At 38.0% G+C, this 144,179-nt stretch overlaps 3 protein-coding genes across 5 annotated transcripts; 1 reads left to right on the forward strand and 2 right to left on the reverse strand.

Annotated features, from left to right (window-relative positions):
- Positions 1-2,465: 2,465 nt before the first annotated feature.
- On the reverse strand, positions 2,466-4,368 carry GLRX2 (glutaredoxin 2). 2 transcript variants are annotated; one of them, XM_068691389.1, is made up of 4 exons: positions 4,281-4,368; positions 3,907-3,976; positions 3,265-3,441; positions 2,466-2,644 (listed from the first exon to the last, which is right to left on the reverse strand). In XM_068691389.1, exons 1-4 carry the CDS (start codon positions 4,313-4,315, stop codon positions 2,525-2,527), a joined length of 402 nt encoding a protein of 133 aa, XP_068547490.1. In that variant the 5' UTR covers positions 4,316-4,368; the 3' UTR covers positions 2,466-2,524. The 2 variants fall into 2 exon arrangements, with proteins under 2 accessions (XP_068547490.1, XP_068547491.1); XM_068691390.1 differs by lacking the exon at positions 4,281-4,368 and adding an exon at positions 4,105-4,236.
- Positions 4,369-5,949: 1,581 nt separating this feature from the next.
- Positions 5,950-104,162, forward strand: CDC73 (cell division cycle 73). The gene is made up of 17 exons (XM_068690178.1): positions 5,950-6,210; positions 10,144-10,249; positions 10,673-10,742; positions 11,688-11,750; positions 11,839-11,891; positions 13,579-13,667; positions 15,910-16,126; positions 26,407-26,505; positions 27,781-27,859; positions 35,286-35,350; positions 84,935-84,992; positions 87,888-87,923; positions 88,237-88,324; positions 96,029-96,190; positions 98,072-98,172; positions 101,258-101,399; positions 102,646-104,162. The coding sequence occupies exons 1-17, from the start codon at positions 6,080-6,082 to the stop codon at positions 102,680-102,682; spliced, it is 1,596 nt and encodes a 531-aa protein (XP_068546279.1). The 5' UTR covers positions 5,950-6,079; the 3' UTR covers positions 102,683-104,162.
- B3GALT2 (beta-1,3-galactosyltransferase 2) lies at positions 58,122-66,456 on the reverse strand. 2 transcript variants are annotated; one of them, XM_068690632.1, is made up of 3 exons: positions 65,856-66,456; positions 65,173-65,338; positions 58,122-60,998 (listed from the first exon to the last, which is right to left on the reverse strand). In XM_068690632.1, the coding sequence occupies exon 3, from the start codon at positions 60,867-60,869 to the stop codon at positions 59,601-59,603; it is 1,269 nt and encodes a 422-aa protein (XP_068546733.1). In that variant the 5' UTR covers positions 60,870-60,998; positions 65,173-65,338; positions 65,856-66,456; the 3' UTR covers positions 58,122-59,600. The 2 variants fall into 2 exon arrangements, with proteins under 2 accessions (XP_068546733.1, XP_068546732.1); XM_068690631.1 differs by lacking the exon at positions 65,173-65,338.
- Positions 104,163-144,179: the final 40,017 nt, after the last annotated feature.

The raw sequence follows: 144,179 nt of genomic DNA on the forward strand, positions 1-144,179 counted from the left end.
TTTAAAACAAACAGCTTTTCTTCTGAAGACACTACTAAGCAAAAAGTATGGAGCTTTTTATTTTGAATGCCTCTCCCTGCCCTTTTTTGTTCCTGGAGTAGAACCACACTTGAACTGCCATGTAATGTTTAAATAACTTAAACATAACATGGCTTTGTGCCATCCAATAATGAAGGCACTGTCTTGCTGCTACTTTCTATGAAACGATACAAAATGAATGAGGAAACATTTGGATGGGGAGCCTTAATATAGCTGAAAAGAAATAACAAACTGGCACTCATGAGGCTCTGCAGGCGTACAGTAGGCTTTCTCAGCTATTGGAATGGAATATTGCCTTAAGTGACATTGCCCTGGGATTTCTGAAACGTAGAACTCAAAGGGGTATTTTAAACTACTGTTTTGGGACTTTTTCTATCAGGGAACAAAATGAAAAGTAAGGTCTTTGAAAAATTCCTTTGCGTACTGTTATTTTTACATGATGGATTTACAAGCTTTCAGGTGCAAAATTGTTAATCTAAGAAAACAAAACTGGCCTAAGAATTATACACAGGGAAAAAGAACACTTGGATACCAGCACATGTGCAAACTAAATTGCTTTATTAAGTATAAATTTAGGGAGAGATGCACATTTGATGGTGTTTTAACTTAATGAGCGTGTCCTTGTAAAAAAAAAAAAAAACAAACTTAAGGCAACAATCAAACTAGCAAAAGGTAGTGAATTGCAATAATAATGTAACAAGGTCAGTGTGTTTAGTTAGCTAATTACACGTTAAAGATGCACAGTGCAGAGGACTCTATACTGAACTTTTACAAATTGTTACTTAAATTTGTTTCAAAGCTGTACTGCAACAAGGAAGTCATCAAATTCACTAAGGACGGCCTTACAGTCACAATTATCTGAGCTGAAGGTGGATGTGGCACTTTGTTTCCTTGTGGAAAGGAAGTTGTTTACGTGCACGCAGTGCCTGCAACAAGGGAAATAACAGATATCTTATTCACAAGAAGCGAATAAAAATGGACTTAATGTTTTTATTCTAAACTGTGCATCTTTAGTAGTGTAATAGTCCCTTTTATTGAGGAAAGGGATATAATTTTCTACTCGCGTATGATGAACTTTCCTGAAATAACCAAGTCTTGGCATTGGCTGCTCTGGCTTTGGATGTACATTGTACTGAAACTATTGAATTTGGGTTTTTTAGACATTTAACTGCAAGTTAATATTGCTAGTAAACTGCATTCTGACTGTAGAACTTAAGTACTAAATAAACTCTATGCATATTAGACCCATTTTACTTGGTCTTGAGTTTCATAACAGCACTGGATTGATGATGTAGAGTTTAGTGTCACTGGCTACACCAGGATATTCCAGAATGACAGCGTCCGGACTGACATAGTGGAGAGTAAAGGCGAAAGTGCTTACCTATCACTCTACAACTGCAAGGATCTCTCTTCACTTTTTCCATAGCACCTGAACTTATAATTAAGTACTTACAAGATCAGATGATGAAATACACGTATGAGGGAGGTAAACAAAGGTGGATATCCCCTCCTATTGGTGACTGTCAAGGGAGAACCTCCTACTACCCTAACCTTCCACAAACATACATGACCAAAGAATTTAACCAAAGGACAGGGGCTAGGGGTGGGAGACTGGTGTAGTTCAAGCCTCTCCAGAAGATCCTAAGATACTCTCATACAATGGCAGCCTAGTAGGTTTTAAAACAGTGACTGACCCTTTGCAAGACCCCAAAGTTGCAGGTTACCTGCAATCCTCTGCTCCAACTGAGAGCAACTGTAGGAGAGAACAGTGAAGCTGACCTACTTCCTCTACTGCCAGACTCCTTTATTTAAAAGAACAACTGATATCGCAAAGCATGCTCACTCATGCCATCCTTGCATAATACATTCCCATGATTTACATTTAAGTTCGCTTGTAAATAAAATTACAATTAATGTTGCACAAGAAAGAGGTGGTTTCAGCACTATTTAGGAATACACAGAATGACAGCCAAAAAAAACTAAACTAGTACAAGTAGTGTAAAAGTAACAAATGAACAGTAAGAAACTTGACATGCAGCAACATCACTACAAATGTGATGCTTTGTACTTTCTTTGATTGCAATTTGACATTTAAAATTTAACAAAGCCATTACATTGACCGTGTATTGTAACTGTGGTAGAATGAGACTAGAAAGACACCTTACTTGCAGGAAAACAAAACAAAAAACAGGATACTTCAAAAACCTTAACTCTACCACCAATGCAACACCAATAAAATGACATCATTTGAATACACTTGGAGTTTCAAGAGGTTCATAACGATTGTGGTAAAGCTGAGGCAAGGAAACCAAGTAATTTGTCAGTTCCATAGAGTCTGTGTCAGAGAATGATCTGAGATTCAGAAATTCTTGGCTTGAAGCTGTTACCCCCCAGCTGATGCAGTGTGTCTTTGTAATCTTTTTAACTTGTCTGAATTTGTACCTGTTTTATATCAAGGCAGAACTATGCTAGGCTAGATGGTGGTTCAGGATTTTCCTTTCAGCTGACATTGATGAATCAATGGCAGTAGCTTGCCTTCCTCGTGAAGTCTTTGAGTATCTGTAGCACCTCCGACAAAAGTCCCATTAACAAACACTCTTGGGACCTATCAAGAACAAGAATATTGCATCAGTCACTTCAAAAAAAAGACAAAAACCTAGAGCAAAGCCCTGTGGACTCAAGTATTGTTATGTCAGCTTACACACCCACACCTACACTAAGAGTGGAATGTGTATGTATACATACACACACACACCATTTAGTCTCTTAATATGCATATTAATGTTTCAGTATTATGGTACAACTCCTGCTTCCATAATATTTACGGAAATTGAAAACTTTGTTCACTTGCTACTCAGAAGTGGATTTGAATTCACTATAGGGAAAATTCATGCAATTGAGTCAAGTGAGGCTATATAAAATTAAGGAATGGCAAACATGCTAAGTGTTAAACACAATGCAATAAATACAGCTGTAGAAATGAAAACTGACTTTGATACTTCAGTCATCTTAGTGGCAGTATGGAAAAAAGATCACCTCTGAGGGACAGCCAGAAGGTCTCAAGAAAAAACACAGAACCCTTCTGCAGTGTCTTGTTTTTCATTTAGAAGCTTGCATCACAAGTTTACCCATCTCAGAAGGCTGCAGACCTTGATACGTCCATAACCCATGAAAAACATAGTTTAAATTCTTACTTTTCTTATTACATGCAAGAAGTATACTCACTGTTCTGCCACCAGTCATCTGTTCAAGAACATCTTGTATCTGGTTTCCGTTTTCATTCAGGTCCAGTTCTACAGCTGTGTAATTTACATTCATGTGCTCAAAAAGCTTTTTTGCCTTTTCGCAGTAGAAGCACGTTGTTTTAGAGAAAATCACCACGCAGTTCTCTGAAATAATATCCTGTATATTTACAAGAACACCCAAGTAAGTGAGCCTTGTTTGTAAATCAGTGTATTTTAACAGTATCCAACAGCCATGAAATCAAACGGGGAAATTATAAATCTGCTATTACTGTAACAAATGTTTAGTAGCAGTAATTTGACTAACTTTAATCCCCAATACTGATGACAGTACTGAATTAGACTAGAAGGCTGAAGACTGAAGAAAGACGTACAAAGAATACAGCCTAGAAAGACCAGGTGGCAGCACTACGGACGAACAATGCTGCCCATATTACTTGTTATTAATTACAATTAATTGTTAAAAAGCGGGTTGGATAGGCAGAACTTCTCACATAATTTTTTTGTGTAATTCAGACAAGCTTTGAAGCAGCCACGATTTTTAGGAAAACTGAAGACACGAGCAGTTGAAGACACAAATAATGCTGTAAGACACAAATAACATGAGGCACACACAATTCGTTACCTGTATTTGGTTCGCAGCGTCATTGCTGGACAGCCCAACAGAGACGGGCTGGCTGTTCCCCATCCTAAAACTAAACAGAAACACGAGTCAGACAGGCGTGCTTACACAGAAACGGCACCTTTTAGAGCTCACAAATTATTATTATTATTTTTAAAGCATCGCAGCGCTGTCAATATCCCTCACAATTCCCCGTCACACTTGGGTTCACATCAGCTGCAACACCGGGAGCTGTACGAGCTCGCACAGCGCGCAGGACGATCAAAATAAACTCTAACTTTACAGACAGCGCGGAAAGCAGCTGCTTTCTCCAGACAAACGCTTTTTATTTCCCTTTTTCCCGACCCCTTCCCTGTCCCCGTCCCGTCCCCACCCACCCCCGCCGCAGCCCGGCCGCCCCCCGCAGCAACATGGCGGCCGGCCGGAAGGGGCGGGGCCCCGCAGTCCTCGCGGCGGTCCGGCACGGCTTGAGGCCCCCCCCCTCCACCCCCTCCCCGCCTCCCGGCCGAGCGCGGGGCTGCCCGCGGCGCTGCCTGCTTCGAGGGCGGCGCCCCGGGGGCCGCCTCTGAGCCCCTGGGGAGGTGCCGGGTGGGGCTGGGGGTGCCGCGGGTGCCCCCTGCCCGTCTGCTGGGGTGGGACAGTGTAAAAGTGCAGCCCTCAGTCCTGTGACAAACAGCACAAGGAAATCAGATCATGTGTAAAAGCGACCCGTGTGGGCTGCCGGTGCTCCCTTATAGGTGGCAGGTTGACCCCGTTCAGACCCGGTGTGTTTATCTTGCTCCTGTGCTACAAGACACAAATAATCCTTATTTGTGTGTGTGATCTTGGTGAATTTACGGTATAGAAAGCGTGGGTGTAGCCTGCTGCACCACGGCTGCGTTAAAGTGGTCAACAAACGCAGCTGGAAGCTGTGCCCTGGCAGTGTGCTGTCGCGGTACCAAGCCCTAACAGGTTTTCCCCTTTCACATAAAGGTTTTCTAGATTCATCACCTGGGCTAAAGCTGATGAGCACTCAGGTATCTAATACCATGTGGTATAAATACCGATTGGTAGTCTTACTATGTTCCCCAAAGTGAAGTGTGAGGACAGTTCTCCATTCTTCCATCTAAAACTTTCAACTAAGACATACTGAAGTAAAAAGGTAAAACAACCACGACTTCGTGAAAAGTAATGACTTTGTATGTTGCTAAAGAAGTATTTGTAGTCTAGTTAAAAGCTGCTTAGGCGATGCCAAGTAGTTTCTGTACGAGAAACAGAAACAAGACTGGAACAAATGGAAGAATTTCAATTTCCATTTCAATTTTTCATAGGTTGCAGCTGCAGTAAATCTAATCTGAGAAGTTATGTTATGTTTATTCAGAATGCAATTCTGTTTATTCATGATGATTTTGCTTCCTCAGTACATGAATGCTATATCCCAGCGTTGGTGTTGCCTGGCGGGGAGCAGTGCGGTGGGCTCTGCTGTGCTGCTCATTTCCAGTGCTGTGGCCGAGCAGAAGATACTAAATTGGACAGAGGAGAAAGCAAAGGTGTGTTTTTAGGGGAAAACATGGATTTGGACTAATTCTGTGATTCTGTGTGAAAAAGCCTGACGAGGCGTGCTCACAAGGGAGGCTTTGAGCCACAGAGCCCCACGAAGCCCTCCCCTCTGCGCTGCACGGACCCGGCCATGCAGGTGATGAGGAGCTGGTGCGTGAGGAAAGTGTTTTTGGCAGAGACACCAAATATTTTCGGGATCGCTTTATTCCCCTGGGGTGCCAACCGCCTGCTCGCGTCAGAACCGAGTGCTGGTTCAGAACCCAACGCCAGAACTAAATCCTGACGGGAATTCAACGGCAGAACTAAATCCTGACAGGAATTAAAGCCTGACGAGTGCTTTTAGCGCCTGGTAACACCGGGGGCACACCACAGGGCTTCCCTCTCCCCTCCCACCCCGCTCTGACCGGCGGGCGGCAGACCCCAGGCGGGGCCCCCTCAGCCCGCTGCGGCCGCCCAGGGGCGGGGCGAGGCGAGGCGGGGCGAGGCGGGGCGGGGCGGCGGCGCTGCTCAGGCGTTCTCCGCGGGCAGCCCAGGGCCTGGCGGCTGGCGGCGGGGTCCTCTCGCGGCTGGCGGCGGCGACGAGGACGGCGGCGGCGGGGCCGGCAGCGGCTGTGGTGGCGGCGGCGGCGGGCAGAAGATGGCGGACGTGCTGAGCGTGCTGCGGCAGTACAACACGCAGAAGAAGGAGATCGTGGTGAAGGGCGACGAGGTGATCTTCGGCGAGTTCTCCTGGCCCAAGAACGTCAAGACCAACTATGTCATCTGGGGGTGAGCCGCCGGCGACGCGGGGTTTACGGGGGGTGGCGGCCGGGCTGAGCCCCACCGGGCCTCGTTTGCCCCTTGGGGGGGGTCCCTGGGGCCGCCGGGCTGGCCTCGGGTCGCCCCCGGGGGCTGTGGGTGGGCAGGGGGGTGAGGGAGCCCCGCGGAGCCTGTCCCGGGTTTTGGGGAGAAATCCTCCAAAATCGGTGCGTGCCGGGGCACCGGGCGGCTCGGCACCCCCCCCAGCTCGGGCAGCGGGTGGGGAGTGGGCGGCGAGCCCCGGGGAACGGGGGTTGGTTCGGCCCTGCCCTAACAGGCAGCTGGAAATCGCCTTTCTCTTCCTGGAGTCGCTACAGTCGGTTAAGTGCTACTTTGTGTTTTTTTAGAAAAGTTCTAGAACGTCGGTTTCTGTACCTGTTGGACTCGGTGGCTTGCTGTGCGAGGGGCTGCTCTGCTCACCTTTCTCCGGAAAGTGGCAGCTGCAGGCTCGTGATGCCCACCCTGAAAGGGCTTCAGTGAATCCTTTCAACCCAAGGGAAACTAACGCTGGTTGTTAAATGGCAGGTAGCGAGTGCTGCAGGTAGTGATCAAAGGGAGTGCCCCGTGCTCGGAAGCTTGCAAGACCAGGAGAGCCACAGATTTCTCAAACAAAGCCCTTGTAGTTCATGCTACCCAGGAACTGATTTTTGATTTTTCATAGTTACGATAAGGACATTAACAGTGCTGCAGTGTCCTCTAGTTTGAGGAAGAAAGGAAAGAAATCTGCCTGCTTATGTTAATTCATAGGCAGATTTTTTAAAACTGCTGTAACTTCACATTCAGTTTAAAGCTAGAAACGTGGTATTTCATTGTCTATTTAAAGCTTTCAGAAACTTGCTTGGCATTTAGTTGCACTTCCTGGCTGAGAGGGGATACTGGTAGGTAGACCGGAGAGGAAGAAAATATTTGCATAAGGAGATAAGTTTTAGAGCTTTTGATAAGTCTTGATTCTGTTTTGCTGAGTAGCTACATAGACGCTTAAGGTGTTTCCCTTGCTACAAGTTGCTTTTCCCAGGCCGTAATAAGTAATGGTTAACTGGACAGACACATTTCACCCCCATTCTGTAGGGAGCAGAGAAACCGATAGGCTAGCCTGACTCTTCTACTGCTTAGGAAAACTTGATTTAGATGTGGAAATTATTAACAAAAGACAAGAAGGTGGCAGCTGGAGAGAAAAACTTTATTGGGTACGTTAACACAGCTTTATCTTTATGGCCAAAGAGGGATCGTGGGGGAGCAGAGGATGTGCTGAGCAGTAGCAGTAACCACATCGTAGCTGTGCAGTTCCTCATCTCTCGTGATAATGTTACAGACTTGTTATTTTTCAGTAAACTAGTAAATCCTGATTCAGACCCAAAAAGGGGGCTCCTGAGCTTCTGGTAGAATGAGGCCGCTGTTGATTCACAGCATCTCTTGTGAACCACCGTGGCACATTCTGTCTGAAATCCATAAACTGAAGAACCAGTTCCACGAGCCATACCTTTGAGATCACAGTTTGGGAGCTGTTAATTCTTGTAATTGCCGGGATGTATGAGGAACATCTTCAACAACTTCTAAGCTTCAAAATCTCTTACTAGGGTCACTCAAAGGGGTCCAAACTACACGTACAGTGAGCAGTTGTTAAGAGCTTAATCTTTCACGAAGCCAATATGATTTCTGTCTTAGGTGTCCACAGCCTGGTTGCTGTAATTGCATCTCTGTCTGCTATCGGTCTGGGGAGAGTAACCCAAGTCGGAATAGCAGCGGTGGCATTCGGTCCCTTCTAGAATTAGTCCCAGCAGACATTTAACACTGTGGCTCCTTGAGCAGCAAAGCTGGCAGAAGTCAGCAGCGCTGCCTTCTCTCCGTGCTGGCGTGAGTGGCTGCCAAACAGTGAATTGGTCTGAGGAAAGGAGCCAGGGTAAGGGTAACCTGGAAACAAAACCCAGAAGGTCGTTCTGATGCAGGTTGGTTCCCAGATACAGTCCACAGAGCACAACTCTGAGTACTTCTGGAGGCAGGATGGACTAAGATGAGGTGTTCTGTTTGTTTTGACGTAAGGGTTGGTCCGTGGCCCCAGAAGAGTGATTATAGAATCAGTTTCAAAACCCAAGGAAGGAATCAATCTACCAGCACCTCATTTGCCTTGTTTACCCGTCAGAGGGACTTGTTTGGACAGTTGAGAAGTTTTTAAACAGAGAGCAGCTGGTCGTGGGTATTGTGCTTTGTGTGAGACTCCGCATGTCCAGTCTTGTATTTTTGAGGATTAGTGCTTGCTTTTGTGAATGAGACCCAGGCACTTAGAACCTCTATAATAATCCATGCTTTCAAACACAAAAAAAGGAAGTAGAGCAGTTAAAAAATGAATAAACTCGTGTCGCCCTTGGAGTGTGAATGGATAAACTGGAAATAAATTTCGGGTGCTAAAACCAAGCAGGTGAGGCTTTCTATTTTGCGTTATGTGAACATTTTCTTCAGCTTTTAAGCTGGAGTTTAACAAGTATTAAAAGTTGCATCACTTCTTTTTTTTTAAGTGCTGAACTTTTCAGACTTTTCAAGGCCTGGATCATAAGATTGTTTTTCTGAAATAACTGACGTAATTAGTAATATGGGAAAAGAAGATTAATTTCTTTTGCTGCTTCACACAATTAACAAACATTGTAAGTAAGCTTCATTCAGCTTAGCTTGCTTTTACCTCTTTATTTTGAGCAGGTCCTCTGGCAGGCCTGAAAGGATCACGAACTGCTGTTGAAATGCCAGTTGAGGCTTAGATTTTCTCCTTGCAGTACAATTGCTCTCCCATCTGACCCTCTCCCGTTAACATGCAGTATCTTGCATTGTCCTTGTGATAAAGCATCCTCTTGCAATGATAATGAGCATGGGGATTTCTTGCGTGTGTGGCTTAGGTGAAGTACCAGCTGTGCTCTGCTGAGCTTTGTCCATGCCTGGGGCTTTGTAATACCGTATTTCCAAATTAATAGATAACCGTTCAGTGTTTGTTTTCTAAATTACACCATTCATTGCTAAATAGTGTAAAGAAACTTGAGTAGATGAGCAGCTGGACTTTCTAATATAATCATTGGATGTGACGCACTTCAAAGAAATAATGACTTACCCTGAGAAGAGAGAATCTACGGTGTTGATTGTAAAATGAAGTGACAACTGCGGCACGTGACACAGGCTTCACTTCAGAGCCAAGTCTATGTGGAGGAAGCTTTTGTTTCTACCAGTACTCTGAACAAGTTCAGATGCTACCTGATCAAAGATAGCAGGGAAACAATAAAATAGCCAAACAATTCCTTGCAGTGGAGTCCAGTTTTGTTACAGTTATTCAGCCAACTTTGTTTCTTAGCAGTCAAAAGATACAAAGTCTCTTTCCTTCCCTCCTCCTTGCAACAAAACATAACCCTTCCTTCCACCATGTAAATACACAGACCAAGTTCTTGGAAGGAACGAAGGGTGATAGAAAAATCCTTTATTCTACCAATTCCTGAAGATTTTTGAATCATTTTTCTCCCTGTGAGATAAGGTGTGCTTGTTTTTCTCAGGCATCACTATGAAGGTAATGTTTTAAGCCTTCCTGTTAGTGATGAGTTCGGAAGGGGTTATTGGGTGCTTTTGATCAACATAATTTTTGTTTTGTGTAGAAAAGAAATTCCAAGAAAGCAGCAGTGGCATTATATCCACAGTATAGAGACAACAGGCTTACACTTCTGGTACATTTAATAGCTGATTGTGTAGCTCTTCCAGGTTAAAGAAAGTTATGCTTGAGGAGTGGTTTTTATTTCTTCTGCCTTACCCCAGAGAGGTTGGCACTTCTGTGGTGAGTGTTTCAATGCTGGTGGTGAGCTGTGAGTAAAACCACTGCGCTTGGAGGGAAAACTCTTTGTTAAACATTAAAAACTGTGTTTCACGATTTTACAGGACCGGGAAGGAGGGTCAGCCCAGGGAATACTACACTTTGGATTCTATCTTGTTCCTGCTCAATAATGTGCACCTTTCGCATCCTGTTTATGTCCGTCGTGCTGCAGTAAGTAGACAATACAGAACTTCATTTTGTCTGATTTGAGCTGAGTAATGTTTGCACAGTTATTGCCAGAGAATGATGGTAGCATTCTAGTGTCTGAATTTGTCTGGGGAAAGGGAAAAAGGTATGCAATGCAGTGTGTGTGTGTTTAAAAAATACTGTACTACTTATTTGCAAGTCTGAAGTGAAGGAGGAAAAAAGTCTGTCCTCCCTTTGTTTTATAGCAGACGACGTGTTTCATTTTGTGCACTTAAACATCCTCCAGAAAGTAGTTGCGTTTTTAAGCTTGATAGTTGTGCTTGCTTGTGACATGGGACATGTTTTCCTTCCTTTGTGCGGATGAGTGGTCGATGAAAGTAGAAAAATCTTAATCAAGAGTCTTTCTGAGGGAATAACAGTTTAATGCCAAGTCTGCTGTCTTTTCAGACTGAAAACATTCCTGTGGTAAGAAGACCTGATAGGAAAGACTTACTTGCATACCTAAATGGGGAGACATGTGAGTGATGTTTTCTGTTAAAGACACAGTACTCTCTTGCTTTGCATTTATGGGATAAATGAGGGGGCAACACATAAGTGTCAATCTGTAGCTTAACTGACTACGTTCAGACTTCTCAAACTAATTCTTCTTTCAATTATTTTATTCTGAACTTAACTATTTTTAAGATGCTTAGGAGCTGCATTCCTACACACGTTTAGAAGTGAGCTACTTGATTATTAACATCCTTGGTTAATGGTTATCTGTTAGAATGCTCCATGTTTGTTTCTTCCTTCTCTCTAGATTGTGGGAAACTTTGATTTTGATGCAATGAGTGTGTGGGATAAAATCTGCAGTATACTAAAATGTATCAAATCACTGCTTTTTCAGTCTGGCAGATTTTCCTGGTATTCTACTGTGCTAAAATTTCTGTTACCAACAGTCAGAGAAAAGAGGTTTCTCTGTGACCAGAGAAAGATAAATATGGCCTACTTTATCTTGCTCTGTCTTGCATGTGGTCTCTCTACATTGGAATATGAGATGATTTCTGTAATATGAGCAGTAAGCCTTTTTTAGAGGGACCCTCAGGTTGTCTTTCTTCCAAAAAGCAGATAAACAAGTAGATCTTGATTCCAGGTTATAAAGTAATTTTTGTGACTGTTTTCTCCTGTGTAGTATATACAGATCATAGAATTGCTGACTAATGTAGGAAGGGATCACAGAGTCATCTGGTTCAGTCCCCATTTTGAAGAGTCAAACGGCCCCGAGCAATCTGATTTAACTTGATATCAAGTCAAGTTCTGAATATCTCTGGTGCCAGTGTATGACAACCTTTGATAAAGACGTTATTTTCTTAATATCTAATTAGAATTTACACTGTTGCATTTTAGCTGTTGTTCTTCATCCTTTTATACTGAAATACTTATCAAACCTTTTATAATTACATGAAATATTGTTTGATTACAGCAACCTCATCAAGTATAGACAGAAGTGCTCCACTTGAAATTGGCCTTCAACGATCCACTCAAGGTATAGTTTAACTAAAAAGTAGCCTCAAAGTTTGTTTTATGAGAGTATTCTGCAATGCTCCATTTTTAATGTCCTCTTTTTCTTGTAGTTAAAAGAGCAGCAGATGAAATACTAGCAGAAGCAAAGAAACCAAGAATAGAGGTAATGACAGTAACTGTCATTGATACAAATTTGGGGTGTGTGTGTGTAAATAATATTTTTTTTCTCCTGTTTTGTACCAGTTCAGTTGTCCTCTGGGTGCACACGCTACTTCTGCTAGTGTGTACTTGAATCAGGAGGAGATAGAACTAAGGAATTCTAGCTTCTCGTTTAAACTTGGAATTTGAGTTGCTGGCTGTACATTAGAGTGTGAAAGGGTAAAGCTTGACCACGGATCTATAAATATCTGTTGCATTATGATCTGTCTGCTAGGAGCTATGTGATTAGAATCAAAGTGCTATGTAACGAGTAATTACTGTTATGTGCCATTTGTGAGCTGACATAACTTAAAACAAATGAGTACATATCAATAAGACAGGCATTTATCTGCTATTTTAGTCTCTTTATAGCAGTATACAAAACTGTTGTCCTGTGATTTAGTATTTTCTGAGGCTATGTGTTGGATAATTAAACAGTGTATTTTCAGAATTATCTCTCGCATAAAATTGACATGTCTAGTTCTAACACATATTGTATTATGTAATTCTGCCTGGTTTTAAAACAGAGTTTGTTTTTTTTTTTTTCTCAATTACTTTTTAACTGTGTTCATCCATTTTTTTCTTCTAAGTTGTTATAAATCTGTCTGTACATGTTTTCAGAGCTCTGAGGCTTTTGATTTCTTCTTAGAAGAAGATTATTGTAAATATATACATTCCATTATTCCAGAATTGCATTTTAACAGTGCTTGTGCTTATCTTTATCAGCATAAGATTAGTGAGAACTTTGGGCATTCTTAATAGCTCACAAGCACGATTGCTCTGACATGACGTATCGGTGATCTGTAGAGTTACATTCTACGTTTCCCTATGTGGTTGTGATGCCATTATGTTGTAGATGTACAGTTTGAAAACATCATGATTTGGAGAATCAAGAATTCTGCATACGAACCTGATCAGTTTATGGCCATCTTTTTGTTTGTTTCTTTGCTGCTCAGTCTGTGAAGTCTGTTTTAAGCTATTCAGGAACTGTTTCAGTGTAGAGATTCCAGGTCTCTCCTGATACACAGAAATGACTTTTTTTGCCATGCTTCAGCCTTTTAGCAGTAGGACAGGCTTGACGATGATTTAGATTTTGTGGGGAAATAAGACTGATAAGACATAAGTGGTATCAGCTTTAAGAAGCTGAAAAAATGGCATAAAGTTGCTTTCTCACCTTACATGTCTGTCTCCGTTCTCGCTTGAGTAACTGGAAGTTACTTTACTAGTCTTTACTCTTGACTTCTCTATATATTAAGAATGCCATTTATGAGAGTTCTGCATCAAAATGTCACAGTTCTGGGCAGTTTTCCGTAAAAACATCATTGAGCTTGTCAAAAATGTATGTATACATATTGTCCTACTTATTGTTTGTCACCTTCAAATTCTCATACTGCTTTTCTATTATTTTGCATTCTTGTCTCAGCAAGGCACTTTATAAGGGAATGGTAGCTTCCTTTTCATTTTTCTAATTGTGATTCTTAAAAAAAAATTCCAGTAGCTGTACAATTAATACAAGTGCACAGTTCAAAAATGCTTGGAAATAAAGATAGTCCTTGCTAATCTTAAAGTGAATTCTGTATAGCTTTAATTCTAGCTGTATTTCTTTCATTAAAGAGAATACACAAAAATTTAAGCACTGCTGTTACTCCTAGGATGAAGAGTGTGTGCGCCTTGACAAGGAGCGGTTGGCAGCTCGGTTGGAAGGACATAAAGAAGGTATCGTGCAAACAGAGCAGATCAGGTAAGAATACTTCAATTTCATATGGATAATGCTTAATTAAAAGACTAATAACAATTAGGCATGTGGTCTTAAATCTGTCCACTAGCTCTCATTGGAAGTATTTTGCCTCACCTCTATCCCCCCTTCCCTTAGGTGCTATCATCAATTATGCTTGAGGGGATAGAACCTCGTGCCTGGTCAGAATCCTGTTCTTGAGTAGAAGTTCAGGTGGCGTGGCATGAGATATCTTGATTTTTTTTTTTTTATTCACAAGTGTAAGAACAGTTGCCTCACGTTGCCCTCCAACCCCCACCACTTACGCTTTCTTCTGCCATGGTGTTTATCTAAGCAGTCAAAGACAATGAGCAGAATTGCAAAGGAAAGCTGATGATCTCTATTTCAAAGAAAGAAAATCTTGTACTGAGGAGTGTCTTGTGCACAAAAGGAGGAGAATAATTTAAGAATACATTTAAGGTTAGCAGTACCTCAGTTTGACTCCCTGCAGAGGTGAGCTTGTTTCCGCCAAGGAGGCAGTAGACTACCAGAGGATAACGTCCTGTCATTGCCGTAAGTAGTAATCAGTATTCAAGTGTTCGAAAACTTGACCGTCCCCTTTCTTTTTCTTTGAATCGATCCAGAATTTTGCAGAGAATGACACCTGTTTTTGTATCTTACACCGTATCTTCCCTAAGCCAGGCAGAGAGGAAATGAAATTATTGCAAGACCTTGTTGATGCTAAGGATCTTGTGCTTAGTAGGTACTTAGTAGGATACCAAACTGTAGAAACTCATTTTCAAATACCTGAGTTCTGAAACCGTAATGTAAAGGTAGTTGCTTTATTTCTTGTGTGTGTCAGCTCTCAGAATGCAAAATGGGAATCATGCTTCCTGCTAGGAAGGTGTATGAGTATGCAGTTAACACTTTCATCTGCATTGGATTTTGCAAATAAATAGTTTCACTTGATAGAGCAACTGCATTCTTGAGAAATGTATTTCCTGAGCATAAGCAATGTTGTGAATGCTTGTTTGTTCTTTACCAGGATTAAATTTATCAGTTAGCCTTTCAACAATTAATATAGCCAAGTAAGGTATAATTGCACCTAAGCACATAAAAATATCTTCTTTCCCTCTGTCTTGTTTAGGTGTACATAAAAGGAAACTGTTTAAAAAAAAAAAAGAACAACAACAAAAAAAAAACACACCATTTGATTGTCATACCTGACTAAAAGTCAGGAAGTTTAAGAAACAAAGTGTAACTGTGCACATTGTTTTGTGTAAACTGATGATTTGGATGTTAGTTGCAGTGTGTTACAAGCAAAGGTTTTGGAGTATGAGACAGTATTGTAGTAAAGATGACCAATGTTATTTGTAATTACCTAGTAAAAATCTGTAAATACAGAATACAATTGAATGCAAAAGATTGTCCCTTTAAAAGTGCAAGTAATGTTCAGAAGCAGTGAATTTTGTGTTTGTCACTCTTGTTGCTCATTTAAGAGCAACAAATAATTTCCTTTTTCAGTAGCTTAGGTGTAAAAGCAGATTGCTTCACAGCGTAATTTTTCAATGTGTTCTCAAAAAAATCATGTAAAATAGAATTGGTTATGTGCAGTTGGGATTGTGCAATTCAGTCCTTTTTATTCTTCAGTTTACCTGGAAAACAATAGTGCTCAGTGTTTGGCAACTAAATCCTGCTGTGTTTACAATTAAAAGCAAACAGATAAAAATGTTGCACTCTTGGACTGAGCTGAGCTACTTCAAATACAGTTTAACGTGGACAAAGTTACTACCATCTGTTGTTTGTTTGGCCTACATGCTATGAAAAGGTAACACTGATCTTCCAAGTTCCCAAGTCCGCCTAACAGAGCCTCAACCAGAATTTAGTTTAATGCTTTGGAAGCCTGGGATTGGCTGACACAAAATTGTAATTCACTATAAATTACTAGGAGTTGAAAGTCAGATGATACTGCGAATGGAAGTGTTAGTCCTGATGCTTTACATGTGCAGTCTTTATTTCTGCTTGTTATAGTTGGGATTTTTTTTTGACCTTTTTTGTGCTAATACCTGTATAGACTCTTTTGTCAGAAAAATGCTGTTTTGGGCATTAGAATCAATGCTAAGCTCATATAATCTTTATGTATATGTAAGGTGACTTTTTTATGGCATAGATGTAAATTTAAGCAGGAGGAAACTACTCATTCAGAAATCCTCTCAGAAGAATTGTTTGTGCTGTTATTCAGTCTCTTCTGCTATTTTTGCTCATTTAGGTCCTTGTCTGAAGCCATGTCAGTGGAAAAAATTGCTGCTATCAAAGCAAAAATCATGGCAAAGAAAAGATCCACTATCAAAACTGATCTGGATGATGACATAACTGCTCTTAAACAGAGAAGTTTTGTTGATGCTGAAGTGGATGTAACCAGAGATATTGTCAGCAGGGAGAGAGTATGGAGGACAAGAACTACAATCTTACAAAGCACAGGCAAGGTAATGCTGCAGATACCAAGCTATTTCTATGATCCAAATGGCAAACTGCATTTTCTCTTTATTGTATCTCTAGCTTGTTCACTGTAGACTTGAGATGACTGAGAGAGGATTATGCTTAGTGTTCTAGGTAAAGGTATGCTGGAGAGCTCCTGGCACAGTGACAGAGTTCGTTCTTCCCTCATTACCGTAAGCTTAAAATAGATCTCAAAATACTTCCTTCAGCCATTTAAAAGATACCAAGTAGTCACTTAATTCCTCTTAAACAAAGCTGGTTTGAGCCTTACAATTGGGAAGGCTGTAGGAAGTACCTGTAGGTGTAAAACAGACAGAAGTGGGGTGTAACTGATACGAGTAGCAACATACCTACATGGAAAGAAAGTCCAAAGGCTGCTAAGCTGTGGAAAACAGTGGAAAAGTAATGAGAGAAGATAATAAAATGAACAAAACCAGAAAGAGTTGATGTGACGAGGCTTTTCTGTGTCTTTTTGTTCCTTCATGCTCCTTTAATTGATGTCTTTATCTGTACTTGGTTATGTGCCATCCAGAGCATGGTTGCAAGCACAGCTGATAGCCTGATTGTCCAAAGAGAGCAAGCTTTCTTTATAGCAGACAATTGAGGCTAAATTTCTCAAGGAAGCAGTAAGTCAGTTCCTAACAGATTGCCCAGGTCTGTTTTCCTGAGGTGGTTGCCAGATTGTATCCTTTGCCTTCTCTACTTCTCTAAGTACTGTCAAAGGAAAACAATGTCTCGACATTAAGCAAAGGAGTTCCCAGTTTTAGCTTGTCTTATTTTTAACAGTATTTTACGCGATGGTCATTTTTGCAACATAGTCTCATGACCTCAGTGGAATAAACACTTTGGAATTATGGGGTAATTAATAGGAATATGGCACATACCTGTGTGTTATGTGCAGAGTGAATGTTGCTGCTTTAAGTTTGAGATTTTTAGCAATCTCACCACTGAACAGGTATAAATAAATGTTAGAGATAAATTAAAAAAAAAAAAAACAAAAACAAAAACACAACAAACAAAAACAATCCAAAACAAACATAAAACCACTTTAATCATCCAAAATATATGTATTGAAGGAATCTGGGTTACTTTTCCTCCTGTAGTGAATCAGTCATGGCATTCATATCTTTACATGCCTTACAGGGGAGTCTTGCAAAGATGACAGGTAAAGAGTTGGATTTTTTTATCCTAGTATCCCTGTAATAACAGTAAGATGAGGTAGTGATCTTAGACAAAACCTAGCACAGGGAGAAGGACAAAAAAAGATTGTTTGTTCAGGGACTCTGGTAAGTAGTTCCTTTGACTAGTCTGAGGGATAATTAGCGAGTCCTTTTTTCTGTTTGCACTGAATTTTGGGAGTGTTCTCCCAATACATACAGAACAGAATACAAACAGAAATCATCAGAGGTTTATATTTTTGAGCTAGAAACTGTTAGAGTAAATGGGTGGGGAAACATCACTCTGTTACGCAGGGCTAAGGTTATATCCCAGAACCTCACAAAGCATTTTGATTTCTGAAAGAGCCTTTGCAAAGATAGTCTCAAGTTGTTAGGAAACTCAGGTATGTTCTTTCAGGCAAATCATTCCTTATCTACTTTCCGGTTCATACAAAGAATTTTGATCCAGGAAGCACGGTACCCCCTGCAACTGCTCTTTTGTTTTTTTCTGAGTGATACTTGGCTTGCTAATGTGCCTATTAATTCTTTTCATTGTATTTTTTCAATATCTGCTTGATACAGGTTTATCTGTAGTCTCATGAATCCTCTTAAATATATTTAAAAATGAAGCTGCCTTCAACAGTAGTTTACCATGTAGAATCTTTTTCATATTTGAATTTCTTTAGAACTCCAGGGGTAATGGTACCAAATTATGAGAACCCTAAAATGTCAGTTTCCTTGTTTCTTTATAAAAATTGATTCAGTCTGAGACAGATCCTCAAGCTGTCTCCATCACAGAGGAAAAGCTCCTGCATGTAAACTTTCCCAATGTTCTCTGTAGTAAACATTGATGTAGAGAAGGCTTAAGATTTAAAAGGAAAACACGAGGAATATCAGGCTACAAAACAAAATATACCATCCTTAACGTGTTTTGGGCATTTTTTTCTGTTCTTGATGTCTCTGGAAAAGTATGGATTCCTTCAGCAAGATGCTCCTCAGTGTTCTATGTACAGCTCTAAAAGTTTTCGTGATGCTTGTGTTCTGCCCTTTTAGATATTATCTTTTACTTTATCTTTAACTATCTTTTAATAGTGACTTCATAGTTACGTCACTCCCTTAGCTGAAATTAGCAGTGAATTTTTTATGGCAAAAGGTGTAAGGTTTTCTTTTGCTTCACAAGAATGTTGGATTTGAGTACATTGATGCCCCTGTTACAGTGTTCTTCAGAAGCTACATTTCAAAGTAGGTTCTACGCACTAAATGAAGAGGTGTTTTTCCTTTTGTGACTTCTTTGGCCAGATGCTCCAAGAAGTAATTGCTTATGATAGCTAAAGAATTAATCTCAGCATGGCTTCCCTTCCTGACCCTCATCCTACCTACAAAATAACTGTCATCTCATAATTACTTTCTTTGGGATTATTGGAGTTCTGTTACTGTCCAGTGTATATTGGCAGGAGAGCACTAGTGCTTTCGTGGTTTCGTACAAGTTGCCATTCATTGACTGTCATTCAGTGGTTGTCATTTGTGCTTTGGCTCCAAGCTTGCTATAACGCGCAGCCTGTATCCGTATGATCCCTTCCGTTACCCATGTGTTGTACTCAGCTATTGCATTGATCCTTGGCTATCTTCATACTGAATTTGTAAGGTTGCTGTTGGTTTTTAAAAGCAGACGTTTCACTTATTTGTTTTTAAGATTTCCAGAATTTACATTTGTCTGCTTGCATTATCTTTAAATTTTGCTTAGAGCTTCTTGTTGAAGTTTTTTTTTTTTTTTTTTTTTACTTAGTTTTCTATCTGATTATTATGCACTCCTACCCTTTTTGGGAAATCTAGTGTTTGATTTAATCCCAGGTGGATGAGTCATCCTGTGCTGTCTCTTGCACATCTGTTGGCCTTCCCAGTCTGTGCTGTAGTCTCTTAGAGTTCATGCATAACGTGACATTTTCATGTAATTGCTTTTCAGAGCCAAAGCGCATTTGTTTAGTGTAGGGTTTTTCTTGCCATTACAGTAGTTTAATTTTAGAACTATTTGGGTGGATATATTGTTCAGAGGCAATTTAATTTCAGGTTTGAGTAAAGGTATGCAATGTTGCTGTCTTGGTAAGCTGACAGTCTAACCAACTGAAAACTCAACTTCTGAGTTCCCTTAACATCTCTTTAACAGCCACGATTGTTGGGGGCTTTGAGAATCCTTTGAGAATCTCATCTCTTTTGTCTGTCTTCACTCCTCACATAGTCCAGTTCTAATTGCTGACCTTCACAAACAAGCACAAAAATCAGGGTAAAGGGATTGCTGCCTTAACACCAGAGATGTGCTGGGGGAAAGAAGCAGTACAGGCAAAGGAAGACGAGTTCTAGAAATTAAGTCAAAATTACTTCATCTCTGGATTGATATTTGGACCAGGTGTCAGTGCTGTAAGTGTCTTGCTGTTTCTTTTGCTGGCCTTTTTTTGTATAAAGCATACATAATAATTCAGGATGTTTACTTACACCATGTTAGAGGGGTATGAATTGAGTTTTTGAAAGCATAGTCATACTATTGACTATGAAACCTGTTTCTGGAGGGCAGGTTGAGCTTGTCAGATTTTATCTACATTAAATCAGTTTGAGCTGAAACTGCAAATCTTAAGGGAAAATACTAGCAAAATACCGCTTTTGTAACTTATTTATTGAGAGACCCTTTGTTTATTGAACTGGACATCATTTCTGGCAGCTAAGATTTGAACCCATACATAGAATATTTAACACCGTAACTATTTGGAATTACAAGTTTTGAATTACTGCTTTATATCTGTTTCATAAAATAAACCATTGAACATCTAGAAAAATCTTTGTGTTTAAACAGAAATTGATTCCTTCCTTTCATGTTCTTTCTCTGTCTTTCCTTCCTGAATAATTCTTTGATTTCTGTAATCTCTAGTAGCAGGCCTCAGCAATCTTTTTTTGCTTCAAAAAAAAAAAAAAAAAAAAAAACACCTCATTCTATTTCTACTGTAAATGGAAATGTGTTCATAGCACTTGAATTCTTCCTGTAGGAATGCGAAAGTAGTCTAAGCAGGATTTTCAGCAATCACAAATATATTGGAAAGGAGTAATTATCTTAGTGATTGATGTACTTGAGTTTTTTTAGGCTCTCAGTATGTTCAGAAATATTCTATAAATAACCAACATAGTAATCGAGCAGGCTGGGCTGAACCTGTGCTCCTTGTGTGTAGAGAAATCTTAAAACTGGAATCTTGACAATACACTAGCAGTGGCCTTGTGAATTTATAATTCTCTGAAGTGAATGGATGTTCTTACGGGAATAATGTGCTCTGAGCATTTCTGTTTTTTTTTTTTTTTTTTTTTTTTTTTCCCCAAATCTTTGATCCATTTCTTCTTAGGGATGTTACAGATTACTGCTAAAACTTTAAATTTGGGGTAGCAGTCTTGAGTTGTATTTTCTTGGAAGTATGAATGTATCAGAATTACCTTTCAAACTAACCCTATGCACAAAAGGAACAATATAATCGGTCCAATTGAACATACGGAAGGCAACTTGGTATAGGATCTGGATTATTTGAAACTGTCCCTCTAGTTTAGTTTCATAATCATTGGTTCATAAAACTGTGGGGTTTGTTAATATAAGATTTTCTTTACATGCATGTTAATTACTATGTCCGGGTTGCAATGTTGAAGCAAAGGACTCACTTTTTACTCCCTGTTACTTCCCTTATGCAGACTGGCCAATTTGATCTTCTTACAGTCCGGGTAGATAGTCCTCTCCCTGATTTATCTTTCTCATACAGAAAATATTAAAGTAAATGTTCTGAATTTTGACTTTTTAAACATATTAAAAATATTTTTTTTTTCCTAATGAAGTAGGAAGTAAGACCAAATAAAACATTTGTATTCTGTCTTAATCCTAGCATTTTTATATACCTCCTCATTTTTAAATTAAAGATTTTCAATAATAGGGTTGACCCCTTTGACAGTAAGTAGCATATTTGAAGTAAATGCTGTTGAGATTATTTTTTAGTTACTGTTTTAGTAATTTTTTGTACTTTTTGATCATATATAGCAATGAAGTTCCCTGCCAAGGGGATTACAAACTACACTTACTGCAATTTCAGTAAAAGCTTTTACTGAACCTTCTTTTAATTGACGAACACTTACATTAAAGTAACTTTATAGCAAGACTAATATGGTACTTTAAGTTATTTTTGACAGCTAAAAGCTCTGAGTAAAATTTTGGAAATCGTAATTCTTTGTAAAAGCAATTTTGGATTTGAGCTCTAGGTGGCAGAATTGTTCTATGTTCCCAAAATTCACAATAGTGGTGAATTTAATTGTGAAGTTGAAAAGATAAAGGTGTCCCAGGTTAATAGCAATTAGTGCTTTCAAATGGAACGAGTGTGTGGTTTTAGAAGGCCTGTGCACAAGTGACATGGTATAGATTTCAATTCCCAAACTCTACTTCAATGTGTGTTAGCGTACTCAGTAAAACTGGGAAGACAGTTGTATTGCTGCTAGACACTCAATGTGATTTGAGTACAGCTCTTGAAGGAAGAATGGACCAGACCGTGAAAGTTGTTTTCATAGTGAGCAATATTGAATCTCGCTTTGGGACTAGGTACCTCAAATTTGTCAGAAAACCTCTGGGGTAACAGAGCTATGTTACGTGAAGGAAATTTAGGTTAGCTGTAAAGTAACATCACACTTGTGCACTTCTTCAATGACTTAAAAATAAAATAATAAACAAAAAACGCCCATCTGCATTTCTATATGGTGCATGTATATGTAAGAAGTAACTTCAGGTTATGTACAAAGTATTTTTTTTAAAGCAGATTTTATGCTGTGTTCTATTTTCAGGACATTAGTGCTGCTCTTTCATACTTCTGAGTTAGTGTTTATTCTATTTTAAATTAGATGCTTTATATGTCTTTCACATAAAATACTCTTACTATAAAAATCTAGTGGGGGAAAAAATAGAACAAGTGAGGAATTAAACTTGTCACTGGAAACAGTCCACAAATAGGGCTAATAACTATGTTTTATTTCAGTGCAGTAGACTGTAGTAGTACTTAAACTTTTTGACTGGTGGAGTATTATTTGTTTCCCAGAGCAGATTTTGTGATAAGGGGTGTCTGACTTTTTTAATTTTCCATGGCAGTTAGTGACAAATCAAGTTTTAATAATGCTTTTTTATATATGCCCTCGTTGGACAGTTTAAAAAAATTTGTCATATACTCTGCTCCAGTTTGTTAGCTATATCAATTGTGATAATTTCTTACATTGGTGCTGTCCTGAAAGCATAACGAAAATGATCTATTTATACTTAGGTGATTCTTTTACAACTTGTTTGTTCTGTTTATACCTCCTGTATGAAACATACTGTTGTATGAGTTACTGCATGATGGACATTGCAGGCCAAAAGTGTACGGAAAATAGTTTGAGAAGTGCCATAAGCCCTCTGCAAGCATGCCTGTCAGTGCAGTTGAGCATCTTGTCCTTTTTATTCAACGGAAGCAAAGGAATGAAAACAGGAGAGGGACGTGTACACCTGGTTCAGAAAGGAGGCATTATTTCATGACAATTCCATCATCTGTGGTCGTATTTCCATCTGTGGTCTTTACGAGGAGTTTCTGCCTTAGGAGAATAAAGATGTTGGGTCAGAAACGATGGAAACTTTTTATGGTCTGAATGAGCACAGTGCAGAAAATACCAGTACTTTGTGTAGCTGTTCTACCTGTATTTGCATGCATGCAGCTGTCTCTGAATATCAATCTTGTATGTATTCAACCTTTGATTCTGAGGGCAGTGTAGCGTACACCACAAAATACAATGCTCTAAGACTATCTTCAATTCAGAATAACAAGGAGGAGAGAATCAGCTTCAGTGGTTGTGAACAGTTTGTGTGGAAGATGCTTAGAGTTTAAGACATAGGAGTGTGCCTTAAATGACACTGGATTTAGGTGTGTGATTTAAATTTACATGGGTAAAACTTTCTTTTAATTTTACAGGTAATCGGTTTATGTGCCACACAAACTGTTTAACTTCTCCTGTACTTTTATAAGAACACCTGAATACTGTTGGCACAATCATGCCGCACAGCACATAAGAATTACTAAAAATCTGTGATGAGAATATGCATCGTGCCTTGGTTTGTCATTGGCTGCAAAGGACTTAGCAGCATGTCTGAGCATATCAAGCAAACGTGTAAAGAAGCGTGGAAGGGGCTTGATTCTTCCTTCTGTCTGCTGTAAATTTGGATGATGTTTATAGTATTCTACAGCTCTTGATCATCCTGGGATGCAGGTCCAACAGGAAATCCTTATCTCAAATAAGAATTTGAGTTTATAGGGTTGTTTCTAGGATTTTCTTTCTTTGCTTTGAAATGCCAGTATGCAAAATCTGATACAAACTGATTACAGCTGATTTATGGGGCTGTTTTGAAGCCATGTTCTCTAAGTGTTTCTAGTTCTGCATGTCAGATTTCCGCAAGAGATACTTTTTTATGAGATGAAATCTGTTCTTTCTTGATGATTGGTATTAGAAATTATTATTTTTAAAATACTTTCTAAAAATCATTAGTATTATTTTTTTACTTTTTTAAAGTAATATTTTTTGCTAATCTGATAAATAGCAGTTAAAGCTGTTCTTGTGACTAGAATTCTTTGTCAATGAGCTTTAGGGTTAAAGATAGTTACAGAAATTAAATACAGGTTACAGGATAAATGTTGCAGGCTTTTATTTTTTTTAAAGAACAAACTGTATTATATTTATATGAAAGCAGTTTTATTACAGGAGGAGTTCTGCTAGTGATGTAACTTGGTGCTCTTCCCCATCAGAGCAGGCTGATCGTATTTGTTCTGGTATTTCTCCTAAAACAGCCTGGTGTTAAATTAACACCAGTGATAGTAACTTGACTTGCTGTGTGTTAGTCACTGTGTTGGCAAGGGATAGAGCATCTGCTGCTGTAAATCTTGAGAATTTATATACGATTGAAGGTTTTCCTGAAGAACATGTGTGACTCTTGCTGTGATATGATGATCAACAGTGTTTATCTGACCATAGCTGCTGTCCTTGATTGTCTGTTGGTTCCCAATGCCTTCTCGTCCAATCTATACCTAGTGCGTGCATGAGTCCTCTTTGTAGAGGCATGAGGGAGGATGGGAGGAGAAATCTATTACTATAGAGATTTATTTAAGAAAATATCAGAAACCAGGTTTGATAGCTGCTGAAACATTCTTCCTCTCTTTTTCTTCCTAAGTGTGGTAGAATACTATTAGGTGTAGACATGGCTGGAATTAATAAAGAGCTTTCATGGGAGTAGCAGCACTCTAGGCAGATAAAAACAAGAATTGATGAACTTGTCCTTTTATACTGAAGACTTCCTTAAGCATTGTTTTAAAAGAATGTTCAAATTTCCATAAGAGCTAGTACAGAGAGAGACGGATTTTTTTTTGTTTTGTTTCCTGGTCTGTCCCCCAGATTGGAAGTTTTTGGTAATAAAACTGTTGCATTTGGTATTAAGTTTAAGTAAGTCTAGGGTAGAAGCTAAGGGCTGTTTATTTTCTGGATCTCTAAAGGGATAAACAATGAAAACTTAGTGGTCTTTCCTCTCTGCAGGGCTTTGCAAATCAGTTGGAACTTGCAATGGACTCTGTGCTCGATCATTTTCTGTCACAACAATGTAATCCCACATCCCCAAACAAGCCAATAAACAGCAAGATGATGATTGTAGTTTGAGCATTTGTTAAAGCACTGATGGTTTTTTCCCCTTTCGAACTGATATTACTTGTGTCCTTGGGGGACCTGCATTTTCATGCTGTCAGAGAAAACATCAGCAAGAACACTTTGTAATTCTATGCTTATTAACGAGTTCTTTTCAGCAGACTGGAGAATATCGTGTGTGTGTTTTTTTTTTTTTTTAACCTGAAGGAAATTAAAATTTGGTCCAGGACATGGAATTTTAGTTTATTAAAAACTGAGATACTAAAATGCCTTTGAAAAAAAATCATTATTTGAAATTTAATTCCACTTTTACAAGTACGTTAACTGTAGGTTTTATGAATGAGATAAGATTGTGAAAGTTGGCTGTAGCTTCCCTATGACTGCAAGACTTGGCTTCTACATGGACAATCACTCTAAGTTCCTTCTCTTGTTATTTAATTAGTTCATCCTTCTGAGTTTCAGAAGACTCAGGAGCTTGTCTTTCCAAGAGGCAATATGTGATGAAACGCAGCAAGGACAAGAATTGTGATTATTATGCTGCCCAGTCCAGAGTCTGGGGGAAGTCTCTGAATTTCAAGTTTAAAAAAATATAGTTGCACTTTCTTTCCAAAGAACAGATTTTGAGTATCCACATATAATTGATATGCACATGGCTCGCAGCTCTTTGAAGTGTTTTTCCATTTTTTGACAGAAAGAGTGTTGCGTGAGTTCTTTCAGTCTTTGTGAAAAGAACTTCTTTGTGTGTGCAAGGAATGGCTTTGCCTTCATAAGTGGTTTCTGGGGGTATTCCAGTTCCAGCCCTTCTGGCTTGGAGCAAGTTGACAACGTGCTGACTGGCTGAGGTCAAGTGAGTGAGCCTAGAGAAGCTTTGAATTAGAGCTCTCCCTAAATTATTTCTACAAAGTTCACCCCAGACGTGATTGCTTTATAATTTTTGCATTTGGTTCGTAATGCCAGTGGTCTTCATTAACAACATTTCAGTGTTAGCTTACAATGCTGTGGAAGACTCAGCATATGAATTCTTGATACTATTCCAAGCTATTAACAAGTCACTTTCATTAATTGATAAAAGGTTTCTTTTACTGATGATCCATTACTAAAATAGCCAGTAATGAAAGACGTGTCCATATCTCGAACTTAAAATGCGTATTAACTGGTCATGTAATAAGCGTCTGCCTTTCAAAAGGTTAATTAGCACTTTTTGTTTGGAGTAAAACAATCCTATTAATACTAGCTGGAGGAGTGTGCTTAAAAACATTAATTGATATAACTCATGCCCCAATGACTTGTTTTTCTGTAAAGCACAGGTTAATGGAATGGTTTCTTCCATGTGTATTAGTATCACTTGAAACAGTTTGTCATCGAGGTTCACAGGTATTCAATATGTTTTTCAGAACTTTGCCAAAAATATTTTTGCAATTCTTCAATCAGTAAAAGCCAGAGAAGAAGGCCGAGCACCTGAGCAAAGACCTGCACCAAACACAGCACCAACGGTAAGAGCAGCACCTTGAGCATGAAGGTTTTCACTCTGAAAATGCGAGTACACTGTCTTGTAGTTATTAAACATGAAGTTTGTATTAGTTTAGTTTCAGTGAATGAGTAAGTTTCAAGCATAACTTCACAGATATTCTTTGCCTTAAATTACATTTACTGGTATTTAAAGAGTTGAATATTTTAGTTTAATTTGTTCAATATGTTCTTGTTACTTACCGATGAAAGTGTTAGTGCCAGCTTCGGTATGTATCAAACACCAGAGACATTCTGCATCTATTTGGAAGAAACGCATTACTTGAGACTGCTGCCATTTCAAACAATTTTTTTTGCTGGTGGGTTTTTTGACAGATAGGGTAGCAAATGTTTAAGAATCTGGAACATGACTCACTGGCGGGAACAGCTTGAACCAGCTTTCTTTTGCCTGTAATAAATCAGGAAGACAGACTTATAGCTTTATTGTTTAAGCTGTCTGGGTATTAGACTGGATTTGTTCTGTGTGTTTACTATCGGTCTCTATTAAACATAATATATTCTTGAACTCGGTGACAGTCTACTATAAAAACTGTTTAATTTTACTTGGGTTTATTCTTGCTACCACTGCATTTAACAAAGAACTAAATTTAAGTAGCAAGGTGAGGTTCAACTTTCAAATATTTGCTTTGTTGAATTTTATAAATTGTCCATAGGACTCTTCAAACATACCATGCAGAATGGTATCAGCCACAGAAAAAATGAATTGGTATATAGTGGTGTGTTATAGGTGCCTTAAAAACACACACACACAAATAAAAAACATGAAACCAAACCTCTCCTTCCCCTTTTATTTACAGAATGCTTTTTTCACCGAATCTGGTTTTATTCTGGCAGATTAACAGATTTCTAGCTTAATCAAGCTGGCAAGAAACATTGTGTGTCTGGTGGAAGCCTTAACCATGAGTTGTCAGTTGACAATTTTTTTTCTGAATCTTGAGATATTACAGGAACTCAGTGATTTTTAGAAAACTTGAAGATTTTACCTAATGCAGTTTGCTATTACTACTTCAGTTTTGCCTCTGGTTGTTGTTGTTCCTTTCAGTATATACTTCCAAACTTCCTGTTAGGTTGCAAGTGGATGTTGAAACTAGACATAGCAGTATTCAAATACATTGAAAATCCTACAAAAGTAAACTAATTTTATTGTCTTAAACAGTTCCGTATAATGCTGTGTGAACTTCACAAATCAGCAGATATTTTCAGGATGTCTAAAAAAAAAAACTTTATTTAACCTGTTTCAGGATCCCACTTTGCGAAATAAGCAACCTATTCCAGCTGCCTACAACAGATACGATCAGGAAAGATTCAAAGGCAAAGAGGGTAAGTTGATTGTAATCCTTCTTAAAAATAATAATTAAAATATATAAAAGGGAAATGAAATCAATGAGTTGTAAAGTTAGGGTTGTAGGTTTTTCTGTGCTGTTGCTTGCAAACCTAAGCGAAGACCAAAAAAGCTATTGCTGTGCCTAAAGATAGCTTTTGTCCAGTGGTAATACTGGGTAACCAAGTCTAAAAATATTATCTCTTGGCAATGCTTTCTATCATTTAGGAAGCAAACTGAAAGCTTAGAGCCAGAACTTGCTGAAAAAAATTGTCTGGGGAAGCACGTGCAATTAATAAATGTAAAACAAAACACTAGATCTGCAAATATGAATGTTACAGGAATCAAATGAAATAAGTTACCCCTCCTCATACAAACACAGTTACTTCAGAAGTTGCTTTCAGTAATCGTGTTACTACCTTGTGTCTCTAATGGAAAAAAACGACAACAGCAGTGCAAAATATTAGCTTTCTTCTAGAGAGAAGATGGAAATAATCTACAATATTTAAGAATTTTCATTCATTTTAAACCAGGGTGGAAGCTTGAAATTGAGTAATGATTAGTCTTTCTAAATCAGAATTTTTGTCCCCCTTGCTTTTTTTCATCTTAGGTTCTGGTTCTAGTACTGTTGTCTTGCTCTGTTTCGGTTTTGCAAATAGTGTTCGTTGTGGTTGGATGTTTTCTTGTTTTGTACAGATTGGCAAGGCAAATTCTTCTACACTTCTGTATTGTCTCTTCATTCTTGTTATCAAACAAAATCATTCTTTTCCTTAATGAAGCTTCTTATGCATGATGTTTAGGGCGTTCTTTTCTGGCTGCAATAGCTTACGTGCTGTTAAATGCTACTGTAAATACTAGATGAGCAGTTCAGCTTGCATCTTGCCGAGTGTTTTGCTTTGTCAAAGTTAATAGCACTTTTTCTGTTTGGGGAAAGTGAATAACAAACATCAGAGAACTTGCATGGTATTCCATGTACGTGCTGTACTGTAGCTGATTGTGTTCAGTTTTGTGTTGAAATGGGAAAGAATGAAAAAACCCTCCCCTGAATACATCTACTGGTACTTGTTCAGTTTTGTTTCTCATAATTATGAGTAGTCTTCAGTACTTGAGTATTTGCCAACTAGTTTTTCTTTCACTACAATTTCCTATGAAGGGTTTTTCTTAAAGTAAATAACTATACTGGGCAGTGTGAAATTAGAGCTGGAGAAATCAATTAATGCCCAGGTATAACAGTTCAAATGTACCGACTGTACCAATTCTTGCCCCACTGAGTGCATCTAACAGTATAGGCAGCAGTGTAAAGTTTCTCTGTGCTGCTCTAAGTCTTGTCCCTTCAGTATTGTTCCACATTGTTGTTTTTTCTTAAGGTTTCAACATAGAAGTCAGTCACTGTGAAAATGCCACTACTTTTAGTCTTATTTGGTGTAAATTGGAGAGGGGCTTGCTGTACAGTCACGTGATTTCATTCCATAATGGTGAAAAGAATAATTAACCAAATTGTACAGGAAAGCTTTGATGTTGACTTCCTGCTATTGTCATTTTATGTTGAAATTATTCTTGTAATTGTTGGATTTTCAAACATAGATAGAGTTTTTCAGAAGTATGTCAATTTCAAACAAGTGTTAAGTGTTAGGTCTAGGCAATAGATAACTAAGAAATGTTTAAAACTGAGGAGACTCTAGACCACAGAAAATATTTTTTCTTGTCTCATTTTAAGTATATCCTTTAAATTGTGATTTCTGTCCTGTAGGAGAATGGGTAGTTAGAGTTCCAGAATTCTGAAACTTGACTAACTTGTTAAACGTATTTACTGCATTCATTTCTGAGGTTATAGGGTTCTGTTTCTTTTTGGCAGAAAATGTGTAAGAGCTTCACGTTTGGAAAAAGTAGATTGTGCTTGCAATAGATTGCTTCTGTTCTCTCTCTCTTTCCTGGCTTTATGTGACCAGGTACTTTGATAATGTGTCTACTCAGTAGTGGAAAATACACACATTTGTGTTGTGACTTTCTTAGTACTGTGACACTTTAAGAACTTGAATTTAATTACCTGTAAGATTGTTATTAAACTGTTTTAGATGAACTTTACTGAGAAGTTTGTAAGCTTTAGCTAATGAAACCTGAAAATTTAGGCTTGAAACTTCAGTTTTACTCGTTAGGGAGTAGTACTGAAAAGGAGTATTCAGTAAACTATTTTGTAGAATGAAATTTGGTGTCTGTGACTTAATTGCCATGGGTGTGAAGTGGGGTAGTGAATCATTTCCAGGCAGTCTGCAGAGCTATTATCTGTTTTGAAAAGTATACAGATTTAAAAAAAAAAAAAAAAAAAAGAAAAAAGAAAAAAAGTGATTATTCAATCTTATTCATCGGCAATTCAAGTAATGTCTTTTGAGTTTTCCAGTTTTGGAGAGGCGTATTCCTTCAAACTGTTTGTTTGCCTAGACTTCCTTCAAGATGCAAGCCTTTTTAAAACTGTTACTCTTAGGCAACGTGTCGGTGCTCAAGTTTACACCTGGATGGGATGGCTAGAGCTGCAGCAGGTGCAGAAGCAAAATGTCTGGTGACCTAGATTGACACAGAGCAGTGGGCTCTGAGCAAATGGAAGGCACTTTGAGCATTAATACTCATATGTGAGGAAATGGAACATCTGACTGCATCATGATGGAGAATATAATCAGTCCAATAAGCTGATGCATTAGTGTGCATATTTTCATTACTAGGTCTAATTCTTCTAAATGAGAGAAGGCACTCAGGTTGATGCATGGTGATGCTAGAAAGGTAACTAGTGATGAACCACGCTAGGAAAGTATATGATTCTTTAGAGAATTTTTGGGTCATTGAACTGCGAAATTGCGATCATAATACATGCAGTGACTGGAGAAGGAAAGCTAGTCTTAATGTTAGCTGGTGACAGTTTGTTTTGAAGCAATAGAACTGATTATGCAGTAGTTATTGTGTTTAGTCTCTAGAGATGCAGGTTTTAGACATTTCTTGATCAAGATGTTTTTAACAATGCTTATGTTTATTAAACTGATTATATTTGGCAAACAGAAAAAGCTGTAATACATTATTACGCTATATGTTAACGCTGGGTTTTGCTTGCATTCTTTAGTCTGTATTTGAAGTATTAAATCTGGACTGCTTTTTGCCTAAATGAAGTGTGTATGATTACATAGCTATTTTATAATTTACGGAAAAAATCCAAGTTATTGAAGACTCTTACGTAGCTTTTTTAGCAGTTGTTCTGTCTCCAATTCAAAGTTGAAAAACAAAGACCTGCAGTTTCACCATCATGATGCTTTTCTTTTTTAAAGGGTCTCTTTTCTTCCCAAACACTTACCCTTTTCTTAGTAGACTTACAATTTTAACTGTGGTTTTCTTTATTGCCACTGGTGAAAGTATGATTTTGAAGCTGGAGTTGCAAACTAATTCTTGGCCAGGCATCTATATTTCATGCCTGTGCTGCTGCATGACTCAGCAGCGCAGGTTTGAGCTGCTGAAGAAGGGATAGAAGAAGAAACACACTGCATTGGTGGTGTTAGAGTATGTATGGTACAGCTTTTATGCTGATGTATGCTGGGGTCATGTCCCCTGGTACTCCAGGTTGTTCTGTGTTCTGCTCTTCTTTACTATGACCTGTTGGTCCTCTTGTGTCCTAGGGCTGCTATTGAGCAGCTGTGTCGGGGTCAGCCGCTGCCCTCGGAGAATGCTCGGGAAGAAATGCCGCTCCTCTTTCTGTGTTGGCCCTTGAATGTCTTTTACAAACAGCTGCAGCAACCTGGCTAACAGCCTCAGTAATTTTTGAAGTGGGAATGCAGCCATAGCTGTGGAGTTCCTGACTTGGAAACGTTTGTTCCCTGCTTTGCACAGGCTGCGTACAGGGAGTGGAGCTGAAGGTACTGTATGCATCTCTATGCAGAGATGAAGACCTTCAAAAAAGACATGAATGTACAGTACGGTGACAGGGCTCTTGCAGTTCCTGGTGTTTATTTCTGCAATTGAGTGCAGTGAGTGGCTGACTATTAGAATATCACAAGGTAAATAACCTGAGCAAAGAATGTCTGTGCTGTTGTCAGTTTAAGGAGGGTTGCTGTGGCTATCTGGAAGCTGGCAATGCTGAACTCATTCATCAGCTGCTTAAGAGTTTGAGGCAGGAAAGTTGAGAGCGGGTGGGCTGTTGGGGAGATGGTTTCTTCTGCTCATCCCACCCTACCTGCAGGTAGCAGGGCCTGGAGTCCCCAGGAGACCTCATAGTGGATATGGCGACTGTTTGCAGGAATCAAAGTGGGCACCTGCATTCTACTAGGGCCATTCAGCTTCTCTCAGATTCACATCAGTAAGAAAAGGCACTATGCCATTGTTTACCAATGATCAGAAATGTTTTATTTATCACCTAAGTAGCTGTTAAATAGCATTGGAAGGACTGTATACCTGCTGGAAATACTCAGCTGGCTAGGAGCCCACTCTCTAATGCCTGAGGCAATAGCTGGCTCTTCAGATCCTAGTTGTTTACTCCTCTTGCTAGGAGGAGGGAGCAGCACAAGGCTGGGAGAAAGGAACCAGAGAGATCCAAGGCCTCATTCAGTGGCTCTTGTGGCTCGTTGAACCAGGACACGTTTTTGAGGGACTTGCGATTTTTGCAGAAGATGAAACCATTTGTGGTTGAACAGGGGCTTGTTCCCTGCAAGGTGCTTCTTTCCCCTTTGATATTAGATTTCATTTTCTGACTGTGCTGCTGGCTCTGTGGACTTTTATTCCCTTTGCGTGGCTGATGGAGACTTGAGTTACAGTTCTTGTTGTGTGTGTATATATAGATTTAGTTCAGGAAGAATGAAAGGTTTTACAGGGACAAAGAAAAAGGTTGTTGGAAAGATACCTGAAATGGAGAGCAAATGTGAAGAACTAATTAACTGTAGAAGCAAGGTTTGTGCTGAGAGGAAAGGAGCAGGCAGGCCAGGGATGGTGGGGGGGGTGCTGCTTGCTGGTCTTGTTAAGGGGTGTCTGTATCCCGGAGTTTGGGCAAGATGTCTGGTTGAAACAGTCGAGAACCTCTTATGGCACAGGTAAGAAGAACCTGTAATATGCCAATTTGGAGAGGGCAAAGTTTCCTCAGGTAATCATCTGTAATCCCCAAACAGCTGTCATTCTAGGTTATGCATCTCTGATTGGTGTCACTCCAGGTCAACAAAAGCATCCTTTCAACTGAAGGGAGCTCTACCACGTATTCTGTAAGGCCTCAGGCACCTCCTGAAACATTAATATGTTCCTTGCCTAGAAGCAGTGACCTATATAGTCAGTGAGAAAACTGTTGTTTGTAGAAAGGCTGGGCAGAAGAAACTTCATTATCTTTAGCTCGAATTCAGCTGTATTAGCCCTGTGCTGAGGCTCAATGTGTAAAGAAACTCATGACTGTACCTACCTGCATTTTGCTTTCTCAAAATCAATGTTGCATAGTTCAGGAATGTCAAGTCCGGCAGAAGGGAGGGCTTTGGGAAGCGGAGACAAAGAAGGGCTGGAGCAAAGGTGAATTTGTACTGTGACATGGTGGGCAGTGCAAGTAAAACACGATCCAGTCAGTAAGACTAGGCCTCTCTGCTGGGTGGTAGGTTTGATAATATAATTGAGGAGGAAGGGGAAAAAAAGAGGCAAAACTAAAAAAAAATGTTCAGAAAGCAGATAACTGTCATTGTGGTGAGACAAGTATGATCAGTTTGGAACTGTTTGGTATCTTCTGGAAGGCACTGGAGAGTAATAAAACCTGGAGAACTTTTCTGCCTCATTTCCTACAACTCTATGATAATCTTCCTCATCTAAAGGAAGAAAGGATGATCAATGATAGATGCTTCTCAGGGCCATCTGTATTGTTGTCAGGGTTGTCTAGGTTTCAATTTAACTTACTCATGGTAAGCACAAGAAGCTCTAACAGTACTGAAAAACTGATATTTTTCTTGGAAGTCTGTAGGCTCAAGTATGAGAATTAACCTTGGTTATGCATTATTTTTGGTTTGTAAGTTTTTATGTGAAGATGATGTAACAAAAGGTAATGATCCTCCAGTTCTCAGTAAGGGTTTCTGCAAGCATCAAGTGCCTTTACTCAAGTCTAGTTGAAATAGCAAAGAAGTTGCTTAGCATAGACAAATGCTTGCAGTCACCACTGTCCTCCTTATCAGAGAGGCTTTAACTGCTTGGCTTGGTTGCAGCACGTGTTTCACAATCATGGCCAACCTGTGCAGTCAGGTTCACCCCTCAATCATGAGCCCACCTAATATGTTGCATCTCTGCCTTGCTGGGCCCACTGAGCTGTAAATAATTCACCCTCATATTGCCAGTGTAGATCCACGCAACCAATTCAGTCTCAGCAGCCTGATCCACCTGCTGATTGACTCTTGCATACCTGAGCATCGATGTGGTATACTTCAGCGACCAGATTCTCTGCTTGGGTAGCAATATCTTGGCACAGTGCGGCAGCCCAGATGGGTTTGCCTCTGCGCTGCCAGTTGCTTTGCTTCCATTGCTGTAACCACCACAAACCATGCCGATGACTTCTCATGGCCATCCCTGGTGATTAGTAGTAGTCCTGTCATTTTAAGCATGAACTACTGGAGCTGTTGGTTGGTAGGGCCAACCAGCTGACAACAGATGCATGAGATGAGGGAATGTACAAATGGAAAAAGGTTTCACTGTAAATTCCGGTGGCAGCAGTCATGAAGCTGACTTAGTACTGAAAATAGGAAGAGAGAAGGACTTCTCAAACCCCAGAAGGCTAGCAGCACAAAGCTTAGTCACTGTGCACTTGTAGACTTCTGTCACTTAGCATATATTCAGCCTGATTAAAAGTGCTCCATGAAAAGGAAAGAAAAAACACAGCTTTTCATCACTTTTAGTCTGGTAGTGTGAATTTATGTGGTTTCTGTTTTGTATATCGTGATAATGACATTATTGCTTTTCTGCACTGCAGAAGTGGGTTTATCATATTAAGTGTCCATGCTTTTATAGTTAGTTGGTATACCAGTTTGTGATTAAGTACATTTCTGTATTCATACAGCTGTGAATATGTTGCATCATAATGCATTCTGGGAACTAGCTGCTTCTACATCTTTTAGCAAAGAGAATTTCTGAGACTACATGCATATTGTTTCACGTTCTTGCAAATATTTAAATATACATCCTTCCTCTGAACGATTCCGTGCAGCAGAAAAAGCTTACTCTGGTTACTGAAAGCAGAAATACCAAATGGAGTGCTGCCTAAAGACAACACTGCTCTCTTAAATGCTAACCAAGTTTTGTAGTATGAACAGAACCTAAACTGAACCACCAACAAGAGACGTTCCTTGCAAAAATAACTTCAACGATACTTCTTATATTGTCTGTTTAGTCATGATGTCTCTATGCTCAGAACAACTTACGAGAGACTCTTCTGTTTTGCAGAAACGGAAGGCTTTAAAATCGATACGATGGGTACCTATCACGGAATGACTCTGAAGTCTGTAACGGTAAGCTAAAGGTCTTGCCTTAAATATGTTTTATGGAAACAATGCATGTCTTGTCAGCCTTGCCTAGGCTCTGGAAGGTCACGTCAGTTGACTAATAGAATTAATGAATGTTTTTCTCTGTGACAAAGTAAAAATGTTTTGATTAGGTCATTGCATTTTAGAGAATTTTGTTCAAGGGGTTTGTCTGCAGTCAAAAGGTAATCGGACCGCTTTGCTGGCAGGTTTGTCTTGTTGAGGTGCAGCCTCTCTATGACTGATTATGTTAAGACTATATGACTATATTTTTGCTAGCCTTCTGTGTGCCTGTTAAGGACATCTTTTATACTCAGAAGTGATAAAACCATACTTGTGAAATCTTAGTAATAAAACTAGATCTTGGAATATTGACGTGTTTCTTACTCTGTGCTTAAAAACAATAAATTTATTTAGTGGTAGAGGAATTACTGCTTTGAAACTTTCTGGCTTAGTGAGATGGACTTCTTTCGTATGAGTTTGCAATGCTGTCAGTGGGAATTGTTACATGTACAGATGAGAAAGACCCTTGAACAGATTTCTTTTCTTGCCAATATTTCTCTGCTTTTATGGAAATGGGTTGAATGCTCTCAAGCTAATGCTGTTTTGATCTGCTGGTAAGTAGGACAAATGCTACAAAACTAATGTAGAGCCCTCATTAAAGTTTTTGCCATCTGTGTACCTATATAAATCTGATGAATTGGCAGCACTAAACAGTCTCCTAAATCCATGCACTACTTCTAGTTTGCACTTCTAATTCTAATATAAAATAGTACCTTGAATGTAAATTTATTAAAACCATTTAGAACTTTTCTTCTTGATAAAAGCTCTTGCTTAAGTCTTTCATTCCCAACCTCATCCAGACTTCAAATATTTAAAATAATTGTATGGTAACATTTTAAGGAGGGAATCCATTTACTTCTAAAACAGAACGTGGATGAATTCAGAAATTGATTGAGAGAGAGGGAAAAACCTATGATGTCTTCCAAAGATTTGTTCTTGTCCCTTGCGTGATTTAAGGCTGCTTTATGAGGGATTATACCGTGTTGTTACACTAGATGCAGATTTCTATGGTATGATGTGTTTGTTTCTATTCATGTTGTTGTAAATTAGTAAATAGGCTGTGTTTAAATGCTCCTATGGAAGCAGGAAAAAAGCAAGATTATAGTAAAGTAGAAAAGCTGAGATGTTGTAACATGTTTTGTGCTAACACTAGAGATATTAGTATAAAAAATTTTAAAAGTGAAGAAATGGCATAGTAACTCTAAAAATGTTTGTTGGAGTTCATAAAAATAATTAGCTTTTTGTTTTAGGAAACCTAGCTGGTATATTCAGTATAGCACCTAAAGTTTTGAGGTAGAATTAAGCTGTCCTTGCTGGTGCCAGCCATTAAGGAGGCAGATATAACTCATAGAAAAAATTACTAATAAACCTTTTTGCAACATAAACTCTAATTTTTTGGAATAACTGTTTAAGAGGTATTGCGTGACTGCACATAGAATATCATCTGGTGTCATGAGAAATATTAAAACTCCATCTGTCATTTAGCATTTTTCCAAGAAAAGTTATAAGGGATTTTTGAAGCCTTATTTTACAGCCTATTAAAAAGTTGCCCTAGATGTTTACCTCATTCATAAATAGTGGTGACATACTGACTTTGTTTTTCAAAGGGGGGTAAAATAAATCTGTTCATTACGTGGCACAGAAGTATTCATCTGTTTTTGTCTAAACTTTGTCACAGTGATGGATCTACATAGGCCTAACCCATAATCCTCAGACAGTTGTTTTGTGCAGAATGCTTAATTTACTAGTTAGCAAATTTTGCATTAAGCTTTTACTCTTTTTTTTTTGGGGGGGGGGCTGTTCCTATTTTTAATGCTAGAAAATATAGGAGGAAATCAAAAATTTCTCCCCAAAAGTGAAATGGAAAAAGGCTGAATGCTCATTACTAAATCATAGGAATATGGAGAATAACATTGGAATGGCATCCTATGTGTGCTATGTCTTGTGTGTTATCCCCCTGCTAAAGGGTATTTGTAATATGCCTTTTGTGTATTCATCAAACATCTCGATGACTTGAAGTGCTAGGTGTAGCTCTTTATTAGAGGCTGTTTTCCAAGTCTGGGCCTCTCATTTCCAGATGAATGGTGAGTGAACTTTGAAGTGCTAATCTCTATGCCATTGTTTTCCTTTTAAGTTAAGTAGCTTTTCTATTTGTTGGGGAGTGTTTATTTTCATTGTACTGTGGACACCAGTCATGCTTTTAAAACTTCTTATTGTGCTTGGCTAAACAAGTCTACTTGGGAAATGAGCTTGCAATTCCCATCTGAGCATTCTTTAGCTATTCCAGTTAACTTCTTTTTTTCCTTTCTTTTTGAACACGGAGATGTAAAACTTCACGTAGTCTTCCAAGTGAGATTTAACCAGCAGCGTGTAGAAAGTCATTAAAAACTTCTTACTGGTTCTGAAAGTATAGATATCACTTGGAGATAGATGAATTAGCTATTTTACTTCATCTTCATTCTTTCTCACCTTTTCTTATTGTATGGTCGTCTAGTTTCCCATTTGGTTACGAGCAGAGTTTTGGAAGAGATTATTTAACCTAGCACGGTGGTTAATCTGAGCGTTAATGTTGTTTGTAATACCAAAATACCATTTGTCCATGCTGTTGTTTTCTCTTTGTTACATTGATTCTCTTGGCTTTCTTATTACTCATTGTCCTTTTTTTTATTTTTATTTTTTTGGTTGGAACAGAACAGTTTGTTCAGGCTAGTCTTCCTTTTAAAAGGCTGATGGAGCCATTAGCTTGCAAAAGTGTTGATTTTGTTAGCAACTGGAAAAACTTTGTAGGCATATGATTGCTACATGGAGTGCAAATTGTTGACCCATTGTCTGGAGTTGCCCATCTACTTCTCTCCTAAAATTTTGAAGATACCTTTTATTTGTTTCCTGTTATCTTCCCTATGTGTCTTCCACTTGGCATTGCATGTCATATTCTAATTCTTTAATTCATTTTATGAAATGTGCAGAGCTTCAGCTTTTTGTTTGTTCTTGCTGAAATGTGAGTTGTCCTAGATGCTTGTTCTTTTTAACAGCAAAACAAACTTCTGCATTTGACTGCTTTCTTTTCATCAGTGATGTTGAAAACTTTCTTAGCATTCAAAATTTGTGCCAGAACAGATGGTGAATGGTGGGCTTTTTTTGAAGTAATGTCAGCTAAAATAACTTGTGCTGCTGGCAGTTCTTCCCTGTAACAGGGTTTTTGCTTAATTGGCGCACTTACTTTCTCTTAGGAAGAACTGACTTATTTAATGAATTTTTATTGTGAAGCCATGATTTCATTATTCTGGACCTGGAATTGTTTATAACAAGGCATCTTTCTCAGAGAGCCATTTTTTAATACCCGTGGCACTTCCCATTTGCCTGGGCTGATGGTGTTTCAGAAGCCTCTATTCTAGTGACAGTAGCTCTTGCTCTCCAGTTTCCCAGCAGTTCATGTTTCAAACTGTGCTGGGAGACTTGTAGGGACCTACAGGTCTACCTGCAGGCCTCACTTCAAAAGCAGAATCCCCTGTATAGCAGAACTGCTTCTGTGGGGTTTTTATTTTAAAGTAGGAAAGTTTACTGTTTGAAATGGATCAAATAAGAGGTAGAGAAATATGCTAATATTTTGTACCATGTAGGATGTGAAGGGAATGGTGTGCGAGAATTTGGAACTGATATTCTCAATGTGTTCTTTCTTGTGTACGTTTGACTTGTTCAGGGCATTATCTGTCTGCTTTTCACTGACTAAAGAGAAATGCCACCTTTGAGACTAAGCCAGTGTCATCTAGTGGAAGCCTAGAAAGTGACCTTTCTTTTATATATAACGAAATTCCATTTTGGGCTAATGGTCACTGTCACTGGGATGTGTGAAGTATTTAGCTGTTCGTATGGGTTGAGAAGTAAACATCAGACCAAACTAGCTGTCTGCACCTGTTTTAGGATACTGGAGAAAATGCTGGTTCCATATGTGCCTGATAAAGCTGGATTTGATAGATTGGTGCTGAAGTGTATCCTCTTGCAAGCTGAGTGTGTGCTTTGTATTGACTCTGTGTGTATGCAAGTAATATTTCTCTCTGTGACAGTAACTTGGGGTTTAGGCACTGGTTGCTTTACCCGTCTTTCATTTTTTTCTTTAAGTTTTCATACTTATAACTAATGTGAAAGAAAGCAATGGACTGATACCCTGCGGAATCATTTCCACTGCTTTCAGCTCTGAGAATCCTGACTAATGATCAGCTGTGATTCAGAGCTGCTATACACTTGGATGCAAGCAAATCAGATCTGCACATTACTGCAGTAGGGCCTTACAGAAATTACTTTGCCTTTCCTAATTGCTGGAAAGCTCCCCCTTATTTAACTTGTGCTTCCTTCTGGTAATCATAGCTGCTGAAGCTCAGAAGCTCCCTGTCAGTCTTTTGTTTGCTGCAACTAATGAAATCTGTCATTGATCATCTGCACTTGTATGCAACCAGATATACCGTTGGCATTTCATTTTCTTAGTGTTCTAGTGTTCTGTAAACAGGTGGATTCAACAGCTCTCTTAGGTATTGATGTGATGTACTTCGGGCTACGCTTGAAGAATCAGTACAGTTAGTGAGTTAGGGTGTCAGTGGAGGAACCAGGCTTGTAGTGAACTCCGATGTGAATTTCTGCAGCATGCAAGCGTGTAAGTTTTGTCTCTGTTAGGAAGTTCCCTGCAAGCTTTTAGTGCTTCTGAGTTTTGTGTTAATGTTTTAGCTACAAATTCAAAACCCACTTATTTGGCTTTCCAGTGTAAACTGCCAGGCTTTACAGTAATCTTTTAGTTGTAAAATGATCCTGAGTAAACATGTGGGGGTATTGATGATTCAAAATCAAGCAAAATCAACACTGTAAAAAACACATTACAATTGAATCAAATGCATTACATGGTCCTGACAGAAAACTACTAACTACTGGGTGTCCCTATATAAGCCACACTACATGCAGGCTTAATTTGAGAACTGGAGGGCAGTTCCAGCACCTTTAAGGTCAGGAGCATTTTTTTCCACCAGTCTCAGATGTCGGTCTCAGATTTTGAGCATTAACTTGAGAAAGTATGTTACTGCTCCCAGAATCTTCTGTGTATATTACAGTATCAGGGATTTTAATAATTTAACTGAAAGTTTTTTAACCTCTGGTATAATTTGGTGTGATTTTTGTATGTTAGAATGAAGGCAAAGGCTAAATTTCTGTCACTTTTTAAATACTGGGCCAGTGGAGAGAAAATGTGCAGGGGCAGAAGCAGTCAATATAGTGTATACACGTATTCTATATAAAAGGCTATGACTCTGTAAGGTGGAAAATCCATGAGACTTTTTCAAGTCAATTGAGTGTGATTTGGTATCGAAACCTGATATGACTTTTCAAAAGCATATGATGGAATTGAACATTGTCTTTCAACATGCAGATGAAAAGCACTTCCAAAAATAAATAAAATCTGCAAACAAATATTAGATTGGAGAGAGAGAACTACTTACATCACCAGTTTTATATGCCGTATCTTTATCTCATTAAAATATTTGAAAGGAGTGCTGTCGAAGGAGGAGTCAGCAAAACAACAGACTCTTTGAAAGTGTTCAAAACCCCATCTGAAGCGGAGTGAGTTCTCATTTAGCCTGTGCATAAGCCAGTCATTATTCTGCATGCCAGTGTAAGGTCAGCCTGCCCACACCCTTGGCTCCGGGGGAGAACAGCACCCTGCGTGCTCTGTGCACAACGTGAAGCAGCTGTGATACTATTCAGCTTTTAACCAGCAAAAGAGGGTGAGGAGAACCTGGTAATAACTGTCTGTTATAAGAGCGTTCCGCAAATGATGCTTGAGGTTGAGATTTTTTTTTTCTTTCACTGAAGTTGTCATTTTTTTCATGTCATGTGTTTTGCTGTAACTAATCGGACATAACCACCTGTTCTTGGTCCGCCAGGGTTAAGAGCTAGGACATGCCCAGTAACTTAGAAAATCCTTGAGCTAGAAATTGCAGGAGACTGATGTTTCACCAGAGTAGTCTCCCAGCAACCTCATACTCTTCCTACCCTCACAGATTGCTCTGGGACAGCAGACAGGAAGGCCCTTTCCTTGATCTTGGATCTCTGTACTCTAGTACGAGCGGATGCAACAGTTTCCTAAGGACCATCATTGTATTTTATAGGCAAAGGTCCATATGGTAATTTTAGTGCCCCAGTCATGTTTCAAACATTAAATAAATTACTTTCCTCTTAAAAGTTTTAATGTAAATAGCCAAGTTGTTAAAGACCAAAGAAAATTATGCACAATTGCTGCTTTCAAGAAAATGTGTTAGGTTGAACAATGCCGCACTCATTTTCTCAGTGATTGTAAATCACGTATATCTGTGCCAAGATATCTTGCCATTGTGCTGCGTCATACAATAGAACTGCCTGTTTTGTTCCTCAGAATAGGTTTTTTATTTTGAGACCGAGAACTGCAGTTCAAGAAAAAACGTGGATGTTGTATAACAAGTCACACATCTGGAAGTTAAGCATTTCAGTGTTGGCCAGTGTGCTGCTGAATAGAAGAGGGAGCAAGGCCTTGAGCCATCGAGCTTTGTTATTGAATGAATGTGTCTGAAGTCACTGTGCAGTGTAAAAACTTGATTGTGTCAGCGTGCTAAGTGTGCTTGTGGTATGCCTGTCAGGTCCTTGAGGGATTTAAATGGAGGAGTGCAAAGTATGAGAATTCCGAGGATTTCTGAGTATACATTGAAGTGGAACTTCAGACATCCAGAGAGCCTTATGTACAAAAGCTTGAGAGTCTTAAAAACTCTTGGTATGAATTTTAAGATAACTTGCTAGACCTGACCTGACCTGAGGCTGAATGCTACTGGCTTATTTTCTAGCATGATGGGTGTCCCTTCACAAAACCCTTCTATTCTGTACACGTCCTGTACACTTTGAGTTAGGGCTCAGATCTTCCTCAAAAGCTCCAGGACTCATCTTTATTTGGAAATGTGGCCCCAGATAAAAATTTCTAGTGAATTTACTTCTGTATTCTTTGATGTGGTCTAATTTCTGCTTGAATCCTGCACAGGTGCTTAATTTAATGTCTTTCTCAGGTATTAAGATTTGACTGAAATACCTGTTAATAAAAGTTTTATAGAGCACTGCTGAGTGATACTAGCTGAATTCGAGCTACAGACATTTATACTTTGTCCTATTTGTTCTGACCAATCAAACATTATAGGCTTCACACAGCTTATACATTAAACAGTATTGTCAACGTATTTCCTTCCACAGATTATCTCCAAACATCTACTGAATACATAATAGCTGCGTGGTCAATTGACAGTTTGTCATCAAATTTCTTCTGATGGAGGTAGAACAATTTAGCTGTTGGGTAGCATTCAAATTTATTCACGACGTTTGAATATGGTACATAGATCTTCTGCACCTTTTCTAAGGAATTTCAAGATTTAAAAAAAAAAAATGTTTTAACCTACAGTCCTTAACAATGGAGATCACTGTGAAGGTTTTAACATTTTACTGAGGCATCTCTGCAATAAGTAATTATTTAAGAGATTGGGGTCACAGCCTTTTCCAGCACAGTTTGTTGTTCTGGTGGAAACTCTTAAATGCTTTAACAAATTTGGATTGTAATGATTCTTGTCACTGTTCCTTCTTAAATAGTTCCTGGTAATAGCTAAGAACCCAGCAAGGCAAAATAGCAGCGAGCTGAGTGTTCAGACAGCATGTCAGAAGGCATTGGTCCTGCTATGAGGAGCTCGGACTTGAATTTAGCATAGTCTTAGTGATGTTTTCATTTCGTTTTCATGGAAATTGAAGGGTAGTGGCAGAGAGCCTGTTGGGTCCCTGGAGACAGGGTCTAGGGGCATTTGGAGGATGGGAAGAATAAAGAAGTGGAAGTGAACATGTGACAGATGGAGGACCAGAAGGCAGAAGTTCATTTTATCATCCCCTTTTCTCCCTCCCAGTCTATGGGTTACTATCCCATTGTCTTTGAATAGGAGCTGTAACGCAGTTTTGAAGTTCAATGTGCTTCTCAATTTATGATACAGTAACTAAATCAAAGTTGCAGCTCAAATATTTAATGATCAGCTGAGTAGTTGATGTAACTCATCTGAAGTAACTGCAAATATTTAATGATCAGCTGAGTGGCTGATGTAACTAATCTGAGATGACTGAAGGAAGATATCCTCTGTTTGTTTATTGAGATTATACTGTTGTCATTAGGCCATATGACACGTTTCTGCTAGGTTATTTGCTTTTATTGGAGTAAGATATGATTCATTTTATTTTTGTGGAAATAAGTTTTCTGCTTGGAGTACTTGTGTATCATAGTATCCTTGTCTCAAACCTTCTTCTGAGCATGAAAGGTAGGAGAGTTTACTGTTATCCTAGCTATAGCAACATGCCTCAAAGTCCAGTCTTGTGTATATCTGACTCGAAGTCCTTACTACAAGTTGTTAGTGAAGCCAGAGCAAATTTTCCTTTGAACTTTTTATTTTCATCAATTCTGTATTTTTCCATGTTGTCAAGGCCCTTCCTGAATGACTTTTAAGGGCTATTGTTCGAATTTGTAGATTTTGTTTTGGAGTTAGTATTTTAAAGATTTACCTCCTTTCCTTCCGCTTGCAGCTGTGTTTTTTTCTCCTTATGTAGACCTCTCCTCAGTAGGTGGTTGGTGGTGTTTGAATCTATCCAGAGGATATCTTAGTATGGGAGGCTTTCTTCACAGGCGTAAGTTACTGTGCTATTACAAGAGCATGTTACAAGGAATATGTCATAAGAAGGTCTTCTGTGGTTTTCTTATGTATTCAGATGCCAGAACTATAATACGTTCTCAGCACTGAGCACATACAGTTTGCAGAGCTCAAAACAGACGGGTCTTTGGAGGCAAGTGTTAATGAAATGCTAATGTAAGAACCCTGGATTGCAGTCTTTTGAGGGACAGATTATGTCATTCAGCACTGTTTCACCACAGTGCAACATCACTAATGAAAAAATCCAATCAGAATAGCAAAATAGGTGATATTTTGAAGCCTATAAGGCAGTTTCTTCTATCGTGATTTGAGAACGTACTCAGTTAAGGCAGACCACGTTTTGGTCTCTACTTGTTTGCATTTGTACTGTTCTGTCGAAGTCAAGGTGTTAACCTGCCTGTGCCTCTTATGCAACCACACGGTGTTGCAATTGGATCTGCATTGTCACTTCTGAGATGCTTAGATGTGTTCTGTTTACTTTTGATAAGAGGAACCTATACCTAAAACCCTGATATACTCTGAGTTGCTACTGTTGGTCTTGGGCACAGCCTCTCAGCATAGGCTTTCTCATTAGGTAAATGACTGTAAAGACTATGTAAATGTACTCTGCATTAGTTATGGCTCACTCAACTAGCATTTAGGCAATACTGATCATACCTTCTGGCACATACCTATGATTGCAATCTGCAGAGCTGCCATCTGGAGCTACATTTGTTTTTACTGAGTAATATGCTATTGCAGAAAATACTTGTGGCTGCTGCTGGAAGGGTGGTTCTTTGGTCTTTATTCATCTGAAATCCTCATGAAGACATTGAGTGTGAAGGAGACGTGTGTGTGAATGTACATGCCCTTACTTTTTATTCGTCCCTTCATATTTTGTCCTAATTTTATTTCCTAAGGGATTATGGTTTTCCTGGGGGGAATTTTTTGGTTTGGGGATCTTCTAAGTCACACGAACCCCATGAGTATACAGCTTGAGACATAACACTGGAGATAGCAGGCAAAAAAAACCAACCAAACAAAGCAAAACAAAACAAAACAAAAAAACCATACACACACACACACAAAAAAAAAAAAAACAAAAAAACACAAAACAATCTGATTTCTAATGATTGTGCACAGATACATACATAGTATGAATAGTATAGTATTTCTTAAGGGTGTTGATTACACATTAAGACATAGATTTTATTCTAAACTGTAAAAGGAATTTTCAAAGATTCTTTTTCTCCTAAATGAGCACACTAATATTCAGTATTCAATATTTCAGGTAATGTTTGTCCAAAACATCAAATTTATATAAAGCAGTTGGTATCTTGATAGAAATTGATAAATAACTGAGAACTTTTTTTTTTTTTCTCCACAAATACCCATTTTGTTTAGCTAGGATATAAAGCTTTTGGTTAGACTTTATATAGCATGAATATTAACTAAGTATGGTTTTATTTCATGTTCTGTTATCATTTCATTTGGCAGACTGCTTTAGGAACTGTTCAGTTGGCTTGCTGCTTCAGAAGACTTAAGATGTGCTATTGGAACTAGAATATCTTGCTCCTCCTTTCTCTTTAAGGTTAAAAGCAGACACTTTCCCTACATAAAGGTGTATGAGTGGGTTCTGTGCATAAGCAACAGACATACTTTTACACATTGGTTTAAAAAGGAAGTGTGAAGCAAAATTGCATGAGTAAGCAAAGTGGTAGTGATGTGATTTGCTTCTTGTTAAATGTAGTTGCTGCAAATTCATTGTACTTGTAATTTCAAATAATTCTTTTTTTTGGAATTCTAGATTTCTTCTTAGGCAATAAAAGTAATGTATTTTTTTCTCTACAATCATCCAAGTCTCTCTCTGACCCAAATAAAGTGTTACCTCCTTGTGCTCTGCTGTAACTCGGAGGGATGTGCAGTTGATCATCAGTTCAGATGTGTGCTTTCTGGTGGCTTGGTGCTGGCATTTTGAAAAGGTACAGAAAAAGTGCTGCTTGCCTTTCCTTCTTTAGGGGCACTAGTCAGAGGGTCTCATTTCTCGTGCCAGCAATTCTCACAAAATTTGACAAAGAAGAAAATATTCTTCCAGGTTTGATAGAAACTGGCAAATAGGTTCAGAGAGTACTGTGGAAGGAGGGAAGGAGCATTACTAAAGTAGGCTGCTAACAAATCTGTTTCCTGCTGGGAGAAAGAACCTCCTGTTTTGCTTTGGAACAAGGGAACTTGAGGATGCATCATGTAGCAGTATTAATCAGTCCTACTTCCTAGTTATCTTGGGAACAGTTGATGTAAATGAGGCAAACAGACTGTGATATTTCTGAAATCTAAATGGAATACAGTTGTCATAAGAAAAAATAACCTGCCCAATGCATTTTATTTTATTTCCCCACTGTGGTTCCTAAGTAAAACAAAATAATTCTGTATAGAGAAGGCTTCATGAGGCCTTAAGACAAATATTTTGTAGCTAATAATTCAGTTGCATACATTATATGCGGATGTCTCATACTAGTCTATAAATTCCATTCTCTTTTCGTGTGATATCTTATGCTGTAACAAAGCAGCACTGTTACAGTAGGTTTCTAATTAAGTCTTGAAAAATGAAAGCACTTCCAGAAATATCTGGACATGAACAGAAGGTGAAATTCAGATTGAAATAGTAAAATACATATTAGCATTATGGTCTGCTTGTTATTCTGTCCTAAAAAGTAAAATCTAAAAGATGCTGGATTGCCTGGAATAACATTATATTCGTTTTTAAAGGATAATCTTACATGTGGCGCAAATTTCACAAGTTTGCTAAAATTTGAATGTGTAAATCAGCTTCCTTGTTCATACCTGGAATCCTTTGAAATGTATTTGTTTTGACACCTGTCTTCTGCACCAATGAAAGGATAGACTGATCAGGCAGCTTGCTCACCTTTATTTGGATACAGCATCACGTATATGAAAGTTGTCATCATTAAACATGTACTGTACAGCACAAACAATATATTCAATACATTTACAGTATTCACTCCTCAGGCAGTTCGCAGCAAAATTCTTAATGTCCTTTTATTTTGTTCTCTGGGAGGCTGCCAATAGTTGTTACATGATCAAATAGTGTGCGATCTAATATGAATATGCCACTAGATCTTTCCAAACAATGAATACAGTAACAATAATCCGTATGCAGGGAATGCGTGTTTTAGGTGAAATTTTACAGTATATAGAAAATACTTTCAAATATTAAAACTGCTTTATATGGAGTTGAGGTGAAGATAAAAGTAATAAACAGCTCAAATCCTCCAGGTTAAGATCAAGAATGTATTGCACATAAACAGTAGTTACTAATAAACTACTAATTGTAGAAGTTCTCAGTTACGAATAAAAAACTTACCTTTAAGGAAAATCATCTAAGTACCTGATGCCTCTCATAAGTGGAACAAAAATGATTGATACACCTGACATTTAATATTTGGCAGACTTAAAGGAGTTTGCCTCATGTTCAGTGAAGCGATGTTGCTTTAGTGACACCATATTTAAACTAGATTAAAATGCATAGGGATATATTGATACTGCATACAAGTGGCGTGATATGAGAATGTACACAGCTTTGAGAGATATGTTCTGATTTCTTTTTTATTTAAAACAAAAGACTCATTTTGGCTCAACTAGGCTTCACCATTTTCTTCTTCTACTATATTCCCCAGAAGGAAGCTAAATGAATTCTGTCCGTAAGAAGATTGAAAGCTGATGGGTGTGGGCAGATGTTCTTTTCTCAAGGGTGAATGAGGTAGAATAAGGTTCTGTGGAAAGTCTGAAGGTGATGGGAGAAATGTTTTGCTTCCAGTTAAATTGCCATTACGAAAAGGTTTATTGGCAGGGAGGGAGCCCTCTCAGTCATTTTTAAAGTACTTGTGCTTTGTGACATTATCTTGGGTGGAAAAGATGTATTCTGTTTTTATTTGTTAACAGCCCATTCACTCTAACAGCGGTCTATTACTGTTATACATTGATGTAACTTGAAATATTACTCTGACTTGTATTTTGCTGCTTAATTCTTTGTTTCACTCTAGGGTACTAAAATTTAGAACTTCTCTACTCAGAAAGGTGTATGCATATGTAAATCTGGGTTCAGGTGGTTTCAGTTCCTTTGATTAATACCTTAATATTTTTCTGTTGATAAAACTCTGGCTGAAATCCTGCTTATTTGTTACTGCTGAGCTGCTGTAGGAGAGGCTCCCAGTGCATCCAGTGTGCTTTCCAGTGCTCTGTCGTTTACACGACCTGATGCTAACCACTGCAGCAGCCTGTGGTCCAGCTGGTGTAGCCTTCAACCTGCTGCTGAACTCTGGGTGGTACTTACCAGTTAGTTCTCGAGCTCGCTGCCCTGTTCAGCACTGGATATTCATGGATTCTCATCTTGTTTAGGGATTTTATGACAAATATAATGAATTTCTGGAAGTGTCTTTGCATTCATCTAAATGCTAATTGAAGAATGGTAGCTGTAGGTTTGGAGGGGGGAGTTACCGCCCCCTCCTCCCTGCATCTGAAACTCAATCTTTTTTTCTTCCTGGTAGCCCTAGAGTTCCCATCCCTTTTGAAGTTCTTTCTAACCTTCTGTTGTAGCTGCTGATCTCCCCAGTATAGGATTTGTTTCAAAGGGTTAAAGTTTTTTAATGTTTCTACTTAAACACCCTAAGTCTTCCCATTGTGAAGCTGTTACCACCTGAGTGTCTGTAGTTGTTAGGAATCATTAAGAAGTGAAGTCTTGGAAATAATTTCCTTTTTCATATTAGTGCAAGTGCTTCGTAGTTCTGCCATTCAGAAATAACCTTTTCCCTTTAATACAATGGATGATGCAATCTAATATGGCAATATACGAGCGTTCCTTAAGGCTGTATCTAGATCAAGGCACTCAAGCGAATTAAAGCAAATTACCAAAGTGTATAACATCAACATTCATAAGTTATAATGCATAAAATTGCCATTGGCTGGTGATGTCTTTAGGAATAAAATTACTTTAGTTAGCTGTAGTTTAATTTCCTTGGTTTACAGTGAGCGAAGGCCAATTTACTCCTGCGTTAGAAAAATCATGTGGGAATTGAAAGCATTTAACTTGATATGCTTTGACTTCTCACCTTTACTTTTATAAACAATCTAGAAAGTGGGTTAGCCTGCTGTGTTTTGGAGACGTTTCTCAGGACTGTCGTATGCAGTTTCTGCTTCTTATGTTTCTGGGGTCCTATTTCTTTAGTGCCATGTGTGTTTGCTACTGGATTGCATAGGATTACAGATTTGATCTCAATCAGATCAACAAATAAAACTCAACTGCCAGTCCTCTTCAGTCCAGCTAGTGATGCCCTGACATAAAGAACTCCAATGATATTTATTAACTGGCTTATAGTTAGCTAGTTTATTAACTAGTATGTGTTTTGCAGCATGCACAACTGAAGATCTTCTGGATTTCATGTAAGTTCAGAAAACTTTGAAGCTTTCATAATGCAAATATTGCTCTATAATTGTTTTTCCAAAATACGTAAGTTCCAGAGATCTTTTCCATTACACGGTGAAACACCTATTCCCAGTACTTAAATTGAAGCCTACCACTTAAAATTTGTCTTCTCATTTGGTTACATAAACAGTATAGGGCAGATTTTTTTCTTTTATTTCTTTGGTGCTTGGTCCTGTCTAGGTATTTCACCAGAAGTGTGGCTTTCCTGAGTTTTGCCTCTTTTATCTGTTTAATAGGAAGAGATCTACTATGCAACACAGAAATGTCCCAGTTTCCAGAAGTTTATAATGAGAGAATAATTACAAAGTATTTCTACTGGTTTTTGATAGTTTCTCTTTAATGTAGCTAAGCAGCAGCACAGCAAGTTACTGTTAATTTCTGCTAACAACTTCTATAGGATCAGTTAAAAGCCCTCCAGGTAGTTGAATCTCTGTAGGTGAATATATCTGTTCATCCTCTTATTTTGCAGTTAATGGGGAAATTCGGGCAATATTTCTGCAAATTGCTGGATGAATTTATCAGCTGTTTAGGAAGGAAGTGTTGGTAATAACAGGTCCTGGTCAACATTTATTATGTATTTACTAGGCTTGTTAAGGTCTACGTGGCTACATTGGCAAACCATTGAAACCAGTCAGTTTGTCTGAGTCTAATTTCATCTGATGCCAGTGTTAAGCAATGAGAGTTGGTCTACAGTGTAGAAGCAATTCTCTGAGATCTAAAAGACTGATGCTTATTAGAAGCTTTGAAAATGTTGTACAGAAAAGTCAGAAAATGTAGTTTGGTATTTATCACGACAAGACAGACTTGTTATCTTCTGAATGCAATCTCTAAAAAGCTACATTTAGGGAATTCATGTCCGTATGTTTAAGAAGAGACCAGTTAGATTTTTTTTATCTCAGAGAAATCACTAGTGTGTTCTTGTTGTGTTTAGATGGGGAGATTGTTGGAGGATTTGTTTGGAGAATGGCTCAGTTCTTCATACAGCATTTACAGAAATTGCCTCCATGTAGTATGTTATCACGTATCTTTCTGATATATTGGGAAAATGCTGAGTTGTGAAGAGGCAGTTAGCAAAGGAAGAAAGTAGGACAGCAAGAAAAGAAAGCTTTATTGACCACTACAAGAACAATTCTGGTTTTGTTGACTTCCCAAAAGCTGGGACAAGCTAAGGCCATGGATTGCTGTGTCTGTCTCCATTGGCCACTGCCACAAACCAAGTGCCAAGTTACTTGGTTGGCTATGCAGGGAGCCAGATCGTTTTTTTGTGGAGACTCCTCTCGTTGTGATAATTTTCCATTTCAAGTAACTGACAAAGCTGGTGTAAAATGTGTTCAGCAAACATTGAAAGCTATTTTTGCTCAAATGTCTTCAAGTGTCATAGGAAAAAAAAAATGGGAACCTTCTACCACTTGGCATTCTGTGTCTGGACGTGCTGAGGAAGGCATGGCTGGATCAGTCCATCCTTTCAGCACATGAACGCCATCCAACTCTGCAATTTGTCTTAATTATTTTCATCATTATCTTAATGCTGAAATGATTGTATCAGTAAATGTGGTTTTGTTCCCAGCACTGCAATCTGACGGAAAAGTACTTTGCCATCTTCTAGCTAGTGTACAACTCCGTGTACTGCTTTCTGAAATGCTGTTGCACACAGGTGGTGAGGTTTGGGAGAACCAGCATGTTGAGTAGCTTTCATGCTGAAAAATTAGAGCTTATACTGACAAAATGGGAAAAAAATCTGGATCTTCAGAATATGGAAAAAAAAACATTTAAAAAAGGCTTACTCATTTGTTTTGAGTGAATCATATATTAGTACTTTAGCCACAAATCTCTCACAGTTCCTCATGAATAAGGAATTTCTAAGCTGCTGTAATTCCTTTCAGTATAGCTTTGTGTAAATAACAGCTTCCTGGTGGTGTAAATACTCACAAGTCTAAGAGACTGCTGTGATAAGGAATGGGGGAAAAATTGCTTTATTCCAAGTAAATTATTTTTTTTACAGTGGAGAAAACTGTAAATACAGGACTTGTAGATATTTTTCTTACAGAAGTAGAAGAGGTAAAGTATTAATATTGGTCTGGTTGTCATAAGCGGTCTAATGCACAACAGAAGTCATGTTTGTCAGGTGTGATTTACAGAATGCGTGCAGAAGATGGCAGTTACAGAAAGTGTGTGTTCAGATGTGTGAAGCTTTCTGCTGAAAAGGAGGAGGGGTAGGAAAGAAATGTGATGGTGTTCTTTATTCCAGCTTCTCCATTCTGCTCTGCTAGTGTGAAAGTTGGACAATAAATCATTTGAGGAGTTTACCTTTTCCTAACGTTCTAACAGTAGAAGTTATAATGGGGAAAAAAATAAACCAAAAAAAAAAAAAAAAAAAAAAAAACAACACTTGAGGGACCCAGAGAATGCTGTGCTGTTTTGTTTGTTTGTTTTACTGAATATGGCAGCATGAGATTATTTTTTTTTTTTCAGGATTAGAGCCTCCAGATTACTGGGAGGAGGTTGATAGTCCTTTTTTGAAATCAGTGGAAGTGGGTATCTTAAGTTGTTTTAAGTATCCATTTCTCAAACAAATTTCTAGTAGGAAGAAAGTTGTACTATTGCCAGATGTAGCAAGCAGACTCGGCTGCTATTATGAGGGACGTAATTCACAACTGGATAATGTGCAGCCATAACTATGGCTTTTGAGCTGGAATAAATTGCATTTTTTACAAATAAAAGAATTGAGATAATAAAATAAAAGCATGTTCTGTCATTCTTTCAATTTATGTATCTATTTTTACCATGTTGAGAATACAGGAAATAGTTAAACTTTTTTAAGTAATGTGGTTAACTTCCAAAACAGATAAAGCAATATTGATTTTTGGTGAAATGATAGGAGTAGTCTGCTGCATCTGCTTTTAAAAATTGCTTCCAACTTGAAAGACAGAATTTTCTCATGACATCAGTAGGGGCGTTATTGAAAATACATTTCAGTTGAAGTTGCATTTTATTTAGGATCAATGAGATCCCCCCCCCCTTTTTTTTTAGTGCCTAATTGTGCTTACAGCATAAGCTTTGCAATTTGCTTTTTGTGGAACAGATGTGTTGTCCGTTCAGGTATGTGTATGATATTCACTCTTTTTAGAGTCTTAAGTAATGTTAAGAGCATACCTGAATTAAAATCTTGTTTCTTTAAAGTATTTGGACATAAAAAGTATCTTCTTCCATGCTAAAAAAGAATCAATAAAATACAAGGCCTTAAATTATTCAAAGATGATACAATGGGAAATTGGTTATTCTCTTGATTCGCAAGGCTGGATAATTGAGTTAAATTTTTATGTCTACGAAAATCAATGCCTAGGTGGACTTTGGAGAAATGCCTATAAAAAGACTGGCATTTGCATTAACTGGCAGTACTGAATTTTTACATAAAACTTTAGACTGAGTCACAGATGGCGTTTTCCAGTGATTCATTTTTGTTTTATCTTGCATCAACCTATATGTTATGGCACAACAGGCTTTAATTGTGACGTAGATTTTTTTAAATATGCCAGATGCATACTTCTTTTGGAAGTGATGAGAGCAGCAGTGAAATCCTGAAAAGAAACCTAGAATCTCTTTTATTTTTCAAATATTTCTTAGACCTCTACTTGTTTAAATGCAGGGTATGTTAAATATTTAATAAAGGCAGTGAGCTAGGGTTTTGTTTTCCTTGGTGACTTGTTTGGTATTTTATTAACAAAGGATTTCTTGTGGCAGACAGTTTTTCGTGTTTTAAACCTTGAGCTTGCTGAGACATGGGAACACTTGGCCTTTCCACAACAAAAGATGTTGTTTTTTTTAAGAGTGGAGGGATTTGGTGTTTTTATGATGGTATGGAAGATTTTAATTTTTAACATTATAAACACTTGTGTTAACAGGGGAAGAATGGGGTATGTGTAACTTCTTGAGGACTTTGTGTTATCTCTTACATCCTTGCAGACATGGCTATTTCCTCTGGGCTGTTGTTTGTCGTCTTGGGAAATTTTAATCCTTTGATTTCACACTGTTCTCAGTCTCTTGATCTTCTTTATGTTGAATTAATTGCTAGACAATATGAAATCTGGTGTCCTTAAAGTATTAGAGTAAGAAATGTTTTTGCACACATCTTTCTAATGAGGGAAATAAAAATAAAAAGCCTTTTCCATCATGCCCAAATTAGGTGTCTTGGAAGGTCATTGTGAGTGGTTCACTGAGTATTGATACCCAAATGTCAATTAATATTGGATCAAGCTAAATGGGCTAAAAGGAGATGGATGCACTTGTTTTGATGCACTTGTCTTCAGTGATGTATGTTCTTCAATATGTGTTTATATATATATATGTGTGTGTGTGTGTGCGTGTATATACACACACACATTGTATGTATGGCTTGCAGTGTCTTCATATTTGAAAAATTTTATATTGGTTACATGGTGATAAAAATTATAGAATAACATCAACTTCTTCCTCCTTGCTCAGGCAAATGATACCTAGAAGACAGCAGGAGCAGCTCTGCTCACTCTTTAGAAAGTGTTTTGCAAAGTGTTTCTTTCTCAGGCATTCCCAGGTGAATGAAAGCCCTTTCAGAAAATTCCCATCAAACGTTTTAGCAGTCCTGACTTTGCCACCTGGTACAGCAAGTAGGCACAAGCTAAGCATTTAAATGGAAACCTTTGAGACTACGTGAAGCTTTAAGCTATAAGCATTCCCTGAGCTCGAGGGACATTATTTTATTTTTTTTAAGAGAGTGAGAAACGACTTGAGGTTACTGTCTCAGTCAGAACATTTTGGCCACCAGCACGGCCCTGAGAGCAGTGAAGGGAATGGTTTGTGCCCGGTGGTTGGAGATGCACAGTAGTTAGCTCATGAAGCAAAATGCATCATTACCATCATCCAGTTAGGGTTATCATGAAAACTGTCGGATCTAAATGCTGAAGAGTTCTTTTAACTGTTTCCATGGTGATACGAGGAGAGCAACATGGTGGTTTTCATCTCCATCCCATGTTCAGCTCAATTCTTCCGCAGTTGTTTAACTGTGAATCGAAGGTACCGGCTTGTGCCAGGCTGGCTTTCCTTTGAGTTAGCCAGGGACAAATGAAGAATATAGTGAACGCTTCCTTTCAAAATGAAATGTAAGCCCTAGATAAAACTGATCTGGCTTTCTGGGCTGTTTTGACTGGGTTGGCTCTCCTATATGTAAAATAGTTGTTCTGGAGTTACTGACCTGCTGCTATTCATGCTGTTGTGTCACTGCTTGTAATTACTTTGGTGCAGGCTTTAATAAAGGGCATTCACTGCAATCACAAACCAGAAATCTGGTTACAGGAATAGGTTCACCTTAAAGTTTTATTTCCTCTATAAGGGGGAAAGTACAAACACTTCTCACTAGAAACTCAGATGCTGCTTTCTAATTTGGCCTCACTTTTAGTGCTTTCCCTTCATCATTGAGCCTGCCCTTGAGGTGTGTTTGTGTATGTATTTTTTAATCTGTGTGGTGTTGATCAGGTGCTGTGTTTTTAGTCTCACTCCTCTGTTTTCTGATATTCAAGAGCTTTAACTGACCTGCTGCAAGCTTGTTCTCTACGGCTGTCCCCCAGCCTCCTGCCCCAGAAAGCCTTTGAATTAATTCTTGCCTTGGGTACAAAGCAAAGGCACTGTTCTCTCCTTTCTGACCTACATTTGCACGGTGCAGCATTGCATAGCTCGCAGTGCAGCTTCCCTGCTTCCCTCCTCTCCCTGTGTTCCCCTTGAGTAGTGGCCAAGTCTTGCAAAGCAGAGCTGGACGTAGGAGGCTGGGTGGACAGGCTGGAGATGGAATCTGTAGGGATACAGCAAATGCTGTATGTGATGGGTATGATCCCCAGCCTGGAATTAGTGGGGTCAGGAATGGTGAGGCTGTACCACCCGAATCACACGCTGCTTTGAAAGAGCAAACTAAGAAATGAAAAGGGGAGATGCATTTAAAATTTTATAGGTGCAGATGTTATAATGTAACTAAATTGTCCAATAGTTCCTTGTATTCTTTGACAGCATAAAGTGAGGATTGAGAAATGAGGTGTAAAAAATGGAAAACCAAACCAAAACAAAAAACAAAACAAAACAAACAAACAAAAAAAAACAATACATGGAAATTGATGTTTTTAGCCAAGTAGTTACAAGCCTGTTCTTGCTAATGGCATGAACAGAAGTAGTAGTAATTTCTGTGTTCTTCTCTCTCTTCCATCTCTTCCTGGGAAGTTGTCAAAAATTGCAATGAGCATTCATTCAAGAGATAAGATGTTCTTGCAATGTGGGGATGATGTAGATATTTTAGATTGAAGTATGACTGCAGATTGTGTTAATGTATTGGGAAATCGGGAGGGATGAGGGGCTGTCTAGAGTAATGGTGTCTAGGTTCTATGCTCATGCTCATGCCATGCCTGATCTGGCATTGATTTTGAGACATTTTTAACCTGAAACCTAGTCTGCCTTATTTCTTTGAGATCACTGCAATCGTATAATTTTTAATTTGTAGGACAGAAATAACTTACAACCTTTAGATAAAGATCTTATCAGACACTTTTCCCCCCTCAAAGCAACCACTGAGGCTTGTAAGTACCTTTTACTAGTATTTCTTTCAGACTAGAACAGAACATGAACTTCATCCATGAAAAAATCTGTCAATGGCTGGGGATAGGAGCAGCCTTTGTACTCCAACAGCTGTAGTTGTTCACTTCACATGCTCAAACCTATTGATACAGGATCCCTAAATAACTGGGATCAGCGGTACAACTGGAGATGTGAGAGGAGCAGTTCTGTTGGTAAATAGTAGTGTGAGGCTTTATTTTGGTTGTCTAGTATAAATCTTCACTCAGTTTAAAGTCAAATAAGGAAAAATTACTGGATTTCAGTTTTTGTTCCCCTGCTTACTTTGTCTAATATGTTTCTTTGCCACAATGATGGTGCTAATGACAAGGCACGTTTTCCTGTAATAAGTCATGTTTTTGCATTTGATCTGAAGCAGACATAGAAAGGGGGGGAAGGAGGGGACGACCACAAAACACATTTAAAGAGAAGATTGCACAAACTTCTATACTTTTTTGAGTAAACTAGTGTTACTGATTTTTTTTTTTCACTTCATTGTGGAAATATTAGACCTAAACACAAACTTTTATCCTGTTGCAACTGACAGAGCATTTCTTGTCTTGCTTTCTGTCGGGTAGGAAGTGCCAGAACTTGCCAGAGGTTTTAATGATGGAAATGATTGCACTGTTTTGATATGAACTGTTGTTATGCTCTTCCAGAGTAAGCAAGTAGCTTCAACACAAACTATAAAGTGGCAGCAGCATCTGGAGAACGGAAGGTAGATCTTTAATTCTGTAGTTGCATGTTTCACCATACAACCTCTCACTCCTGCTTTTGCAAGCTTCATAACAAACTGAAAGAAAACACTTGGATAAAAAAGATCTAAGTAGCCTTTGACTGTCTTGATAGTGATTCAAATGTGTTGATAGAGTAGTTTCAAATCATACCCAAATATTAATACAATTTTTAAGAAGTAGGTTGAGCCTTTAAAAGGGCCTTATGAATGGGTTTTTATTTAACATCTTGTACTCCTCACTACTATTTTAACTAGGAAGAAGTTCAATGTGCTGAACTTGTAGGTATTCTAACTAATTCTGCCAAACTCAGGCAGATTGGCATCTTGCATGAACTCCGAAGTGAAGTACCCAAGAGGTTGTTTGGCTGCCAAACTTTATAATGAAAGTGCCAAACTATTTAATGTTCAGTTATTAACCTCCTGGATTAGACCCAGAAGCTAGTAACAACATTTCGAACTAGCCAAAGTTGGGAAGATCCAAGTAGAGTAAATAGCTTGAAAGTACTGAAGGCAGGGACTGGTGCTCAAGTCCTCACCAGGAAGGAAGGAGTCAGAAGAGAACTACAAATAGGCGGTAATGTTAAAGAGTGTTCCCAAACATTTCAAATGCAGCTTGTACTACTTACTGTGTTACATGAATGCCTGTAATCATCACCACAACTAAGTCAATACAATTTCAATTGAGTTGGAGAACGTTGTTCTGTTCTGCATAAATTTTACTATTTTCACACACTTGCTTTCCTCAGAAATGTCCATTTCTGTGGTTAAAGGTATGACAGTTTATTGGAGGACCACCCAAAAAATAGTGAAGAGCAAATTCCCTTACCCATCTTTAATAAGATCTCCTTTGAATTCCTTAGAGGACTAGACCAGTGCGATACAGTCTGCTTATGTGCCTAAGTTCCTGGATATAGACAGCTTTAGGGCTGCTGAGAGTGCTCCGTAAGATGATTCATCTTTTCATTACAAAGAAAAAAAAACCTGCTGTGTTCTCTGTATTGTGCATGCTATGAAAACTACACTTTAAGAATTAGGGAAAACTGGAAACGTCAGTTAATGCTGAAGCTAGCAATTTATTTCTTCCTGAGCAGCTTTACCATAAAAAGTGAAGGCTGAAGGACCATAAATATAATCACTTTTATTAAATAATAAAAGTACATCAAATATTTGTATTTTACCCAATTAAAAAGTACTGGTCAAACAGAAAACTAATCACAGTTCCATCATTTACTGCTTAATCAAATGTGGGTATTGCTTACCCTGGCACTGTGATAAATAGCAATAACCTGATTCTGATGCAATGCTTCTGTAACTTTGTTGGAAAAAGAACTTTAAAAGTTCTGTTCTGTTTGTTAGAAAACTTGGAAACCTGTAAATAGATTTAAGCTACTTCTTCAATCTTGTTTTCAGTGGCAGATGTAGCTTTAATTTTTAAAATTGCTTCCATTTTGTTCTCTCCTGTATTGCTATCTGGACACGTCAATCTTATGACTTAGTCCTCCCCATCTATAAAGTGAAGTGTTTGGCTTAATTTCCTCTAGCAAACTGATTTTCACTTGACTGGTGGTTTTTTTTGTGTGTCTAAAAGGCAGTAAAGAGGAAAATCAAAAAAAAATTTTGTAGGTTTTCTTCCTCTTATACAAAATAGAACGTCTTTGAGACTGTAGTGAGATTTGAAGCTCCATTTTGCATATCTGATCAGACTTTGAGCTATTGTGAAGTTATGTAAAGAAATTAATAGCAGATTGAGTGAATTTGCACGAAGATGCCAAAATGAATGTTACTTGGCACCAGAATTTAGGAGCTTGCCCTATGACTTCTACAGAATTAAGCAACTTTGTCACCTCTTTCAGGGGGATGTAGTTGAAACTGGAGTTGAATCAAGAACACCAGTAACATTTCAGAAGGCGATGTACAAAGTGGTAGTCTGAACTTTGTTTTCATTTATCCTTCTTTTTCCTATTCCCTCCCAAAAAGCAACCATGCCAGAACTGGATGTACTTTAACAGAGTCCTTTTGCATTGTTTTAGTGTTCTTTTGGTAGTGTCCTAATTGTAACTGCGGCACTGCTAAATATGTTGTACGTTAAAGAAGTGTATAATAATTTTCATGTGGTATTTGAAAGCAAAACTGATCTGCCCTTTGTGCATTTCCTTTGTTTCTCATTTTTCACTTTACTTAAACCAATTCGAGATAACAACAAATCATTACACTGTAAAGGACTAGAGGTATGAATGCATTTTTAAATAAAATTTGTGTGGAAAATATGCTCAATTACATTTTATTGGCACAGAAGTCAGCAATTGGACCACCAAAGTGTGCATGCTTATTATTGCACATTAACACAAAAATCCTTATCTCATCTTTTTTCTTCAAATTTGCTGGGAAAACCTTTTGGTTATGGTTTCATAATACCAGTGTTATCAAGAACTATACTTTTTATTTTAAATTAAAAAAATAATTTTCAGACTCCACTATGTGAGATGGGGATCAACTAAAGGCTGTCCCGTGAAGCTCATCCATTTTTCACTGTACATGCGTTCAGCGGTATTTACAAATTGCACGTGGGATACATTTGCTAGAGGGAGTGCTGTCCTTCTAGTGCAGTTTACGGTGGCGATACCTGCCTGCTTTTTCTTTCGCTGCATTGGCACAGGCATTGTGCTTATTCTGTTGTAAGTGGTTCCAGTATTTGATCAGTTCACTAGGTTGGAACTGATGGGAGGTAATTAGGTGGCTATATTTACAGCTGGAGTAAGAAACTCGCCAGTGATTGAAGACAAACTCGTTGGGTGGAGGCATGGGGTCAATTCGCAGCTTGGCAAGGCAGATCCCCACGTATACATCCTCTAAATGTAAACGTCTGATGCCTAGGGAGACTTTGAAGATTTTTTCTGCTAAATCTCCAGAAAAAACATAACCAGTTCCAGAGCAGAATACAGGATAACGTTCGCTTGGATACAAATCAGGTGGCATGTACCACTTGCTGTCCTTGTTCCTGTTAGGTGCGTAACCTCTCATTAAATAACCTGTAAAATATTTGTGCCTTGGAGGAAGTTCTGGTTTCAGAAGCTTGTGTATTAAATACTCAGTATTGACAAACATATCACTGTCAGTTTTCATAACATACGGAACACTTGGACAATAAGATGCAACCCAGTTCATTCCCATCAGAGTTTTAATGGTTAAATTATAATAGGTGTCTAAATATTCTTGTTGAATGATGTCATGGTATTGTTTACTTTCCTCTAGTATGGTGCGCTGGAGGTATCCGTTTATCTTGATGCTTAGCCCCAGCAAAAAGATGCGAACAATTTGGATGCCAGGCGTCAGGCTTTCGTTACCCCAGGTTTGTCGAATCGCCTGTCTGGCTTCCACTTGGCCTGGCTCTGCAGCAATGAGCAAAATGAGAAAAGGGGTCTTCTCCTGGCATTTGTCAGGCTCATTGATGATGTATTTGAAATGATACGAAGCTGGATGCCCAGCGCCTTTCTCGTTGTAAATACTTCCATTGGCGCTGAGCGTGTTCTCCAAACCGGTGACTCCTTGGGGTGACAGCTCGGTGTTGTTGGAGTTGGTGACTGTTTGAGGCCTGAGAGTCTGAGGTACGGCGTCCTTCCACACATTCCTTAGAGAGCTGTGGTTCATCTCGCTCTTAGTAGACCTAAATCCTCGTATAGTGTAAGCCATGGGATTCTCTCTGAAAGCAGCCCTGCCCGGCAGCCAGTCGTGATGATTAAAAAACAGAAACACAGCAAAAAGAAACACAAGAGAGACCAGGCCAATGAGATGGGTGCGAAATAGAGACCTTTTGGTATTCCAGGTCATCTTTGCAAAGCAGCAGTGTCGTCTTCTCCACTGAAGCATGTTGTAAGAATCCAATGATGAGACAATGGCCAAGCAAAATGCTTTTCCCTTCTTTTCTGGATCCACTGCTATTCTTTGGTATTCATTTTCTTTTGCTTATGTTGAGTGATTCTCTGCAAATGGCTCACTCTGCAAAGGTTTAAACAAACAGAACATAAATTGTTAATTTTACCTGCTCATAATATAAAAAGCTACAATGAGAAACTAGACATGAACCTATAATTTAGTCATGTGGGTTTTTTTTGTTTGTTTTGGAAAAACAGCCCATGTTAGTATGAACAAGGTCAGACTCGTGATGAAAGACAACTTTTATCAAAAAACAAAGTTATTTGATTTGCTCGCTTATAATTCTTTTATGGTAAGAGTTGAGAATACCCCAAAGCAAACAAACAAAAACTAGAAAAAGTGGATCATGCTAGCTGAAGAAGTGTGAAGTAGACATAAATAGCATCATGTATACTGACTGAAATCCTTGTATGGTGCTTGAGGAGGACTGAATGAAAAGGGCTTGATACCAGATGGAAGGTTTATTGGCATTAATTAAAATTGATTTGACATGCAGAGGCTCGTACGGTTCAGTTTAAAAACCCTTTTTGTAAAATGGTCATGTAGTGGTGGTGGGACAGACGGTGCAGGGCTGATTATGGCAGAGCTGTGTTAGTCACAGTACACTGCTTGGCGTGTTTCCACCGGCCCCGACTGTGCTCAGAAAGTCAATGAGAAGGTGCACCTGTCAAAATTAATTCTCAGGGTCCAGTAACCTCACTGCACAGCCCTTAGATGGTAACACATGATAACGTTTTTGGTCACCTTTCAAGCACCTTTAACCTTCTGCTCCACAAGGAAGGAAAAGCTTCAACTCCTGGCTGGTGTGCCAGGCTTGTGTGCAGCTGATTTACAGTCAAGCTGTTGATTTTTAGTGGGCAGAGATCTTAAGTAAATGCTCATATTAACAAGAAGTAAAACTGCACGGCTCTAAGTTACTTTCTGGCAAACTATCTGATGAACGTGACTCTTTTTTCCCTCTGTGGATCTAAATGTAACTGCTGTACTTCAGTTATCATGCAGAAATGTGAAGTATTGCTAATAGCAGCTGTAACTGTAGGAAAAAGTGCCAAAGTAGTCTGTGCTTCATTTTCTCCTAAATTTTTTTCATATTCAAGAGCAGAGTCAATATGGCAGCTTCATGATGCTGCATATTAAAAGCTGATCACATCATCTTGTAAATGAACCTTTCACTGCACAGTAGCAATTCGTTTGCGATTTTCAATTTGCTCTAATTTATTTCTGGGCCCTAGGGTTTTGTATAGGAAAAAGGATGACAGTTGAATAAGGGTCCCACAGAAAATGCTATTTTTAATATAAATGTGTAATTTATTAATTACTTTGCTATCTTCTAAAACCAATATTTGGATTAATTTCTGCATTTAAAATCTAAGTGACATGTTATATGGGGAAATTACAGGATTTTACGCTGTAAGGAAGTAATTTAAGAAGAGATGGCAGTTGAATAATATATTATTATGTGTGACTGTAACGTTCAGCCTGCCTAGTTAATGTAAGGGGAAAAGATGAGATTTCAAAAAGGATAAGGAGAGACATATAACTAAGCTTTATTTTAATTACTGTGTCAGTTGATATATAAACAGAGTAATGTATATGCAGAAGACATCACTCACAATATTTGGAAGCAAGGGGAAGTATTGCACTGAGTTGAAACTGTAGTTTGTCTGTCTTATTAACCTCCACCAGGAGGAGCAAGTAAGCGGGGATTTTAGCTGTGGTTTGTAATGATAAATGTATCTAAGAAGACAAAACTGCCCCTTACTTCTTTCTGAAATGGCAAAATATTTGCCTGGTGATATGTTAAGCTCTTCCCTGTTGTTGTTGCATCATGTTCATGAGTTTTGTTTTCAAGCTCACTGAAAGCATTTCTCATTTATTATTATTTTTTAACTGCTTGGGACTGGTGCTATGTAGCAGAAACTGAACTATCTAAAAATTATTTTCCACTCCACAGATGTTAAACCTGTCTCAAAAATATGCTGCTTGAGAATCAGCCTGAAATTTCATGCTGTTCTTCTTAATGCTGCTTAGCTCAGAAATTAAACCTTAGGGTAAAAAGGAACTAAGCCCCTGACGTGGAAGATATATGCTTACCTGTGCATTTACACCTTCTTTTTCATGCTTAGAGAGTGAAAGCCTGCTCTCCAAACATAATTTTTAAAAACATAGTTTTTAGTTTCACTGTGGTGTGCAGTGAGTTTTAAATGAAAATGCAGCCTTTTGGGATGGATATCTCTGTATGAGCAAACACAAATGTCACTTCAAAGGGTATCCTAGAGCTCAGAGAAAATAATTGTTCGATACCAGCTTGGAGGGCAACTGTGGGAATGCTTGATGAATTATCAGTCCATTTCATGTGCATGCTGTTTAGGAAGAAGTCAAAACAAGAATTGCATGAAGAGCTGAATGCAGAGTAGCAGCTGTAATTTGGATTAACTTTGCCACACTGAATTATTCCACTTCTAAAACTTCAGTCGTTAGATGCAAATACTTAAGCAAATCTGTATCACATTACTAATCTGTATTTAATTTTTAGTTAAGGTAGTAGGCTTTTTTTGTGCTCCTACTTCACACGAGAATGAGTAAAAGGGAGAATGTGGTTATATGTTACTTGTGTGAACTTAAAATTGCTGCCTTTCCATGATGCACAGAGAAATGGGGTTAGAATGGGTGAACACCCCCCTCCTATTTTTGACTGCATGTTCACATTGTGCATATTAGATTTCTGATGATTTTCATCTCATCTACCATTAAAAGCTTATTTTCAGAGAGGTACTTTCTCCCTTAACATGTTTCCTTGATTTTTTTTCAAGGTGGGAATTTCCTAGAAAACCTTCAGTCCCTGTTTGCCCTTTAAAAAGGCCTTGTATGGATGAAGGAAGGACCCACACCTGTTTCTTAGCATCATAAAACTATTGACTGAAAGGAAAAAAACACACAAACCACCACAAACAACAACTTTGTGCTTTGGTTTCGTTGTAATTCAGGTGTGAAACATTACAGTGGGCATTTGAAATCCAGCAATAGCAATTGCTCCACTGAAAAAATATGTGCTGGGATGTGTTTAATAAAAGTAGAGAGCTGTCAGTATGTATTAAAAACAGCATCAAACAGTGTCATGAGAAAAACCATTATTTTCTCTCAGTTTAATTAGGGTTAAAGCACTACTGCATTTGTCTGATTAAAATTTCATTTCACAGAAGCTTAAGGACAGGCACCAACCATGGGCAGTAGGTAAAAACAAAAAGCAAATAACCAGCTATAACCTAAGGTCTCTATACAGGCACCTTGTCTTCTGAAAGTATCTTGCTGCACGTAACTGCATTTCGAAACTCTGACTTAGAGGAGTTCTTCCTTTTGGGCACTTGGTCGTGCGGTCCCTGCTCTGTTGTCAGATGCCGGGTGTGTGCACTGTGAATGCCTCCTCGATTTTGGTTTGTGGTCTGTGCTCTGACAGCGTTTCAGCTCTTTGTACTTTCAGCCCTGCTCTATAATTGCAGCTTTGCAGACTGAAGGATTCATCTCCCTGTTTACACGCCCTGGGTTTTCGTATTTTGATTAGCTGTGGGCAGATTGTTTAATTAGAAGAGTTCAGAAGGCAGCCTGAGCCGCTCTTCTGACAAACAGCAGCAGTTGCATATTAGGCCTCACGTACCGTGCCTGAGTTCACTTACAAACTGCATTAATGTTTTGCACAGCACAGGCAGTGCTCAAGGTGAGGTCTGATGCTCAGGCTTTAAAATGTCAGATAGGAGAGGGGCACCGCCAGCTAGGCGTGCTTCTGCAGAAGTACTGCCTGAGGGCAGAATTTGGGGTTTGTTTTAAAAGTCCTGGGAAGTGGCTTTAAAAGTGATCTGAAATGGGTGACTGTGAGATGCATCCCTAGGTCTGGGAGCTCTTTCCAGTCACGGTTGCTTCTCTGCATGTTAGCATTGCCTTGGATAAAGAAAGCTCATTTATGTTGCCGATGTGGGGATTTATGGCAGCTCACTGGCAGATCCTGCAGATAAGCACTTTCATTTTGTGGTGCCTAAATCACTATAGATTTGGGTCTTAAATTTCTATTGTAAATAGTAACCTGTCTTCTTGCTTGCTTGCCACATTTGATGAAGTATTTAAATTTAAACAACAAGCAGAAATGAATGACAATTAGTTTGAGTGCCATTTTACAACCCAAGTTAAACAGGCAGTGTTTTCCTATTAAGCAATGATGGCATGAGGTAATTTACGTGCTCACCATTTTGAATGTGTAGCGTTTGAAGGTTTCCTTTTGGGATCTCAGTGGAGCCTGATGTTACTTGTAAAATGTGGTGCCTGATCGTGCTGCTGATGGTTTAAATCATGTCCGGTCTTTTGCACGCTCCCAATTTATGCTTGGCCGATATTAGTCTGATGACATTTTGCTGTGTTTCAGGGGCAAAAAAAGAGGAAAGCAAGTGTGAAAAAGGTCTGAAGGCACTTTTTAGATAATGTAATTTGACTGCACGGTCTGTTTTGATGGTTCAGTGCTCTCAGTGTGTGTCACATCATGGCCATTTTACCAGTGCTTTAAGATTACTTCAGATAAGGATTAATTCTGACCTAGTTTCTGAGGATTTCTAACTGTTTTTTTCTAGATTGGAGGCTTTTGAGTTTTTAATTTCTCAGTTAAATGCAATCATTACAGTAGCTACATTATCCCTTTAATCCCTCCTGTGCCCACACCAACCTTGTGCAGGCTGTAAGCAGTGTATTAAACGAGTCTGAGATAGTGACATTGTTCGGGGTGGTGAAAGGAAAACCTGCTGGAATTTTTCCCCTGTTTAGAGACACGGTTCGTTATCTCTCCCGGGCTCTGCAAATTAGGAATGATCATTATCTGCAATGGCTGAAAAGGTAACAGACAATTGAATGAATATCACACACAAGGATTTGACATACCTTCCTTGGTCAGGCCATTTATGGTGCGAGGATTATACCCCCAGAAAATAGTTTTGGCACGCCATCACTTCAGCAAAAAAGATGCTATCGAACATGCGCACATCCCCCAGCAGTCTGCTTCCTGCGATCGCTTTTCACGGTATCCAATCTGTCCATCTGTCTGCCCGTTGCCGCGTTACCTTCCCTGCTCATAAGTGTTGTCCTTGTCTTGGGGCTTTTTGTTCATTGTTCGAACAAAAGGACAGTAGTTCCCGTTCCTGTTCCGATCGGGCTCGTCTGGCGTTCGCAGCCGATGTCTTGGAGCTTTTACATCTGGTGTTTCCCTTGCCGGACAATGCAGTGCTGTGTTCCCTTCTCCTCAGTATCCATATTTCTAATGGTAACGTTAGCTGTGAGTGCTAGCACGTAGTGGCTCACTTGCCTTCGGTAATAGGATTTGCCTCTCTTCCCTCCTTCATTGTTGCTAGGCAGTAGTAGAAATGGGTTCGAGCTGTTTGAGGCGAGGATTGTGGTCTCTGAAATCCATTCCGTAGTTCTTCAGCTGCTGCACAGGCAGGCAGCAGTTTAAATGTGGGCTTTGACAGATGCTGTCTTCTGACAGAGCAGAATTTAACGTCATTGCTTGGCTGAATCCCACGTGATTGTTTGCATTCATTTTGACTAAATCCAAAGGCAGCCAGAAACCTTTACAGGCTCTTGCTCCTGTGTGATAAATGATACATATTCAGTACGAGCACAATGATAGGTGAAGAGTATAAAAATTGTATGATTATTAAATGGATGATTGAAGGTTTTTTCAAATTGTTTTCACTTTTCCTTGACACTGTAACTTATGATTCTCTGGGGGATTTTTAATGCGAGACATTCTATTTCCGTTTTCCAAAAGCTGTTCTGCACTGCAAAGGAATTATAAGTACTTAAACACAAAGCTTCATTTAACCCATTTGGTGCTCCTAGTACAAATTTTTTGTGCCTACGTGATGACAAGAGGAGGTGTTTCTTTGCTCATGCTTCCTTTACACATGCTTCACATGCTTCCCCTTTGAAAGCTTTTTGTAATCTTAGGTTAGTCAATTAAGCTGGATGGCACTAATGTATAAACACGTGCTGTTAAGCTGCCTTTTTGCTGTTAATGGCTTTCTTCCTTGGTAAAGGTCGAAGTCTGCTATTGCAGGACTGGGGGCACTTGATTTCAATTATTGATGGATGTAAAATGACTTGGTTACAGACATACCTATATTACAGAATTTGTCTTTCTGGTCCCAGTGAAACTTGTGTGCCTTTCATTTCTCTTCTTTCAGTGACTGGCCATGCTATGTTGAAGCACCTTATTATATTTACTATATGCTACAAATAAAATTTGTCAGTAGGGAATTCTGAAAATAGAGTACTAGCAGCATACTTACCAAAACATTCACTGGTCAGTGCATTTGTCCATTCTTTTTTTTTTTTTTTAAAGCTGAAGATTTCAGTGACTTGGACTTCTTTTTTTTTTTTTTTTTAGCTAAAGGATAAAGCAAGCATAATTGGTCTGTCATATGGATTGGGGAGGTGCTGCCTTCACTGGCAAATAAGGCTTCCCCAGGCAGTCACTGTGTTTTACCACCCTAGATGCATATTCTGCTAACTTACTAGAAACATGATCAGATTGATAAATCATCTATGCATACTAAATTTCTCTAACTTTGCCTTTAGCAGATCTTCACTCATCTTGTGGAAAACTAAGGAAAAGCCCCCGCCCTCCCCCGCTACTTTGTATTTGTACATGTGACTGTAGCTTTAGGGAGTCAAAGTTTCAGGAAAAAAAAAAGTTGTTTTTATCTAACTGCCTTCTTTAGCACTTTTGTATGATACTGCAGGTTCCTGGATATTTCAGGAGGGTGGAGCTCGCTTCGCTCTGGAAGTATGACCTGAAGATTTAAGTAACCTTGTTGTGGTTGTAGGTTGGAATAAGCTTTATTTTGGCTAAATCTCACCATGAAGGGTCAGTGGACTGCTTGTTCTTGATCCAAGGAGTAGTATGTTCCGTAATGTTACTATGGTTACATCTTAAATTAGAAGCTGCAGCCTTAGCCTTTGAGATGCTTCCATCTCTGAAAGCTGGGAAGGAGTTGTACCGATGTGAGGATGTGCCATGTGTACGTAAGGAACGCTAGAGAGATACCGTGGCCAGTGCAAGGGTGACTGTGCAGCGAGTTCTGCAAAATTAGAAACAGATGCAAGGGGTCAGATAAGATGCTTAGAATAACTTAGGCACAAGACGACTGTGAACCAGGCAGCATGCATCTCTGCAAAACAAAGGTGTGTAGCCCTGGAATGTTTTCTTCCAAAAACTTTAAAATTTTCCTTTGTGTAATTTTTTTGTAGGGTATCAGTCAAACCTTGTCAAAGTACTTCGAAGATAAATTAGACCCTAAGGCTGAGCCATTTAAATCAAGTTCTCTCTTGACAACAGTAACAGAAGTTTCTCAAATGAATGTACAGTGGTTGCAATAGTCAGGTGTACTGCTTAGGAAGAAAGATAATTTTCTGCCTGGTGGCCACGAGTCCCCTGGAAGCTAAACTAAATACATACATCACAGCTGACATGTAAACCCAATGTTCCCATATGGGCCATGCTTTTTGAGTACTCCATGAATACTCTGCAAAGATTATTCCATTTTTATCAGAGTGAATTGCAGTATTATTTCAGTTGTAATGTATTTAAAGCCTTTCAAGTGACAATTCAAAATGATTAATGGCAAGACTTCCAGAGGTAGTTATCTTCACTTTAAAACTTCTATTTTTCTTTTCAAAATGTGTTCATACATGATATTAGAATGCTTAGTTCAAACTTTGTTAAGGGTTGTTATGTGTATGGCCAGTGCCCATTTGTCTCTGCTTCAAAAAGAATACATTTCCAGTATGGCATTTAGATTAGAGAGGACAGGGTTATAGAATATTTGTAATGCGAGTGGCTATTTTGTGATCCCAGTGTGTTCCTGAACTATCATGAGGATATTTGGAACTGAATGAAAAATAGCAATCGAGAAATGACCACAAGTGTCAGTATCGCCTGCCTTATTTTCCTTAGCAAAATTTCAGTATTTCTTATTTAATTGTGAAACCCGTCTTACACTTGCTGCATTTTTATAAATGGTTGAGATTTTGCACTCGGTTGAAATGATGGCTTAGCCATAAATTTAGCGATTCCACTAATCTTTGAATGTTTTGCATTTAACACACAAATACAGCAATAGAGATCAATCTGAGATGACAGAACACGAGAAAAGGTTTCCAGTAACTGTGAAATGTGTGTATTTTTATGTTCCCTAATGAGCAGTTTATAATTGTTCTATCACTCAATAAAGGATTTAAGCACATCCCTGAATTTAGCGAAGTTGTTAGAGAGAGAAAAGACCAGATGATCTCTTAAAGTCTGGAGGGCTTATTCCATTGGCCCAATGAAAAATTTCAAGGGGATTTTTCATAATTCTGAAGCTCTTAATGTTTTTTATTAAGTGAATAGATATTCTAGCTCTCCAAGAAGAATTCAGTCCTGGGAGTTCATACAGTTCCTTGTGAAGAGCACAGGTCAGGAGTGCTTCTAAAATGCAACTGATCAGCCAAAATGTAGCTGCTTTCAGTCCACTTTCCTGTTCTGTTTTTGCATTATATGCAAATGTTGTGTATTGGACTACTGACCAGAAGCATTTCTTTCCTCAATAATGTGTTGTTTTGTCTCTATCACATTTTCTCTCCTTCCAGTGTTCTGATTTTTCTTGTCTTTCCCCCAGGCTTTGCATCCAATTATTGCTGATCTTAAGTGCTAAATGAGGATTTTCTTTCCAGGGGATGGACAACATAATTTCATTTATATTGTGCAGCATTTTTGGATGTGCAGCCTCTCCCCTGATGAAGTGACATGCCAGTGCCAGTGGTAGTGTTTTCTGCCTGTCACAAGTGTTCCTTTTGCATTCTGAAAAGAGCGTAGACTTTATGAAGCTTTGATTCAGCACAGCGGGAGAGAAGGCCAATGAGCAGAAGTACCAAACGTTCAGAGGCAGTTTAAAGAACTGTGGAAAATAAACTTACGTTTTCCCCTTACCTTATGACCTTTTTCATTCCAGCTGCCTGCACTATAAGATCAACTTGCCCCTAGCATCCCCCCACACTTTCCCAGCATGAGAATTTGAAATGAAAAGTGAAAATGTTGTAGGAACTGAGACTTTGCTGAAGACCTGGTACTTTATATCAAACTTCTTTCAAGACAGGAACGTGGCATCCTGGTGAAGTTAACAGGTCACCACCTCTTAGGCCTAAGGAGAAAAATGCATTGTTCTAGCTTTGACAGCCTGCCTCTTACCACCTGCCCTACCCCTTCTTTCTGCCCAATCTGTTCCCAAAAAAGGTGCAGAAAACCCTTTTCTCCTTTAGGCTGTCTTCTGGCCTTTGAAGCATCCCAGGGATTTGAAGAGTCCTGGCCCCTCAGGTTCGCTGCCCAGACACAGAGCTCCTGCTGGAGCTGCTGGACGAGCTGTGTCCATTCTCTGAGACTGAGAGAACTGCAGCTCTGATGTTCTCTCCTTGCTTATTTGTTTGGCCATCTATACGGTTGGAAGATACATACTCAATGTACTTACTGAATATGGGGGCGTTTCATCAGCCTCAAAAACTCCTGGTTCTGTGTGTTAAGTTGACATTGGCGATGCAGCTCTTCACTTCATGTTAAATAAGGTAGAATTGAGTGGCTGGACTTTCAGACCTGTCAGAATTTCACCGATCTGGAGACAGAGACTTGTATTGACTCTTTCAACGTGTTACATTTCCTCAGTAGCTTGAGTACATTAATTTCTACAGCTCCATTCTGTAGGTACCCACATTTACAACTGATTTTGTGGGATATACAGGGTTTACAGTAAAAACCACAAAGGTTTAGTAAATGTCTTAGATGCCTGAAGCCTTTTCTTGTAGCACAGATACTTAGACTGGGAAAAGCAACAAAATCTGTGGGAGAAATCCGTTCTCCAGTGATCTGAATGGTGTTATCCCAGTAATAAATTTAAATAGTATTAAATAGTTCATATTCAACGTAAAACTTGAATCTTAACTTGGAAAATAATTCCCTTTTTAAGAGCAGTTAGCTACTATGCTCTTGGACACATTGGGGAAACTAGAATTACTCCCAGTATCCTGCATACCAACTGCTTTGATAGGTTTACTTTGGCTTGGCCAGGCAGAGTAGTGTCTGTTTTTTCCCCAAAGTTGTTCCATGTTAATGATACCCTCAACTTAGTGGTTTCCAGTCAGTGTATATTAATGAATAAATCACCTTAATACGTTTAATATGTTTTATCATGTTTTGTACTTAAATTCATTGAAGTGATTGACTGTTATTTCAAAGTAACGTGTTCTTGGGGGGAAATTTATTTGGAAGTATTCATTTTTATGAGTTTCTAGTGAGCAAAGAAATCAAGCTACTGTACGAAATGACTTCCCATGTCTGTAGTTGCTGATCTGTCCTACAGACTTTGTCTTTCTGCTTCTGAAATTCACTTTACATTTCAATGACAGCATTCCTTTAGTTACTTCCGAGGAAATGGAGACTATACCGTGGAAAACATTCTTTTTGTCTGGTAACTATGTTCGTAATTCCTTCTGTAATTTGTGTAAGAGTCTAGTTTAATTTTGTGAGCCTGAAGGTTTTTTCATGTAAAATACTGATGTATAATCAGAATTACTGGGATTTGGCTAATACTTTAATACATGACCAAGAGGAAGTCATTAGAGCTTGGCTTGCGTTCTGTTAATTGTCAGAGAATAGTGGTTCAGAACTAGAGAATTTTTACTTTGCTACTATCCTCAACTATATTTCAGTCATATTTCATGTAATTTGGGGTTATCTAATGGAATAAGAAAGTAGAGGCAGCTCTCTTGCATCTTGTCCGTCTCAAGGCATAGTATTGAAAATCATTAATGTATACTGTACGCAGGTTTGTATTGAACAGGAAGAAAAATATATTTAATGCTGTAGTCCTGAGTACAAAAAATTTGGCCTAAAATTAAAGATTTTCTATTTCTATGATAGAGATATATTCTAGTAACTCTTAATCACCATCTGCGAAGCTTTCTATCTCTGATCCGTATTACTAGAGTGAATTTATAGGGAGCATCTGTCATCCTTTTAAAATAAATAAATTTATCTGTCATATTCATAAATCCCACAAATCTCATGACCTTGGACGACGGGTTGCACTTTGCAGATTCTTTTTAAGTCTTCTCTCAAGGATTTGTGTAACGAAGCATTTTTCAGAAATCTGAATGCTTTTTTTTTTTTCCCTCCCAGTTAATGCACGTTTGAGCTTTACTCACATGCAAGGGTTATGGTTTATAGTTCCAAAAGAAAGCAGCTAGCTTTACGGAGTCCAAAATTTTTTTTCCCTCCAATCTTTGGGTCTCTGTACAGTTTTGCTTAGAGTTTCTTATTTTGCCAAGTATAAAAACCTCAGTGATTCTATTAATATCAGTAAGAAGCATAGTAATGCAAAAAGAAACCCAGTGGATTTCTAGTTCTGTCACATTTGTAAGCAAGGAAAGGAATCAAAATGCCTCCTTAACCAATTTTGCGTGGAAAAAGGCCTGGATGCAATAATTAGAGTAAAGGGAATCCCCGTTGCTGAGAATTTAGGTCACCTCGTATTGAAAAGATAGCTTTTGCCATTTTATTTTTTTTCCTTTTGACCCTATGTCGCATTGTGTGGAAGCATGCACCAGTATCATCTGTACTTTAATGCTGGCTTTGCCTAATGACAAGAAGGCTTGTTTTGTTCTGTGTAATTAACTTCGTTATCTGAGGTGGGCTGGGGAATGGCGTGGGGAAGGAGATAGCCCCGTAACGCGGGAACTGCTGGACGTGGCACGAAAAGAGCAGCTTCCTTGGGTCTCTGCTCTTCCCACAGTGGCAGGTTGGTTGGGACCATTGCCAGGTTAAAATTGGATCTGTGTATTCACATGATAATGCCCACAATCTAATAAGGCTGGTGGAATGTCAACCATTAGGGAACAGATGCATCAGCCTACTCGGAATGGTCTGGTGGAGTCGGTTCGGTCCCGGGTGGCCGGAGCTAATAAGCTGTGATGGCTCTGTGTCGGGTTGCTCGCTTGTTCTTGAAACAATGCTGCCGCATACATGAGATGCTTGCAAGATTTATAAATAGTAGCTCCATGCTGTGTGGCAGTGCTGTTTCAGAAGCCCCGCTAGCCTGGGAAGGAAGCTAGCAATGTTTCTGCGGAGCTACCCTGAGCTAATGAAATCAGTAAATCTAAGGCACCTCTCATCAAGGATGGAAAATCTGCTGCTTGGATTATCTCATTGATTGAGATCTGATGGCAGCGATAGGCTGCTCTTATATAGAATGGCTGTCATTGTGGCTTGTCATTATTTTTTACCTAATTTCCAAATATTTCTCTTCAAAATAGGCACTAGTCAATGACACAAATGTCTGAGAAGAAAAAGGCTTTTGCTGTTCCTTCAAAATAGGCACCTATTCAACTACACAAGAATATCGCAACATAGAAGTGAAGAAATAGCTCTTGAATAGTTTTTCCTTGCATTTTCAAAATGTCTTTTTAGAAGAGCAAAGGAACAAATATGAAGGTGTGAAGTTTCTGTGCTTATTACCAGCCCTTTTGAGCTACGTGTAAGCTACTGTGTGCTGTCCGTTCTCAAAAGGTGATGCTGCTATTTTGATTTTGTGTTTTTTCTCGTAAAAGTAGAGCAGCACCAGCATAAGACAAGGAAATTATTGGATGAGTCCCTGTGAAATTAAATCTGTTTCTGACTGGTAAAGCTCTCCAGAGCACGTACAAAAAGTTCCAGAGTGTCATAACAGAGGAATCTTGTTGCTCTATTTTTTTTTTTCCTCCTCAGCGAGATCATTCTTGGCATTGAGAACCTTACCATCTTCCAAAACATTGTCTGCTCTCTGTGGCTTACTCATTTTTATTTCCTGCCACCTAAGTGCTCAAGAGTTTTCCAGTGAGGGGATCTTTCTTTGCAACAGATTGCTGTAAGAAAAAAAAAAAAAAAATCTTGTTTACTTTTTGTCACTGACAGTAGGTTTTTTCAAAGGCAAAATAACTGTTTGAAGTACCAGGACAGCTGTGAGGGCTGAAGGAGAGCCGAGCAGGTCTTACTGCTTAAGGCAGATTTCCTTCAGGTACTCTGTGAAATCCATGGGATCATTAAGGACAACTGATACTTGCTAAAAAGTGAGTAGCAGAAATAATAGTTGCTCTAAACCTTGCCTGTGCCTGTGCTGCCTAGTGTAGTTCGTCATCCTAACTTTATTCACAGTAGGAAGCTACTACTTAGATCAATTTTTGTGTGGATGTATGTATATACAGACAGAAGAGGGCATTTGAGAACTTTTAAAAACCTGTTTTAAAATATGCTTTTGAGCCTGTCCGTTTAGTGGGGGGGTATTTTTTTCTGCAGTGATGGATGAAAACAGTATAGAAGTCATAGCATAATAGGAAGATCTGAAAGTTTGTGAACTTCATGTATGGCTCTTATCCTGTCATGATCTTTGAATAGGATGCCCCCTGACTGTATGAGTGAGACCTTGCCAGCTGACCTTCATTTAAGAGGATTGCATTTCTGCACTACCGAAAATGCAGCCATGCCCTAGCTTTTTCAAAGAGCATTCGTATTATAAAGCAGATCTCATAATGCAAAAGCCAGAAGCTTGCAGATGGACTATCTAGCATATGGATTGTGTATAAAATGAAAAAATAAAAGTTGAATGCTGTCATCTTTGTGCTTTGAGAACGACTTAATTTAATCTTCGCTACGAAAAGGAGAATAATGGGCAGTTTAGATATAATGCCAAAGGAAGCTGGAAGTAGAGGCAGACTTTTCGAAATGGAAGAAATTGTTTTGCGTGATACGGCCAAAATCCTTCCTGTATTTTAACATAATACATGGCTTATCACAATTAATTTTTTACATAGGCATATATCATTGACTTTGGTATTCTGCAATAGGGTGATAGGAATGGTGCATTCATTCAGAATACAAATGCATTAGTGGCTTTTGTTATCTATTTGCTATATAATAATAGCAATAAGAAGTTAAGTTGCATGCATGCTAGTGCAAAAAAAATTGAGGTCAATTCTTTCAACCTTGATATTAGTTGAGAAGTACAAGTAACAAGCATTGGTGCTATCCTGAAAATGTGGTGTATGTTCTCCTACTGTTCATCTTAAACACGAATCTGTGGTGCATGAGACTATAAGGTACTTGTGTCTCACCCAGGTGACCGTTATATCATGATGAAAACTACGATTCTGTTGCTTGATTCACATTTGTGATTTCTTTTGGTTGGAGGAAAACAACCCTGTCAAAAAGTTGTATAAATTTTGAGTGCTGGGCTTTCAGAGCTCATTTAAATGAAGGGAAAAAAAAATCAAACCAGTACCTTGTCTGTTTGTTCTTTGGGTACAAAATAGAAAGCTTGAGTTAGTTATAATGTTTGGAGAACAGTTTCATCAAGGAATCTGTTAGGGAAGTGTAAAAGCTTAGTCTAGGAAATTTGGGGTTTGAGGTTCAGGTGGTTTCATAGCTGTTCTGGCTGCCAGTAAAGTGATTTAGTGCTATGTATTAACGATCCCTGCAAAATGCATTAAGTTTTTAATGTCAACATCTTTACCTAGGAAGGAAAGCTTCAGGCCTTTTGGAGTTATCCAGTTGTACTACGTAGAAGACTTGGGGGTGGGGTGTTGATTTGATCTATTTTGAGTGCCCTTTCATAATTTTAAACAAAATAATATTTTAATGAAAGTTCTGGAATGAGAGTTCTCCAAGGAACGGCCTGTAGCAGAATAGATGTCACTGGCAAAGCTGGGAAGTGAGAGGATGGATGAACAGGACCACCACAGGTGTGTAACAGTACCAAAACCTTTACATTTTTGTTCTGTGCATTTAACGGTGTGTGCAAGACTTCTTTATAATACAATCCACAGCAAAGATATAGGTGGTCTAGAACACAGTACATCAAAACTCCTGTGACTGGTAGGAGTGAGGTGCTAATACTGTAAATTTTAGAAATGCTGGGACAGCAGAATATCATACCGAGAAAGGAGAGTTACTGGTTCTTACTGGTGGTGGGAGCAGCCACTTGAGAATCCTGAGGAGCACAAGGTTTTTCTGTGACATTTTCCTGTATTAAATATGGAAAGCATAGGAAACCGGAGGCTTTGAAACTCCTGAACTTCAGTATTTCAAATGAGATGGTATTAATATGCTGCTTATGAAGTTCATAGGTTCGGTTCTTGAAATATATGTATGTTCATGAAAAAAAATACACGTACGTATGTGTTTGTGTGCACATATATTCTTATGAACCCCAAAAGTACCTTCATGCTCTGATTTAAAATGCAGGAACATGTCTTCAGGGATTTATTTTTGTTAAAATCTGTATGTAAACATTTTGATCCTGCAATGGATGCAGTGTCTTCAAAGAGAAACCTCCTGAAATATTTTGTTTTACTTGATACAAATGTATGAAATCACCAGGCAGAAAGAAAACAGCATTGCATTTGAATATCAGCTCTGGTCATGCCAGTTCTCCAAATAGTGCTTTTTCCTATGGCAACTATAGCAAGCCCGTACATAGAAAATGCAAGGTACTTTGCATCTGTTTACTCAGAGTATTTTTAGTGAAATTGAAGTTTAGTCAGAAGGTGACCAGCACCGTAGTGCTTGGGGGCAGATGGCCACGTGCTGGATGTCCCAGCTTCTCTCTGGTGAGAACTGGGAACGGGTTGGCTCCTCTGATCAGATCATCACCTTGCTGACGTGCGTGATGACGTTGCAGGTGAGCGAAGGAGATGAGGAACAGAATCTGCCCTGAAAGTAAGGGGTGTGTTCCCCCACCCTGACCAAAAGTGCTTTTCTTGCAGAAGCCTTTGTCTCAAGGTATTGGTGCAGTTCCCGTATGTTTTGACCTTGAATAATGCTGCGTTTGTGTACAGCGCTTGGCAAACAGATTTCACAGGGGCTTTTCTCATAGTACAAACTGTAAACATAAGGCTTAAATGAGGCATTTGACAAAGGGAAAATGATTGAATTTGTGTTCTGGCTGTGGGGAAGTGATACCTTTTGCTGCTATTAGGATGGAGGCTGCTTATCCCTCTTGTTAAGAAGCAAAGTCCATCCGTTGCACCTCCCCGCACACCAAAAATGTATCTTGTTTTGATTCACTTACCATCTTTGTGGTATATGAGATTTTTCTGTTCAGTCTGTTTTATAAATTGCTTGAATTAAAACAAGAAGATCTGTAGAGTAAGAGCAGGATAGAACCTGTTTTTTGTTTGTTGGGTTTTTCTGTGTGTGTGAATATGGTGTTAGCTTGGTTAACTTTAGTTCTTTGATACAATTTTTTTCATACAATTTAAAATAGTCATGTGAAGTTATGGGACAGGACAAATATAAACAATATACTGTGTTTTTTGTAAGCATGCTAAGGTGCCTGACCCTTCCCAGTTTGAGGGAATTATAGCGCGTGGATAACTACAGCCTATGTGACTACAGAAATCACCATTTGTTCTTCCTGGACCAAACTACGAAATTTTCGCAGTAAATTACTGCTTTAACTTGCTTGTACAGGTATCACTTCTCTTTTAGTACTTTGTCAACATTTTTATTGCTGATACCCAAGCTAGTGTCTCAATGCACTGTCTGTTGATATACGGGCTTTGATAGATGGTATAGGTAGGAAAATTAGTATTGTGTTTGCATATGGCACAGAGCACGTATGGATGCATTTTTTTCCTTTTTGTATTATTTCTTATTTCCCATATGTGCAATTGCTGTCTCTTAGCCTGTGCTGCAAGTGGGTGACCAAGGCTCTGGTGAAGTGTATTAGTGTACAACTCACTCACACAGTAAAGAAATACAGAAAGAGTTGAGAAAATTAGAGATGGCCAAAATTTCAGTGCCAGCATTACTCAAGTGATTGCATGCATTTCTACCTGAACGTTACTAGCAGCCTGTTGCAGGCCTCAAGTTCATTACTTTTTCTGGACTCTTCCCTGGCCTGTGAATGCTCAAAACAGCCCTTTCTGTGTTCCTCGAGGAACACTGTTTCAGGATTTTGTCCTGATAATTAAAGTCATAGTGATTATGTGGGAATTCTCCTTCATCTCTCAGGCCACAGCCACCCAAGACAATTAAGCTTCCTTGCAACGTAATGCAATATGTAACTATGGTGTGTGAAAGTCACTGCAAGCTGGGATTGCTAAAGTTGGTAAGGTATGGAAGAGTAATATTAAAACTTCATTTTTTTCAGTGAATAAAAATAGAAAGAAGATAGTATCAGGATGAAATGTAGCTCAGAAAAGGTGGTGCTGTCTAATTTGTTTATCAGATAGTCATGGGGGGAAAAAAAAAGAGGTTTTTAATAGCTTCCTACATCTTAAACGTTAAAATCTCAATGTGGTAGCATCCCTTGGTCTAGGAATAGAATTACCTGAGGAGAGGCAGGAAAGAAGAGCTTTATCAGTTTCTGTTGCACTGAGGCTTTGAATAGCATCACATACAGTTGCTTGGATTTTCGTTCAGTTTGGCTGTCTTGGAAAAATTTTCACACGCGTGAAGGATCTGTCTGTATTCGTTTAGGCACCTGCAGAGCTTTTAAAAATATTCTTCTCACACAAAGCATTTCATGAGTCTTTCCAGAAGCTACAAAGGAACCTTTTTGAAGTCTTTTAAGCCTTTTCCTCTGCTCAGTTATCTCTCACCAAATGCAGGTGTAAGTGGGATCTTCCCGTTGCTCCATACTGAGCAACGTTTTCTTTAATGTGCATATGACAGTTCCCTTTAATACCATTTCCAAGCATGATGTGAATAGAGAAACGATGGTACTTTTCTGTGTGTTTAGTGTTTGACTGTCAGCAGTGCTTTTATGCAAATAGTTGTTTCAGCCCCATATTCTATGATGTTTTTGGTGAAGAAACGCTTCATGTAAGTGTCTGGCTAATACCTGCAGTTTCAGGTGGTATGGGAACTAGAGATTCATGGAGGTGTGAGGTTGAAAGTTGGAGACAAAAACGTTAGGAAATTTTAGGAAGTTCTCATTTCTGCACTTTTCAGCCCTATTGAGTTGATGTGACATACATTCTGATCTTAATATAAAGAAAACTACTAGAGTCTATACCTTTGTACCTGACTTCTGAGAAAGATGAAACAATCCTTTTGTTCTCAAACTGTATTTGTCAAAAAACTTACGGATTGCCATGTAATATGCATGAGTCCAGCTCAAATAATTAACTCCCTCCCAAACAAAAAGTTCTAAGCAAAAATAAGGTTTCACTGATAATCTGCTTTTCACATGCTTCAAGGGAATGAGTCATTTAAACATACGTAGATATATGATAGGTAGGTCTTTGATTCAGAAGAAATAACCCACCAAAAAGTTCTCTTTGCAGGTTCTCTCTAAATCTCTCTCCATTATGAGTTGTTCTTGTTTGATGGAAACAGTTTGTCCCCCAGGAAAATGGAAGTGCGTGCATGGCTGGCTTCTCTCCTGCTCCAGATTCGTAATCCAACAGCGATAGTTGGTTCTTGGTGATACCACCATAGTTTTCTGCCATCCTCACTTGCCTCTCCTTTCTCCTTCTCCCCTGTAATTATAGTGTTGCACTCTTTGAGCAGAGACTGATTTTCTTGGAGTTGTGCAATGTATGTACTAACTTCAACAGTATTTCCAAAACATGGCCCCACCTATAATGAAATTTGCCATGTCTTTGTAAGAAGATGAGCATTAAGTTTTCTTTCGTGCAACTGCTTTTGGGGATTAGCAATCTCCCATCAGCATTTTTCCCTCAAACTGTGCTTGAAAAGACATGGTGTTCAGTGCAAGTAGTTTTTGCATTTTGAATAAATGATTAATTTACTAATTTTTACTCACTCCTTTTGTCTTATGTCACATGAGCTTTTTAGTTGTCCAAGCGGTGAGGCAGTGGTGCTGCTTTCCTTATGTAACGAGTATCGAAGCGCTTTGATAACAGTAAATATTTCCCTTTTAAATTCATTCTATAAAAATAGCTTTACTTCTGCTTCAATTCCCCGTGTATTTTTTTGATTATAAGGAAGTTGAAACAATGTAAATAGTAGAAATGACCTTTTTATTATTACTGCAATCAACACAGGATAACATGACTAATATTAGCAGTATTTGTACAACAGTTAAGGTTCTGTTATCAAATTCTATTTTATTTTACAGTGTAATTTAAATTTAGAAAGGCAGCAAAAAGCTTGCAATTTATTATTTAAATATCTGTCTTGGGGGACTGCGTATGCATATTTGTGTGCATAGAAGGATGCAAATGAGCTATACCAGCTTCATGTGTAAATAAAACAATTATGTGAAATGCTCTTTAAATTTCACTGAGATTTTCTTGATACAAATAGAAGCCTGAAAATTCTTATGAAGATTGCAGAGGCAGAGCAACTCAGTTGGATTGTTTTGCTTGGTTCTTTGGAAGATTTCATTTTGGAGGCTTTTAAGGGCTTAACATTTTTAGAACAAAGCCCTACATTTTCGGAATCTAAGCTATGTATATGAAATAGATAAATGATTGTATCAAGCTTAAAGTAGGGCATCCAGAGCAGATGTTCTTGAAGTCATCTGATTGTTTTGACTTTGTCGTACATTAATGATGTGTTCAAGAATTAATTTCTAGAACTGCAATATTCTTCTCAACCTCTGCAGTTGGTTTAGACTGTCTTGGTTCTTTAGCCTGTCTTTAGTACAACTTTCAAAGGCTTAATACTTTAAATCACTCACACAATGATAGTAGAGTTGCTGGTAATTAAAATGTTTTTGTACTGTCTTCTCTAAATCAAGTAGGTAAATTTGAAGTCTGTTCTTTAAAATTTTTTTACAAGTGTACTATCCAAATGTATTTTTTTTTTCTTTCTCATTTGAGATCTGAGTGTTGCAGCTTTACTATATTCACCTTTTTGAATAGAAATGAGCTTGGATGAATTGTCTTCCTTCACGGATGCTGAAGCTGAAAGCCACTTAATGTTCTAAGTACAAGTAGTTGCTAATATTTTGGCAGAATCAACTGTTACTTCTTTTCCTATTTCTGTGTAGGAGCATGCAAGTTACCTAGTAACTTCTAGATTTTGGTGCGAAGGTCTTGTACTACTAGAAATTGTAAACAAGAATGAAATACAAATTAAATTTGCTAAATTAAAAAAGCCACAAGATGGCATCAAATTGTCGATTCTATCCTTTACTCCTAACCTTTTCTTAAAGGTCAAAATATTAGATTGTGTGGATCTCTATGTAGGAACAGTTGAAATAGTGAATGTGCAGTGAAATAGTTGCAGTTCTTGAGTTATTCCCTTCCAGCATTTGTGGCTTGTGAAGCAACAGTTTTATAAACTTTTAAGAGCTTTTTGTGCCTCAAGAGAATGAAGTATGGCTTTTAGGGGTCTAACATGGTAGGAACCATTAATATGGACAAATTCTACTGGAAAGCGCATGCAGCGTCGTATCTGTAGCTGATGTGATGAAATCCAAGATAATATTAAGGTTTCAGGTTGCTCATGAATGCCTAAATACTCATCTTTAATATAAATCACAAGTAAATATATGTAACCTTCTGTTGTAAGGTAGCAAAACTAAACCAAGTAACGTGTTTCTGATTAAAATACCATGTTGTGTAGTTGTCTTAAAGAAGATTTGTATTTTTCAAGTTACATGGGTTTGTTACTAAATTGGTTTCAACTTATGAATATTCACAGTATACTCCTTAACAGTCTAGAGTGGCTTATGCATAAGAATTAGGTATGTCGTCTTTGAGCAAAACTGTTAAGTGCTCAGAAACTTTGAGGAAATGAATGTTCTTTAAATAGCTAAACAGTGATTTCTGCTGCTACTGATGCTCAGGGTACAGCTGCACAAACAAAAGCCCCCCTAATTGGAGTTGGAATTGGCAGTGTGTCTAGTTACTTAAGGGTAACTTTCAAATTTCTAATGTGAAGTTTTTAATGTAAGATATCTTACTGTGCACTCACTGAGAAATAAGCTACTGTATTTACAAGGACGTAGCTTTTCTGAGGCAACTTCTCATTTGCCTACTCTAACGGCATAAATTAACAGCCACGCTTGCTGTGTGTGGTTAAAGGAACCCACTATAATATTTACTCTGTCAGCTTGATCTTTTTTTCTCTCTGAGAGAAGCCATCATATATAATTCTGTGGTTATACGTGCTTTGTAAACAGAACTCATGCCATAAATTAGTGCTTTGTCATAGGAAAAACCTACACCTCTACGGGGATGCTCTTGAAAAGCATTCAGTTTGTATCTAAGCTCAGTACCTTTTGTTTTCAGGACGGTGTGAAATGTTGCTGAAATTATCTTTCTGACGATTTTCTTCTAGAAAGCATCTTTTTTCCCGTCACATATCTTGTCAACCATAACTGCTTTGTACTTTCATTTTTTCTCCGTCTTAATAGCATGCTTTCCTTAAAAAAATAAATAAAAAGAAAAATCTGTGGTTAAAGTACTGGCCACTGCAACTACATTTTCTTTAAATGATAGAGGGTGGTAATTTCAATTAATAGAAGGTGGTGATTAGGTCACTTGTGATCTTAAGGTGACGAGAGGTGATGAATCAGTGGCAGAGGAAGGGTGTGTACCTTCAGTGGGTGACAACTGATCAGTGTCTGGTGAGAAGCCAGCATATCTGGGGCTGTGAGCTGAGATTCATCCGTGAAATTATCACAGTCTAAGGCGGTGATTTACAAAACTAAAAGTCGTGACCTCCATCATTTTATTGATTTTGCAGAAATTGTTCTTACAAATGGAAAGGTCATGGATGTAGAATTGGTAGCTGTGTTTTTGTGTCTACTCATCTAAATGAATTTATTTCCTACCATTAATCACATACTTTGATGTTATGCTTGCAATATTATTTATTTATTTTGCAGCTGAAATGTTCTTAAAGCCTTGCCTTTTCCTTTCAGGCCTCTGCACAGGGTTTCCCATTCATCACTTCAGAGAGTTCAGACAAAAGTATGGGGAAAAAAGTCATTTGCAGGCTATGTATGTCACTTGTGACTGTATATTCTGGTGCTTTATGGAGATTTTGGTGAAGAGAAAAATCACAAGCACAAGTCCTGTGGAAACTAGAGCAAGGCTTTGTGACTGCCATTTTTTCCAAGGCTGCAGAAAACCTTGAGCATATTTGAAGCAGCTCCTTTGTCCTACTCCCATGGCAGCTGCCATAGGACCTGTAGGTCTGTTCGAGGTATTGGAAGCACTCAGTAAGTGGAAGGGAAGGCAGAAAGGCTGCAGTATTGATTCAGCAGGGGAGGAAAGGTGAATGGATGCATGGGATTGCAGATAATAGTAGTTAAGCATCCAAAGAAACTAAATTGAGTTTGAAATCTGCAACTTAGGATCGCTAAGTGATGCTGGAAGTGATGTTTCTGTAGCTTGTGGGCTTGCTTTCTGTTTCATTAAGGTTCTGGGACTTCAAAGACATGCCATGGGAGAGTTTTTGGTATTTCTTCAAAATGTGCCATTAGAGCACCACAGGAGCAGCCTTTTCACATAGAAAATTTTAGTTTTCTATGGAAACAGATGCGAAGTTTTATTTCTACTTTCTTGGCTAAAAGAAAGGCGATGCAGTTTTAAATAGTGGTGGTTTCTCAGTTGCAAGGTTTCTCTCAAAGATAGGCAGCCTTTGCTGCTGCTCTTCCTTCAGAGTGTGCTATTCGGATTTTCATCATTTTCTCAGGAATTGCGGTGAAAGGACAGAGGCAAAAGTACCTTTTCTTAGATATTAAAACAAGTCTTAAAATAACAGTTACTGACTCAAATGCCCTACATAGATGTTGCTATTTTAACAATCAGAAAAGAGTACAGAAAAATTCAGGATTAATCCATTTCTTTCAATCAAAGGTTAAATCCTAATGCTAAAGATTAATGGGAGCTTGCAGGATGTAAAAAGCTGTGTTCTCACTTTCATGGTGGAAACTTGAAAGCAGGTTCTTTGTGTTAATTAAATCATGGAACTTGAGGCTCCTTGCATGCGGTCTCTTGCTTTTTAGGTTTTTTAATTTTGAATTCCAGAACATACTGTTATTTATGTATGGACATAAAGATGTGATAGCACCATACCGGAGTCTTTCGAAAAAGTTTTTCCTAGGCTAAGATTTCCGACCTTACCGAGTGTGTCTCAGATGGAGGATACACTCACATAGTGCTTAATGTTCAGATAAAATGCATGCTTGGTTTTGTGTTAAAGGTTTTCTGTTAGCCTTGCAAATTGAAGTGGCTGGGTTCTGGTTATTTTCTTTTTCTTTTGTTTGGTTGTTTTTTTTATGCCGTTGGTAATACATGTATTGTTCAGTGGGGCTTCACAGAAATCACGAAGAGCAGAATTTGTTCTTGCAGAAATTTTATGTTGCTTTAAAGTAGACGTGTGACCTCACTTTTCTCTTACATGGTGTGTTGACTCTGCAGAGTTAACAAGAATAAATAGTAGTACAGGTCTTTTGTTTGTTACATTAAGGTAATTGGATAAGGCATGAGCAGAACTAATTATCATGAGAGTGCTATTTCTGTTCACTAAAACTCTTCAAGGCAGGAATACATTGCAATTCCTTGGTCCTGGCTTTCCATCCTAGAGCATAAGCAGATCATGTTTTGAAATTTCTGTAGCCAATTTCCATATTAACTCTTAGTTACAAGTGATCAGGTTTAAAATGAAGCAGTACTATAAGTAAGAAAACTTTCTTTGAATATAGAAAAATGCTTCTGATGGGCATCTGATGGTTAAAAGGTAAACAAAGAAACAAACAAAAAAAGGTAAAAGCTTATCAGGTTCTCTGCTCCCCCGCATCTAAAACAGGATCTGTAAAGAGTTTTGAGTATGTTCAATATTTTTTTTCTCCTTTTTAATAGAAACACTCTGCCCTCATTTTCAGTAGATCCTCTGTAGCTCTGTGTTCATTTAAAAATATATGTACCTGACAAGAAGGCCAGCTATTAATGTTACCTTTTCTGTCTCTTCAAAGGAAGGTGCTTCTGCTCGAAAAACACAAACGCCAGCAGCACAGCCGGTACCACGACCAGGTAGGGTGACATCTTTTCATGCTTTTGCTCCAAGCAAGTATAAGCTTTGGAGAAGTTGTATTTAAAACTTTGGTTACTGAAGAATGAAGTGGGGATCCTTTTTGTGGCTTTTAATGGCATATGTGTTGGAAATGACACATGACCTTCTAGTTAGTTACACCACACGTAGCCTGAGAATTGAAATGTTCTGGTGCTTGGGTTCATTCTGTTCAGCGTGTTTGCTCAGTCATCCTGTCGAAAGGACGTGACAGTGAAATTGAAAAGTGTCAAGTGAAAAACTTGGTTATAAGGTTAGTAGTTCAGAAAGCCTTTTCAAATATGTAGTGAGAGTTGGTTAATATATTAAGGGGAAACAACCTAAATACAAAAGCCAGTCTCAGAAAGAGTTGTTATACTTCTTCAATATATCAGAAAGACAAGTATTTCTCTGTGTGTTATCATTATTTCTCACACTTCTTAGCATGTAAGATATGTGTAATGAAGTCAGAATCTTCAGCTGGATTTTTAAATTCCCAATCTAATAGACTTCAGCTACCAAGTCAGTTCTGTACATCAGACTGAATTTCCAATTGAAGTTCAAAGTTAGAAAGATGTAGGTGGTTTTTTTTTGTTTGTTTTAATGAGAAACCCATCAAAAAAAGATAGAGGAATAGTGTAAAAATGCAAACAAAATCGGTGCTTCCAAACAGCGATGTGCATGGCTGTACTTCAGTTACGTGTTATGAGAATTTTTGGTTTGTTGGAAGAAAGTTTCAGGTGAAAGGTATGATTTAAGAATGAGAAAATAGTTACTGTTATGAAGTGTTAAGGAGGGATCACTTTGGTTTTTGTCAGTAGTGTTTTTTTTTTGTTTTGTTTTGTTTTGTTTTTTTTAAATCAAAGCTGCCTTTCTAAATGAGTATGCTTTTTTCTAGAAGTTCTGCTGGAGTGTACTGTGTTCTTGTTTAGATTACTGAGAGCTTTGAATACGTGCCTTGCTAATTCCTTGAGCTTTATTTGTAGGATTTAATGCTTTAATATTGTAAAAGGATTCATCCCCCAAATCTATTCTAATATTGAATATTCTCACAGCATACCTAAATGCTGTTTTGCGCAGGTTCTTCTGTTTGGTTATTTAGGTACCAGAAAGGTCATGCTGCCTGTCATACTTATCTCACTGGCCCTGTTGAGCATAACAATGCAAATGAAGCTGACAGACAGCAGTATGAAAAGGGTAGAAGTAGCAAGAGCAGAAATCTGACTGAATTGTCACAGGTCCCTACTTGCTACTCGTAGTTTCATGTGCATTAACTGACAGAAGTGTATTTTTTATACTGATGTTGCCCTTCTCTATTCCACTAGCTTGCCTTCATACTGTTGAAAGGAGAAAAAACAGTCTGAAGAAATATATAATACTACATTCCAAAAAAGGATTTCTTCTTCTGCATGTTCTAGGACATTTGGGGCTTTGAACCTCAGGAGGGAGGGAGTGTCTGTTCATAGTGGTGACAGTATTTAAATGTGCAATGTACAGGAGGTTGCATCATTGCACATAGAAGGATTAGCTGGATTGATGGAAACAATTCTACAATGCTGATTTGAACAAATATTTATTTATTTATTTATTTTTGTTGGGGGGGATGCTATTTAGATGATCTAGTTTTCCGCTAACCTGTCTCAGTACAGCTATCACATTTCTTACAGATGCTTTTTTTCTTGGCAGCTGATGCTGTCCATATGTTTCAGGAACTTTTTTTACAGTAAGGAGATACTTAAATTAAAAAATAAAGTAAAAACATTGGGTAGGTAAAATTCAAGTAGTTCAATGTAGTATTGCCAGTTATATCTGTGCATTTGACAGTGTTAGGAAAAGATAATTAAGGATATAGTCTCAATATTTCAACAATGGCAACTGTGTGGTGTGAATATTTATAATGTTCTAGCCAGTTTCTGAAACAGTTGGTCATAAATAAACATGAGCAAGTTGGTGCTATGAAATTGGAAGTCAATTAATGAAATTTGTCATGCATAGTAGCAGTTGAGACTTAAGGTACAGTCTGCATCAATCTTTTTACTACTGACTTTTCTAATTTTGTGAATTAGGATAATGGTAATTATTAAGCACAATAGTCCTTTCTTTAAGTTAGGAATCTTGAAAACTCTAATTTATTAAAACTGAACTATAAAATATTTATTTGGAGAAAGCCAGGTTATTCGGTAATAGCACCAAAGCGAAGAAACAGGTGCTTTTCCTATGTTCCACCTTTGGACTGAAATACCTCCCAAAACTAGGAGGTCATGAAACATGGAAGACTAAAAAGGAAACTCTTTATTGTGGGGGAAAATCTAACTAGGGGGATAATTGCAGTCAGAAACTAACCCAAATAAGTCTGAAGCTGTCAAAACTTAGCTTGTAGAAAGTTCTGCATGTCTGAAGGACAGCTAATCCCATGGATCTCATTTACTGTAACACCTACTTGTGAAAAGGTGAGGATCTGTAAAGATTGTCTTGCTGTGAAACAGTCTTCCTGTTGGTTCAGCACAGCTGAGCTTGGGATCCACAAGCAGCTTGCTTGAAGATTGCTGGCAGTGTTTTCAGTGCTGTACTGTCCTTTCCATTTGGGGAGGATAGAGAAAGATGACTACGTTCAGAAAAAGTAGAGGAGATTGACTCAACTGTACTTGCATCTGTTTTCAGACAGTCAAAAGCTGTTTGTCTGCCGAATACTGAGACCCAAATTATAAATCCCCTCTTCAACTTTGTGTATTGCTTCTCTGAAAATGATCTAACAACTATAGTGTGACTCCTGCGTCTCAAAACATTGAAAAGTGAGATAAACATTGAAATGTTTTGAGTCTTAGCATTTGTATTATGTATTACTCATTCTGTTGTATATTCTGTGTTTTTTTTCTCAGTTTCTCAAGCAAGACCACCTCCAAACCAGAAAAAAGGTTAGTCATTTTTAGTCACTGTCCTTTTCATTTTTGTGTGAATGATGCCCACACTTTCTTTTGCTGGAACCACAAGCAAACAGAATTGTATTCTGCTAAATATGTGATTACCAATATTTAGAGACTCCTGATATAGGGATACGCTTTCTATGGTGAATGAAGACCTTCAATTTAGATATTTACTACAGTTTCCCTTGAATATTTACCATAATCAAGGTCTGTTAAGCAAAATTTTGGTTTTCTGTACAGCTCCTTTAATTAAAAAGAAAAAGGAAAAAAGAAGGCAAGAAATATAACTTGATTTTCTCTACAGGATCTCGAACTCCCATAATCATCATTCCGGCAGCCACAACCTCTTTAATAACAATGCTTAATGCAAAGGACCTTCTGCAAGATCTGAAGTAAGTAGCTGATTAGAACATACTAGAACATCCTGTAATACTGTATAAAAAATTGTTGTCAGATAGAGAGTTTTACTAGTACCAAATTAATAAACAATCAGGAGGGAGTTTCTTTTGTCTCACGACAAACTAGTTTTACAGACGAGATTATGAAAGAAATGTATGCTTCATGAATAGTGGTTAAAAAAAAGGCAAAAAAAAAATATCAGTGTTTGCACAATTGAGCCAAATGGACAAATTAGAAATGGTACTGTAAGACTTTCTCAATGACTGGAGTGGCTTTCCTCTTATGTAATGTATATGCATACATGTCCAAGTGATAACAAACGCTTACCATGGAAAAAGGCTCAGAGGAGTTAAGAAGGATGATCACTAATCAAGCACACAACTGCTTGGCTCAAAAGGGACCTTAAAGACCATCCAGTTCCAACGCCTGTGTAGGGATGCCACCCAGTAGACCACGTTGCCCAGGGCGCCATCCAGTCTGGCCTTGAACAACTCCAGCAAGGGGCATCCACAGCTTCTCTGGGCAACCTGGTCCAGTGCTTTACCACTCTGAGTAAAGAATTTCTGCATAACATCTAATCTAAATCTCCCCTTTTGGAGTTCAAAACCTCCTCTTTGTCCTATCACGATCTGCCTGTGTAAAAAGCCACTTGCCTTCTTTTTTATAAGCCCCTTTAAGTACAGAAAGGGATTGTGCAGCTCAGAGAATGCAGGAGATGACCACAGCTATGGTAAGGGAAAAGAGATGCAGAGGTTGGCCTTTTAGATAAATGGCTATAGTAGCTGAGCAGATGAACTGTTTGTCTAAATGGTCTTCCTTGAGGCAATCAATAGAAGATGTTTACTTGTAGAGCCAGCCATACCACCAGGAGAGAGGTTTATATGTTGCCTAGCCCAACACAGAGTATTAAAAACTGAACAACCAAAAAATGAGCTTTGAAGAGAACAGGCTTGAGCTTTCTTCAACGCATATTTCTTCCCAGTGGCTGGGGACACACAGCATGGTGGTGATGAATATACAGTGACTGGTAATGAGAATCTGTCTGTATTGCAATCTATCTCTGTATTATACTTGTATATTACATTTGTGTGTCGACTTCAGTTCATTGCTGTATCACCCTACTCACTCAAAATCCCATGTAGTGTCAAAACTATACCCAAATAAGTATATTCAATGTTAACATTAAATTCTTCCCTTTTGGAACATCTAAAATACCCTGGTCAGAAAGTATTGGACTCTCACACTAATTGGCACTTCAGACAAGATATACTTGAGAGTAAATGTTACTCGGTAAAAATTCAGTAATAATAGGGCTTTTGATTTAGCAGTATGCTTGTGAATAAGAGTCTATAGAGTAAGTTGTGCTTCAAGTAAGGTAGGGTAGTGTTAAGACCATCCGCAAAAGGGACTGCTACCCTTTATTAGGGTATAAATAAATAAAGTACCAAGAAAGATTGGAAAAAAGGTAGTCAAGTTTTAAAAAAGAGAAGTGGAAAAGTGGGACTTCTTATGGGTAGAATAACATTGCACTGATTTCAGTGATACTTAGGATTAATTTGAAAAATTGAAAGATTCTGATAAGTTGAAAAAAGGAAACGGAGAATCAAAGTTGTGTTGTTAGGAAGGTGCTTGACAGCAGTAGTGAAGTTAGAAGGCGATATATAAGAATTGATATGCTCTAGAAACAGTTACAAAAGATGACATGATACATGTACATAAAACAGTGTATGCAGAGGATGAAATCAGAATACATTCTTAAAAGCAAAATCGCAGTCTCATATCTCAGCCAACCTCTGCATGCAGAGGGATCACTTGCTCTCGAGGACAAGGAGTGGTCAGACAGTGGTCAGACTCTGACAGTGTGTTCAGTCTTTCTTTGCCAACATGGCTGTAACGTCTTAGAAGCTACATACGCATTGATACCAGAAAGATGGGAGATGTTATTTTTGTTTAGCAATCATTATTAAATGTCTCCGTGCAGAAGTAGTAGGTATTCTTTTTTAAAGTTCCTATACAGCAAAAATGATAATGAAGCATTATCAGTAAGAATTGATGAAAATTCTTTTAGGGGAGTAATACTGAGTTGCTAGAATTGATTTATTACATTGCAGTGCGCTAGAATATGGCAGTTTACAAATGCTCTTGCTTAAATAAATGAACCTATCAGATTCTAAAATTTAATTTGTTATGGCTAAATGCAATCAACATTATACTTTGCTTCCATCATGGCAAGGTAGAAATCAGTATTGTGTTTTTAATAAACAAAAACTTGTCTGACAGACCACGGTGTTTAAAGTTGCCTGTCTGTTAATATCAGTCCATTTTTCTGAAACAGTCATTTTCACAGAAAAATATACTGTTATAGATAGTTTGCACCAGTAGTCCGTTCAAAAAGTGGATAGTTATTCTTTCTTCCACCTTCAGCACTTCTCCTATCCTTTATGAGACTTTATACACTTGTTTTTGAAAAATAGTCTGTCCATATTGTGGTGCTAAATTTTTAGTGGAATCGCCCTAGAATTTTTTCAAACAGCACTGTGAGCTACAAGGTGCCTTCAGATCTCTAGCTATTCCTGGCTTCTAGATTACTGCCACATGCCACCAAAGATCTGGTAGGCATGCTGGACTCTTAAGGCCTCTTATGAAATATTTAATTGGTGAGAAGGCTGGCTTTTAACATTATGATTTAATGTGCGAGCAGTTACTAGATTGATCTAATTGTGTTGACAGAGCAAGTTGCTTGTTTATGTGGGTTTTTATGGTTAAGAAACAATTACATAAGCACAAGCCCTGGATTTTAAATCTGTGCAGTTCATGACTGTGGTGCAGGAATAGATATAATGGAATAAGGCACCTGGATGTCATCTCTAAGTATATCCGTGCTAGGAAGGCTGCACTGTTCCCAGCTCCATGGGGGCACAATTACAGGTAGCTTCTCTAGACTTGCTCCTAAAGAAGGCTGAGCTTGAGTGCAAAGAACTTGATCCTGGGAAGGGAAAAAAGAATAAGGGAACAAAGGAAGACACTGACATAATTAACAGGTATCGAAGACAAAGTGAAGAAGCAAGGGATGTTGATGAATCCGAAATGCAATAGCAAAACTCAGAAGAGCAAAATATTAATTCAGCTGTGACAGCTCTAGCACTTTTCTAGAAGATATGCCACCTGGCCTGTAATTTTTGCATTTCAAATTTACCGAAGTATTTTGTTTAGGAATGGCTGCGGGGTTTGTTCTTAATGTTCAGGTATTCAGAGTGTGGAACTGGCCTTGATGTAGAATGATAGATATGGGATGATTTTGCAGGGAAAAAGAGTTGTGTAGTTTCTGCCTTGAGTCACCACCTTCTGTAATTCATTCTCCACTTTCAGCTAAATTTGACAGAACAGCGATTCGGAAGCTGCATTTCATTTGCCACAAGCTTTGGAATAAAAAAAAAAAAAATCTATCCACGTGAAGAAACACCAAAATTAATGAGGAAGAAGCAGATAGATTTGAATTTCTTGTATTTTTAGAGGTAATCAGCCTGCTTGTTAGCTGTGTCAGAGACCAATGGTACAGCACAAGGAGGAGGGGATTTTTGGAGCAGGAGGAGTGTTTGAAGGGCATTGCAGAGGAGTTTGCTAGGAAACGTAAGAGAATCCCCAGAATTCAGGTGAGGCATCTCTGGGAGGATGAGGCACGCAGGGCTGTTTGGGTAGGAAGGCTCTGGCATGTGTGTGAGCACACTGCTCACAGGCTCCAGTGCTGGCTCCCTTACTGTTCTGTGAGGTGTGCTGTAATAAAGAAGGAGAGTTTGGGTTATGTGGGACAAGAGTGGAACAGAAATTTGTATCAGGAAGATGTAAACATTTAGGTGATGAACATAGACTTTTATCGTGCTGATGTTTTTACTTAAGATATGTTTAACCGTAGTCACACTCTGCTTTCTTACCAGATAAATAAAAGCACAGTTAAACTGAATGGGTTGGAAATTTATAATTGGCCCTCTGTTATAAACAACAAAAAAAAAAGCCTTGATAGTTAGTATCAGCAGTTTTGCACAGCTAAAAATGATGTAGCAAACAAACCCTTTTTGAAACTTCTGTTAAAGTACAGTTTCTCTAACTGCTATGTGTGCCCAGGCAACTCACTGAGATTTATTTAACTTTGATATGGAGCAAACAGTCTGAAAGACTCAGGGATGATGGGTTACAGAAGTGCCTTGTTCTCTTGCGGAGGTAGGTATATGAGGCTTTTGACACTGTAATCAAATAAGAAATAGTGAGAGGGTTGTACAAGAAGTCTCAAATTCTAAACGTAATCCAATCTGCGTTGTGATGAGCTCAGTTACTGTCCAGCACTGGAGTTGCCTTATCCTCTGTTCATGCATTTTTCAGAAGGCCCAAATTGGGAGGCGGAAAGCATTGACCTGACCTGAGTGAAAGCGTTTTAAAGTTAACGCGAGCAATTCCTATGAGTTTAGAGCTTAGACACAAGCAGTTCTGGCAGTTCAGTAGATGGTGTCTTAAAATTTACCTCCCATAATTTGATCTTGCTCAATCACTTGCCTGTTTCCCTTAAGGAAAGGGACCTGCTGCCTTTAATTGTGGAAGCGCACCAATTTTTATGCAAATACTGATTTTGGCAACTAACAGCAACAGGATTGAGCACTATTAATTTCCTAGTAAGAGTATAAATATAAAGATGGTTTCTAAATAGGTGTGGGATCACTTTTTTTTTGACGAGGGAATAGTAATCTGGAGAAGCAACAAAAATGTAAGCTACTGCACAGTCAGGCTTCAGAACACATTTCTCGTGTATTGCATGATTAAAAAGGGGTCAAGTACAAACGTGTAGTTAAGCTACCAAGCAGAGTATTGTGGAAAATTACTCCCAAGAGAAGGTGGTATTTTTGCTGTTTTCTTTAATAGTCAGATTTCTTGAGCTTGACTTGTATGTCTGGTGATGGAGTAAGCCTCTCATAACAGAAATTGCTGTATGATTATAAATGGTTCTCAGTTTGGGAGCACATGGCTTTTATTATGCATACTTGCATTTCAAGGATTTTGGAGCAAAGTAGCCATGGATTCAACATGTACTTAATAAATGTTCTGTAAGCTGTCACTTATCCCTCTACTCCATGTATGTGTAAGCATCTCCTTCAATGCTTTCTTTGATAGGCAGCTTTTTTACTCTTCCATTTTGAATCTTCTCATTGTATTGTTTTTTTCTTCAGAACATTCAGATAACAAGGTATTTGCTCTGTCCTGTTCTGTCCTATTCAGACTTCTATATCAAGTAAAATGGGAGGGTACTGTAGTCCAGAAGATACAGGCATTATGGCAACTTCTGGTTTGCCTCAGTTAGGTAACAGTTTTTAGCTGACCACGAACTGGAGAGAAACTTGTCAATAAACTATGATTGAAACGAGTTCTTAGACACAAACATACATGTATGAAGCTAAAAGTAACACTGAAAATGCCTGAGTAAGCCAATATTGGGGTGTTTCAGATATAATTTATAGTGGTGAAATTGCCGGCCTCTTTGTAGAATCAATATTGCTCGTTAATATCCTTGTTCCTCTGACTTGGTAGAGCTGGCTGGGTTTCCAATTAAAATGTGTTTTTAAAAGCCTAAAACACAATATTTAATCTGTAATGTTTCTCCCCAAGCCCTGATACCACTTTCTCGTTGAGTATGAAATGTTAGCAAAAGCCAGTATTTTCAAGAGGGGTGAATAACAAACTTACTTCATTTTTCTTTCCTTTTTACTGTTTCCACAGTAATTTAAAGTGCAGTCCACCTGTTGTTTAATCATAGTCAATTGTTTTTTAGTACTGAACTAAAAATGGGTTGAAGAGAATACCTTTAGAAATGGTTCCAGCAGCATATCCATAGATGCAGTAAACGTTGAGAATGCGCCATCTGCTCTATAATGAAGAGAAATCTTCCCTGTTGTGTGGAGTACTGTGTTTTTAAAATATAGCACCAATACTCCTGATACCTCGTGCAGATAAGTGAAATACACTGTTTCTTCTTGTCAGAACTTTGGAAATGAAGCATCAGAGGTGTCGTGGTTTAACCCGGCCGGCAGCTAAACACCACGCAGCCGTTCGCTCACCCTCCCCCCTCCCTCTCTGGGACGGGGGAGAGAAATGGAAAGTGAAGCCCGTGAGTTGAGATAAAGACAGTTTAATAAGACAGGAAAATAATAATAACAAAATAATAATAAAATAATAACAATAATAATACAATGGTGATAATAGGAAAGTAATAATAGTATGTACAAACAAGTGATGCACAATGCAATTGCTCACCACTCGCTGACCGATGCCCAGCCTAACCCCGAGCAGTCCGGCCCCCGCCCCCCAGCTAGCCACCCCTATATATTGTTTAGCATGACGTCAGATGGTATGGAATACCCCTTTGGCTAGTTTGGGTCACCTGTCCTGGGTCTGTCCCCTCCCAGCTCTTACTGCACCCCCAGCCTGCCCGTTGGCAGGACAGAGCAAAAGGCTGAGATGTCCTTGGCTTAGTATAAGCACTGCTCTGCAACAATTAAAGCATCAGGGTGTTATCAGCACTCTTCTCATCCTAAGCCAAAACACAGCATTCCACCAGCTACTAGGAAGAAAATTAATTCTGTGCTAACTGAAACCAGGACAAGAGGCAAACAGTATTAGTAGTGCGACTGGGTGGTTCTCAATAGGCTGTTAGGAGAAGATGGCTCTGAGCTCTTGCTCTCTCCTTAGGTTTTTTTTTTGCTGGCCTGGTAGGTGATACTGGTCACAACATACCTTTCTGTGATGTAGTTTTACATCTGTAAAAAAGCATGATTTTATCTTTCCTTTTTCATTAGTAACAAACCCTACACTACTCTCACATTTATGATGCTAATTTGAAGAACTGCTGTCTGTATTTTATTTTATTAATGCCATATAGAAGAGGCTCTTGAAATGGAATTGCTTTTTTTTTATAATAAAGATGGGGCTGAAAAATAAAAATTCTGAAATTGATTTGGCGGGTCATTTCTTAACCATTTCTTTTTGTCTTACTGAGATTGTGAGACATAAGGATCATGCCGTCCTTATTTTGTAAGCATAATTTATCTATCAGAGAAGCTTTCTTAAAAAATCCGTAATTGTAGTACATACACTGCAGTAGCCAGATGAATCATCTGATCTTGTAAAATCACTCAATAAAAAAATAGAATAAAATCTGATCCATTTGACCAAAAATCCCAGCTTTCACGAGGAAAAAATAATTTTGATGGGTAGGTTTGATTTCCCTAAGGACAAAAGCTATAAAATTTACTCCAGGAAGCAATGATTTCTTAATGCCTAAGCTTCCCCATGTCTTCACGTGTTATTTATTCTTGATCATTAAAAATAATTTGTTATTGCTGTTCAGCAGGCTATGATCTGGCTTCTCATCTGCAAATGTGTTGGGTAAGGCAGGCAAGACATGCCACAAACATGTAAGAACAGCTCTGGCTGTAGATTTGAGGGGCAGAGGGCCTTTTTAGTACAACTGGTTTTATCACAAAGACTTATGAAACTTGGTCTTCTTGCTATACTGAATGAGTAGTCAGGGAGGCTTGGCATAGTAAGAATGAGGTGGCTTCAGCCAATAATGCAACGTTCCGATAAAGTTGGTATTTTTCCTGTTGATTTGATCAAATTACTTTTGCCTACTGAATGTTTCTTTATTCTCCGAGGTTTGTACCATCAGATGAAAAGAAGAAGCAAGGGTGTCAGCGAGAAAACGAAACTCTAATACAGAGAAGGAAGGACCAGATGCAGCCTGGTGGAACTACAGTCAGCGTTACTGTACCTTACCGAGTAGTAGACCAACCTCTAAAGCTTATGCCACAAGACTGGTAAAATAGATTTCCTCATTACAAAAGTTCTTTATCAGGAGAATGCAGAACGTGGAGGGGACCAATAAAATAATATTAAATTGCATAAGAAGTGAAGACAAGGCTATAAGAATGGGTTTGATTGACTCTATAGGAGTGTTGTCTCCAGGTTAAAATGATATAAAGCTAAATTTCTTGATAGATCTTTCTTAAAAATAACATTTTGTTTTAACAATATGAGCAGCACAGCTGTTTTTAGTTGGTCTGAAATGCTCCAGGAATTCAAGTAAGAATATTCATGAGTTTTCCAGTTTGTGGTACTGTAGCATGCGAGTTGCTGAAGCATGGTCCAAGAGAAGAATCCTCCTTTATTATCTTCTTTCTGAATTAGAGTCTATTGGGAAGATGCATTTGCCAACCTCTTCAACATCTGCTATTCTAACTTTCTTATAATAGTTTAAAGAGGAAAAAAAAAAGCCAACAGTAAAAACAGAAATGCGGTTTCACTAGTTAATCAGATTCAATGAACTGGATTCAATGATAGAAGCTCTCTTCTGAAGGGAGAGCCCCAGTTGGTGGAAGGGAGTGAGAGAGAGCTTTTTGCAGCTTTTTCGTAAAAAGATTTTGTCTCTAAGCCCGTTCTTTGGTACTATGAAAGTATATTTCTCTTTGAATAGGAAAATTCTGGAGAAATACGTTTATTATTTGTGAGGTAATGAATTAGGCAACATTTTCAGTTCTTCGTCAGAGGTGTGATGATTTTAAATGCATGACATTTTTGATGGTTTTGTAGCTTCCAAAGTAGATTTTAGTGGAGGGAAGTATTTTTGGAAAGGTCCTATTCCTAAATTAAGTGTTCTATATTTAAATCTTGAATAAATCACAAGTCAGTGGTTTTGAAATTCTAATACCAAATAGCACTTAAGATGATCAAACCTTAATATCCAAATTGGTAGTTAAAGTGCTTCTGACCAAAGAGATAAAATGATGTGTTTTTATTCAGCTCATTTTTAATCCAACAGAGCATCAGATATTAGCATCTGGAAATCAAAACATGGAAATTCTTGAGGTTGTTGCTTTTAAAGTTTTGTTGTTGCTGTTTTTTCTGTTACCCATTACAAACCTTGCCACACAATTTTAAATGGCAAACCTTAAAGTTTCTGTTTCTCTCTTAAAAAAGATCACAAAGATATCCCTTGATCATTCTTTTCCATTGGAGGTTTGGTAGACTAGAATTAAATTTGGGTGTTAGGTTAGGGATGCAATTATTTGTTCTAGTAGGTAGGAACCATGCTTGGATGATGTAAACGTTCAAGAAGAAGGCAGACTGTATGTGGGAGGACATGTATTCTCAAAGGTTTTTCTGAAAATTTTATTAATATAAAAGCTTCATCATCTTAATCACAAATGTATTGTCTTAAACCGCAGGTAATAGTTACATACCCTCACAATAAATGACGCACTTTGCAACTGGAGGCAGAAATTTAGCAGCTGTCTCTTGCAATAAATTTTTAGAATAAAAGCTAACAGTGTGCGGAATAAAGGCTTTTAAACTGCTGCATCTCAAGTTACAGTCTAATTTGTAGGGGATTATGTTTAAACTGTTTGAACACTTATAAAAAGCAAAACAATGTCCAGAAATAAACACTATTTCGCTATTTCCAATAAATAAATCTGCAAAGGGCAGAACTAAAAGTCTAGGTAATTCAAGTAACGTTTTATTCCTTGCTTTGTAATGGAGAAAATGTAGTTGTACTGAAGGTGCGGTTGTTAAATGTGATATATTACTGTTACAAAAAACAACAACAAAAAACACACTGTTAAGATACATGTTTTCTTGAACAGGCAATGTATTCTAGATGTTCAAGGCCATCAGCATGTTCATCCTTTTTATGTTCACAGGGATCGTGTGGTGGCAGTATTTGTACAGGGTCCAGCTTGGCAGTTCAAAGGCTGGCCTTGGCTCTTGCCTGATGGATCGCCTGTTGATATCTTTGCAAAAAGTAAGGTTTTTGTTCTTGTTTAAGCGTTTTAGGGTTTGTTATTCTGCTTTTAATTTTGTGGTGTTTATGCTCATGGTCAAGTACTGTTGGACTAGGTTGGTTGTAAGAACAGGGTCTTGGGTATTCACACGGATGGCAAAGATTAATGTGTCCTCTGCGACTCTTCTGTTCTGTCCTGTGGAAGCTCGTGGAAATCTTCTCAGAGCTGTTGTCTTTACCAGAGCTTCAGAAATAGCCCCTGTACCAGAAAGGAAATTTACTTTCCAACCCTGTAAAATAGGCAAAAAGGCTATTTAAAGGCTATTTATATAGCACTTTATAAACAACAGGTTTACAGGCTGTCTTCAGATTTCATGACTTGTTTGGAGAGAGGATTAATCACCCAGTATTTCACCAAGAGTTTTGCAAGTATTGTCTGGTGTTTGACAAAAACTTGGTAATAAAGACGGTAATAAGATACAAATACTTCTAATGTGCACGTTAGATGTTTCCACTGTGTAGATTGGAACATTTTTTTTGTTACCACAATTGTGCCAGCATGTTTTGGTATACACAGAGCACTTCTCTTGCACTGTTCACTATTCTAAACGCAAAGTATGCAATAATATCTAAAGAAACTGCAAGCTTCTGTCCACTGTTGCTATTGCTTCATTGTGAAGCTGCGTTAGAAAATAGGCCTTCTTATAGCATCCAGTGTTTTCTGAGCTACAGATTTAAAAATAAATAAATAAATAAAATTCAGTCTGTCATTTTCCATTTAGTATACTGAGGAGATCAGGTTTTGCATTGTGTGCATATTTGGTATAGAAGTAGGACCCCAAAAGAATGCTAGTTTGGGACGCAGAGCGAGGAACAGTCAGAAGGCTAAGGATGCATCTGTGAACCAGAAAACAGAAGGAGTTGAATGAAGGATTGAACAGGTAGTAAGTGAAAGAGCCTTAAATTTGAAATAAAAAGCAACACAGGAGGGTTTAACAGAAGAGACTAATGAAAGAAGAAATAAAGAAAATGCGTAGGGGGAAACAGGATAGGAATTGTAATGATATATTTTGCTCTGCCAAAAAAAAGAATCAAAAACCTAGCCTTAGGAGTTCAGACTGGAGATGTACAAATCCTTAGATTTTTGAAGTGAAAGAAAGGTACCTTTTCTTAATTGATTCACAAAGATATGTTGAAATGCACCCTTTATGTTTTAGAAAGACATTCAATTGTTTTAAAGCTAGCTACTTGGAAAATGTTTTCCTGATAGGAGTATCTCTAGTGCTTTTCCTAATGGCTTTATTCACTTCTCAAAATAAAAGCCATGTAAATTGGGAGTGCATGGGCAATGCCAGTCTAGCTATCACTTTGCCTATATTTATTGTCTTTGATAGCCTTTGTAAAGGCACTTTCTGGGATCTGCAACAATCCATTGTTTCATCTACAGCTTGCAGTTCCTTGTGTAAGTCACAGGGTCCATGGTGATTAACAAAGATTTAAAGCATATTACTGTCATTTTGGAAAACAGGAAGGTAGCTTACCGTAAAGAATTGGAGCTGAGTCTGTCAAACTGGTTTTATTTGTTCAATTGCTATGTCACACAGCATTTTGTTAGATGAGTCTTTACAATTGTTCTTGGTTTTCTTTCCGCCTGTTCTGAGTCTTTAACGTTCATGTAGCAAGCAAGCTTCTTATCTTTGTGTCTGCAAGTAAGCATTCCAGATGAAATTTTTGAACAATGTCAAGTTAATGAGCAAATATTTAATTTGGAATATCATTTAAAAAGTCTTTAAAATGCTAGAGTGTATTATTGTGCTTTAATTCTGATTTTTTTTTAGGTTCAGAAATGGGTTGTTCTCAGCTTAATATCATTTAACCTTAACACAAAGGTTGTGTCAGTTGTTTTTTTGTAAATGCATAACTCTGGTATGTCTCTCTTTGCTTTCTCTAGGCTTATTTTAAAACAGGCAATGTTATCTGGCAGATAATATATATGCATTCATGGTTTTGTTTCACACTGCTTGTCCAGTAGTATTATAGGGAAACAATAAAACTGCAGACTTCATGCACACTGAACAAAAGGTTTTTTGTTTTGCTTTTGCATTTTTTTATTTTATTATTTTTATTCTACTTTATTCCTTACTGGGAGATATTAAGGTAGACATCTTTTGGAGCACTTTTTGCTGAACCGTGGGATTCTGTTCTAATTCTAGTGTGTTCCTACTAAATTTAGCATACTGTGTTCACTAGCAGGGGTCAGGGAGTCTGTTCCCCAGTATTTTATAGATTACAATTCCTGATTATAGTACCAAATATTGTTTTAGCAGCTAACAGACAAGAGTTAGTTCCCCCAAATGTGCTTTGTTTCAGTGTTACATTTTGCTCCAGTTCATCTTGACTTATCCAAGAATATATAATGCATCAAATTGATTACCAGATAGGAATTGTACAAGAGTTAAGTACTTTACACTGGATTGTGTCAAAATTATGATCTGGCCAAGGAAGCAAGAAGAATCACAAGAAAGATTTAATAGTCATTTTGCTAATGCTTGGGGTTTGCATAATTCACATGAGGCAACGCTTCCCAAAAGGAAAGTAATAGCCAATAATTTACCATTATTAGCTGAGTAATAGATCAGAAGAAATTGGCAGTACTATTTCTCAGAATATTTCGTGTAGCATTTGGGGTTTATCTGCTATCTAGACTTCCTTCTCAGTCTCAGTAAAATGAATTGTTTTCTTTTTTTGGCGTTTTTGTTTTGTTTCCGTTTTCAGGTTTTGGACAACTCAAAAATCTTCAGAAAGAATATCTTTGTTTTCCAAAGAAAACTCATGAGTTTGCAACGAGTTTCTGCAGTTCCCTTGGAATGTCTGCAATAGGGGCCACCCTTTCACTTAGAGCTATAGTAGTATGAGCACTGGGGAGTGGTCACCAGCCACTGTATTGCGTTCTGTGCCCTTTATTGACTGGCTGACTTTCTTGAGAGATGGACTTAATTTTATTCTCAGACTTTATTCTGAAAAAAGGGGAGATTCTCTTTGGCTAATAATTAAATACTGTGAAGTCATCTTGTTTGTGCACTAAACATCTTTCTGTTTCCTGTAGTTAAAGCTTTTCATCTCAAATATGATGAAGTACGCCTGGATCCAAATGTACAGAAATGGGATGTAACAGTGTTAGAACTAAGCTACCATAAAAGACACTTGGACAGGCCAGTATTTCTACGCTTCTGGGAAACTTTGGACAGGTACATTTCCTGTTAAAAATCCTTTCTGCTCATGCTTTTATGATGTTCAGTGGGAACTTAAAGTTATGGAAACAAGGCAATTGTATACAACTTGGACAGCTGAACAATGTTTTATATTGAAAATATTTGTTTAGACTTTCCCTGACCATGCAGTTAAACATATACAGGTATATTTTCAGTATAAACAAAGTAATAGTCATCTCCAAACTCTAATGTGAGTGGATGTAAAGGAAGGGCAGTTACTGATAACCGAGTAGTACAGTGATTCCCCCACCTCTCTTTAGGCAGAAGGAAAAGAGTGAAGAACAACTTACATGGTGCATTCTTCCACTGTTCCCCTAGCCCTTTGCTTGGACTGCAGTTCTGAGCTTTAAGAGCTCTACTTTTTTCTATCTGTACCTCACTAGATGACAGTCTAGCAAAGGTGAGAAACTACTTTAGGATAAAAGAGCTATAAAGTATAATCTTACTCTGATGCCTCTGAGTCCACAGCACCAGATAGAAGAGGAAGGTCAGAGAAGATGTGGCATATAATGAGTTTTGGTGTAGTCTTTCTTTCCTCTGAATCTTTGGAGCCTTCCAAGTACTTAGTGCTGCCTTTCATGAGAAGCGAGGGATGCAGGAGCACCAGCAGAGCTCTGTGAAGAGCAGTGCTGCTTCTGACTTTGCTTTGCCATGGCTCATAACCCTCTCTGAAAGAAAAGTTAATTGTAATATCTTTTTCATGATTTAGAGGAGAAACTTGGTCATGAAGCAGCTGAAATATTGAGGGAAGAGAGAAGTCCATGCATTTAATGAATGTTTAATCTTTTCATGTTGATTGCACAGCAAACTGCTTGAATGATTGAGTGGACTTCAAAAAGAAAAGTCCAGTGGGAATTGTCTAAATGATTCTGAACATCAAACTTTCTATGCTTTTTTATTTAAGTCTCAGCTAAACTATATATCTGAATTCCCAGAATGAGCTGGAGTTATTTTTAGCAACAGTTTTCAAATGCTAGAATCCTTTTGATGCCCCGGATGATGTGAATTGTCTTCAAAGCAAACATTTTAGCTGACTGTCTTGCAGTGGGACAAATACTGTGCATAATAAAGCTTTATGGCTTATAAGACATCGCATCTCTTTAGCAACTCGCTAGTGCTCTAAGAATTCAGTTTTAACGAAGTCTGTGTTATTCCTGAGAGAAGAATTTCTATAAATACCAAAAATAGTAATTTTTGTTTTCTGTTCTTTTTATCTTTTAAGGTATATGGTAAAGCATAAATCTCACTTGAGGTTCTGAATCCTTCAGCTGCCATTTATTTCATGGAGTATGGATTAAGAACAATGAAAGAGGCTCCAGTTCGGAGACCAGAGCTCGCACTATGTAATATGTCAAGAACTTTACGAATGAAGAAGGGTCACAGTTTAAACTTTTTATAAAATCTGGTTTGGATGCTTCATGCTATGGCAGGTTGATACCTGTTGTTATTCAGAAGCAAAGGGGTTTTGCTTAAAACTATTTTTTTAATGTTGTTAGCCTTCTAGTCTGCAATCCAAATTGTATATTTTGATAGCAGCAGTTTCTTCTCTGTTTTGTTAAATTAGGCACATTTTTAAATAATGTGTTTTGTTCCTTATTAGAAAATAGATTGATCTCCACTGCAGGTTACAAATGTGTGTGTGCCTGTGCGCATGTGCGCACGTGTGTGTATATATATGTGTGTGTGTGTCTATATATATATATGTATAAAAAAATTATAGACACACTAATGCACACATAGATGTTACCAAGGCTTTCTAAACCACTTAGCTTCTGAGCTTAGTTTTGGTTTCCTTTGCTTATTGTTTCACTTATTGAAAATATTTTGTTGTGAATGATACTACATTTTAGTCGATAGGACTTGCAAACTGAGCAAAATGAAGATTGTTTTGGATAAATCAAAATGTCAACCTGTATATGTATATTCTGTCAGTCTTTGAAAAAGGGAAGATGAAAAATCTAGAATTTTTTTTGGATTTGTAATGTCCCAGTTTACTAAATCTTTAAACTTTATTACAAATACCTTCAGGTCATGGTAATTTTAAATCTCCATTCTCCAGAGTTCTCTTTATTTAAACTGAAAGCGTTCCTATGTACATTCCCATCTATCAAAACACCTTCATATGAGTTTAAATGTTACCAGGATTAAACAATGAATAGAAATGAAGAGAGTTTGGATTTTTTTTTTTTCCTGAAACAGCCACCACAAGGATGGAATCATTTTAACTTCATTGCATTTGCACCTCTAATATCACCACTAATATTATTTTCCTGTGATGAAAGTAGCCCCGATTATGTTTGCAGAAGTTGTCGTTTTCTGATATGAGTGACTAATATGGTCTCCTAACAGTCCTGCATCAGAGTGGAAAATGAACTTACTTCAGTTACCAAAGAACAGATTTGCTTGAGCTACAGTATAACTGAGGCCAGAAGACCATGGTATTTGTATGGATTTATGGTATCTGTGTATCTATTTAATAACATTAAGTTGATGTTGCATACCAGTGGATGTAGAGAATGATTAAGTATTGTAACACCTGCATGGTTTTTTTCTGGGATAGAAAATACATGTTTATATTCCTGTTCTTGAAATCCAAAACCATGTTTTTTAATATACTTTACATTTAAGGTTTGACAAAAGTAAAATGTTCTACCTATTCTACTTTAGTTTTGCTTTTTATTTGATGTTACCTTCATTTTTAATAAAACCAGAAGGCACATCTCCTTCAGAGGTTTTTAAGATTTGTCTTAAATTTAAATGAGGACTATGAGGTCTGAAAGTGTTTTAATAATATCTTTCCATCCCTGCTGTATCAGGATTACTATCTTTAAATTTAGCCAATTATCTCAATGGAAATAAAAACAAACAAACAACAATGACACCAAAATTAGAAGTTGTCACTGGATTTTTGAACAGATTCTGCAAAGTGGCTGAGAAGAGCAAGCAAAACAGCTTGTTCAAAATATGCTCGAAAGTTCTGCTATTTGCATGGGCACTTCGGTCAGTACCAAGTGACTTTATCTTAACACCTAAGCTTTATTAAAAGAGTATCTCTGTCATATGAGTGAGCTAAAAACATTCTACATTTTGGTTTAACCTGTGCTATAGTTAGAAAAACTGGCTATCAACACCACAGAAAGTACCATAAGGAAGTTGCCAACTTAGGGTTTGTTACTGTTTAAATAGAGGGATATAACGTATGGCTTTTTTGACTCTGAAATGTTCCAATTAGAAATGTAATTTTTTTTCAGACTTTGTACTTTACAGTACTAAAGAAAAAAATTACAGTTTTAAAGAAACTTCTACAGTGGGCAGCAAATTTACAAACCGAACTTTGAAGAGAAGCATGCTTCATGTGCACTTGTGGTATAGAGTATTGGTCTTAAAACATGCAAGCTCCAGTTATATTTTCTCTGCCCTATATTTCACTTGCATTTTAAAAGCTTGTGTAATCCTGGGTCCAATATTATACAGAGAAGATGGCCTGATGTAAATGTAAATTTTTGTATATATTGGGAGTAAATCCTCAGAAACCAGTGAAGTTATAATGTGAAACTGGCAGAGGAGCAAAATCCATGGAATCTTTTTATCAACTGTGCCACTTTCTATGGATTGAGCACACACTTAACATCTTCATTTTTTTTGTACTTGCAGGTGATTTACAACACAAGTTGTAAAGTGTATATTGTAAAGGAGATGGCACCTGATCATCTCTGATCATGTATCTCTTTGTCAGTCATAAACGTAGTGATGTTTATAAAATGAGCCATTCTGCAATCAGATTCCTGCTGACATTATTGGAAGTTTAATTAGGTTGTCAAAGAATAGCATTCCTGCTGCCTTCAGAAATATCTGCACATAGATTATGAAACTACTTGGACTTGAAAATTTAGCCTTACAGCAGCGTTTTGCAACACAGCTGGATTTTTAGACACATGTTACGCTTAATTTATCTACAAGTTAATGTAGAGTAATAAAGAAAACTGATACTAAGAACTGGAGAAGCTGCAGGATCAGACATCTGTTTTAGTGAGCTGTATTCTTATTGTTGAGCAAATTTGACACTGCTTAGAAGTGTATAAAGTGTGTAAATTGTACTCAATTAAAATGTATAACTAAAACTGAGCTACTTTACTGACTGTAGTTTATTGAATGGTAGAATGATACTAGCATGCGAATCAAATTGGCTGTTTCTATTAAATATCTTAAGTGTCATAACTCCACACTGTTTCATAAGTACAAGATGAATGAGATGAAACACGATAAAACAAGATGAAAACTGTTTTGAAGTCTGTTCTTGGGCTCCTGTACTGTCAGCAGGTGATTATTTCTTTTGGTGGCAAGGTTATAGGGGCCAGTAGAGGTATCTGAAGTAATGATTTTATATTAGGAGCTAAAATACCTATGATTTATGCTCTTTGAACTTTCTGAATGTTATCCTAAACAAAAGCAACAAAGCAGGAATTTGTCATAAGGTAAAGTAGGACAACTGCTTTTTGAAATGGACTTGCATACCTGAATAAATTGCGGATCAGCATCCTCCATTGAATAGGCTCAGCTATTTAGTTATTACCTGGAAACTTTTGTAGCAAGATAGTTTCACAAATAGGCACTAAAGTCATTGCTAGAAATAGACGACTTAGAAAACTGTGCTGCAATGCTGTAAACCTTTTTATTTTTGAATGTAGAAGAAAATGTAGATAGCAGATTGTGTTAAGTTGCCCTTGATTGTAAGTTCAACTATGTGGTATTTGTCAGATAAGCCTTGTTCAGAACAGAAAATTTGTTTTTGGCTCTTGTTTGATATACAGGGTATAAAATATTACCATTCTCCACAGGGACCTACGAAAATAAGTTTTATTAGTACAGCTTTCATTCTTTTGCTGGTGAAATACGCACTTAGTTGCTAATTCTTGAAAACACTATACAGAAAAAAAAAAAAGCTGGTCAAAATTAATGGCTTAGTGATTTTAAAATTTAATGTCAGGAATGCATTTTAATTCAAAAGCCATAACTAATGCCAAGTACTTTATTAGAGCAATGAGTTCATGAAAAATTAAAATCCCTGCCTGAAGAAACTGTTGGCCAAGTAGGTTACAGTTCAGCTAATCTATGGAAAAATGTGTCACAAACTGGAATCTCTGAATGTCATATTCTGAGTTGTTCATTTGTTACTTAATTGTCTTGAAGAACTGTGGCAGCTTTGCTTTTATTTCCTGAACAGATACGTACTTCAATAGTGATTGTACAGTTTACCATCTTTGGTTATTTATGCATTCTTTTCACCTTAAGACTGTTAACATGATATGATAACTCTGAGGCAGATATTGAAAATGGATCGCTTCAAATATGAAAATGCTTAAATGGAGCTCATGTACTTGACAACCATGAAGATGGTTTCCTGCTGGAACTAGGATCCAGTGAGTGACATGGAGTCAATTGTTCAGCTGTCATTGTCTGTAGATCATTCTTCTCCTGGTGTTGATGCTATCATAGAGTAAATTTGAGACTAATGATATTTAATCAAGCAAAATGCATTGGTAGGGTAGCACACAGCAATAGGCTGTGCTTCTGCACAGACTGATTTACTGCATTCATTTGTCTTTCCAGATTTTTTCTATATTTCTTTTATAAGAATGCTAATGCAAAGAACAATCTCAGATGTTTGAAACTTCAATGCAGAGACTAGTTCACATGTAAAACTGAAAAATATGAGGCGGTACATAAAATCTATAAGAAAAGTAGCACGGTTCTTGGTTTTTATTTGCATCTGTAAATTCTTTTGCTGTAGTTTGTTTTCATTTAAATTAAGAAAAACTCATTACTTGCTTCACAAGGTTTCTGCACGTGTCACTGAAATCAGAGTTGCAAAACAAAGTCTTTGAGTTGCTTTAAGGTTTGGTTAAAGAGTTGGTAAATTATAAACTCTGGCCTTTGTTAATGGGACCAGAATTTACCAGTGGTTTTGAAGGTTCAAGCTGAAATAAAATATTTTCAGAAACTGGGACAGCCACCACTCAATGAAAGGAGAAGACAAACTTCTCATAAGGTTAAACCAAACCTTTAAACTAACAAAACTGTCATAAACTCGTGCTTAGTGACTTTTTTTGATAAAATCTTAAGTTGTTGAAATGTCTTTCCACTTGACCTAATATTTAAGATCTGCACTGTATTGGTGACATTTTTAGACTTAATAGCTTGGTATCAGCTGAAGTCCAGCTTTTGAAAATTGTTAGCAAAAATGTCCTGCGGAGTTTCAAAGATGGGATGCTTTCTAAATGTAGGAGTCAATTTCTTCATGAAATAAGAAGCAAAGGAAAGCATGTTTCTTTCAGCAATGCTCCACTGGTTTAAATGATAAATAACACTGCTGAAGATCCTGTGAATAACAGTGAGGCATTAGAGTGGAAGAACAGTTACTCCAGAACGTCATGTTTAGCCGCTTTGAATCGGAGGTACTTTCAGCCATGAATCTACCTAACTTTGTTTAAATTCACTTGTTGCATCTTGTGTCAAACTTAGATTGCAGACTACACTGCAGAGTGGAGGTCTTTTTGTTCTGTAATAAAACCTTTATGAAAGAGCCTCTATGTTTTATGCATGTTGGAAGTAATTAGTCTGGTTGCGGAGAAGTTGCTAAAAAGAGAATAATGAGATTAAAGATGCAACAAAATACATAGACAGAAAAGCTTCCTAAAGAAAGATTACTAAACTGAAAGATTTCCGCAACTGATTGTGCAGGCAGCATAATTCTGTGTGCAGTGGATTAATACCCTAAATTGCCTTCCCAGTAGTCTAATTTAACTTCATCTAATGGAGTGGTTCTGTAGATTCACTCCATCATATGAAAAAATCTCTCTTGAATTTGATTAATTTTACTTGTTGATCTCTTTGATTTCTTTGGTTTTGGTCAGTACCTGGTCTGTTCATTTAGCTTCCCATTCCCCCAGGTATCAAAGGAGTTGGGTGATCTTCGAAATACAAAACTTAAATGCACTTATTGTCTTTATTTGCATATATTTATATTCACGTTATTATTCTGCTGAGAAGTGTGCATCCCTCGTGATGCATGCTGTAATTTTTACATGCTAGTTTTGTATTGCATCACAACTGAAGTACAGTGGTCTTTATATGTTGATTCTTTTTCTGGAACAAGTTTGACATTTGGGCGTACAACATGAGACAATCGATGTAGTAACAAAGCTACATAAGAAATTATGGCTAAGGAGATCTCAGTATTTAATATTGTAGCTCTCGCGAATCTTATTTATACAGTTTGATTCAGACTAAAGGAAGCTGTGCTCTCTTGCCATTCCCAAAAGTAAGAAATAGCCTTTGAGAATTTCAGCACAGCAAAATCTGTGGGGAGAAAAAAAAAAAAAAAGCTAAATGCATTGAATATGTCAGGGACTTATTCTTTTCATAAACATCACAGAGGTACCTTCAAACACAATCTCGCCTTCTGCAGAGTCCGCAAGTCAAAATGGTGCTAAATTTGCCATCACTAGACCGGTCATTCGTTGTGCATCATGTCATACAACATATTTTTAAATGTTTCTTCTTCAATATTCTGGAATCATGGTTTATACTACTAGTTCTGGGATGAATGCCTTCAGATACAATGTTATCAGTCACAGTAGGAAGGACCCTGGGGCAAATATATTGTAATTTTTAGCTCCTTAAGTGTACACTGGCTCTTGCAACGGGATATAATGACCATTGCAGGTGGTAGTGCATCTGGGAAGAGATACATTACAGAAAAATGGAAAAGTGGGGGAAATTATGGTCAGTGCTTAACTGGAGGTAGGGGGCAGAATAATTCAAAAGCATATTAAGTAATATGCTGCTAACCCTGTAAACTATCATTGACCATATTCTATCCATGTCAAGCACTTTTTTATGATTATAAAACATTAGACAAAGTTTATATTTGGAATACAGAGATGTCTGGCTTTCTTTAATGCAGCTCTTAATGTTCCATACCACACTTAGCAATGCAGCATATGGCATTGTCTGCAGACTGAAAGACTCCTTAAAAACCAGCAATAACCTTGAAGCTTTTAGCAACAAGACAGAGAAATGGAGGTTCTGCTGTGTTGTAAAATGATGATAAGGTGAGGAGGTTCAGGAACATCAAAAGAGCCATATTTCTACAGTTGCTCCAGGCAACTATGATTTAGCTGAGCTTAACTTTTTGTTTATTTTGGTGAATTTTTAGGCTCTGGAGGTTACAGAAAGTGATAGGTACTTTATCTATTAACTGAAATGTCATAAGTCTATATGGGAAATTTCAGGTTGAAATTTCCATGCTGAAAAATGGTAAAAACTTCTTCATGTCATTTCCTTTATTAGAATGTGCAACTGAAACAATTTTGATGAAAGAGTTGTCTGATTCAGCTAACTACTGCATGTTTCTCCTTGGGTAAGCTAGCCAACAATGCAACACCCTAATTTAGGTCATGGGGTAAATGTAAACTGACATAGTTTGTTACTGGAGTATGTAGCTAATGAAAGCCGTTTGTCTGCTATTGGAAATTGATCACCGTGTAAGGGGAAAAAAGGTATCCAAGTTTAATAAATAAATAAATAAATAAATAAATCTGAAAGTTAACACCTGTGTGGGAAAAACAGCTGTTTGCACACATTCATTTTGCAATTATTTTGTAAAGTATTGATTTTGAGTTGGATTATTTTCTATCTTTAACGTTTCTAGGAATTCATTGCTTCTTCCCAATGACACTAGTGTTTGATAACCTCTGTCTTCCTGTGAAGGTAGCAAGTCCAAACATCATGTCATATATATATGCCTAGAAGGCAAAAATTCAGTCTTCCTGCTGGAGAGTGTGAAAAATTGCTATTGACTTACGCTTCTAAATGGATGCCTGGTACGCTGTAGGAGAAATGCTGTGCTATTAACTTTTACCTTCCTGTTAAACCTCTTAACTTCAATTATGTGAAATAGTGTGTGTGTCTTTCAACAGAATAATAAATCTGATTTAGTGAAGTTGTGGGATAAAAAGCAAACCCTAATGTCATTGTGTCATGGAGAGTTAATAAGATTTATCTATAATTTTCCATAGATGCCTTTTTAACTGTTATGCTCACAAAATAGTATGAAAAAAGAAAATTATTTACTCCAGATCAAGTATTTGAAGTGTTAAATTTGTCTAACTAAAATAGATATGGAAATTCTAAACAGTATGCAATGATAGGAAAAGATCTGTAGACACTCATATCACTATGAGTATAAATATGCTCATTAAAACTGCCACGCCTTGGCACTTTTAATTTGGACTACCTCTACTCTGAGAACAGTCTGGTGAGCTCATGGAGTTCCTGTTACAGTTCAGTTTCATTCAAGAGGAATGTGGATCATGCTCTCCAAGCGTGGTCTGTGATGAGAAAGTGCAAGCAAACTAAGCGGGTAATGGCCGGCTTTTCTGTCAGAATATGTTCCTCTTTGAAACTGTGGCATGGATGTAGAAGCTTGTTCCAGATTCTGCATAAAATGGCTGACAGGGAGCAATGTTCTTGTTTTGTTGCTGTTTGTGTGTGTGTGTGTTGGTTTTCTATGAAACATAAATTAGGTTCTCACTACAGGACTCTGTAATCATTCCAGATAAGTGAGAGGCTTGGTAGTCTTAGCCTAAAACTTGCGTACATCTGTAGCCTTCATCTCGACTCTGATCGTGCTGTGGTGGTGGCGGCGCTTTGTGGGTAATGTAAGCACTGTTAATTGGCCATTTGGGGAGCTTCTCTGTTATGTAAAACATTCTTTAAAATGGACGTTGTATTTATACAGATTGCAAACATTGCATTCTGTTTTCAGGGATACACATGTATTCTATTCAATGTTTTTTCTAAAAAGGGTGCTGTTTATTACATTTTTTTTTCCTTTTATATTGTTGGTTTCTCCTCTTTTGCTTCAACTCTCCATTTGACTTCAACGTTACTTATTTCATCACTGGAAGAGAAATTAATATTTTCTTTGAAGGCTCAGGGATGATCTGCTCTGCCTTCTGGCATATAGAAAGTGTGTGTCTTCTCTACAGACACCATGTTCACAAGGATGTGTGGTGACAGGACAAGAGGCAAGGAACGGGTTGCTTCAGGAAGAAATTAGGCAAAACCAAACTTGTTAGGGGGATTCAATGTAAGACTGGGTTGCCCACAGAAGTGGTATAAATGTTTCCTGACTAGAAGTGCCTAATATTTGGTTTAACTGGGCCCTGGATACCCTCATTATGGATAAGGCTCTGCTGGTGTTTACCAGGAGGTTGGACCAGGGGATCTCTGAGGAGCTGGAACTTTCCATCGGGCCTGCTGGGGGAGGCGGTGCCTCATGCCTGGCCTGGGCCTGCCCCTCAGGGCTCTGCTCCCCTCAGAGCAGGACGCTGCCTCACCCCCCTGCTCTCCCCCATCACAGACCATCAGCTCCACTGCCCTGCAGCAATTTTAACAAAACTGAAGTTTTCCCATCTCTCCTGACTGCCGTGGCGGTGGGGTACCTGGCCAGGGGAGCAGGAGGCACCTGGGCAAAGAGGACAGCGGTAAGTTCTGGCTGGGTTTTGTCTCCTCAGGTTAATCGGTCAGTTTCTGCTTACTGGAAGATGGTGGCATTTAAATGTTGTTCTGATTAATCTTCTACTAACAGCCAGGAAGATTTTCCTATGTAAATATTAACAATCGGGTTTATTTGCTGGTAGTTTTCCTTGCCAATTACTAGCTTCAGTTAATTCACGTCTTGATGTGTGAAGCACTTGTATGAGTCCAAATTTTCAGATCCGAATTGAGTAAATTACTTGCTGTGTTACAAAATATGATGTCTTCAAATATTAACTATGATTTTTTTCCTTCCATTATCAAGAGAACCACAGTGTATTTAATGGATTTAACATAAATATAAATATTTTGAGAAGAATCAGTGTTTCTAGTCCTGTCTAAATGAATGTTTCTGTAAACCTTCCTTCAAAGCACGGTGGAATATTTTTATATGTGGGAATGAAAACCATACCTAAAGCTAAAAATTAAAAAACAGCTATTTATAGAATTTTTATGCATTATTTGCAGAGTTACCAGGATGATTTAGAAAAATAACTTCCAATGTAATTAGCCCTCATTTATTTTCATGATCCTTACATCTGAAACATATCAAAAGCAACTTGCTAATGGACTAAAATCATGATTTGTTATAGAAATGGTGGAGTTGAACCAAGCATTACTGCAAATTGTTGTGCTACTTGACATAGTTGTGGAGATAGAAGTGCCCTTCCCCAAGCAATTTATTTATATTCACAGGAAAAATAATTCCTGCCACATGACCAGCAGGCTGTTGGGGCACAGAACTGAAGGAAATTTAAGTTTTTAACTTAGTCTAGATTCATGCTGAATACACAACTATGCAATACTTTAACATGTATTTTGTTATATACCATATCTATATTTTACTATATTATATTAAATAATATACTTTGGAAAAAAAAAAGGCATGTGGTGGGAGAATAAAGTTAGTCGTTGATTAGTTTTGAATCCAGAGAACTGAGGTGAAAATAGAGATTGGAGGAGAAAACACGATAATCTTCTAGCTCTTTTTCTTCTTCCAATCACCCCTATACAACCCATGTATATCAACTCGATCTGAAATAGCATTGTTTTTAAAATAGACCTACAAACTGCAGAGATCTGTTGGTGTGGAAACCTGCATACACGTGTGTTGTGGACATGTGGACCTCAGCATAGCATTGATCATGCTGGTGGCATGGCATAGACCACACTGTTACGATCTGTGGCTCTTTCACCAAGCTCCTGACTTTTCTGGCAACTCAGTGTAGTGGAAATGGGGTGGCCCTGTTTCCATAGCTGCCTGGACAATTCAGCTTGCACAGGGGATAGCGTAGAAGGAGCAGGTCTTCTGAAATCCTTGGCTATGACCCTTTGCTCAATTTCATAGCTTTTCTTTTTGGTTTCATGCTGCTCCCCATGTTGGCGAAGTTCTTTTGTTTACCTCCCAACCAGTCTTAAGACCTGACATGTTTCTGTACAGTTCAGGTATTCATTGAGATGGTGAGCTGCCTGCTGTGTTCCTTCCCAGCTTCTGTTCAGAGCACGAGATGTTTCTTTTCATGGTGGTGGGACTTGTCCAGAGACGAAGGTCCAAATCTCTTTTTGTGGGTGCATCTGTCCTGGTACGGGCAGCTTATTCACAGAAAGCTTGTGGCAGCAATGAATGGAGTGCAGGGCATTTCAGACTCTGACTTTCAGGTGAAATCCAAACAAATTGGCCTGAAATCTTTTCCTCTGTCAGAAAGCTGAGTTCTGAGATGTGCACAGTCAGGCCCATCTGCCAACCGTTCATCTTCTTGATCTCCTAACCTCCTAGCCACCGGTGAATGAGTTGGTCTAGGCTTTTGCTTTATAAGTGGGAGATTCTGGTATCCTGAGGAAACTGGTTTATTGTTGGATTTTTTTTCCAGGTTATTCTGAGAGAGTTCTGTTTTTCTGGTAGCAACAAGGTAATATATTTCTTGTAATCCCAAACCTGACGGTCAGTAGTCTGCTTGTTATCTTCCTAGATTAATGTAGGGTAAGTGCCTTCTTCCTCTCTAGCTGAAGCAAGACAGGAAGGTGTTTTTGAGGGTGACAGATGATTAGTTCTGGACTAATTAGATTTAGAGATCTCAAATTTCTCCCTCGTATGCTGAGTGAAATGTAACAGATCTTTTTTGCCTATCATCCTATCAATTTCAGGAGGCAGCTGTTTTTCTTACCCTGTGTTTTTTTTTTTTTTTTAACAGTTTCACAAAAGGTTAGCAGTAAACATATGTCTACATATATTGTCTTGTGCGGGAACTCAGTGTCTAATACCCTCTAAGAGGGTATTAGAGGAGATTTAAGTGCTTCTGGTGAAATGTTTTCATACAGATTTTTTTCTAAATGCTTTGGTGCTGCTCTGCTTTTCTTGATTCTTCTGGAATTTGCCTTCTTTCCCACGCAGTACGGCTTAGATACTCCCTACTTCATGCAGGGGAGGTCATGAAGGCTTTCTCTTACAGACAGTTGTCTGAAAGAATTATTTCTGTGTTGCTAACTGAGAAATCCAAAACTGTGGGCAAGTCACAAGCCTGTTCTAGGTGCCCAGCAGGTTTTGCTGACCTGCAATAAGCTTGGCAAATAGAACCTTTTCTTGTCTTTGTGGTGCATTCCCTCTGAACTCAGGCAAGGTCAGGAACTTCCCATTCCTAACATTCCTAAAAGGACAAAGCCAAGGTTTTTATGAGGCTTTCTGTTACAGTTGAGCCACCAAGAACTGATTCAGTGCTTGGCAGAGCAGCCTTTCAACTGTTGCTTGTATGACAGACAGTAAGATGCCTCCTCAGATAAATCTGAGGGTGCAGGATGCTTGCTTGCAATGATCCATAGCATAACTGGATATGGGAACTATTGCTTAGTCAATAGAAAAATTCCAAGCAGCTGCTTATTAGAGTCTGAAGCTCTTCTTGAGATGGAATAATGAGTTTTAGAGATGAGTTAGATGTAGGAATTATGCTGTGAAATTCTCTGATATGTTCTGTGGGAAGCTGAGCAATCATCAGTCTCTTGTAGCCTTAAAATGGAGGGAGTTTTGGAGTGGTTTGCTTTACTGTACAGGGAAAAAAAGATTTGCTTTACTGTACAGGGAAATACAATCTGTTCTGTCACAAGAACGTAATTTGCTATCAAAGTAGTCTGAAAAAAGCAAAAGCAGAGCATATGAAACATTTACATAATCAGGTTTATTTGGACAATGTTAGAAGGAAATTTAATAGAACAAACTCATACATGTTAAAAATAACAATTACTGAAAATGTCATGCCCCTGAAAGATGTTGAACCGGTTCCAGAGTTCGCTCATTTGATTAAGACAATCTGTTCTCTTTACAGGGAAATGCAATGGATCAAAATGAAGATAGGAATTCCTCTGTGGGAAGGTGGCATACGGTATGTACTCACTGTGAATAAAAGGGCCATTATCTGGCCTTCCAGAACACATTACCTGCTCAAAAGCAGTTTATCTTGGGAGGCTGGTTTGGATTCTGGACATCAGCTCTTGGGTTTGAGCTGCTATCTTAATTTGAACTGATCACTTCTTGAAATAGAAGTGTTAGAGGTGAGAAGCAGGTGTGCTGTTTTTCCAAGTGTGAAGCAGATGTAATCAATAACTTTGCATTCATTAGCAGTTCAGTGTCTTTGTATATACTATTTAAAAATTTCCTCCTTGAGCTTTCCTAAGTATTTTGTTACATATCTCTAATTGTTCAAAAGCAGCAATAAAAGATTTAATGCTCTGGAATTCTGGGGCTGTCACAATGCAGATAAATAGCCAAGCCTGTCACCTTGCTGTCATTATCATGATGTAGCACAAACTAGGACACAATCATGCTTAGAAAACTGCCATTTATCTCCGACCAGAGTGAAGACTTTGTAAAGTGATAGGGCCCTGATGTGTGCTCTACTTCAGAGGCAACCGGAAATTACGAGTAACATTTAGCCTCTTACCAATGGTGAATGTTATTAGCCATTAATTTTGAGAATCGAGGTTCTTTACAGGTGTATATGTTACCTTGTAATTGCTCCATTATTTTTACATCCAAATTATGAAAGGGCATGCCCACACAATCTGCTGTATTTTATTGATGCAGCAGCGTTGTATGTGAAAGAAGATTGCTATAATAAGAACAGGTTAGAAAAGTGCAGTGTGTTTTTTTTTATTTTCCTCTATAAAAATCCCTTCCTTCCTAAATACTCTGTTTGTAGTAGAGACTTAGAAAAGGCTGCAAGTCAAATTCTTCAAAATGTTTGGTAAGTGCAGCTGCTAAAAGCTCTCAGCTCCAACAGTTCTTCTTTTGTTAGGCCCTGGTTATTCAGTACATCTGTGTTATACATGATCACAGCGTGAGTCAAAGGAGGCAGGACAGGCAGAGATGTGTGACAGATACATAACATCTGGAAGGTGTATGTCAAGGTGGAGGAATGACACGGGAGTTCTTCAATAATAGCTAATTGCAAGAATAAAATGCTTTTGCACTGACTTTTCTGGGGGAGATGTTTTTGTTGTTGTTCTGTAACCAGGAAGCTATTTTCTAGCTGGGTCTCCCCCCTCCCCAGGACAGCATCTATCTTATTACTCAGACCAGGAGAGGTTTGCATTTAAATGGAGATGAGAGCTTCCCTGTCAGCTAAAGCCAAAGATGGGTTGCAGCTGATTCATGAGGTAAATGAGCCTTTGTGCTGGAAAGTAGTTCATGCTTTTAGAGTAATAGGATCTAGCAGTCATCGGTTGAGATAGCAGCAGTTGGTGCTATTGTACTTCATTCAGGAGATCGAAAGCAGTTTTTCCATCAGAAGTAAAAAGCAGCTTTCAGAACCAAATCTTTAACATATGCATATGGCAATATTGGTAGTACTTTGTGCAGCGCAGACAGCTTCAGATTCACCTCTTCCTCAAATAGAACCAGCCCTTCATGGTAGCAACATATGTTTTAAAATATCATTTTTGCCAGAGACTAGCAATTTGATGTGACTCAGTTTTCTGAAAAAGTGTAAGACTGTATCATGTGTTAACGCTAGCATGCAAAATCAACTTTCTAAATATTTTGCTATCTTGACAGTTGGAAACAGCTGAAATGAAATCTCAGGTTAATTTCAAGATGAAGAAAGGGAGTGGAGAGGGGGCTGTGCCCTGCTGTAGCTGCACAGGTTTATCTTTGTTTGGGATAACTTCAGTTTCCCGATCCCTGTGGCCGTCAATCCAGGACTGCAGTGCTCTCTCTCCCTCTGGCATTGCTTTCTCAGGGGAAGGCTAAAGGAAGGGGCATGCAGGCGGCAGGTAACACCTTTTGAAATGACAGCTGGGTATCTCATGTACTTTCTTCTGCAGAGCACTGTGGAACTAGAAGCTGACACACATTTGCTGTTCCTTCAGGCTGAGCATATTTAAAAAGCAAAACAAAACCAAGAAATGCTGAGGTTCGATCTGTCCCAGTTATGGTTCAGCTTCAGAAGCCTTTGTGGAACTTGCAAATACCAGTTCTACCTTGACTTGTGAGCTATAAGGATAGTTTCCCTCATTCCTAGCCTCATCAGTCTTTAAACATTGAGTCTTGACCTTCATCTGACCACTGTATTTTCTTGGTGTATACATAGATTGCTTTGCATTCGTACGTGGTCTTTCTGATGAAAGAATTTGTGTGGAGATGCTGGTTGGGCTTCTGAAAGATTCAGCTCACAGGCAGGATGATACAAGAATTCTGTTCAGCAGAAGGAATGGTTGTATTGGGCGTTTTTAAATTGGTGATTTCTCCCTGCACGCCCAAAAGGATTAGAGCAAATGATCTTCAAATTAATTAGCTTCTATTTCACATAGGTATGATAGCAAATAAAAATCACTCTTTGAGCAGTTCTTGTATCTGTGTTTTTCAATGCCTGGAAAAAATAGGTGGGCATTAATTTTTGGTGTAAATGATAGAGCACAATAAAAACATTTTGTATTAAGGAAAGCAGACACAGGAGAAATTTGGAGGAATAAAAGGGGAAGCAGGGAAAAACACAGAAATAATTTCACAGATGCCTTGAAACTTAGTCACATTTTAATGTAAGGATGCTTCATTTCATATTGCTTATTAGATTGGTCAACAAATAATTCCTAAGAATATTAATTGCAAGATGAGCTGGTTAGCTTCACATTTAAGACTAAATGGATCATAACTAGGTGTTTACAGAAAAAGACAGGAAATACTCTAAGGACTATAATACTAAACTGTAAGGCTTGCAAATGCAGGGATTCTGGAAATAACATCATGTCAAAAAAACAATAGTGATTACAGACCAGTTTTGTAGCCCAACAAGAAGATACAGTTGTGTTCTGCCTGCCCCAAAGGGGCAGTTTGATGCAGCACAAAGATGGGACGAAGCCAGCTCAACAAACTCTGCTGATCCAAATATAAATTGAAGTTAGGATGTGGTGGAATTTTTAAATCTTGCCTTGAGTGAATACGCTTTTCAGCTTGTTGCAAAGGCAGGCACATGGGAGCAGAGGGTCTAGCATTACCAGTCTCAACTTGTCTCTCCTCAGCCTTGCCTGCTGTACTTTGCGCTGGGACATGTTTAGCCAGCAGCCATTGAGCACCAAGGCATGGCAGCATTAAGGACAGCTGGGCCAGGTGATAGTTGGGTTTATGTTGCTTTATCGCAAACTGAGGTCAGTTTATATTCTGTATAATGTGGTGCTCTTCAGTACGCCTCTGTTAGCTACGCTTGTATTTAACTTATTTCTGTGAAAGTCAGTTCTTTCTTGCTTGTCAAAGAAGTATGACTATCTGAACGCTGGAAAATGTGAACAGTTGATTTTCATGAGCTGAAGTTCATAGGTGGTCTCTGGAGAGAGAGTTTTTTTTTTAAAAAAAAAAAAAAAAAAAAGGCTCTTTTCTCACCCAGAAAAGAGCAGTCAGAAAACAAAGTCTTTGCTTCCGTTGCAGCTGTGGCTTTTTCCACACCCTTTTCATATTGAGTGAATACTGAACACACGCTTAAATGTTTTGTCCTGTGATCATAAAATTGAACTACTAGAATATGTCAAACTTTTGATCTGCATAGGAATTAACATATGCAAACAACAGGAGAAATAAAGGGCATAACTAGCTTGAAAATAAATTTCACCTTGAGATTTAGGAAGAGAAAATGCATGTTTTTAATAGCTTTATACCCCTTGAAGGCATAATAAAAGTTGACAACATTCAGACAAGAGTGAACAGACAAATATTTTCTAAAACCAAAGGACGAAGAAAGAAGCGGTACATAAAAAGTGCTGAGAGGAAAAGACAAAACTTATCTTAATAAAATGAGGCATAGGGACTAAGCTTACTGGAGTTGGAGAGATTTGTCTATCATTTGTAGGGGCTGTGTATAGAACCTTTACAGTGTACGTGCGAGGTGCTGCTCTGCTGTTTCTTTGGGTGAGTTGCAATTTCTGTGTTCTAGCACCAAAGGGCCAAAAACTCCAACCCACGGGATTTGATATATGCAGTAAGCTTAGTGGGGAAGTGTCTTTATTTGCCTTCTCCTTCAATGTTTTTAAATGGAATATTTTTCAGCATAAGCAGAAATGCACTCTGAAGCTTGAATCCTCGAAGCAGAAAACAGCAATTTTATAATAAATAGCAATAGTAGCAGAAAAACAATATAACAAAATTCACAGGTTTTGACTTAAATATTAGTCTAAAATTGTATCTTAAGCCAAAGCTGGTAGTAAGTGTTCATAATTCTTGGCAAGAATGCCTTTCTGCTGGAAAAACTGCACACTTGGAGTTGTGACATTCTGAAGGAATGCTTTGGTTTTCTTTGAGTTTCCAGCAGAAGTCAGGGAATTTTGGTGACTTTGAGAAATCAGCTCCTTGGAGGCCTCAATGGAAAGCCTTTGATTTGGAAGAAATGTGGTGTAAGGAAAGTAGAAAGTGACTAAAAAGTCACTAAACAAAATTTCCTATAAGTCACTTCTTTTAGGGGGGTAGTGGTGGTGAGTGTGGGGCAGGGGGACTGTGATGCTTTTACTGTTCTGCTAAAAAATTATAGAGAAATCTCTGGGTTAAAATGTTAAACAAGATCACAAGCAGCACTGGGAGGGGCTGGGGGGCACTGGAAGGAGCATGAGAAACTGAAGCTCTTCAAAGGGATTTCAGCAGGAAATACAGCAGCAGGACACAAGCTTCTCAGTGGTCAAGGGCACAGCCAGAGTCCCAGAGAAAAACAAATTCATGGGATCTCTGCCTGTTTTTTCCCCATGCCTGTTCATTATGCTGCAGCCTTGTGGTTCCTAGACAGTCAGTTTTAATGATTTTGAAGTGGGTTTCTGTATTTCAAAAAATTTCCAGTTCCAAGAGCGTATTCATGAGTGTTTTAAACTGTTTTAACTGTGAAGATAGTTTTGCAGATATGACCCATGCATAATGTACTGACTGACAAACTACAGAGGTGGTAGAAAAATTAAAACAAGCTTTCTCAGTTCCAGTCTTCAGATGATCTTTGTTATTCTCACTCCTATTTGGACGTGGCAAATACTTTCTTACTGCTTCAAATTATAAATATATGCTAGAATACCAGCACATTTACATATGATTTCTTTAAACTCCAAATATACATTTGATAGTCTTCTGTTTGTGAAAGCATAAACAATTGGTGTTCTTAAGTGATGAGAGATTGCTTCAGATAGTATTTAGCTGGTTTCTGGAAATGTAATTTTGTCCTAAAGGATTTATAAGGTGAAAGGAAAGTTGGATATTAATGAAGGGGGAGAAAAAGGCAACCAAACCAGATATACAGATGCTCTTTAGAGTAAGCCTGGTATACAGATCAGAAATAACAGCCTATAAGTAACTGAAATCTTACCGAACTTCCTAACATTACACTGTGAAGAAATAGGAAATTGAAGATAGCAAATTTACTAAATAAAGGTTCTGTTGTCATTGAATGAAACGGGAGCTCGTAACAAAGGCTGTTTAAGACAACTTTGGAAAAGTAAGCATAACACTAGAGAACGGAGCAGATACTAGAAAGTATGACAGCGCGTGCATCAAATTAGCTGTGTGTAATTTGAATGGTGTATACTCAATTACTAGTAATAATTATTTGATTGTGTTGAATTAGGTTATCAATAAGATTCTGGCTTTGTTTTATGGTGTATTTGTTTTGTCCATAATGAGACTGAGTGCAGCAAACTCATGGGAATTCAAGTAACCTACTTTTTAACTTGCTTGTGACAAAGGGGCAAAAAGTGAGGAAAACAGAAAAGAAACATAAGAGCCAATCTTGAGGCGACTTTCAAAATAAATAGTGACCACCGTGTACTTTACACTGTATTAATTTTTTAGTCATATATATTTTTTCCTTATTAAAGAAACATAATATTGCTAAGTAACTAGTAAGTAACTGCAATATTATTAAGAAGTAGCAGGTTCTTGCAGTTATGCATGCTATAAAACTAATGCTTGAATGGGGCATTGTGGAGTAGCTAAGCTGAGATAAGTAGAGCTTTGGAGTGGACAGTGTTAAATATTGTCTTGAAAACTTAAACACCTCTGAGCTCAGGTAGAGGTTTTCCCTGTTGGGTTAGATAATTGCCCATTTCAATATATTCCTGCATCACACAAGTGGATTGGATTATATGAAAGCTGCCCATAAAGGAGCCTGTAGCCTTTCAGTATCTTTCTAGGGCTCTGTCTAGACATCCTCTGTTCTGTGACAGTGGATCGTGTTATCCGACCCTTTCTTTCTCTCCCACTTGCCCAGTCTATTACTACTTTTCATATCAGTTTTGCTCCCCATTTGCCCTTCTTACTTTCTTTCTTACTGCCTTTAGTATCAATGTCTTCTTTTTCTTCAGTTCTCTTTGTTTAGCTTATCCCTAGCTTACCAACCTATTCTTCCTCCCAAAGAAATAATGATAAATCCTTGATCGCTCTGCTTTGTGTTTATATCCCGTTCTACATACTCTATCTGTTCTGTCTGTTCAGGCTGCGTACTCTTTGCAATAATGTACTCATCTTTTACAGTGTTTACAAAAACAAGTCTTCACTCTTGGCTGTCCCTTAAATGTGAATTTTATGATTACACGTAAAATAATCAGAGACAATTGCTTAGGCATATATGTAAATGCTACGTGCTCAGTGGTCACTTTTGCCTGTAAAGAATTCCATTGAGTAAATGAATAGTATTTAGTATTTGAATGGACATAGAGAATTGGCTGCTAATATTCCATGCCTTAAGGAATGCTGTGACTTTTGGAGAAGTGATTTTAGATGTCTAAGTTGGAACAGGAGCAATGATTATTTTCCAGAGGACACTGAACATCTCACCTCTGGCACTTTTGGGAGGTCTTATGTGCCCAAACCCAAATGCTTTCAAATTACATCTCTCTATATCTCTCTAATTACATCTCTTTACAAAGTAATGGCTTACAAATTTTGGGTCCCATTTGTTTCCTGTTAACTTAAATACAAACTGTGACAACAGGGCATGATTTATTTGCTCATTTTTCCCAATTCCTTCTTTAGGAAATCAAATTTGCTTCCTTGCTCCTTTGATTTAACAACTACAATTTTTTTTCTGTTGCTGTTGAGTTGTTTCTCTAGTTACAGAGCTGTATCTACTTAAAAATAGCTGAAAGAATTGGCATTGCGCCCTGTTCATTTAGAAAATCTGTGGCTGCCAGGAGTTATTGGTGGCCAGGGCGGTCCCGTCTGGTTCTAGGTTGCATTTGACCTCAAGATACAGTTTCAAAGAAAGGACCCAGTGATGCTATCTGCTCAGAACAGTAGTGCTGAAAGGCTCTTCCAAAACCGTTCATTTTCTGGCAAAACTCTGGTGCTGTTGCTAGAGCTCCATTGCATATCTTCGCTTACTCTTAGAGCAATTCCTAATGAATCGTTTCTCTGGCAGGTGCTTCTGCAGTGTAAATGGATCACAATTGTGTTCTAGTGTTGCAGGAAATTGGAAAGCTGAGAAACAGAACTGACTGAAGTGATGTGTGATCTGAGGAGATTAGAGCAGTAGGTGATATAGGCAACAGGGTTTTGATTTGACAACTCCCTCTGGAATTGGTTCAGCCCTGTACAAGTGCATTAGCCATGTGCAAATATCACAAAACAACCAACGCATGGTTATTTTTATCAACATTAAGGAGTCTTTGACAATTTTGATTAAAAAAGTTATTTATTTACTCCTTTCTGTGTAATTTATTTCATTGGGGAAATCTTGTTGTGATCCTGAAAAGCGGAACCCTGTGTGCCTTTCTGTTGTCTCAGAGAAAGATAAAGTGATTAATGGTAACAACGAAATGAATCCCCAGTGCATGAGTTAAACTAATGGGAGCTCAGCTGTTACACCACTAGTAAATGGAAAGGGAAACTTTTCATCTTCCTGCTGCTGAAGAGCCCAGGTTCATCATCCCCTTTTCTCAGCTTGTTTTCTTTGCTAAATTCTCATTACAACAAGTAGGGGCTGACATCTGCCAGAGGGAGTTCTTATGGATGACTGTTTTCCTGTTAACAGAGGCAGAAACCTGATGGAGGAAAAAGGGAGACTATATAAAGACATTGTTTTTCTTTGGCTTGAAAGAAAAAAACACACACAAATGAAAAGGCTTCTGTATCCTTTGGAGGAAAAATAGGTGTACAAGTTCTTTTCCAAGGGGAAGTTGGATCTTCTTAGATCTCGTGAATCTTTATGGATGAAGAGAGAACGGAAGGATAATGGTGGGGACAAATAATTGGAGGGACAGTTAGGCTTAGAAGAAAGGAAAACTAAAGGCACGGAGAGGTGTGAGAAGGGGTCACAGCAGAAACAAGTGGAGGGGGAGTGGGTGCTAAGGTGGGGAATGGTCAGACCTCACAGCTGGCTAAGGGAGAACAGGAGAAGCATCCAAAATTCACAGGTAATTGCAAGGGAAGTGGAATCTTGGAAGGGCACAGCAGCCATGCCAGTAATACCATATAAGATGAAGATGGCTACAGTAATGGGATCAGAAATAACAGATTTGTGTGTTTGGAGTGAGCGTAGCAGAATTAACAAGTGATTCATGGGGAGCGGGGTGAGAGGCAGAAAACTTTGCAGATAATTGGAGGGCACTAGGAGGGACCTTTTGGGGGGTGTAGTTTGGCAATACCAATAAAATTGAGGTAACCCCATCAGAAAGCATAGATGACTTATGTAATAGGATCAGAAATACTGAACGTGGGTATGGATGTGGCAAAACTAGGACCAAAAGGAAGAAGTATGCAGGAGTGGGCAGTTCCTCTAGGAGGAGGTAAGGGGATCAAAGGGGGAAGAACAAGCCTGGAAAAGACCAGGCTGCTGGTCAGTCCTCGTGCCTAGCTGGGCACTGCACCGTTTCCACAGCTCATCCCCTCTGCGTGTACTCACAGGCATGCTGCTGATATTCAGGCTTGACCAGTGGGCCAGAAGGATGAGAGGTCCGGGTGGCAGCAATGAAAGGGTTGGGAGTTGTGGGGCCAACAGGTCTGGGGGCCTGCAACCAGCGGGGTGGAGCTCTACAAAAGTTCAAAAGCAAAACTTTTGGGTGCCTGACTGGCTAAAGCCTTCCCTCTGTGAACTGGGTGATGCTGGGAAAGAAGACTAATGCTTTCTAATGGTGTTTGGGGTATTGGGTGAATACGAACCATAAACACGTTAGTACTTTAATGAGGTGTGTGTTTATAGTTTTGCGGCTGTTTGTTAGAAAAGTAATGCATGTTGTGACCAGAAACACGGATAATATAATCTCTTTACATTAATTTCTATGTTACTAGTACGTCTGATGAAGGCATGGATAACTCCACCCATCCTAAAAGACATGGTACATTAATTTTAGCTTATTCAGTGATACAGCACAACTTGTTCAATACAAAAAGATGTGGTGATAAGCAGGCTCCCTAATTGTGATGTCAGTAAGATAAGAAGAGGTCCTTTTTGACACAATAAATAAAAATGACAGTCCACTTAGATTCTTTGCATGGTTTGTCAGTTCCAATTCTCATCCATGTTCCTAAGTGTCTCAAACATGTCGAGATCAGAACACGCTTTGAATACCTTACAAAGTGTGATTTTAGATCTAGCAAAATCTAATGGAGATCTGCACTCTGGTCTTACTGCATCTTGTGCTCTGTACAGCAGCTCTGCAGAAAACACCTTCCGACTGTCCATGGACCTTTATTTTTTTCCTCATTGCTTTGTGCATGTACAAAACAGATACAAAATATCAGCAGAGTGTTTCCACCCACATGCTAACTTCATAAATAGTAGTATAGCTGCAAAATAGTTGAGAAATAAGGTGTTTCACTCCATGTCCTTGGGTTTTGAACAGCCTAATACCATAACAAGATGTTTTCTTTCTGATGTTTAAGACATATAAAGTAAGAGACTGTTATTATCTAAGAAAATCCAGGAGGCAACATTAACCTTAGACTGTCCTTTCAACTGGATTGAGGGAGAAAAACTGGAATGCATTTTGCAGAAAGAAAAACAAGTCTTGATTTATAAACTTTGTATAACGGAGAAACCAGCACATGCTTGGTAAGGTGTTTCAGCAGCTGTTTTATTCTCATGGGTAAAGGATGTGTGAGTTCCTCGTCCTGAATTTTGCTGATGCTAGATAGTGTGATAGCTGAACATGCTGATCATTGCAATGATGATGAATATTACCTACTAGATTAGAGAAGCCTTTTCATTAGGAAAAAATAAAACAACATCAGTGTTTTTTTAATGTGTAAATATCAACTGGCTTTTACAAAGCTTTCCTATTCTTTATTCACTATTAATAAGTTAAAAATCAGAATAATATGTGGTATATTTCAATTGAGTTAGTGTTTTCATTTGACTTTGCAAAACTATACAATAGTTGTCTTGGGACTGTCAGAGTTATGCTTTGAGCAAAGAATGTCCTTATACTGAAAAGGTGCTGTGTTTGCGTATTCTTTATTTTTATAAAATCTTTTGTTTTTTTTTTTTTTTTGAGGAAAGTTAAAAGAACAGATTTTTTTTACGTCTGTAATTAATTACCTAATTTCTGTTTAAACATAGTTTTAGCTGCACTTAATAGCCAGGCAATTCATTTTCTTATTTTTTCTAAACTGGCTTGAGTGACATGACCTTGAGGTACAGAGTGGCTTTCCACTCCCCACCCCAAGAGGAATGAGGCTAAGCTGTCTATGGGGAAGGCAAAGGTTGGGTTAGAAAGGGGAGAGGCAAAGCAGCAGGTAAAAAGGGGATTAAAACCAGCAAGTTTTTATATTCCTTTTAGTAGAAAACAGAAAAGCAGGTAGCCTTTTCTTAGCAGGTTTTCTTCAATTTTGCTGATGATACTTCTCTTGTAGCAAGTAGGTGGTCATGAGAAAATGTCGGCTGATCCAGACAGATCCTATGCAAGAGTTAGCAAGTTCTAATTATACAGACCCCTGAAAAATGCATTATTCTAATATTAAGATTTGGAAAAAGTAGTGAATTTGAGTGGCCTACTTTTATAACTTCAAAATAGTTTTGTTATGGGTTAATTTTTCACTTCAGCTTGAGAATGGGAGAGTAGTACATTTATGTTTTTTTGTTTGTTTGTTTGTTTTTAAATAAAGGCTGAAGCATTGCCCTTAGTGCAAAACTCAGCCCGGTCTCAGTTGTAAACCTCCAGAAATCAGTTTGCTCCTTCTGGAAAGGAAAAGGGGAATGAGCAATTGGGACACTTCCCACATGGTAACTGAATGGGGTTCAGTGCTGTCAGTATTTGCTGTCTTCACTGCAGCTGTTCCAGCTCTGCTCATCCGCCTGGAAAGGTTACCAGATGACCCTTGTCTCCATCAAAATTTCCTTTGAACATTCATCTTCCCTCAGTCGTGGTTTGGCTTTTGAAAACTTCAAGCCATGCAACAGAAGGAAACGGGGATAAAACCAGTGTCAAGGCAAAGGTGGATTCTGTAAAACCAGACAGCAGATAGGGTTGGAGAAGCAAGGCAGCGGAGTTAATGAGGCCCACATGCCAAACTGGCACCTCTGTGCATGCTGGTGTCATAGAAATTAACTGCCTGGATAGGACAAAATGATGGTATCCAAGCAATAACGTTTTAGCCACTAGCTATTTTGGCAAAAGCTTAATTAGATCAGCTATTAATTTATTAGGCTCTCAACAAATGGACTAGTTCTGCTTGTGCTTGGTCATTTTTGTGTATCAAAAGTTCTTCAGATGAGTGAATGGGAAAGAAAAACAGGAGGGAAATCAGATGGGGGGCAGAATCTCCTAGGTGATGGGTGGGGTTTATTTTTAGTCAGTGAGGTATTTGTAATTAACTTTTGCACAGCTCTTTCTCCTTCCCAATAAGTACTATTTTAACTTCTGACGCCACAGCATGCCGAGGTTTACTGTAATTAATACTGAAATGTGAAGCTAGAAAGCTAATTTCAGTTAAATATGACATAAATGAAGCATTCATAATGGCAAAAAATGGCGTCTCTGCGGTGTCTCATGGTAGTTTGTTGGTATTTCATCATGTGGTAGGAAAAGCTTTAAAAACTGCCTTCCCTTTATCAGAACACTGCTGACACTGATCATGGGAGTTTGTCTCCATCTTTCTAGAATAATGACTGGCCGCTTCATTTTTAGCTGTTCACTGGCATGCTAAGTATCCTGTAAAGAATAAAAGCCATTTTTGTTCCTCCTGTGTGCTTTAACCTTTGTCAAATTGTGCACGGAATCCATAAATGCACAAAGAACTCAAGACCAAGCATTCTGTTAGTTTATATTGCTTTATATAACTCACATGGTTGGACACCAGTGATACCAATTCCTTTTTGACAAGTCATCCTGCTGTTTGCTGACCAGCTCACCGACTGACAATGCAGTGTCAGACTCCTGTGCTGTTCCTTTATGCTGGAAAAGGAGCAGAAGTCAACAAAATATCCACCATCTGGATGCTGATTCTCCAGAGATTTGGTAAGGTAGGCTTGATGAGCCCATTGGTGAAGCTGAGTGTTGGTTGCTATAACTAGGAGGAGGGAACGTTCTTCTGGAGGCTCTGGGAATCGAAGCAGGAGGATGAAAACTTCATGCCATAATACACCGAGGTGAATGTCTCAGATTTTTAATTTGCCTTTTTTATGCTAAGGAAAAGAAAATGCATCCTGAAAAGAAGTCTTGCGGAAAACATTTGTCTTTTCTAAATAAATAATGTAAGCACGTGGAACACAGTTGCTACCTGAGCTATTTTGCTCATGTCCTCAGCTACTGCCAGCACATCTTATGGAGAACGTTAAGATGGTTTATTTAGGTGGAAGAAATCCAGGTGGACAACAGACATTCCATTGTGTGTTTTGTTTGCTAGAAGAGTTTTTAAGTTTGGATGGGTGAAATTTGTATCTGAAATTATAAATAGCTGATAGGATTTTTGAAAGTACCATGTACAATAATACTGGATAATTTCAGGGGGAAACTGTCAGCCAGTTTGTGCCCTAAGATTTAATTATTAACATCTGGAAAATTTTGCTTTCAATCCTAAACGTAAAAAAAAAAAAAAATATTATTTCCAGTAGGAAACATTTGCATTTTTTCTTTATTTAGATGCAAAGCTGCAACTGTCTCACTTTGTAACCTCAGCTGTGAGCTTGCCATCAACCCCTGCTGGGATTTGCTGCCTGTGCACCTGGACATAGGCACTCACATTTATTGCTATGTATTTTTTTATTGCCAAAGTAGCGGGACTGCAGGGAAGTAAGCAGCACAACAGTGGTATCTTGGGAAGGAAATCGATCTCTCATATTATTCTGTCTCAATTTGATTCAAAGAAAGTAATAATCAGTCTTTTAAATATGCTAGAACATCACTGGACAACTGAGGAGTATCCTCCAGCTAAAAAGAAAATCGATGCCCTATGATTAATAATTCCAGAGAAATATGGCTTTTTTAGAAACTCAACGTTAAAGAGATGATCATAGCTTTTAAATGCAACCTGCATTCTTGTGATTTACAAATAAGATCTCATACATGTCCTAAATTAAGTTTTAAAACTGATACTTGATATTGGAGATTGCAGTTCAAAAGCATAGCTTGGTGAGCATAGTGAATTTTCTTGTTCAAGAATATCCTGTGGCAGGACGATGCTCAAACATAGCATTCAGTTACATATTAAAAAAAAAAAAAAAAAAAAGGTTCTAAGCCTACTCAGTTTAGAATATTTGTGTCTTCATGTTATCAAGCTGGACTTGTGTGGCACAAACGTCTTACCCCAGATTTATGAAACCTCTGCTGAGATGACCTGCACTCTTAGATTTAGGCAGCTGCTTAGATGCACTTATACCAGTATTCATTTTTTCTGTTATGATGGTGTTTGCAGTCAGAACAGCAGTGTGAACTTCTGTCAGAACAGTGTTAGTTTTCTTCCCAACCTGCTGTGAAAGCCTGCCTGTCCTCTTGCCTCTGTCTCCATGGGACTGGGAGAAGGTCCCTGTGAAGAGCATCACTGCCCCAGTGTCAGGCCAGCCAGGCTCCAGGGCACAAAGACTGCAAAAGAGGAAAGTCTCTTGTGGAAATTTGGGTTCTTGGGATCTATTGATTAGTGCATTGCTGTGGCAAAGAATTAGACCTTTTCTTGAAAAAGGAGACTACTTCAAGGGCTGCTGTAATGATTTATTTTTTTTTCCAGAATTCATTTAAGCATGAACGTAAATTTACTTGCATGTGGATATACACTCCCTCATTTTCAGTATTTCTGTCCTGTAGGAGCTAGACATCTGCAGTCACTTAGCAGAAGGTTAATGCTGGTGTTACAGGCAAAGTATAACACCTGCTCTATGGGAGTCACTTCATCGCTCTACTGTTCATCTCAGCAAAATGTTTCTTCACTAATGCAGGAAGACAGTATTCCAAAATGTCTATATATAACTTGTTTAATTAGCTGAATTCAATAACTTTTCAAGTAAAGTATGTTTTCTGCTGTTATCTCAGAAAAAGAGCTCTGGATGGAATGGCTGATGGGTATCTAACTTTCAAGAGAGCTCATTCTGAGCTATCTGGTCTTTTAATAGTATTTTAATAGATACTTCTCTGAGCATAAAAAAGGGTAAAGTTCGTGTCCATATCATTTTAGTTTCTCATTCTCATCTTAAAAGTAACCTTTTTTTTTTTTTTATCTGACTAAACTGAAGAACAAAAAACAGTAGCAGAAAAGAAGTGGTGTATAAGTTGTGTGCGTATTCACATACGGACACTCAAAGTGCTGCAGAAGGTTTTACAAAGAGGGATTTCTCCAGTACTCATGTCCCCAGAAGTAAAATTGGACTGCTGGGTTGTATGCTTCTACTGTTGATGTCTTCTCTTGCTGCGAAGGAAGTTATTTGGTGGACACTTTTGACCAAGCCTCCCACTGGTCATAGTCCCTTCTGATTGTAGTCAATGCAATATAGGTGAGCGACTCCTGCGTGTTTGTGAGCTTCTCTTTTAGTTCAGACAGATGTTAATAATGTGTTTTTCAAGCTGCCTTTCAAACAGCTAATGTTAAGGCACACAGATAAATAAAGGAATTCTTGCAGAAAGATGTGGAAATACTTTTCATCCTGTAGGTTTTTACAAAAATGGTTTTCAGCTATTTGATATTTTCCCCCACAAGCTTATATGATAGAGCATCATACCTCTAAAACAAATATCCATTCTGTGCATGTGTTCATTTGTAACTTCTAGTGTTTTTCCTCCTACATTCTTCCGCAAGAAGATGGAGAGTGATACAGGAAAGAAAAGGTAGAAGATCACTTGGGGGAGCTACAGGAGGAAAAAAACAAATTACATTTCTGCTTTCAAGGAAAGATCACCTTCTAACAGAGCTCACTTGTCACTGATATGAATTCGGTGTGCTTTCTTAAAAGCAAAGGGAAGATTTTAATCAATTCTAAAACTAGAAGCTTTTTGATCCATTTAGAGAGTGGAATTTCTTCCATTCAGGTAGGGTGTGAGGCTGATGCTGCTAAACTCTAGAGGACTTGAGCTTGGCATCCATTTGGAACATTATTCAGGCTATGTTGTCATGTAGACTTAAGACTAATTGCTTATGACTTGTGTCCGCTTCCAGAAGCATTTTATAGCCCCAACCAGTACAAACTGGAGTTCCTGGTACATATATAAAAGTTGGCAACTAGTGTTTGCTGGTCATGCTTGGATATCTGATCCTAAATTCTGGCTGCTACCTCATCAGAGATCTCATTGCTGTAATTTTACAGATGGAGTTTTACAGATAAAGTCATTGGAGAGAAAGATGGAGTGTTTTAGGAAAAATAATCCTTCAAATGAGGCCAAAGAAATAAGCTATGTAGTAACCACGCAGCACCTACATGTTCTCCTGCATGCTTGCTTTCTTTGTTATCTTTGTCTAGCAGCTGCCATTTGACTTCTCATCTAAGGACTTCTCATCTTTTTCATCTTCACTGTAATGATCAGTAATTTTCTGGCCTAAAATAGCCTGATTATTGCCTTCTTACTAGAAATTGACTGTTTATCTGAGAGAATTAATTTATCATCTTCCAGCCTTTTAAGAAAGCAATTATCACATAGCCCCACACATAAGAGAAAATTTTATGCAACATAAAGCATTAAAGATTTTTTTTTTACCCCTCTAAGCTAGAAGGTAATGCTGCACCTAGGTAGATGTACTAGCCATTAGTTTTTTTTCTTACATAATCCCTAGGGAAACCCTTGCAAGTAAAAATAGAAATAAGAGGTTTTGATTTGCTCTCTGCAAGGTTCCTCCCCCTTTGTCTCCCACTGAGTGAATTAGTGCTAGCTCTGTCAGGGGGCCATAGCAGAGAGCCATTTACAAATAGCAGTGGCTGCAGGGAGAAGCAGCTGTCTTAGGGTGTTCTCTCCAGAAAACACCACTTAGGCCTGCATTTCCAGGAATCACGGCACTTTCTTATCGATTTGTAGGTGAAGTTCATGGCATTAGCTGGCTCTTGTTCGTTACGACAGTTGTGAGCACATGGTGCTAGAAGGAAGGGTGGGTTGACAAGTGGTTCTTTGCTCTGGCGTATGCTGTCTGCCTTCTGGGGAATGCTCTCTGAACCAGCAAAGAGGTGGTTTGGTTATTAATTTGTCTGTAATTCGTGATATGGTGAGGAGTGTAAGAATTCTTGAGTATTTGTTGTAAATTGTATGTACTTTTAGTAATACTTTCTCTAATATCAATGCTTTCTCCAGCACATGTAGAATGACTGTGAACATCTGTGATCCAGACCTATTTGGAAAGCTTTGGTGATAACACCCAAGTTACTCTTTGTTATCTCAGGCTGTGACGTCTTCAGATCTCAGAGTGGCAGGGGTATCAAGCAGAAGTATGCAAACAGGAAAATCTGGAGTGGGATAGAACAGAATATAATAGTTCGGTTGGAAGGGACTGACCTAAGAGACCATCCAGACTATCTTCAAATAGTGTGGGCTGTCCAACAGGCAATGTTTTTCCAGTTCAGGCCATCAAAACAAAGCAGCAGCCAAGCAGCTCTGACGTCAGAAGTGGCTGTGCTCTCATAGGTACAGCTTTTGTGTATCTCTCAGATGATGAGGCTTTGACTAGATGAAATCAGTCAATGTCTGGTTGCGCCTTAGAGGAGTCAGCTGTGAGCCAATTTTATTTATCTATGTCGCTCTTCTGTTTCAGCTGACTATAGTATTTTTAATTTCCTGACCTGATCTGGTATTTGGCATTGCTGAGTGCTGCTGACTCCCAAACCACTCCTTCATTTTTCTAATTGAATTTCTGGCTTTTAATACCATAATTATCCTGAGGATATCTAGCTAATTTACCAAGACAAATGCATTTCGTTTTTGAATGAAATCATTTAGGTCTTTCAGGATATTGGGATCTTCAGCATGCAACAGAAGGATGGGAGAGCATTCTGCCAGCAGTAGCTATTGATAGAAAGTTTAAGAAATTATTTAATAAAAATTCATTTTTCTGATGTTAACTGTGTGTATTTTATTTTATTTTATTTTACTAATGCAGTCGAGGATAATACAAAGTTAGCAATTATTTCAAAGATTTCAAAATAATGGAGAAGAAAACAGAAAATAAACTCATGCTGTTGTATAAATCTGAATGTCTGCTTCATTGACCAGCTCAAAATACAGACAGTTCATAGCAGAGAACCATATAATGAATAGAGAAGTGGTGAAAGGTGTGGTGTAGCTTCTCTGGCTAGGGGAGCTTAAACATTTTCTGAATTTCCAGCCTGGGGGGCAGGGACACCTGCGGATAAATAATATTGATATGAGTAGCTTGCAGAGAGAATAGAGAGTGATCCCTTACTGTTTCTCACCATGCAAGATCTAAGGGAGATGAAATAAATTGCTGTAACAGACCAATGAAAACTGGCAAAATGTGTTGACGCGTTCTCTAAACATCTGCTTCTGCTGTGGTCACAGTCAAGATCCAGAGCTTTGTATGGCTGCTTTAACATTATGCTCCCACTGTGAGGCAGAGAAGTGATATAATACCCAATTTGCACAGGCCCTTAGGAACTGAACACCTATGACTGTGATGGAAATTTAAGACAGTGAAGTACCTCTAATCCAGGTGTTTATAGGGCTCCTAAATTAGAGCCTCACTTAGTGTATTTTTCTTTGTATTTTGAAAAAGCAAAACTGTCTTAAAAAAATAAATTTGGAAGAAACAAAACTGAGTGGATCTGATCACATCACTGAGCCTTTCAGCCATGTAGTTTTAAATCCTCATTTTAAGGGTGTTCAAACACTGCTGTAGACTTTCTGCAGGAGGCAGAAGCTAACTCCTCTCCATACTGTTCATGGGTTGGCAGAAACACCTATGACATGTTTCTGTACTTCTCCAGTTTTATCTCTGCTAGAAACTTGTTTACACAGGCTGTTGGGCTGCTCTGGCTCTGTCTGGTCTGAGAAGTATGAAAAAAAAAATAAGGGCTTAATTCTTCACTGACTTTAATTACAGAAGTACGTGAATGATACACAATCTACTGCTGAACTCCATCATAGTTCAGTTTACCGGTGGTACGATGATATGTGTGGCTGAATATCTAGCTGAAATCAGGCTAGATTTCTAAAAGTGCATTTTAAATATATGATGGGTTAATGAAATGTTAGAATAGGAGAAAATTGTGTTTCTCTTCAGGTACTTAAACCAAGTAAACCAAGAAGCGGTTGCTTGTACTGTGTGTCCTACTGGTGTTGTACTGGGAAGGAATTCCATTTGCAGTCTCATTTGTTTTTGTCTCAGGATTCCTGGGTAGCTTTGCTAGAAGCACGTTGTTGTGGGTATGGCTGCTCATAGCATTGAAAATTTGTCCTGTACATTTTAAAGTAACCAAATTTGTGTTATTTCCATATTACAATGTCTATTATCTTAGTATCTGAGGAAAAACTACAGATCGCTGTTTGCTGGTATAAACTCAGTCTCAGCTGAATTCTTGAGAAACCTTTGTTTATGCAGAATCTAGTTGATGTAGAAGTCTAGTGATTATAGAGCAAGCCTCTCTTAGGGAAGAGTCTAGCTTCCCCTAGTGAAAATGTGCACAAGCCCTTAGGGATTCAAAAATCAGAAAATCATCAAGAAAGGATAATTTCACTGTCAGAGCAAGTAATATTTTGAGCATCGTCAACATAATGCATTACCATTTAATATTTGACTGTCCATAGGGATTTCACTTCTTTGTACAAGAGAGAATGATTATACAAGGTCACTACAAAATTCAGGAAGTCTCGAAAGATCTTTTTTTTCTAAGCTATTTTTCCTTTTTTTCCTTTTTTGTTTAGTAGAAATGTGGAAAGGACAATGATCTTCAGGATGTTTAAGAAGAAATCAATTTTGATTCTAGTATAAATATACGGTGTCAAGAATAAATCAAAAATCTGAATTAGGAAACTGAGCAACAGCTATTGCTGCATGAAAATAGAGTGCAGTAAAAGTATAAAAAAGAACATGGAAAAAAGAATACATGTATGTATTTGTGATAATATTGTGTATTATACTGGGCATTATTCTGATAATGCTGATACTTGATATGCTGATACATATAGATAGATGTACAGAATTTATATGCTCATATATATACATAGGCTGATAATTACTGATACATGCCGCTAGTTGCTATCAAAGTGGTTAAATGCATTTCAACTTAGTGCTTGACTGGATTGACAGCTTGAATTACAAGACTGATTCATACCAGAAGTATGAGCCTTTATTTTTTGAGCTAGGAAACGTAGTTCTGTTGAATAAGAAAAAACATGAAAAATTGTCAGGTGTTCCATATAATTTTTAAATACAGAAGGAGGCTAGAAATGGATGTGGATCTAGCAATAGTGGTTCCCAAGTCATGAGAAATATCTTGCTTTTAAGACATGATGTTATTTGCATACAAACAAATCGCAGTTTAAAACAGCACCCTATCACTTGTCCAGAAAATCTTAGCATGATGTCACCATTCAAACACATTGTTCTGTCTGTGGACCAAGAAAGGTGAGAAATTATTGTAGATAATTACAAAGTCTATTTCACAAATAAATTGCCCGACCAAAAAAGCACTGAATTGTATACTTGAAGCATGCGAGTAATTTCATCTCGATATTCAAATTTAACAAAGACTTTAGACACATTATTTAGTTATAATCATGGAGATGTTATCCCTTGCTCTAGTTCTTCAAACTGCATTGTTACTTCATTTGTACTGTAAGTTCCCAGCACTTTATTTGCTGAGGTATTATCTTGATCTGCATTTGCTGTTGAATCTTCCTCTGTCCCCTTTTCTAGATTTTTTTTTTCTTGCTTCAGCTTAGTGTTTTCAAATAAAATGCAGGTAAGTTAGATTAGAAATGAAGTAATATCAAATATCTCAAGGTTACTTTTGCATTCTAAAAACTTCCAAAGTGTTTGGTATGTTGAAATCTGTACTAGAATTTCATTTAAACAACTGTGACAGCTTTATTCAAGAGATTTTAAGGGGAATGGAGGGAACGGAGAAGAAGAAAAGCTCTGGTCTATAACACATTTTACATAAATCCTGCATCTCATACATTTGACCCTAGTAGAAAAAACTTTACCTCAAGTTTTGAGTCACGCTACCTTCATTTTTATATTCGAGCAGTCCTGTAAGAGTCACCATAACAATCACAGCATCCATGAAAAATATTACTGTACTGAGAGAAATTAACTGCTACATCCTTTGAGATGGGCAATAAAAATGTTGATTTTTTTTCCTTGAACAGCATATTGCTGAAAATGTTGCCTCTGGAAACTCATTTTTTGACTAAAAAATGGCCTGAAGTCCATATAATATTTGAAAACACAAAGTTATTGTTCTACAACCCACGTAAATGACTTGCATTAAGCTTTTGTACTGATAAAAAAAATGTGGAATTCCAAATTATATGGAATTTGCTAGGATAACCTTTTCATAACCATAATTGTGCACTGATACGGAAATGAATCTCAGTTGCATAATGATAATAAATGATAGGAGTCTGTACTTTATGAAGAAAGTCTGAAATATCTGATGTAGTACAACTAATCTGAGAGAGTTGGAGAGTAGAGAAAATTGTGTTTCAGAATTAGTTTGCTACAAATAACTGACTCTCAAAGCATAAAATCTAGTTTACACAACATACACCAAAAAGAGACACTGATTTCCCCTCATCCTACTGTAGAAACTAGCCCAGAACCCATTACTGCATAAGTAAATTCAATGGCATGTGTATCATATAGGCTTTTTATTCAGGCCAAGTTTTAACAGTTTTTATCACTGCTGGGTGAACAGATAGATGCTGAAAAACAACATGCGGTGGTGCATAGGGTTCAGATTTGTGTAAGTGTGATCTGCTTTATGCTGAACAGGTAATTTAACCCAGGTCTTTACCACCATGCCCCTCTTTGACCTTTAAGCTTCTGAATAGCATTATTAAATTTTCACATAAAAAAAAGAAACGATCAACAAAACAAACTTTCCTTCATGCAAGACCACCACAAGTTTGGGCAAAGTTATCTCGGCAGATTAATTTTTGCCCATCTGTGTTTGTGTGTGGGCTGTAAGTCTAGTCATGAGGCTTTGCAGAAAAAAAGGTCTTAAACTGCTTTTTCATTTAGTATTGCTTTATGGTCAGTTAAAACAGATTGATGCTTGCTACTGAAGGCAGCTACCGCAGTCTTCATTCACTGGGCTGAACTCTAACCTGTTTATAGATGCTATATTACATGAGACAGTCGTGTTATATTTATTCATCCAGGCTGGGATTTTTAAAGGACATGGAGGTAGCTACTTCCAATTAGTATTATCTTTATAATCAATTATCTGAGGGTCCCAGTGTTTACAGAGCTGCAGAGTGAGATTTCAGGATTACCCTACAAGAATTGCCACTCTGGTGTCATTTATTTATTTATTTATTTATTTATTTATTTATTGCAAGCTAAAATGGTGAGGCTTTCCTGAAACAGTAGCAAACTAAAGGAAAAATGGGAATATGAGCATGGTCAAAACTTGTGTGATAATACCATTTCAGATGGTCTCCACTCCATAACGTGCCATTTTTCTCTTACTATAATTCCATTCTAGTCTTAGTTGAACTAATATGATTTAGGTTATTACAGACATTGCAATCAGGTCTTGAAAATGTCTCAGATAATGATGCTGTCTTTTGCACAAATGACTCAAATTCAAGACTTTCCAGCAGTCTGTTTATAGTAATGTCATCTTCCTGGAGTGTAAATCAGCCTGAGATTAGCGAAGGCAAGTACGTGTTAGCAAGAAATTGCTGCATGTCGGAGTTCTTGTAAAACAGACACGCACACGATCCTTTTAAAGTGGATGTATGCTTAATGCTACAGCTGGACAAGACAATTTATTTTTACCGTGCCTTAGATATAAGAATGCTGCTGATGTTGAGAGAGAGAAAATACTGTATAGGTTTAAATTCATCAGAAGTTAGTAGATGTTGGAGTAAAATTACTTCCATTATAAAGTGATTGGTGGAACTTGTCAGGAAGGAAATGATGAAGAAGGTGCTTTGCTGAAATGCTGTGTGTCATCTCGCTGCTGGCTGCGTTATTGCAAGTACCATAACATGGTACATTTTTATATGGTTATTACCCATGACAGTAACTGTTTCTTGCATGACTTTCTAACTGGTATGTTTTGTGATGATTCATGCTGGGTTACATCGGTTTTACTGTGTTACCGCATTCAATGAGATGTGAACTGACACAACGCGTTGTACGAGAAGCTGGAAAATTAAGGATAAAACATTTTTGTGTAAACCTAGTGATTTGAAAAAAACAGATTTTTTTTTTCCTCTGGAAACTGAACTTTGTGTCTGAAAGATAAATTTGGAGATGACTTTATTGTTCAAGCATGTCTAAAGTATCAAACGGGTTTGATATCTGCTTATATAATTAAATGTATGCCTAAATGACAGGGTCTAAACGTAAATGAGACAAACATGCATCGGGAAGTAGAGAAGTGCAACAAATGCTATGCAGAAATGTTAGAGGTGAAGTTGAACTTTTTCTTTGCTCATTGCTTCATTCACTACTCACATTAGCAGCTTGCCTCCTGCTAAGTTTTGCTCTTTGTGGCTACGATTAATGGCTACGTTTGCAAAGTTTACTCTGAGCCTTGCAAAGCAACCTTTGCAAGTTCAGTTTGATTTGTAACTGTGGTGGAGTTAAGGATGTAAAAACTTCCTGAACGTGTGAGGTGGAAGTGATGTGGAAGAAGTCATAAAGTGGTATCCATAATTAATCTTAACTTTCTGTCAGCTGTTAATTCTGCTGTTAAATGTTACTGATTCTAGACTGCCTGTTTTTTGGATTTAAAACTCTTTCTTACCCAAGAATGAATGCAGGAAAATCTGTATGCCACTAATAGTGATACCAACATAGAACAATCTTCCATCACCAGCTCTGTTAGCTATTGCTCTTTGCAGCTGTTGTTGCAGAGATAAAAGCTGCAGGTGAATGAAAACTAATCTTAGGCTTTAGTGATAGGATAAAGATGATGGTTGCTACCAAAAATATTCTGAACTATGCATCCTGTTCTGCTAGAAAACTTCAGACTATCCCCTGTAAGGAAATGTGGGCCATGAAATAAATTTAGTTTGTATGACTATATCAGATTTTTTTTTTCTTCAGAAACTAGGTGCATCTGCATTTTGAAAATACCAATGTACTAGAAGTAAATCCAAAAATTCTGTTGAAACTCTGCACTCTCCTGAGTCTATGTAGTTCTATGCCTTTATTCCTTCTAGGTACTTATAATGTGGATCAAAATATTTTGTTCTTTGTTAAAATCATACTTAGACAAAAATGTTAAAAGCATGTTTAGAGAAGGGAAGGAAGAAGTTTCTCTTTCTTTATTGACAGACAAACAGAAAGTGGGTTACTGCTGCTTTAGAAATACAAAGAGTTATGAAAAGCTCTTATGAATATTCTCTTGTCTCGGAGAGATAGTAAGCCTCTATCTGTCTCTCTTCCCCTCCCATCTCATATTCAGGATGACAGCCTCATCATAATGTGGATGGGAAATTTGTCATAATCAGAGAAACTCATCTCATGGCTCAATCCATTTCATGAATATTTATTTACTTTCCAGTGGAAATTTCTGTTTCTCATCAAAAAGAGAATTAACAATCTTAAACATCCTTTTCTGACATCTTGATATCTTTGTTTCCTTCTTAGGGTAAATGATATTTTGTTAGCATACTGATGTTATCCTTAGTTGACCTCTGAAAACCAGTATATTGAAATTTTATTATGCCACCTGGGGTTTAATTTTTTCAGTCTGAGGTTGACCTTCATGCAAAGCTGAGAAAAAAAAAATAGCCTCTAGCCAATGGTAGCTTATTTTAGTAAAATTAATTTCTAAGGTCAGTCTTTTTCTAGAGCTGGCTTAGTTCCTGTAGAAGATTCCATTATAAACAGCTTTCTGAGTTGGTCGTGCTCATTTAGTGTTTCACTTCAGTTTTACGTTTACTCTGGGGGTTTGTGCTCAAGCATGGGTTGGACCAGGTGGTGCCTTCCAGCCTCAACCATTCTGTGATTCTATAATAGTTTCTGGGGACTGGAGGGGGTTGAAGAAAGGAATACATTTTTAATAGGACATTGCAACACTGAATATAATTCTTTTTTTCTAATTCAGAACAAAACCTGAAATTCTGTAATTTGTTTAGGAACACAAATATGAAAGGAAAGAAGCTTACAAATGTGAAAATGCAGTTTTGATAGTGTCAAATGCTACAATAAAACATGTCTGAAAGGAATATTTTTCTTAAAAACTGCTTTTATGGAAAAGATAAAAGAAAACGATTTCCTTTAACCTGGTTGTATTTTAAAATGTTAGCAGATTTTGAATGTTTTCATAAGGTTACATTTCTGTAACCTTAGCCATTCCTTTCCAAAATGCTGTCTGGTTATTGCCTAGGAACAGTAATGTTGACAGAAATGTGTGTAGATTTATGATGGAAATTACTAGATATAACAAAGTGATAGCTGTTTTCTGGTATTTTCTTCATGTTTTTGCACTCTGTCAACACTCAGTCTGTTTCATACATAACTTTTTGTCCATCCTCTTTTCATTCTCACTGTTCATATAGCACCTTCACTTCTATTGCAATACATAATTTTCAACCTATTAGTTTTCAGAGTACAATTATAATTTGAAATAGAAAGGAGTAATTGTCATTATCATGTTTTGGTCACACTCAGTTTTAATAACAATATAGTGAAGTTGTATTGAAATAATGTAATTATCACCAATTGAATTTTCAGTTGTCTTTTTAAAACTGTATTGATAAGCTCCACTTGTATCTTTTATGCCTTTTTTTTGTTACCAAGTTAATTTATATAAAATTTATATGTAGCTATCCTGGAGGTGATTCACAGGCTGAATGTAACCTTCTTCAACACAAAAGAATTATGGACTGCCCATGAAAGTACACTATGAAAAGCAAATTTCTTCGTGATCATGAGAGGTCGGTGTAGCTTTGTGAAGGGAGCCTGCTAACATTTTACTTGAAACTTGCCAAAGATAGAATAGAGCTGAAGAAAGATGTGTAAATTAATATTTATTAATGTCAAACTTTCATATTTTATTCATGTTTTATTCTACAAATGTAGGAATATGATTGGTATTCTGCAAGGACATTTGAATCAGCCAACAACACAGCAAAAGCTGTCATAAAGTTCACCAAATATGACTCTTGATGTTAGTACAATTTCCATATAACCTTTTCAAAATTATCAGTACTGTTATGTTAGTAATTTATATAAAATCTATTTCTGTGACAGCTCAAAGGAAGGAGGAAAAAACAGCCAAGCTTAGAAATTGAGAAAAAAAAAAGTCAGGTATTTTATTTCCTCAAAATATCAGGAAAGAAGCAAAGCTGGTTTTGTTCCCTCTATAGTTGGTTCTGTTCCCTCCCAGACTTTCTGTTCACTTAGAGAAGGATCCAAATGAGCTTACTTTGGGGAGAAACATTCTTCTTAATGTGAATTACTGTATAAATGGCTTCTTTTTCAGAAAAAAAAAACAAACACATGTATTTAGAAAGATAAGTAAATTTGACCAATACCAAGTTAAAAAAAAAATCATTTCATAATAATTAAGTATTCTGATACACATTCACAATGTATCATTGCAATTTTTTTAAAGTTTTATTAAAAAGAATAAGTAATACTATTGAATTATTATTACAGGTCTTTCAGCTGAAACAAACAGGATAAAAAAGATGAAAAATAAAAATCCTAATAAGTTTTTTAAAATTGATTTTCCCCTATGATACTAATTGGAGTTTATAAAGAACCTCCCTAATGGAAAAATGGAGGTTATTTGTTGTTCAGTGCATAAACCTATCTGCTCATGCACGTGCATGCCTTTTATAATAATTAACGTGGATCTGATCAGTCTAAGCTTTGTATAGCTTTTCAGATAAGGTATCTCAAAGTCCCAAGGAGTCTTAATTTTCCTGAGCTGTAAAAATAATTATATTTTAAATTGCTTACAGTCAAAAGAGGCAAGTGATATAATGAGTAATGTCTCTCTCTTGACTGCCTTTTATGTAAGGAAGCTGAAGTTTTGGCACCTGACTAAACGCTGGTCTTACATGCAGGTTGCTGATGCCCAACCTGAAATGCAGCACTTTGCTCAGAGGAAAATGAAAATGTGGTGAGGTTTTATCCACAAATTTTGAAGGCAAGATTCTCTTTAAACCATGAAGAATTTCTCATAAACTGGGAATTTGTGCTGTGCTCCTCAGGAGTTAGTATAGCTGGTTTTTGTAATGTCTACAGATTTATATCAGGATGTTTGATGTCCGCATGATGCAAGTTCAAACTAACAAGCATTCTGAAGGAAAAAGGGCTGCTGCCTTTTTTTTTTTTTATATGATTTTTGCTAAGATTTTGGTAGAACCATTTTTTTTTTCTTTGTAAATGATTTCTAGGTTTCTGAAAAAGGGAGGAGGAAGAAAAATGCCCCAAATTTAACGTTTTAGAAATTTGATGGATCTGTAGGGAAACTTTTGAGAAGACATAGGGCTACCTGTCAGAATAGGGCAAATGTAACTTTTCCATGGTATACGGTTTCTTAACCAGTCATTTGCCTATGGAAAGACCATCTCTGATAGTTTCTTTTAGAGTCTTTTCAGAAACCCAGGCTGACTTAATCATCTGTATCTGCCTTTTACACCTATATTCAAAGAACAGCAATGTGTTTATCAGACAAGATTTTTTTGCATATTCCTAGCAAATATAATATTTTGCCCATGGATATACAGACATATTTTCTACCACTTTTCCCAGTAAAGCTGCCAGTCTTTCCGGCTGATCTGAGAGCCTTCTCAAAATTTGGCATTACATCTGCTGTGACTTAGCGGTGGTTTTAATCAGAAGGTTGTTGTCAATTGTTCAAACACTTCATCTTTGAGTTCCTTTAGATGTCTTGGTTGAATATGATATGGTTCAGGCAATTTACTAAACCTGTTTTCTCTTGGAAAGCTTATTATAGAGAGAAAGAAATGTTGGATTCAAGTGTGTTTTTATTGTCATGGATCCAGATACTGCATTACTGAAGATAATGGGAATTTTGCCTGTTCATCTGGGAGGACGATGTAGGAGTTGGTGAAGAGGAAGGAAATTTGCAGTGAAATAGCCGTGTCCAGGTCTGTGACAAGAAGGAGTGGACTCAAATAGCATAAAGGAAAATGTAGTACAAAAGGAAACATTTAAGGTTTCTGATTGTTCCATCCTTGAAGGTTCTTAAGAACAGAGCAGCCATATGTCTGCTGGAGATATTGCATGTAAATCAGATCTTTCTTGAGGCAGCAGGGGGCAGAGAGTCACCTGGCAGCTGATTGAATCGTTGTTACTCAAAGTGCTGTGAAGAGATGAAAAGGTGATCTGTGGAACTGAGTCGTGCAATACATGTGCAAGGGAGCGCAGTGGATAGATGGCTAATAGCACCAAACACAGCGGATCGAACTCTTGACTCTTGTCCATGCCTGCCTGGCGTGTCATGACAATAATAATAAAAAGTGTAGTTTGCTAGAAGTCTGAATTTACTAATACACAAAGTACCAGTTTCTCTTCATCTCGCTTTCTCAGCCTCCAGACAATATGAGGTACAATATGGATGCAGGTCCTGCCCCACTCCCTCCTCTCCCCCTCCTCCCCCCCCCCCCCCCCAAAAATAAAAAAAAAAAGGTTGTGTAATACATTAACTGGAAGTTTAATACCTGCAATGTAGGTAATTTGTTGATTTTTTTCTATGATTCTGTCACAGAGCTTCATAGAAATAGGCAATACAGCTGATTGCTTGCTTTTAATTATAAAATTTCATATATTTCTGATAACAGAAGACAATTTCTGCAAGGATTATTTTCCACTGCTAAGAACCAGATTGCTTTATTTATTTTTTAATGTTTCCCTTTTTTCTTATTAACAGTCTTTGGACAATCTTTGGATTTTGACTTGAGTTACACTCATGGTTTTTTTTGATTTAAGGTCTAATTTGAAGGTGGTTAGACTTGCCTGGGAGAGAATCAGCATTTCTTCATAGTATCATTCCTTCCTGGTGGATTCGTGCTTGGGTCACCCATGCAAACTAGCAAACCTAAACACATAATTTCATGTTTGTTGTTCAAAACCAGTAGCAGTCAGATCCTAGCAGCAGTGTTTGGACACATTACTGGGTAACTAAT

Source organism: Anas acuta, chromosome 8 (assembly GCF_963932015.1).
Source record: "Anas acuta chromosome 8, bAnaAcu1.1, whole genome shotgun sequence".
Classification (NCBI taxonomy): Eukaryota; Metazoa; Chordata; class Aves; order Anseriformes; family Anatidae; genus Anas; species Anas acuta.

Coding starts and splice junctions, on each gene's coding strand:
- CDC73 (XM_068690178.1), top strand. CDS start 6,080: ATGGCGGACGTGCTGAGCGTGCTGCGGCAGTACAACACGCAGAAGAAG. Junction 10,743..11,687: donor ATACCTAAATGGGGAGACAT/GTGAGTGATGTT, acceptor GTTTGATTACAG/CAACCTCATCAAGTATAGAC. Junction 96,191..98,071: donor AAGCTTATGCCACAAGACTG/GTAAAATAGATT, acceptor TTATGTTCACAG/GGATCGTGTGGTGGCAGTAT.
- GLRX2 (XM_068691389.1), bottom strand. CDS start 4,315: ATGTTGCTGCGGGGGGCGGCCGGGCTGCGGCGGGG. Junction 3,977..4,280: donor GCGGCCGGGCTGCGGCGGGG/GTGGGTGGGGAC, acceptor GTTTCTGTTTAG/TTTTAGGATGGGGAACAGCC. Junction 2,645..3,264: donor AGATGACTGGTGGCAGAACA/GTGAGTATACTT, acceptor TGTTCTTGATAG/GTCCCAAGAGTGTTTGTTAA.
- B3GALT2 (XM_068690631.1), bottom strand. CDS start 60,869: ATGCTTCAGTGGAGAAGACGACACTGCTGCTTTGCAAAGATGACCTGG.